General features: G+C 38.0%; 5 protein-coding genes across 7 annotated transcripts; 3 read left to right on the forward strand and 2 right to left on the reverse strand.

The window, feature by feature from the left end:
• Positions 1-7,970: 7,970 nt before the first annotated feature.
• LOC119782650 (programmed cell death 1 ligand 1-like) lies at positions 7,971-44,719 on the reverse strand. Of its 3 annotated transcripts, none has more exons than XM_038283688.1 (10): positions 44,635-44,719; positions 16,025-16,085; positions 15,624-15,877; positions 15,190-15,286; positions 13,827-14,093; positions 12,880-12,990; positions 10,186-10,254; positions 9,966-10,016; positions 9,466-9,583; positions 7,971-8,512 (listed from the first exon to the last, which is right to left on the reverse strand). In XM_038283688.1, exons 1-10 carry the CDS (start codon positions 44,680-44,682, stop codon positions 8,038-8,040), a joined length of 1,551 nt encoding a protein of 516 aa, XP_038139616.1. In that variant the 5' UTR covers positions 44,683-44,719; the 3' UTR covers positions 7,971-8,037. The 3 variants fall into 3 exon arrangements, with proteins under 3 accessions (XP_038139616.1, XP_038139618.1, XP_038139617.1); XM_038283690.1 differs by lacking the exon at positions 44,635-44,719 and adding an exon at positions 17,614-17,798; XM_038283689.1 differs by lacking the exon at positions 44,635-44,719 and adding an exon at positions 17,234-17,285.
• On the forward strand, positions 21,661-48,454 carry plgrkt (plasminogen receptor, C-terminal lysine transmembrane protein). The gene is made up of 5 exons (XM_038283693.1): positions 21,661-21,794; positions 22,201-22,289; positions 46,206-46,336; positions 46,633-46,742; positions 47,791-48,454. Exons 2-5 carry the CDS (start codon positions 22,209-22,211, stop codon positions 47,916-47,918), a joined length of 450 nt encoding a protein of 149 aa, XP_038139621.1. The 5' UTR covers positions 21,661-21,794; positions 22,201-22,208; the 3' UTR covers positions 47,919-48,454.
• A 413-nt stretch (positions 48,455-48,867) lies between these two features.
• On the forward strand, positions 48,868-49,687 carry rln1 (relaxin 1). Its single transcript, XM_038283691.1, has 2 exons — positions 48,868-49,063; positions 49,320-49,687. Exons 1-2 carry the CDS (start codon positions 48,868-48,870, stop codon positions 49,664-49,666), a joined length of 543 nt encoding a protein of 180 aa, XP_038139619.1. The 3' UTR covers positions 49,667-49,687.
• A 4,248-nt stretch (positions 49,688-53,935) lies between these two features.
• On the reverse strand, positions 53,936-103,989 carry jak2a (Janus kinase 2a). Its single transcript, XM_038283673.1, has 24 exons — positions 103,752-103,989; positions 83,528-83,801; positions 68,961-69,084; positions 68,762-68,882; positions 67,853-67,998; positions 67,357-67,651; positions 67,136-67,255; positions 65,630-65,787; positions 65,412-65,523; positions 64,342-64,528; positions 63,745-63,866; positions 61,938-62,072; positions 61,764-61,851; positions 59,848-59,975; positions 59,584-59,722; positions 59,276-59,427; positions 58,949-59,099; positions 58,661-58,794; positions 58,283-58,472; positions 57,989-58,113; positions 57,731-57,903; positions 54,479-54,596; positions 54,245-54,358; positions 53,936-54,166 (listed from the first exon to the last, which is right to left on the reverse strand). Exons 2-24 carry the CDS (start codon positions 83,781-83,783, stop codon positions 54,059-54,061), a joined length of 3,396 nt encoding a protein of 1,131 aa, XP_038139601.1. The 5' UTR covers positions 83,784-83,801; positions 103,752-103,989; the 3' UTR covers positions 53,936-54,058.
• Positions 103,990-110,508: 6,519 nt separating this feature from the next.
• Positions 110,509-112,438, forward strand: LOC119782604 (zinc finger and BTB domain-containing protein 26-like). The gene is made up of 2 exons (XM_038283617.1): positions 110,509-110,829; positions 111,452-112,438. The coding sequence occupies exons 1-2, from the start codon at positions 110,509-110,511 to the stop codon at positions 112,436-112,438; spliced, it is 1,308 nt and encodes a 435-aa protein (XP_038139545.1).
• Positions 112,439-138,145: the final 25,707 nt, after the last annotated feature.

Genomic DNA, 138,145 nt, shown 5'->3' on the forward strand with positions numbered 1-138,145 from the left:
ATGCTTCCAGGTTAGCGCAGGTCCTGGAGAAGGCTAGTCGCCTCGCTTTTGCTGCCACTCATCTGATCCCAATTACCAGACAGATGGGGTCAATGCCAGCTAAGAGTTTGTGGATATAAAATGGAGCTGTTGGACTCCAAAATGAACCCTACCACCAAGGTGTTGCATCTTTAGAGCTTGATAGTCACACTCTAATATACAATTCAATGAAGCCATTATGTTTGGAATGCCTTTCTTTGCTCTTGAGTAAAGTGTCTACTTTAAAGATGTAAAGCTGTAAGGGATCAGACCTGAGACTTTTCATTTTTATTTAACTTTATGTTTTCTTGTGGTTGCTCAGTGACACAGTGGGTAGCACTGCTGCCTTGCAACAAGATGGTTCCAGGTTAAATTCCTGGCCTGGGGTCTTTAAGCATGGAGTTTGCATGTTCTCCCTGAGCATGTGCGGGTTCTCTCTGGGTACTCCGGCTTCCTCCCACAGTCCAAAAACATGAATGTTAGGTTAATTGGCTTCTCTAAATTTTCCTTAGGTGTGTGTGAACGGTTTGTCTCTCTGGCGACCTGTCCAGGGTGTACCCCGCCTCTCACCCATAGTCTTGCAACCCCAGCTGGGATAAAGCGTGACGGGAAAAAAAATGGATGGATTTTTTTTCCACCTTTTTTTTAAAGCAATTTCATAGATAGATAAAAAAGAAATGTATTTATGTATATTTCATATATAATGCTGTTAAGGCACAACTTTGCAAAAGCATTTCATCTTTTTGTCTTATAAAAACGCAAACATCAGTGTCTTTCATTAGGCTTATATGTGAAGAATTAGATATTATCGAGTTAATCAATGGATGGAAAATGAAAAAAAAATACTTCTGAAAGATTTGTGGTGAATAGTTAGTTAAACCCCTATAAAATAAAAAACTTCAAAAATTAAAAGTATGTAGAGTGCACCTGTATGGGTTTTAATCTAAGTGCTTCTGCAAAGCTGTTAGGGGTTTGTTAGAAAACTTGAGTGAACAAATAGCATCATTAGGGCTGTTGATGACATCATCATACGTCAGTGAGAAAGCTGTGAGGTTTAAAGAAGAGTTAAGGTTAAAATAAGATTCAAAGCTTTAAAGATCTCAGAGCTCTTTTCAATCCATCATCTTAAGAAGAAACCAGTATATAAAACCTTCCAAGACATGGTCATTACTGGAACTGACAGGCCAAGGAAGGAGCCAAGGGGGTCACTTTAACCCTGGAGCCACTACTGAGATTTACAACTGTAAGTCTTGCATTGCATTATTTTTGCCTTTCAAAAAGGCAAAAATATAGGTTTAAAGTCTGTAACTTCTGAAAAAAATAAATTATTTCAGGTTATATGTGGCAGGAAACTACTATGCACAGCTGAAAAACATATTAGAACAGTAAAACATGGTAGTGGCAGCATCATGTTGAGGGAGTTTTGTGCTTTAACGAGGACAGGGAGGCCGGATGGAGTTAAATAGAGGAAAATGCTGTAAACAATCTGTTAGAGAACACTAAAGACTTGAACCAGAGGTTCGCCTCCCCGGAGAATTGTAACCCACCGCTAAAAATGGTCCAGGCCAAAATCTGGGACAAGACTTGACGGTTCTTGTTCTCAGACACTTTTAATCCGATTGGACTGGGCTTTAGCTGTTAAGCAATAAGGAATGAATTAACATCCCCTCTCTATTAAATATTAATTTGAACCTATCAGATAACATCACAATAATCTCCGTAGATTATAATGATTTACCTTGTTAATTGTGTAGATTAGGACAGATGTTTTATTGCATATGCATCATATTTCATCAGGTTTTGCAATTCATCTTCTACAAATCTAATCTTTGATTATTAAATTAGGAAACTCTAAGGGTTCTTTAACAAAGGTCAAGTGTAAAGCCTATTTGTATGAGTTTTTTTTTTTTTGCTTTTTCAACAACAATTGAGTTGCGTTGTGTAATCTGTAAACACCAGCTCACAGTTAAAGCGGTCAGATTTTTTAAAAATGAAAAACTATGCAAAAATGTGATCTGTGTAAATAATTCAAACCTAAACCTTTGAGCGTAGTCCAAGACACACTCATTACATCCACTCCAGTTGCATCGAATGCATGAGAGTAACCTGATCTCTTAGGAGAGGAAGAGTCGATCACGGTGATGTATATGTGCTTGTGTACGTGTGTTTGTGTGCACTGAGTGTGCATTTACATCCATACATTATTGAATAATTGCTTCCTGATGCTTCCCTCCTTTCCCTGGAATATTAATTACCGATTGATGAAACTTTGTTGGTCTGAGGGGTTGATGTTGAAGGAGGAAATGGGGGGAAGGTGGGGATCAAGCTGTTGGGGAGTGGGTAACCCTCATTGTGAGTGTGTTTGGGCTGTGCTGGGAGGCAGGACCGGGTGATGGGTAATAAAGTGAGCGGGATCGTCAGGGTTTAGTTTCAGGGGCAGCCATTTTTCTTCGTTTAAAACAATGATAAGAAACGATAATGCATGATAATAAAAAGAGACATTTATCACAATTTGATGGGAAAATATATATATTTTATCAAGACAGCTTGCAGGTTTTGTAATACTTTTCCAGACTTCCTCCTTTTGAGTGGATGTCCTGCTTGTTAAGTCAAGTGATAAATAAAATAAGAATACTGTTTATGTAGCTTGTGCAATGTGGTGATATAGAAAATTTTTATTCTATACATGCTTCATACTAAAACTGACCAAAAATGAAAACTGCAATAGTGAAGATTTACACATTTGTAACGAGGTGACATTAATGTTTCATGTCTTTGTTTAAAAGCATTTTATTTTATTTTTGACTAGTTTATTGCAGGATTAAAATTTACAAAGTTTTATTATAGAAACGCTATAGGCTGGATGAAAAGGGAGACTACCCCATCTAGTGGACATCTGATGTGAGATTTTTTTAAAAAATCATCTTTATGAAAACCTGTCTAGGAAAAGGATAAAAAGAGGGAAATAAACACTAAGATATTATTTAATTGCTATACTTAATGAAGGTATAGCAATAAAAAAAAAAAAAAAATTCTTTTTATAAATTACCTTAACCTCCTGTGACCTTTTTTTATATTTTGCAGCTGATTTTCTACGTATTATCAGCAAAAAAACTCTAACATATTAGAACATTAGCTTTGTTTATTGTCATTCTTTACAATGACTCCACAGCTCAAGAGCATTAAGTGAAAAAAAGAATGCTAGAACTGTAAATATACAGTCTAATGTTTATATTACTATTTTCTTAATGTATTTATTACTGCTTTCAAGGCTGCACTTTAAACAAAGTTTATTTTTATATACACTCATGTACAGTATACAAACTGACAAAATAAATCTGTCTAAGTCTCTCTAAGTCTAACTTTTAAAACAAGTTAGAGGGGACACCTTTTTACCATGGGCCACCTATAATTTATTTTAAATTTTAATTGAAGTATTTTCAAAATATCTTGAATACTGTCTTTTCAAAAAAAAATACACTGACAGCCTTTTATAGGGGTTAAAAGTGGCATAAATAAATGTTTTTGAGGAAAGACAATTATTATATAGATTTATATAAATCAATTCTTCAGTCTCATTTTATAATTAAGGGCAGGGGTGGGTAGATTATCCAATAATCATACTCAAGTAACATGGATTCATCATTTTTAGTAAGAGCAAAAAGTAGGGATCCGATGAAATTACTTAAGTCAGAGTGAAAAAGTATAAGCTAAGAAAGGCTATTCATGTACTGAATAACTGATGCTGGTATTTTAAAGACTATTATATGATAATCAAAACAAATTATGCAATTGAAAAAATAACAAATCTAAAAAAAAAAAAAAACACAGACACATATAAGCAGAAGAAACACTTTACCAAATTAATTTTCTTTTCAATGTAAAAGTTATTGAACCAATTCTCATGGTTGGTCATATTTACATGGTAGAAAGAGTAAAGTAACTCTAGTGGCAATATTTACTCCTCACTATAAACGGGCTTGACCTCCAAATCTTTCCAGTAGGTTCACCAGATATAAAGTTAGCTTGTGTTCAACAAAGAAGCACAAATTTTAACATAAATATTAACTCTGTCCCTTTGTCTCGAACTCTTTTGTTTAAAACAACCTTGTTTGTTATTTTCTGAAGTCACTCATGTGAATAGAGTAGTCAAACATTTTACTAAAGTATCAGTCGTGATATTTCATAAAAATATTAAGTGGCAATAAAATACCGCCAAATGTTTTGTTGTCAAAATGTTAAGTAAATAAGTGAATAGAACTAGTAACTACCCACCTCCAAGCATCTATAGGGGTGATGAAATTACATTTTTTTTTATTGGTTTAGACTTCTTATTTCCCCACACTGAAATATTAAGCAACTCAAACATTTTTCACATTAAAAGGAAACATCTGTTACCACCGAAACTCCCATTCAGTATATCTGAGGTTTTTCTCATGGTGGGAAATGATATCAGCGTGTAGAAGAAGCTGTTCTTGTTTAAAGCAGAACTTTAAAAGATTGCTGCAACACATTATTGCCAATTCTTCAGCAAGTAAAGCCACTTTTTTATACAGATTTATATAGAGATCTTTTTGTTATAAGGCTCTTCTCCTGTGGAACCAATTACCAGTTTTGTTCCATGAGGCAGACACCCCGTCTACTTTTAAGGCTAGGCTTAAAATTCTTCTTTTTAATAAAGCTCATAGTTAGAGCGGCTCAGGTTATCCTGATCTATCCATATAGTTATGCTGCTATAGGCTTAGACTGCTTGAAGACATAGGGACCCCTTTTCATCATTCTGCTCCAGTCTATCTCTATTCTGCATTATTTTTTAATACAACAACTTTATGCCCTCTCTGCTTTTTCTGATCATAATAGCTTCATTTGTTCAAATTCTGTTTGGCTGGGACACCATCCTGGATAGAAATATCAGCTGGGCTGCTTGCATCAACACCTGCAGTAATAGATGATAAAGTTTGGACGGTTTTTTAATGTTTAGTCTTGTGTCTCTACTAGAAATATTATATATACAAAAACTGAGTTGAATTTCAGCAGTATATAAGCAAAAAGGTTTCTGGAAAAGAAGTCTGATTGAAGCTATTTAAAAAAAAAATCAGAGCAACAGCTAGACCATGTTGTTTATTTATTATGCTCTGCAGGCTTCTTTCCAATTTTACTGCTTTGTCTTTGGGGTTCAGCATCATTATAATTAGGGGTGCTAGGGGTTAGCCTGTCTTACTGTTTGATAACTATGAGATGGCTTTGAGTTTTTATGGCGTTAAACAAAATTAAAATGAAACAAAAAGAAAATTGTTATTGCTTTAGTTTAGTTCAATCTTTGTTTTTACAGTGATGCCATAAAATGCATTAGCATTTCCTCAAAGATACCAATATGCTAAATGGTATCATTTACTGGGGGTTTCCAAATGGTTTCCAATCTTTTTCTAAACCCAAATTTCTTTATAGGATGATTCATATAGTAAATCCCAGGTAGATTTATAAATACACAATCATAAGCTTTTGGTATGTTTTTTATTTTTTGGTATGTTTGCTGTATTCTAAAACCTAGCCAAACCTTTATGTTGTTACAAATCAAAACAATCCTCCTACTAGGTTTTATGATCTGACATTTAAATTATAACCTCATGATTATTTTATAACTGTCAGATTGCTTACCGTTTCTGTTTTTAGCTAAGTGATGGAAGTCTACCTAGAAACTAATTTGATTAATAAAGGTAACTAAGCAAGGGACAGATTTTGATGATTTATATTATTATTATTATTATTATTTTAAGTAAAGGCAGTGGCCTAAGGAATAAAAGGCAGTGCCCTAAGAAAACTGCCTAATTATGAACATGTTTGTACTGAAACTGTAATCTCGATTAAAATGCAAATTGTAGTTGACAATAACAATTGATTTAATTTTTTCCATGGTTTTTATACAGTATTCACCTTTTCATCCAGGCAGACAGAATAAAATCATAACAGAGCAAAAGAAGGAAGAATTATAATAATAAAATATTTGTTACCCATTGTTTTTCAAGAAACCAACATGTCTTTTTTGCTTGTTCTTTTATTGTTAGGTTTTGTTTTATCTTAAATATATGAGCTTATCTGTTGAATTTCCCTAAACCCTGACAAAGAAGGGGAAGAACAAACCCTGTCACTTTGGATGAGGAACTATGTCAAACAGACTTCATCTACTTTAAAAAAAAAAAGGCATATATATATATATACCGCTAGTGAATAATGCAAAAGGAAGGACAAACCTGGTACAGCAAACGACAATAACATCCTCAGTTTGGTGACAATTAATCATCTAACACCTATCTTAGTTTGAGCTGTGACCCAGTTTCAGACTAAACTCACAAATAAAAAAGGCTGTTTGACTGAACCGGACTGAACCACATGCAGTGTTTCCAAACATTTAAAAATATGTTGTGATTTTAGGTTGCAGTAATGAATTAAAAAGCAAGAGGCTAGAAATTCATTCTACAGGTTGAATATATGTAGCAATACAGTAACCAGATTATCTTAAATCTGGGTACTGAAGTGGAAGTTTTCCCTATTAAAAATACACTAAGCTTCGACAAACATCACAGCGGTCTAAACTAGAACCAATGGAATATTTTCAATGGATTTCCATTCAAACATTTGACTTTAGAAAATGAATATATAATAGCTTCTGCATTTGGACATTTTATGCTATGAACATGCAACAAAGTTTGTAAACCTTTATTTGGCTGCCATTAATCAGCTTTAGTAACTTCTCGGAGGTCATTGTCTTTGGTTCACATTTCAGTTCTCCTTTTATCTCTCATGAGATAAATAGCATTATTGCCCGCTGGTTACTTTATGGTTTCTGTCTCCTCAAAACACAAAGGTGAGATTGACTCTGAGGTTTTGTGAAAATCCGGTGTTCTTGCAGACGTATTTATACTAAAGCTTTCGTGTTTTTGTTTGCTTTTTTTTTTACTTATTCATTGGGATTTTCTGTGATAGACCAAGACAAAGAGATGCCTTGATTTGAAGGGGAGAGAAGAAAGCAGGTTGCTTTCTAAAGCTTGTATTCATATAAAATGCCTTCATGGAAAAGTGCAAGATGCAAAATAGTACATGTGGTGGAAAAAGGTAATTTTGCACATCTCCCTGAACATTGTGGTAATGGGGAATCAAGTTGTTGGTGTTAAAATGCTGTGTAGATGCTTCTCTTTGACAGAGACAGGAAAGGTTGTCTGAGTTAATGGAAAATATAAGCAGCTAAATACATGTTAGAGACGGTAAAATGGTTAAGAAAGCTGGATAGCTGGATACAATTGCAAAACATTTTTTTAAAACACATGGTCCCAATATATCAATGAAACTTCTGGCTCTTATGTGACTAAATAAGAAAAAGCTGAAAAGGAATTTACACTTTTTTTGCTTTAAAAATATCCCGAATAACTCATCATCTAAGAAAAATGTCTTTTTGCCAGAGAAAGAAGAAGATACCAAAAAAAAAAAAAAGAAATATTCTTTGTGAACTGTGCATTCCTGTAAGCTGTCGTGTCTCCTGCCGAGAATAATGAGGCACTTCCTCATCTGCAGCCGACATTAGAGAAGCTGTTGCTGCTTCGCTTGCAGTCCAGCAACTGCCTTTCATCTAGGTTTCTTTTTCTCCTGCACCAACAAAGAACTGAAACTTGTAGAAAGTCTCAAAAGACCGCTTGGCTTATCAAATTTATTGAAAGCGAAAGAGTTTAAGGCCATTTGCAGGTCTTTTCAGCTATTGCATAAACAAACAGGGTGGAGTTCAAATTTTACTCAGCAGCTTTTCGAAAAATTAAAAGAGACCAAGTGTCTTAGATAAACAGCATTAGGAAATGTAATATCTTTAATAAAGCAGACGACAAAGATAATTTATAAAAAAATACAAAATATATATTTATTGCTTATGCTTATTTTAAATGTAAATGTGCAGCATATGTGGGCTTTAAAAAACTATACAAACCATAAAAACTTTTAAAAATGTTACAATTGTTAAATATGTTTAAGTTCTCAGTACTTTCCAGATTGCATATGAAGCGTCAGCGTCCCTTCTGTTGTCAGAGTCTGTTTGAGCACAGGACAGTCACCTGGACAGGAAGTGACCAATACTCTACAAGATCCTCTATCACTTAGAAACCTCCTTAAAGTCTCATCAGAAAAGTGGTTCCCCTCTTTATAACCATCCAATAGTAGCAGAGTCTTGTCGGACTTGGCCAGAGCAGTCCTCAGCTCCTCTGCTGATACCTTGTTAATGAGAGACAGCTGAGTTCTTGCTTCCTCAAACAAGTCCCCCCTCAAGGCGCTGCAGTTCACATACAGAAGAAGATCCAAAAAACTGCCGTCAAAGAATTTGGGAGCACCATCGGTCCAAGATGAGAGCAGGATATTGGCTACGGTTGTTTTCCCACTGCTTGAGGGCCCTTCGAGTAACAGGACTTTACCAGCTTTCGGGAGTAGATCCTGGAGTCTCACATGTAGGCCCTCACTAAAAAAGGAAACAGCTCTGTAATCCAGTATTTGATAAACAAGTAGAATTATAAAAACTTCGGCTAAAGCTGTCGGTACAAACAGTTAGTCTCATAAGACAACTGTAAATACAGCCAGCAATAACAAAAAAGGTCCTAACATTGATCCATGACGGACACCACACATTGCAAGAATTTCTAAGTGAAGATAGTTTAATTTAACAAATGTATGCAGTTCATTTCATTATTTTGCCGTTTAATACCCTCGTAGTTTTAGTCACTTTGTTTTAAATCTGCTACTAAAAACAAATGACTTTTACGCTTTTTCTTAACGCATTACTGATCTACTGCTGCACAATGTTATCTACCAAAACAGGGTTTGTTTGGATTTAACAAGCTCCTTTATCGGTTTTATTCTGTAAAAGTCAACTGGCATAAAATTGGATCATAAAAATGTAGGATGCAATAATTAAATACTATTGATTTAAATCTTTAGCATAATTTTATTAACTATTTGGGGAGTGGCGGCCTAGTGGTAAGGGCATAGATCTTGGAATCCCGTCGTTCTGAGTTCGAGCCCCACTCCCATAGACTGCCACTCTGGGTCCCTGAGCAAAGACCTTAACCCCACACTGCTCCCCGGGTGCCGCACAATGGCAGCCCACTGCTCCCCAGGGAGATGGGTTAAATGCAGAAATAAATTTCTCCAATGTAAGATCAAAAAAGATCTATTTTTATTATTATTTATCCCTATAATTTCAGTTGAATACTGTTTGGGTTAATCGTTGGTGAATTGGTAAAAAGTTGAACTAAGCAGATTAAATATATGGGTTAAAAATGGCAAAAGTACAATTTGAACTTTGAGCAGTTTTAATTTATTGCTGTAATTGATAGATTTACTGGAAATTAGATCAAAACAAAGGTTAGTTTGAAATGATCTCGCTGGGTTTGGAAATATGTCTTTGTGACTCACTTGTTTTGCAGCCTGTGGGGCAGCTCCTCTGCAGCGAAATTATCACAGTGGCATCTCACCTTTGTAGTGAGGGAGAAATCAGAATAACGAGCTTTCAGATGTGACCTCAGGTTTTCCTCTGTGTGACGTGAAGAGAAAATAAGCTCATTGTTAAAAGAGAATTAGCACAATGCGAAAAGAAGCATCTAAACATTCCTGTTTTACTTCCTTTTTGGGCAGATATATTCATATAAATGTGACTAGGACGATGGGATTTTTCCCTAGACAGAGGGAGCATTGCACTCAGAATCCCTTCATTCAGTTTTGACATTTTCATCTAGATTTAATATTTCTAAGAACATCTACAGTCATTCATATTAAGGAATTAATCTTATTTACTTTTGTTAAAGTTTCTCTTTTAGTCTTTTCAGTAAATCAGTAAGTTAGTAATGAAAACAGAGGCTCAAATAAGCCTGGATAACATGAAAACACATCATTTTTTATAATATACAGACACTTACCTTCAGTAATAACTATTTCCTCAAGCTCTCTTTCTTTATCTCTTTTTAGGCCTGAAAGAAAACAGCATTATCAAAAAAAAGTAGGATACCTATTCTGCTATTTATCCAATCAGTTTCAGAGTCAATGATTAACAAGGAGTTCAATCACAACTAGTGTGAACATTTGTGTGACAAACATCATCAGCAGTTAAACTTCAGTTATGAGGGTGCTCAGACTTACAGGCAGTGGCAGATGTGGAGTTCTCCCCATCATCAACTAGACAGTTCCTGGTGCTGGGACTTCTGGAACCTATAAGGCAAGGGAACCTTTAAGTGAGTGTATTGGTACAGAACTTTAAGTATAGATATTTGTCTAGAAACACGAATGCAGAAAAACAATCGGGGGATGGTATCTTTGCCTCTGAATGCATGTATCATACTGGGACTTTTTATTAGATAAGACATATATTTTTTGTTTGCTTCCCATATATTTCTCCTGGAACGTTGCAATCGAAATTGAAAATTAGTTTAGGGACAAAATGAAGCACTTACTGGAAATAAAATGACTCGCTGTAGTCAGAGTAAAGGCGGAATTTTTCTTAATTTGTGTGTGAGAGCACAAATTTTCTATTTGAACACCAATAAGCATGACAAAGCTCTTCTGAGTAGCGCTAGGGAGGCTGACATTTCCTGAATATGGTCACCCAGAGATTTTGATGCCCGTAACTAAAATATAAATCTCTTATCACAGCTTCCTGGTCATTTATCTGAAAGGTTGTGTAATAATTGTAGAAGCGAAGTGAAGGGGTATGATATATTTGATAAGGCAAACATGTGCTTAACCAAAAAAATCACCCATGCATTCACAAATAACTGTGAATTCCCCTTATATCACCGACCAAACCTAAGCAGGGTGATTCCAAGCATGAAGTTCTTCAACTTCAAAAACAACACAAAAAAAAGCCAAGTCATGCCCACATGACAACAAACATTGCGGATCACATGTCAGCGAAGTCACACAGATTTCATAACAAAACAGGTATGGATCCGAATTCACCGTTAAAACACATTTAATCAGACCTTCCTCTTTCTGGAGGAAATGTCACAGATTGCATGACAACAGCGTGCCTCGCTGAAATTTTGCCGGGTTTTCTTGCCACTCAGCCTTTTCAACTTTGGCATTTTATTTTCTGTGGGAGGGTTGAAATGAAACAGGAATATTTAAAATGCTGAGTAATGAGCTAACAGTGATGGCTGGCCACTTGAAGGCTGAGAATGGAGGCAAACTTTATGTCAAACACTAAAAATGTCAGAGAGAGAGAACGGGATTTTACTGAACAATTCAGCAGGTTATGGAGCTAAATATAGACTCAAACGAGGAATTAAAGGTCAACCAAAGTAAAAAAAAAAAAAAACTCCACTAATACTTTCCTATCCCACCAGTTTGTTGTGGGTATTTTCTTTCAGGTATAGCCTAACTTGCATATCATTTTTTCCTTTTACTTTCTTTCATAAACTGTCTATGTTTTCAAAGTTATATTAAATTTCCCTTTTGTGGAAGAATATTGTGCTTTTCCTTTAGGCCTTGATCATCTCAGATGCTATTATTTTCCAACTATCCCTTTCATTTATCAACTGAATATTTATTCCTTGTTCATGATTAGAGTTATGAGATTTATAATGCAGTATAAGATGATTTTATTTTATTTGCTGACCAACCTAATAGTAGTGAATATGCATCACAATAATCATTTAAAACATTGTTTGCATTGTGTGATTCTTCTCCTCATGATGAATGGGTGAACAATTAATTTGGGCCATCTAAGCATCATTTGAGTCCTGCAGAATGAGGCCTGGCTTCTCCCTTCTGAGCTTCCAGTCCTCTGAGAAATAGATGCATTTCTGATGTTCTTGGACAGGATCACACTGGATGTATCAAATACCACCTCTGCTGTCTTTAACCAAGACCATGGCTTTTTAAATCCATGTTGCTAAACAGAGCTATTGATGGATCTTTGATTGGGTTTGCCAGAGTTTTGAACCATGTGCCGTTGCTGGCTGGAAAACCTAACTCACATACAACCTAATCACAGCGGTTTTTAATTTAGTATCCAAACAGGACTCAGGTTGAGGAAATCCCCTTTCCTGAAGTGCTTAGGTTTGTATCAGGAACAGAAAATGTCGAATGGGACATCATTAAATGTATCTTTCTTCAAGAGATACTTTTTTTTTTTTTTATTGGGTTACTGGAATTAATTTCAGATTTTTACAGTGAATACATTATTAACCCTTTACATGGCACTCAGCGAAATAATTTGAAAATCAAAATTTCAAGTCAAGAGTGTTATTGGAGCACAGAACATGGACTTATAACCAATGTAACATTTCATATATACATATATATTTTCATGGGGAAAATCAAGGTCAAAAACAGTCAATTGCCTTAATAGGTTAAAAACAAAACAAAAGCAAAGGTTCTTCAATAAGTTTATTCATGGGAAACACTAACAAAGTGAAAGGAAGGCATTCTTTACTTTTCTAATTGGCTTATTACCTTTTTTATTTAGAATGTTTAACATTTTTACTTTTTAACTTAACTTACAGTATTAGTTTTTTGTATCTTAATCTATAGTAGTTAAAATATCATTCAAGGTTTCATCTAACTGGTCAAATGCCAAAATCATATGTACAGCCATGTAGCAGTATCTTTGCTGAATGGCTGGAAATAATTCTTGTACTTTCAGACCTCACTGAGGGACATAGGGGAGTCCATTTGTAAAGGATGTGCAAGTGAGCAAAAATGGTAACTTGCACTACTAAGGGTTAAGCCACTTGTGACTTACTGAAGAAAATACAAACTACTTAGGAAATAAAACGATTCGGTTTTGATTCTGTTTAGTGAGTACAAAAACGATTAGAAGAAACAAGCAGTTACCTTTTTTATGTTTGTAAGTCACCATTCCAACACCGAGGGCAGCTAACAGAAATCCAATACACAACACAGGAATAAGGACATCGTTTTTTCCATGAGGGGAGAGTATCTCATCTGTAGAAAGAAAATATAGGGGGAGTGCTTTTAACATCATAGCTGAAGTTTAGCTAATACATGTTGCAAAATTTTTGTTTATGTCCAAACATGTTTTCAACCACTTTGGAAAGAACCAAATTTTACAAAGACGAAGTGCAGCAGACTTCCCTAAAGTGGTCAAGAACAAAACTAATTGTGGCTATAAAGCAGAGGTAGTTGAGACCGACCTAACTGTATTTTTTGCTGAGCATAAAAACATCTTTTTCAGATTACTTTTACTGTTGTTGATACTTTTATAGTTTCCCCAAGCATTTATTAGATCCTCTGTACTTTAATCTCACCAAGTTCCTCCCCATTATAGACTAAATTTAATATTTAATCTTTAAAAATAATCCTTCCAGTAAAACTAAACCAAATCAAACACTACAGAGGAAGAAAAAGAAAATCAGAAGGTATCTTCAAATTGTAGGCGTTTCATAAACGCCTACAATTTCTTTGAAAACGGGGGAACGTCTCGGATCTCTGGAAAAACTGTAGGCAGGTTGCAAAGATCACTTTGCTTTGACTTGCTTTGGAGGAGCTTAGAAAATTAACTGAAGATATAGATACAGGAAAATAAATGAACACAACAGGAAGCTGCAATACATAGCAAACCACAGAGGTGGTGGCATCACATTTCCACCTGTTATGCTAGCTAGTAAATATTCTATAAAAAGATTTTTTTTCACTTGAAATTGATTCTGTTTCCATTTAGTTATTTTACAGAGACGGTTTATGAGTTCGTGTGAATGCCTCTTATTATATACTCTGAGCATCATCTTCAAAGAAAACCATGACAGATGTTAGAAATGTACCTGGAATGTGAAATGTAGCAGAGTAGCCATCTTTGGTAAAGTTACATGTGTAATTGTTTTTCTCTGTGGAGCTGACTTCAATGTGACTGGTGACTTTGAATAGATTGTCTGGCGCTGGTTTAGTTGTGGTGTTTGGATGGTGTTCCTGCAAATGTCCATTCTGCCACACAACAACAGACTCCGGGTAACCCTCAGACTGGCAGGTCAACACCACCTTATCCCCCTCCGCTGTCGTCTCAATCCGCTTTGTGATCGATTTATATGGAGCTGAGAAGGAACACGAAGATTAGCAACATTTTATTACAATAAAAATCTATTCTTTAATTTCTGAATGCAGAATTCTTACAATATTTGATGCTTTTACATACATTTTTTAAATGATGTTATAGATTGATAAGGGCTAAAAGATATATGTTTAAATTTTTTATTTTCTTGAGTTCCTTAAAAAGCCGAATGTTAGAAGTCGCTTCTAATTAAATAGCAGTGTTTGTTGAGGGACAAAACTTACTTTAGTTAATATTCACAATACTTAGAAGAATACCAGAATAAATTATTTTGGATTAAATATACATTCTTGAAATCCCATCTTGTAATCAATAACATATGAATTTCCCAAAACCCCAGAGCATATTCCAATGCTGTGTTTGAGTTCAACACTAAACCTAGTTTAGGACTCTTGGGTCTTGTTTTATAACGCAAAGGTAACATGATGTTACCTTTTTTTTTTTTTAAGTAGTGGAAAGGCCTTTTTTTTAATGGTACATTATTCATTAGTAACTCTAAAATCTAAAATTATAATTTGGGATTGGATTATGTGGTAAACGAAAACTATCTTTTTCAAATGCCATTTAGTTTCTAGGAATGCATCAATTCTAGAAACTCCAACTTTTTTTTTTACTTTTGAAGGCAGCACAGGAAGTATATGCAGAAACATTAAGTATTAAAGAACAATAATATTTCAAAGAATTATAAATTCCACTTAAAACATCCCAAGAGGTAACTTTGGCAATGTTACAAACACAAACTTTAAGTCTTTAATCAGTCTTTACATGTACTGTACTTGTAGATAGATACCTCTGAAGATCTGCAGCAGTAATTGCAGAGAGAAAAAAACATTCAAGGGGTGTACAGTAAAAGTGTTTCTGCAAGGGACTGCATCTAAATAAGTCTGAGGCTTTTTTCTTTACCAAACTGACTAATGTGTTTAGTTTCATTTTCAATCTGAGTTTACTTTAACTGCCCAGAAATGACCATGTGCAGCAATGGTTGAGCAAGACCATTCCCAGAACAAAAAGCCCTGAAGTATTTAATGAAAAAAAACAAAAAGAATGCAAACTGTTATGGATTCAAAGAATGATCTTACCTCCAACTGACAAACCTATAGTTTTATAATCGTTTCCTTCTGTTGTTTGAATTAAACACTGATAGGTCCCCGAGTCAGTGATCCTGAGATCTGATATCTGTGAAGAGAGAGGGAGAGAAACCATTATATACACTTGAGATAAGCTATTTTAAATAACAATAATAACTGGAAAGCTTTTTCACTCTTCAAGAGTTTACTGCAGCACAAGAAAACAGATTTGTTGAATGTGTGGCTCTGTTTAAAGAGAAATTTAAACAACAAACTGCACCTTCTGGTGGGAAAATTTGACTCCTGTAGCAGTTATTTCTAGCAGCATACAAAGTTGATGACAGGTTATATCAGAGAGCCCCAGTTAAAGAAATAACATTTGGTCATCTGACTGTTTTAATGTAACTCCATTAGAATGAACTGATTCACTTCCAGCGAGCAAATACCTGTAACTTTGCCCAGCCGTTTTTCAGCTCATCAGAGAGAAGCTTCACTCGACCACGGTACTTCGGAGATGCAAAGGACTCCACGCTGTCTTCCAGTCGCATCACTTCCTGCGGGTTGCTGGTCATCCAGTGCCAGATAACCTTCAGGCCATTCTGAGGATTTTCTGGTTGGGAGGAAAACTTGCAGCCCAGCACAACATTTCCTCCATACTCCGACATGTATGAGGTCTGCTCTGCCTCCACTGTAAACAACGCTGTAGGAAAGTGACGTAGTAGAAGTTGAATAAAGTTGCACAAAAAAACAGCAAAGGCCACTAAACCTCAGGCTTCATTCATGTGATGAATTTGCTTTGCAGATTTAAGTTAGCCTTCATCCCAAGCTGACTTTTTTTACTACCCACCTGCTAGAGATGGCTGCAGGAAAACATGCAGAAGTGCAATAATGGTCCAGTCCATTGGAATCTAAAGGAAAGTGGGTATAAGTGCAAACAAGATGAAGTATTTTGGCCACAGAAGATCACAAGTCACTGTGCAGATGGTCAGCTGAAAATAATGATGACCTGCATGACACTTAGATCATCAATAACACATGATGCTGAGTTAGCCATTTTTATCTTTGATCAAAACATGACTAAGCTCTTTCTGTTACAAAGCAAACTCATATTCTATATGTTTGTGTAACAAAACATTAGGAGACGAGAACCAAACCAAAAACTACTTTTGTGTTTAACTCTGAAACATAATCAGTTTCCAATCTTTCCCTTATTGAGTGATTCATAACCAGAAACATATTTTTTCACCTTTTAACAGGATCTTATTAGGAGCACAATGACAATGAGAAATATGTTTTCTATGGCAATATCAAAAGTTTTCTGAGCAATGAGCTTTTTGGCATAAATAACTTTTAGAAAATGTTCTTTCTTGTATAAAATGTTGACAGGAAAACTGTTTTAGTAGCCTTTTTTTTTTACACATGGTTCTACAATAATAAAAAACAAACCACACAAGTAAAAACTGGATTTTAGTGGGTTTAGTGGTTTGGTACATGGGGCATTTTAGAGTATCAGACACTAAAGAAAGATAATTTGAAGTAAAATATGAAATTTTGGTACTACCACAATCATTAAAATTTATTTTTCTTTTATATTTTTGAAACTACAATGACTGTCTTATATTGATAATTGATATAGCAAATTACACCCAATACTACATGATCAGATTTTAATTTTCTACTCTTCTAAAACCTCAAAAATGATTAATGTGAATACTATACCTTTCCTACCCACACCTGGCATAATCCCATAGTTTAATTAAAAATACTTTTCTTTTTATTTGTTTATGGAACAAATTTTAATCAGCTTACAAAGTTTTATAAAAATATCTTAGTTTTTAAACATGTAAGGCAAAACATATGAATTTCATGATTTATTTTTACGTTTTGAAATGGATCAAACCCATAATTGAAATATTACTTGAAAGCCACACTTTATATTATATGGCTTTCTTATTAGGAGAGCTTATCAAAATAAAAGCATAATATTCGTCAAAGCTAAGCAGAGAAATGATCAAGCTTAATACAGATAATGATGATTGATAAGCTGCTGTCCTACCTGCAGATAATAGTACAAGCCTGTAGTTTTCATGTGCTCTCTCCTTATTCCTTTTCGCATTAATGTGAATTTTTTTTTATCAAACTAATTTTGATAAGGAGGAGGAGCTTCCTCAACATAACCGAGCCCTTAGTAAACTCAACCCATGTGGCTTCGTCTGACTCAACTAATAATTTAAACAGTTAAACAGAAACAAAAACCGATTGATTCTTGTTCTTCTACCATAATGTCTCACACAGGCTACACATTTTTTACTCTCTCTCTGATTTAAACGGCATAACTTTAAGTAGAATCTGTCAACAAATATTTAAATTCCTTTGTTACATTTAAAGTTAATAAAGAGATGTATGTTTGACAAAAACAGCTTTTTTGCGACATACCGAAAACGAAGAGAGGAGGGTGCGCAGTCTCCACGGTAACTGGCGGTACCCCAAAATCAAAACCGGTTTAAATCCGATTACGTACGAATTCCGCAGTTTAAGTCCGTGACAGTAAAAAAACCAACAAACAAAAACGGCTAAAACAAATAAATACAGATGTCTGATGAAGTTACAGGAGTAAAGAAATGAAACCCAGCTGTTTTATCACACACTTTTATATAGAGGTCTGTGTTTTCCAGCGCTCAGCTGAGTGGCCGATTTAATCGGTGACGTCACGCCGAGAGTATTTATAAAAGCTTATTACCGTAAAGATGACAAAACGTTTTTTTTTTTTTTTTTTTTAATGAAACCTCATTATAAACTGTCATTTTCGGCTGCTCATCAAAAGGAGCAGCCATAAGTTACAATGTTATGTTATAAACCGTGAAGAATACTATCTCACGTTAAAATATAACAAAATCATTACATTACATTTTTATTTTTTTTACCTGTAGCACTTTGAGATGTTTTGATGAAAAGCGCAGCATAAATTAAATGTATTCTGATTATTCTGATTATTATTATTATTATTATTATTATTATTATAAACAGTGCACAGCTTTCAAGAATAAAGAAACTTGAGCAGAAATAGCCACAAGCATTTAGTTCTGTGATAAAGTTCTGTGATAAAATATAGACAAAGGCAAAAAACTAAACTTAATATCTGAGACATTGGTTTTCATAAAAGTAAATGCGACAGCTTGCAACACATACCCTCTCTGCAGCCCCCCTACACCATGAAAGAAGCTAAATAAACTATAAACCAGAATAAAGTTCCAATCAGTTCTATAATAAAAGTTTTTTTTGTCCAGTATGGATTTATAGATTACAGTTGTTTTATACAATTATTTTTAGTTATATAGAAACTTTTTTTTTAAAAAGCAGTCTAGATCCCTATCAGTCAAAAATCCAATTAGTTTCAATCCGAAGCTGCTGATTTTATACCAGCTTCAGCAAATAGAGCCATGTTTATATTAACCTTGATCCAGTGAAACTTAAAACAAAAAATTAACTAATCTAATTAGAGATATGAAAATATGTAGACAAAATTACCTTATTGTGATGATTTTGCTACACACAGTCAAGATCTAAATTAAAACCAGTTGACTTTACAAATAATTTTTCCATGCCTTACTTTTTGAATTAAGTGCATGAACCAAAAAATAATTTTATTGATTAATATTGTGTTGGAGTGTAACAAGCTGACTTTGACTGTCCTATTAGTGGAGCTATCTACTCTGTAATCCAGCTATCAGTAGATTAAGAGACATGCTCTCTGGCATATCTAATAAAGTCTTAGTCTTACCTGAATAATAGTAATGGTGCATGGTGCTATTTTCCTTTTCACATCATATTGCTCTGTGTTTGCTACCCTTTAAAATAGATATGAATAGCTGACATTGTCTTTCTTGTAAGTGAGGGTCAGTCAGATGAGCAGCAGTGAGCAACAACATTTGAGAAGGCATTGCTCTGCTCCCATTCTGGCATCTGTCTATAAAAGAACTTTGTAAGCCATTATACTTGTAACCGGCCAAAAAATGTTGTTTTAAAAGCAGAAATAGGATGTATCAATGCATATGATCGGTCACCTTAAACAGATACGATTACCCATTTAAATATTTTAAAACTATATAATTAAGGTCTCTGGTTTAGACTAATATTCAATAAAAAAAAAAAAAAACATGTTCATTTATCCTTTTGTGTAATATCATTAAAAGTATAGTTTTTCAAGTTTGCATTTCTGAAAGTACAGTCCAAAACAACAGCAATATCCCTGGCACGAGACACGGATAAATTCACAATAAAAACTAACGTAAATTTAAAGAAATCTGGGTTCTCCATCTTGGTACCAGTCGAGAGGAATTTCCATCAGTACCATCACAAAAACATGAAGTTATTAAACTGTTATCAGCACATATAACCATAATATTTTTGACAATGGGCCTGGGGAAGATTTTGTGGGTTTAACCAGTGATTTATTTATTTTCCTGTAAATGCCTGGACACAACAATTAGAATGCCTCTTGTCACTACTGTTGGTATCTGCATGCTGTGCTCGATTTCCGAGGCATCCCTGGGAAAGCCCTCGTTTGAAACTCTACTTCCTATGTGACTCAAAGCAGCACCAGGAAAGATTTCATAGATGGGTCGTATGTATAAAAGCTCTCCTCCAAAATTCAGATGTTAGTGTTTCTTTTGATTTTTTATCTTGGCAACGCAGTGTGTGCATCTATGTATCATGAGTTCTAATCACATGAATTATTTCTTATGTAGTTTATTTATGTCAAGCCTGTATTCATGAAAAGCAAGAAAAAAGGGAAGTTGTGCAATTTTCTTTTTTTTTTTTTCCAGTGAATGAGGGAGAGAGATATGTCAGTACAACTGCAAGAATTGCAGTGACTAACTTGGTGACTAATCCAGTCAGTTAAGTCAAAGTGAGTTCTCTTGTTATCTATTTTACAGTCACATTGAAAAGTAAGCTGATATTTAAATGTATGGGTTACCCCTCTCAAAATATTAAAATAATATATTTGAACAGTATCAAACTCTGCATCACACTGATAACACCAAACAAAAAATACTGCATATTTACACCATATATATAAATGCTTTGAACTTCCATATCAATGCACTTTCTGCGCCATGTTTTTCTCCTACACTGTTTACATTTGATCACTGCTGCACTTTATGGAATGGAAATGTTCATTTACTGTCTGAAAAGCTGTACTACACCAACTTTTGTTTTGTATACGCTCTTTATATACAAAATGACAATAAAAGTTGTCTAGGCCTAAGCCTAGGTCTAAGTGATCTGCATTAAGTTCTAAATGAGAAAAATAAATTTATTTTAACTTTTAAGCTCTGGGGAAAAATCCCAGAACCTATTCCCCCTACCCCGTATATATAAAGCAAACATGAAAACAGTATTGAGAATATTTGTAGGAAACAATATAGAGAATATTTTTAGAAAAAAGAAGTCCATCCTGGCCACTCCTACAGGGTGCAAGAGAGAAGGTTACAATTCTGTGCTGAACAATTAAGTGCACTTCATTGACTGATCATTGATATTATCCTTGTTTGTAACATAGAGGGATGTGTTGACACAATGCCAAGATGGAAAGACCTTAGTAATGACTAGAAGCATCTTTTCCCACAGTCTGAGAAGGGTTAGAATGGAATTTCCAAACAATCTAGATACAATCTAGATACAACTTTTCTAAATAGAGAAGGATTATTCAAAAATGAAAAACACATAAAGGGACATTTACAAAACTTCCTAGGGGTGGATGTGTCATCAAATTTACCTGAAGAGCATAATGTGCTGCACTGAGAGATAAAGGGAGAAAAAAAAAATGTCAATCTCATCAGTATATCACTTTATAACATGGTGATTGCTCAAGGTAATAAAAAGACACACTTTATTTTTTTTAATGGTTTTTGTTACGCCATTTATACATATTGATTTTATGCCAACTTTTTCAATTCCTGCTTAATAAATGCTGACAGCGTGGAAGCAGTTATGTGTTTGTGTACCCTTGATGTTGGTGGAGAACAATTCGTTTTATGTCCTAATACAAAAATTCCCACAACTGAAAGGCTTCTTTTAGAAGCTGTTGTCTTTGTTTTCTAACTCCACTACATGTACATAATGTGAAAACTGTTTTTTCTTTATTTTCAAACCTTTCCAGAATAAAATCACATTTTTTCCAGTTTATTAATTTATCTCTTCCCATCATTTCTTCGGTTACCTTTAAGACGTGCAGATTTTCAAACTTTTCAAATTTTAGTTCATCACTAGGGGGAGCTATTTCTCTTCCAGCTCACTGCAGCGCTGCAGTCTACATGAAACTATAAACATTAACACTGGCCGGTAAACCATCCGGTGTGTACAGCTTATAACTTTTGCTGTGATCAAGCATAAGTTGTTGCTTGTAACTGAACCCCAAAACAACAAATTAATTGGTTAATAAATGGAAATTGTTACAAGCAACTTATTTTGAAGGCCTGCTCCGGAAGTAACACAATATGGACTTCCGTTACCAGCACTGCAGCTTACCTAGCTTTTATTTTGATAAACAACCTCAAATCTCTTTCTGCTTGTTATCTATTTCCTCTTAAGCCCGACACCTGAAAGTATTTTAGGTATGTAACTTCTTTAAGTATACACTTGGCCATAAATGATAAGGAACGGATTCAAACAAATTTTTTGGAGAAGGAGCAGGGGAAGCTGTTTAATTAGGTTAGCCATATTAGCCCTCTCAATAGCCAGTTTAACAAAAATAAAAAAGGAAACAAAATAAAGAGGCTACTTCAAAGTCTTTCACGTTACACATTGCCAAACAGGCTTGTTATCGAAATAATTAGCGAATTAATCTATTTGCCGAGGCTAATGTCAACGAAAATTAGACTTATTTACTATGTTGTAGGGACAAGGTCACTATAACGTCAACAAATACAGCCGTTAGTCACGTGAGTAAGGTGTCATATCCGTTACTTGTGTTTTACTTGCTAAATACCTTTCTTACTTTATGTTTTGCTTCTTTGTCAGTTTCCAACATGGGCTTTCTAATGTCTAAATCCATGGATGCAAACTTACAGAAGCAGCAGGAGTTCATGCTTCACAATTCACGGCTGCAGGTAAGAACAGGTGACAGCAGGCCTTCTAAAACTGGCAGTCATTGCTACCCTTTTTCACCTGATGCATCCGTTCATTTATAAAGAAATAAATGAAAAATAGGGCAGGTTGGTGGTGATAGGTTAACATACTATGGCTGTAACTAACGATTATTCTGCAAATTAATAATTGGAAAGCAAAAGATTCCTTAAAGAAGATTTTTTACAAAATTAAACCAGGTGAAATTCAAATTATTCCCCTTGAGGTGTTCTGGATAGAGCATGTTGACAGAATAATTACTATATATATATATATTTTTTATCTTAAAGTCGTAGGGAAGTCTTAATTAAATGTCAAATCGTCCTTGCTTAAACATGTATATAAAATGTACTCTTTATCAGAAAATATTGTCCCAAAAGTTAAAAAATTTCTATAAAAAAAAAAAAATCCTGCCTTAAAATCTGTGGGGGTTTTTTTCATTATTTTATGTAGGCCAGTTAGTTATACATCAGCTTATGCACCTAAATTCGGCCTATCATATGTCAACGGTCCTCTGTCAATCAACTTTTTTGGCCTTAGCATCTTGATTCATATGTCGCAGCTAATATACGCAACGATTGAAATAAGAAATAAGAATAATTTACCTTACCATTGAGTTCTGTCCCAGTGTTCACGGGGATGGACGTCTGTTTCTTCGGCAGGCGTAGAGCTAACAGAACTGGCAACGATGCGAGGAAAGGGCTCAAACATGTAGGGCTGTAAGCCTTCTACACCAAACCAAGCTTTTGCCACCTTGGTGTCCTCTTCCACAACATCATCGTCCCCACTTTTCTCCTTTAAATAAAAACTGTATGACAGAGGAGACTCGTCCACGACCTCCAACACAGATTTCTCCTCCTCTTGCATGTTTCTGCTGTCCACAATGTTCCTTCACAGTGTCGTTTCTAAGTGCTACTTGGTCCCAATTAGGGATGGGAATCGAAAACCGGTTCCTGTTAAGAACCGGTTCCGTATTTTCCGATTCCATGGCATCGTTTGGCAGCTCACTGAACGATTCTTTTTTCGATTCCCGCAGCACCAGAGCACCAGAGCCTTACGACTTACGTCACGTTTTTTACGTAAGTTACGTAAGTTACGCAAGGTACGCAAGTTACGCAAGTTGGAAGAACTATTCGAGGAGGAAGACAACGAGCTGCGGTCACTTTGTGAATCAAAGCCCCGTCTTTCCTTAGCCCAGAGGGTAGATCAGGAAATCCAGCTCTATAAAAGCTTGCCCTCCATCCCCTGCAGGGATAGCGCCACACTGTGGTGGTGGAACAAGCAAGATACGCTGCCCTTGCTATCTGACTGGCTGAAAACTACCTCTGTGTGCAGGCTTCCTCCACCCCATCTGAGAGGGTGTTCTCCACGGCTGGAGACACCATAAGCCCTGAAAGATCCTGTATCCTTCCAGAAAAAGCAGATATGCTCATCTTTCTGCAAAAGAACTGTTAATTTTTCCTACTACTGTTTTATAATTAGTATTTTTTGTTATTTAAAATAGGTTATTATCCCATCATTTGTTATTAGACATTGTTGGTTATTAAGTTTGTTCTTGTATATTTATTTTTCATTTAAACACAGATGTTACTCCAGTTTCACATTTCCTGTGGACATCTTGATCTTGTTGAGTTTGTAAGATTGTGCAATAGTTAAGTAAACAAAGTTGATTCTGATAATCAAACTGTTTGTTCTCCTTTTTCCCCCAAATTGGAATCGAAAAAAGAATCGATAAAGAATCGAATCATTTCATAGAATCGAAAAGGGAATCGGAATCGTGAAAATCTTTTCAATTCCCAACCCTAGTCCCAATGTAATTTCCCATTGGGAACCTGCTAGCACTAAGTTGCTAACTGGTTAGCAAGATGCTTCCGACAAACCGGCCACAACCAAACATGCTGGCGAGCCTTCTGCCACAACAATCGTGCCCTTTCGATAATCAACCAATCACATTCAATTTGTTCACTCATGTAATGTCGGCACCACTCGGGAGAATTCAGAAATGTTTGAACGGCCGTTTTCCTACAACTTTAGATGAATAATGTTTACTTGTTTACAATCTTGGTATAATTAATACTCTAAGGAGGTCGCTCTGTCAGCTATAGGCATGTTTTAGAGTCTATACTCCAGTTAATGATTAATCTATAACTAAATTAGTTGACAATTATTTAAATAAGGGATTAATCATGATTAAATGTTTCAGCCCTATAACTGATTATGTTTTATATTTTCACATTCTTTCTGCATGGAGTTTGCATGTTCTCCCTGAGCATGCGTGGGTTCTCTCTGGGTACTCCGGCTTCCTCCCACAGTCCCAAAACATGACTCTTAGGTTAATTAGCTTCTCTAAATTCTCCTTAGGTATGAGTTTGTGCATCAATGGTTGTTTGTCCTGTTTGTCTCTGTGTTGCCCTGCGATGGACTGGCAACCTGTCCAGGGTGTACCCCGCCTCTCGCCCATTGACAGCTGTAGATAGATACCAGTGCCTCTTGCGCAACTCCAAGAGGCACTGGTATCTATCTTAATTTTTTATTTAAAAAGTCAATGTATAACATGGATGCATAAAAAACTCATTTTATTTCAGTGTTCAATTCTGTTTAAAGTAACCGATTGTAATTAAAATTGTCTCCGGACCTTTACTGGTTTTGATTTTCTTTATGTGGACCCCGCTGATTTTTAGTTGGTTACCCCTGTTTTAGAGTAAAGTATTCTATTTGATTTTATTTCTAAATTAGCTGATGATTGTTTCAAAAACCAATTAACTGTTTCAATCCTAGTCTTAATGATGTTTTATGTAAAATCTTTCAAACCTCTGCAGCCTTAACAGAAAAGCTGCATTTATACCAAGATTAAACTGTGCATATATAGCCAGAATTTAATAATTAGGCAGCTTCAGTAGGTTATTAGTTGGACCCATAGATTTTATTTAGGAATTGGATCTTAAAGACGGACGGAAGAAAAAAAAGAATCGATGAAGACTCTTAAGGTCTCATAAGTGTATTCAGAATACTACAGCATGGGTATCATAATATTTAAGGATACTTTCGTACATCAGAGTTCAGCTTATGATGAAACACTGATCTGACCTATCCATTGGGTATTTACTTATGAGTCACAAACTCATGCTGTCAGTTTCCCTCGTGTCTCTGCATTTCTGTCTGCATAAAATAAGCTTGCACTGATTATTATTTTTCTGTTTTTTTCCATGTTTTTTTTTTTTATTCAAACAAAAACTAGTTTTTTTTATTTTATTGTATTTAACACCCTCCGTTCTCCACTAAACAATTTCCTATGATTTATTCAACCCTGTAAGCTGCCGAGAGCAGCAGGTGGGATTTGAGAGTGTCATAATGTCAATGAAATTATCACATTTAGATCCCAAAAGGGTTGCTCTGTTTTCTGCACCTGAAGTCTTCTCAGCCTTCCCAGCTTTAAACCAGGAGGATGATGACTAATACAACACAATGCAATGTTGGAGAAGGTTTGTAAATTGGATTTCACGGCACCCTCATATGGGTCCTGGAGATGACTCATTGAAGGATATTGGATGCATTTTTTCTTTTGTATAACTGAAGCTGATCTGCATTGTTTCATCGGCTCAACTCTCTTTAGTTACTTTTAATTTTTATAGTTCACACAGAACCGCCTTGTGTACTGTTGGAAAATTAAACGACTAATAAAATAAATTAAATATCAAAAGTCAAATGTCCAGGGTTATTGAGGGTGAGAGCTCTTAATTTTTCAATCATCTAAAATAATTGATCTACTTTCAATTTTTCCATTAAAAATTCCATTTGACATCACTTAATTGAAGGAGTCAGAGTGACCTTATATGCTTTAAGATGTTACCTCCCCCCCTGCATTAAGATGTCAAGAATGTCCTCCTGTCTGTCTTTTTAAGTCCCATCAGTCATTGCTAATTGATCCTTGTCATGCTTTTGCCTAAAGTCAAAGCCACTCGGTCATTGTGTTTGGATAATGGCTCCCAGCCAGAGATCCATCATAACATGTACCGGGTATGGGTCTGATTTTTTTATGACGCATGCCTTTAAAACTAATGCAAGCCATCAAATGACGTAAGCATGCTCTTTTATTTAGCCTTTTTTTAAAACACATTTTGACTGCTAAATGTAGAGCTGTGGGCTTTTCATATACAATTGTTTTTCTTAATCTGAGCAGGCAGTTCATCTAAAGTTTTGGGTTTCATTCAACACATTGGGCTGATTTGGAAAAATGAAGCCTTGAAGCAGTGTTTAATATCCCCATCGAAGCTCGATTCCTTCCGAAGAGCTCATCTTTCCCTTTATAGCTGATCAGACAGTGAGAAATTGAACACTTTTCAATTTAAAGAGCTGCAGAGTCTTAAAATAGGGACAGAAAATCAGATGAGGAACATTCTTTAGACATGTTGATTTGTAGATGATACGACTCTCAATTGGATTTCAGCACAGCCGTTTTCTATAACTGCTTAGGATCGTTTCTATCTAAGAGGAAAAGCGCTTCTGCATTTTCTGTTGTGACATGTAAAAGTCAACGTTCGGCCAATTCGGGAAGTTACAGTTACACAAGTATTATGGAAACAGAGTTTCACAACTTTTAAGAGAAAACCAAAAGAGTAAATTGTAGTCCCAGGAATTTCACTCAGTTACTTCTGTAGCCTTTGTTTATATAATGCATTTTAACAGGGGGGAGCTTGACGAGATGTTTAGAGCATCAGGATTGTTGATTGGAATCTCCTTGCGGGTCAAACCTCTGTGAAGTTGACATGATCTCCCTGTGGTACTGTGGGGTTTTCTCCTGTTCTCCATCCAGAACCCAAAACATTTGCGAGTTTGATTCTGATTTTAGGGCAGTTTATGGTTACAGACACCAACGATGAACACTTTTACCTTTTACAGTGCCTGTATTGTTACCTTACAGTTGAAAGGTATCCTTTTAGATACTGGCACAGTTGCTCGATTAGATATGTTTTCTGATAAAGATTAAATTGAAGCAGACTGAAAATGTTTTGTCATTGTCTCCTTCCTATCTCCTCTTTCTTTCATCTTTTGTCCTGTTTTTTTCTTTTTCTTTTTCCTTCTTCTTCTTCTGTTTTTCTGCTCTACTTACATTGCAGTGTCCATATGAACTGTAAAACTCCCTGCATAATTATAATAAAGCAATTTATATACCTGAAACAAGTGGAGCGGTATGGCAATTGCGATACCGCTACACTTGTGAAAGTAAAATCTGTTGGGCTCCTTTTGGCATCAAGACAATTATTCTTATTGCCACCTTGCCAGACAGGACACTGTTAAAAAAAAAAAAAAAAAAAAAAAAAAAAAGATTAAATTCCCTAATATTTATCTTAATTTCCTCGAAGCAGGTAATCTGGTTCGCTTTTTACAAAAACCTACAACAATCGGTGGTGTGTTATAAGGTAGCATTGTTATATTATAGGACTTAATAAACCAAAAGCTCACTACAGTTCAATACAAAGTTTTTATACATATTGAATATTCTCTATCTATCTCAAGTTTTCCCACGCACTATAGTTAAAATGACTCTATCGCAACCATCCAGTGAAAATTTGCATGACGAAATTAAGCCGTCTGCATCTATTTCACTGGGAGCTTTATTTTTCCCACACAATTTAAATGAATCATTGACCCCTGTTCTAAACAGGATTATTTTCTGCGCGGCACCAATGCACACTATTGCTTAGCAGGTGTTTCAGCTAAGCAATATATGGCAGCGGTTTATATTGCACCTTTTGTTTGCCGAGGATGTCAAACAAAAGGTGCTAATTTGTAAGACATGCCACAAAAGCCATTGCTGCAAAAGGTAACAGTACAAATTTATTCCACCATCTAAAAAGTAATTCGCTGCAAAACGAAGAATGTTGTAGACGCATGTTAGCGTCAGCACACCAATTAAAACATTAAATAAATCAGCTGTGAACCTGATGACGTTTGCCTCATCGATTGAAAAAGTGATCCTATAAGAGAGGAAAAGGAAAAGATGGAGGGAAATAAAAGAAATTATTTATTACAGTATTAAAATTTCTTTTTAGATACTCTAATACCTGTGATGTGATCTTGTTCAGAGGTTTTGCAGATGTTCTCTAAACTTTGCAATATTATCAATTTTACAACTTTTTGTGCTTTTTTAAAAATTCTAAGCACGTAAAGGTCAATGCAAATAGTTTTTAAATGGTCTAATAATCCTCTAATTTTGGACAGTATTTGTCAGTTTCTTTTTTCATTCTTCATTTTTTTTTATTACCGTATTTTCACGACTATAAGGCGCATATAAACGTCTTTTTTTCCCTCAAAATGTGCGGCGCGCCCTATAGTGCGGTGCGCCCTATGTGTTTTGTTACTGCGGACGTTGTTGAGACCACCATGAGAACGTTAAAGGGGGAAGTGTGGGCGTGGATTGTGTATAAAAGAACAGGTGTGTGCTTTATGCAGAACTCCTCATCTCCACATTGAGGAGATGATGAAAGAGTGGCTGAGGGAGGCATATGTAAGGAGACCAGGTGGTTTTTTCCACGCATCACCATCGCTGTTAATCTGTGACTCCATGCGTTCCCATCTCACAGCCGATGTGAAAAAACATGGTGAAACAAATGAACGCTGTGCTTGCTGTTATTCCGGGAGGTCTGACAAAGGACCTTCAACCGCTCGACATCGGTGTGAACCGGCCGTTCAAAGTAATGATATGTTCACGCGTCTGCTGCTTCCTTTTTGCTGCTTGTACCAGTTAGTTCTGACGCGCGGCTGAAGCAGCTTTGCTGCTCTGGCTGCACGGTGCAAAAGTGTGTCTGATGCGCGTTGGGCGGAGCTACTCTATCCTTTCTCTGCCTTGCAGCTATATTTGCTGTGATCAGTGGGAATAAAGTAGTTTTAATATGTTTTTAAGTGAGAAAATACACCTGAAACTTAATCACTGCAGTCAGTTCATCCAGATTACAATCCCACCTTCCAATATTATTTCTGTCTGAGCCGCTCAGACCCCCACATACAGCGATGCGCTGTCAGTTGGAATCCCATTCAACAGCAGTCTCTGGCCGGGTCGGCTCCTCGCGGTTCACCGCGGCAGCTGGTAGGTGTTTTTCATTTAAATAATCTAAACTTCAGGCACCAGGATAATAAAAGCGAACATATTCTGCCAGCAGATTTCTGCATTTTAAGTTAATTTATGCGTCAATAAACTGTTTCAGAGGAGTGATCACAGCGCTCTGTGTCATCAGCGATGTGTCTGTCTCATGGCCAGCTCCCAGGTTTGATTAATACTTTTTAATAAATACATGAATAAAGAACAGTCATACTCAGTTTTGCTCCCGCTCTATTTTTAAATACGCAGTAGAGGTATTTAAACGTAGTAGAGGACATGTACCTGTATATAAAACCCGCGCCCTATAATCCAGTGCGCCTTATGCGTGTGTTAAATACAGAAATGGCACACATAACTGAGACTGCGCCTTTTAGTACGGTGTGCCTTATGGTCGTGAAAATACGGTATGCACAAAAGTTATTTTACATTTTATTTACTGTGTGTTTTTTGCTTTGTACCCTGTTTGGTTGCTGGGATGTTAAAGGTCTAATACTGGCACTGAAAGACATAAGGTGACAGTCTTATTTGTAAAAAGCTTTGAAGTAATTTAAATAGAATGTTTTATATTTGAAACCAAAAGTTTGAATGAGTATATCAGTGCAATTTTATGCACCCTGTTGTTTTTGAAGGTACTATAAACGTCATTATATATATCAGGTATCGTGATATATATCGTGTATCGCATTATAGTCCAAATATATCTAGATATTAGATTTCCTTCACATTGCCCAACCCTACTGCTGATGTAATATATGTTATTTTTGCATTTTGATTTTTTTTAATCAGTAATTAAATAAATCCCTGATGTAGATATTTACGATTAAAAACATTGCCTAACCGAAGCTACGATCCTGCTCGTATGTAATGGGTAAACCAGGAAGAAAAGGGCTTAGCAAGTTGGCACCCCCCAACTAAGTTTTAAAAATAATGAAGATAAGTCAGAAATCCAGTCTAAAAAAGTGCAAAAATATTAAATTCCAAGTGGACTAAGACTTGAATAACGCTCGAAATACAATAAGTGTTGGTGTTCACTGAGGCGGGAGCTAAAGCTGTGGAGGCATTCAGATGTACCTGTTGAGTTTATTGAAACCCAGAACAAATGTCCTTATAGATACTGATACGAGCATTAGCAATGCTAGAATTCTTCAAGTCTACAGAGGAAATCTAATAAGGTTCATCTTTAATCTACTTAGCGGGCAAATAGCATTTTGCTTGTTTTATCCCATGACTTTGTTTAAAAATGTGATTAACTGAAATATACCTTACCCTGATGTTGTTTTGCATTTGATCAGAGCAGAAATTTTCTTTTTCCATGATAATTTAATAGGAGCCTCCGCAAAGGCTTTACTGTTACTTAGAGTTGCTCGGTTACTGTAGTTCCGGTTTGCCATGTGGCATTGCAGGACAGTCAGTTTCTATTGAGTAGCTGCCTCATTTTTCACCGTCTATCTTTGTGATAGTTCTACGGTTGTCAGCACAAGGCTGTTTCTATCTGCGTATTGCTTGTTAATGGAATAGTGAAACAGCATCAGGACAGATACTTGCTGTATATAACCTTATTTTATCACGAAGATGAATTTATTACATGCATACTTATACATGTAATATGATATATAAAGAGTTTTGTCTTAATTATGACTAAGTTATTTTTCACTCAATTGAAACGTTTATAGTCCACCATTACTATTTCTTTAGTTCACCTTTCAATTAAATGTAACTATTTGTGGATAATTTACACTGCTCAAAAAATAAACGGAACACGTAAACTGTGTCTGTCAGTGTGTGCTGGAAGTGCAACCAGGAGACAGGTCAGTACACCAAGAGATGTGGTGGAGGCTGTAAGAAGGACTTCTACCTCTGTCTTTGTGCAAGGAGGAACAGGAGGAGCACTAGAGTCCTGAAAAATGACCTGCAGCAGACCACTAATGTGCATATGTCTCACAAACGGTTAGAAACCAACTCCATGAGGATGGTATGAGGGCCAGACATCCACAGATGGGGGTTGGACTATTAGAGCAACACCATACAGGATGCTTGGTATTTGCAAGAGAACACACCGGGACTGGCAAATTCACCACTGGTGTCCTATGCTCTTCACAGCATAGGCACATAGGCTTTCATGTACTTGCCAGAGGTAGTACGACTGCCATTAGGTACCGAGATGAGATGAGATATGCTGGTGCAGTTGACCTTTGGTTCCTCCTAATGCAGGACAATGCTAGACCTCATTTGGCAGGAGTTCAAGCAGTTCCTGCACGATGAAGCCATCGGAGCTATTGATTTGTTTAAGGACATTTCATCAACACTGGATCAGCCTGTAGTGTGTTTTTCCACTTTCATTTTGTGTGTGACTCCAAATCCAGGCTTTCATTGGTTAATAAATTTGATTTCCATTGATGATTTTTGTGTGATTTGTTGTCAGCACATTCAACTTTGTACAGAACAAAGTATTTCATGATTATTCAGATGTAGGATGTGCTTTTTAGAGTGTGAAAAATGTGCATGTGATTCCATTTTTTGCCTGAATTAATTGGCTGCAGAAAGGATAAAACCTAACATAGTATGAAAAGGATATAATTGTAGGAACTACCCAACTTCTCTAGCTTATGTTTTTCTGAGTATTATGGGTGTTATATTTAGCATTTTGTATATTTACAAATGTATAAAAGCCCATACGATAAAACAGACGTATTTTTCCTCAAAGTGTTTGCTGTAAGGGGATTTGACTTCAGGACAATGTTTATGCATCTCTGAGGGGTTTTTAGATTACACTTTAAAAATGGAAAGTACGGATTTAGTTTCTGTTTGTTTTATGAAATGTTAGATTACTTTTAGGACCAATTCTTACATCCAGTACTTTGATGTTACCCAGAACAACTTGCCTTGTTTCAGTTTAGCTTTGATTGGAGGGGATTTTTATAGTTGGGTAGATTATTTGTCTTATTGGACTTTTTAAGATGATTGGTATACCTTAATACACAACCTCATTTTTACAAGCTGGATATCTTTAGACAGAAATAATTTGGTTTTAGATAAGAAATTTTTATTGTTTAAAAAATGTGGTAGAAAATGTGATTATATGTTAAGTAGGTACTCCTCTCCGATGTTCTGCTTCCCCTCCCAGCAGCTTGTACTGGCCAGCGTAAATATCCAGGATAGTTTGTGATGATTTTTGCACATTTCTTTGTGGATCATTTGCCCAAATTTGATTAAGCTTGAAACCTTTATAAAGGTCAAGGATTTTTCCGCTTGGATGTGGCTATTTTTTTCTTCTCAAGGTCTCACCTTCAGGTTGGTTCACGTCTCATTTCTTCTTTTCACTTTTTCTTTACTGCTGTTTCCAGTTACTGTCTCAGCTTGTCCGGCCCTTCCTAGAAACCTCGTCACTCTGTGATGGCGCCAGCATGCAGAATGGCCATGCTGTTTCCAAGTAAAGATATTGATCAACTGAACAGTTCTGTTCTCAAAATAAGTCAGCTGTCCTCAAGCTCTGTCATTTCAGTAACAGTTCCTGTGCTGGCCACGTTTATTTTTATGGAGGTTTTTTTTACTTTAAACAATGTATTTATTTAGATAAAATTCATCTGGTGTCATTAAGGATGACACCAATTAGCAGTGATACCCAGGCTTTTGGAGCTGCTTTTCATGAGGGCAATGTAAAAGCAGAGGCTACAGCTATGTCCAGGAGAGAAACGGGACTAAACACTGAAAGACAGGTCCAGATTTATCATCTATAATGGTTTTTGACAGCAGCAGCAGCTCAGATAATGGTGTTACAGCTTAACAGAGAACCAGGCTGGATGTGGCTACTACAACACAAAAAAATATTTGTTTCATTTTTTGGATTATTTATTACTATTTGGTTATAGTGTTTAGTTTGAGTGTGGAGGCAGATCTTGCGACCCCATACTTACTGGTTTGCTGTCCTAATGCTGCCCAATTTTAACTTTATTACAGTAAAATGCTGTTCTTGGTCACCTTTCTTGATCCCCAGTCTGCAGCAGCTTATTCCACAGCTTTGTTGTGGGAAATAGCCTAGCTGGTAAGAGGCTTGTTAGGTTTAAACACCAAACACCTTATTCAACCTGCACAAAAGAAAGACACAGAGAATTTAGTATAATTTACTTGCAAGGAAAGGGGGTCAGAAACTGCATTCAGTTACAACCTCCAACCCACTCTGAAACAGTTTCCGCTTTCTCCAAACTTTTATTAAGGAACTCCCTGGCTACAATGTTGGTTCCGACTGCTAAAAGGGAGGAGGGGGTGAAAACCAGTCGGAACCAGAAGTTCTGCATCACATCATACAATATCATAAGATAAGGAGAGCTTTCACTCCTCATCCGGTGCCAGTACGTGCAATTCTCCATTCTCCTTGACCTTGCTTCCTGCACACACTAATAACAAGCATTAGAAAGACAGCAAGTGAAACATTTCAACACTTTGTGTAATACAAGTATACAGGAATATGCAAATGTGTAAATATGAATGTATAAGTATAATATGATTAAAGTAGAATAACTTGTACAATTAATCCAACAGGCTTTTCAGTTTAACATATCCCCTTGGTTTGGTTTGGAATCTAATCCAATTTAAAACAGTTCTTTCAGTTTTGGTTTATTTTGGCTTCCCCAAGTGGACAAAAGCTGTAGTCTTAAGGAAGACCACATTTCCCATGTGTACCAGGGTACAGCGTGGTAAAATCCTGATGTCCCCGTCACCTGCAGGTGGATTGAACTACATTTCTGTTTCTAGTGGCTGAGAATAACAGTGAAGTAATAAATCCAACTGTGGTAAAACAATGTCATGTAAAGATAATAACAGACGTTTGGTTTGGTTTCGTACTGTATTCCTGCACTGATTCCTCCCAACTCCCCGCCATTTCACCGGACTCATCAGCAACTGATGTGCTGACTGCATTAGAGCCTTGAAACTGATAAATATAAAGTTAAGTTTTACCATCTCAGAGTAAACACATGTATAGATCCCAGCAGGAAGGTGCCGCTTTGCCTGAGTGTCAATCCTGCACAAATTCCTCCACTATACAGCCTCTCAGGGAAATGTAGCCGCATCGACTTCCGTCTTTATAATGACTGGAGAAGTGACGGATACCATAAAGCAGCACCACCTTAGTGTCAGTGAAAGCGATACAGACCTCCTTGGGCCATGATAAAGTTGTCATTCATTTAATTGTGAGTCAACACATAATTACAAAAGTTATTAAAATATTTTATGAAGGTTGAAAAGTTACTTGGTTTTGGTTTAACAACAGGTGACGACCCATTACAGGTTGTTTTTTAAAGGCAATCAGATATTTATTTCCAATACTCTAGAACTTGAAAGCATTCAGGAAGCTATGAACTCTAACGAGGTTCTCAGTCACTTTGGATGGGAAGCTTTCCCATAGCGTTACAGTTCCTCCTCCGTACTTAACAGAAGGCTTGAGTTGCCTATGTTAAGCAAAACTTATATGTGGCCTGCAGATAACACCTACTGTCTGTGTTAAAACCCTGAAGATACCACTCTTTTTATTCACTATATAGTGTCCTTGTTCACCTTTGTGGAGCACAACCTAAATAGAAATCAACTCTATGCTCTAGAGAAACTGAACCTTATTGATTACCAATTAAATGTTCTATAATATCTGATAAGCTTAATTAAAGTCTAAATAAAAATGCCCCTTTGAATTTATTTTAATAGGATCATTAATGTTGAAAATTATTTTGCCATTTATTCTCATTTTGATATTTAACCTCAAGTGAATAACAGTATTTATATCAAGGATTAGATGTTTGCAAGTTTTTCAGTGCTAGATTTAGATGCTTTTGCAAAAACAGATCCGTTTTTATTTTGAGGTGTTTAAACAGGGGTAGTAACAGCTAATGTTTCCATGACTGCTGTCTGTGGAAAAAAAATTGCTTTTAGATTTGCAGTATAATCACAATCTAACAAAATGCCTTTTTGTTTAACTGCAGAGGCTCTCAATTTTGGTCACATTTCATTTAATAAGAGTAAGAAATTGAGTTTCCCATTCAAGTCCTTTAGGTGGGGGCAGTACACTTATGGGTGGGTTTGCCTCCACTCATAAAGGGAGAAAGAGTTGAAGCGAGCGCCTAGACAGATCCATGCATGTGAGAAGGAGTTTGAGAAACTACAGTAAGATCCTGCGACAGTTGCAGGGTTTAATGGTCATAAACACAATTAAACCCTGTAGTGAAGCATCTGTCTGCTTGTGGTTAGTATAATGAAAAATAAAAATCTAATTGCAATACTGGTTAGCAAATAGTCACAAATTTAAATTTGGAGTAAAATCTTTCAGCCCTACTTAGTCAGTTATATTTCACTGCTGCAATAATGAACAGCAATACAATATGTTAAAGATCAGGGGTATGAAACAATGATAATATGCATGTGTGTAAATATCTCAAGATATTATGATACTTGCCATTACAAAAGTATAATAAAATTAAAGTTAAGTCATAACTGGGTATTTTATTTATATGAAAAATTTACTAAATTTTATTTAAATTCATGTTTAATTAATTTTAGGAGAAACATAAATGAATACAGCTCCTCTGGACCCCTCTTCATAACTTCTTCTTTTTTTCATGCCAAAGTATAAGGAATTTGACTTGTGTGTTTGTGCATTCATGTAGATGTAGCATTAGTGACTTTAGCAGTTTGCCATATTTAGATGTAATCATTTCACCATCACAATAGGTAGAAAGTTACCCAACTGACTGCGTACAGGTGAGACCCTGATTGTTGGAATCGCTCCTTTTGGGGGAATAGAGAAGATGAGTGGAGATAGCAAGGCGGATTAATGTTAGCATCCTTCCAGTATTGACATCAATACAGGAGAAAGACTAAAATCACACTTTGTAGAGAGAGCTCTCTCATGTGGGTGTTTCTGGTTTGCACAATGAGTCCACATGGAAAAAAAACCCGATGTTGCTTATTTAAAGAAATCCAGTCACATACAAAGCCTATAAAGAAACACCAAAACCAGTGTTTACATGAAAATAAAGCAGTATATGCTAAGTGTTTAACCTCTGAAAACCCACCCGTTTTAAAGCGTTTACAAATAACTCAGAATGCATGAAAATTACACTTTTAAAATGTTTACTATTATAGACATGTTAGCCATTGTTGGAAAGCTTAGATTCTCCACTATTCAACCACCTAGTTCATTTTATGGACATAGCGAGCACCAAATCACAATTAACACAGACATGGCAGCATGTCAAAATGTACCAGATATGGCAAAAGTACTCACTTTCCGTACTTGAGTAAAAGTACAGATACTTGTGTTAAAAAATACTCTGGTAAAAGTGGAAGTACTGATTAAACTTCTTTACTCAAGTAAAAGTAACAAAGTACAGGCTTGTAAATTTACTTAAAGTATAAAAGTAAAAGTAGAAACCACTTTTTTCATGCCGTTGCCTACATTCTGCCAATAGGACTAGATCTCCGTTGTGTTCATTTTCAATCATCTCGTCGTCCATACTACTATGCTAACGCCACCACCACCAAGCTGCAATGATTTGCCACGAATGAATACCGCCGAATCTGTCGATTCATCTTGTAGTGGTGCTTCAGATGCAATGTAGATTCCCATCCAATTAGATTGAATTTGGTATTGATGACGTGAAAAATAATAACGGTAAATCCATTGAAATGATTCAAAACTAAAGTAACGAGCCAATTTTTTAAAATGTAAGGAGTAGAAAGTACAGATATTTGTGTAAAAATGTAAGGAGTAGAAGTAAAAAGTCGCCATAAAAATAAGTAGTAAAGTAAAGTAAAAATTTCAAAAAAATCTACTTGAGTACAGTAACGAAGTATTTGTACTTCGTTACTTCCCATCTCTGAAATGTACCATGACAAAGCAGCTACAACAAGCAAGCATGTCTTTATAACTGCTGTTTAAAAAAGAACTATTATTTTTGAGAAAAAAACAAAACAACTTTAAATCTTGTTTGATGCAGCTTGGGTGTTTTACTCACCCATTGTCTATCTATATATTCAGAAACTAGAAGGTGTTGCCTTTAAATAGTGTATCACAGATGTAATTTGGGCTTACAGTTCCTAAGTTATTTGCTTTTCCATTTTGGGTATTCAAAATAGGCGAGAATTCCCCAAAATGAGGTGAATATTAAGAGGTTATCCTGATAGTGTTTACTTTGTCTTTTTTTAGCCTTTTCCTACAGGTGCAAGCAGCAGTCATTGTTGTACACTGTCGCCATCTGCTGGCAGAACTTACTTACACATACATTAACTGATTTAATGAACTCCACCATAATCCCATTTGGCAGACAAATTATTTTTGCTATTTTCCATCTGATTTTCGACTTTCTTTTCACTCCTCTAAGAAAATGCTGACTTGTAAGAACAGTAATGTACCTAAGGTCAGAGGATCTTGTAAATGGAGAAACGGATTATAAACAAATAGTGTTAAACAGAAATGCATGCAATAGAATTTTGTAGAGTCATAAAAGGACCCTTTCAATTATAATGTTGTATTGGCTCTAATGTTGTAACATATTTGTGAAGATACAAGAACTCCTAGCAGGCTGTTCATTGAGTTTTTTTTCTACATAGTAATTTGTTTCAACGGGAGTTAGAGACAAATCTTGACAAAGTAAGAAAATCTTTATGGATGTTGGTGCTTCCATTGATCAATGTTCAGGTGTTTTTAACCGTTAAGTATGTGTCTTTATAGTTTGTGTGATGTAAAAGTGCTGCTTCTTCTGTTTTCAGTCTTGTTTCTGATTCATTGCATTGATTAGTCAGTATTTGTTTCACTCAGCATTTCTCGCTACAGCGTAATGTGTATGCGTGGGTCTTTTTCCTGCTTTCTGTTCTTATTAATGATCCAATTGAACCATCATTACTTTCTAGAATCATCCGCGTTATTTAGTTTCATCTGCTCTGCCAGTAGCTTCTCTCAGTACCTTTTGGCTCTCAGTTTTGGCTGTAAGTTCCCACTTCCTGAAACATGTCATCAGTACAGTCAGCACGTGCCACTGATGGTGTCAGTGAATTCCAGTGGTTAGTTTCATATAAAGTACAGGTAAAAGTTCCCACAGAAACCCCAAAAAACATCCACAGTTAAAACCAACAGCAGTTCCCAGGTTACAGCCATGTTAATCAGGCTTACCGTACTAATGGCTGAGTCACCATAGGGATCTTTTGATTGGCAATGACTAATGCTTGTTTTTATTCTAAGAAATTTTAGTTTATTTATTGTTTGAATATGAGTATGTTTAATTATCCAGACTGTTTCCCATCCCGCAGAGTTAATGCTGTAATTTCTTTCAACCTTGTTTATTTTCTTTTTGTCCTTCCTTTCTTCCTTCCTCATTTCCTCTTTTTTTGTTTTTCTTTCTTCACCTTCTTCTTTTTGTCCTCTTTGTGTTTTGTCCTTCCTTCTTCTTTCATACTTTTGGCCCTACTTCTCATTCCCTCTCAGATCATATTTCCATCTTTCATCATGTCCTATTTATTTGTTTTAATGTCCTTTCCTCATTTCCTTCACTGTTTCCTCGTGTCCCTCCATCTCTCCTTCCTCATTTACTTACTACGTTCCTACCTTTCTGTCTTGGCTGCACTTGTAGCATAACCTTACCTGCAGTGTTCTTTAGTTTTTGCTTCTTTTTGTTCTTCCACCTCATGTTTTGCATTATTCCTTGTTCTTCTTTCATCCTTTCCTTTCTTAACCTTTTTCCTACTTTTTCCCTTTCATTCTTCCCTTGACTTCTTCCTTCTTTTTGTTAATTTCCTCCCATCCACTTTCTGTTTATTCCAGGCTCTATTTTTATTATTTGCCCACTCTAGAAATTTCTGCCATAAAGTCTGTAGAGTCTTTAAATTTGTACAAAGGTAATGTCTTCATCGTATTATCTTTTGATTTGAGAAAAAAACAGCTTGTAAACTAGTCAGACTGGTGCAAGTCTAAAATCGTAACTGAAACTGACCGTTACGTTCAGATGTTTTGAGTCACTTACTGTGTGTATTGTTGCCAAAAAGGGAGATGGACTGATTAAAGTTTTTATTGCTTTAAAACAAAGTTCACCAGTTCATCACAGGGAAACAAAGATCACTCTGCTGAGGAAAATATTTGGAAGTGAGGCAAAGGGATTTAAGAAGATTAAGCAAACTCCTCATGTTTTATTTTTTACAGACACAAATCAGGAAGTATCAAGCATCTAAATTGATCATGGCGGCCCTCCATGACCACTTACTAACTGTGGGGGACTTTGATTGTTCTGGGGTTCCACGCCTCTTAGTTGATTTGCTCATAGTAAAGCAGTACTAGAAAGAAAAATGCTGTTAACCAATTTTTAAAGCCTTCTTGGTGTGCATTGTTTTATCATTCTATGTGTTCATTAAGTTTGAAAACTGCCAAGACTTTCTCAAACTTCAGCATGGCAATTGTCTTGTTTAAGCATTGTTGGCTGAAGCTGTTTAAAACTCCTTGCTATTGATCATACCCTTAAAGTTCTGTCCAACTGTGGATATTTGAGAAAAATACAATTAAATTCCATTTAAGGGTTGATTGCGCTTTGTTACTCCAAGTGGCTTAGACTGTAATTTTCCTCCCAGTGACGCTTAGGCTTGCTTTTCTTTCCGTCAATGCTATAACTAGCATTAGTTGAAAAGTACTTCCCACCTGGTCTGCTTTAGATATTCACAACAAGATGCACATCAAGTTTTTACCAACAGGGATACTTGATCCATGTCAGATAGTCAAGTGTTTGCATATTAGAGCAGAAAAAACAACACAAAACAACACAAGTGGACATTATTGTTAAGGGGTTAAAAAAAAAAGGCATGATTTCCAAAGTCTTAACAAATAAATAATATGAACAGTGTGGTGTGCATTCATATTCAAGCCCCTTGAATCAGTATTTTCATGAGTTCTTCAGCTGCAGTTACAACTGCAAGTCTTTAGAATGTGTTTCTACTAGAGATCGACCGATACAGGTTTCTTTAGCCAAAGTTGACACCCATTATTTTGACATCAGCCTTGCCAATCCCTGAAATGATTCAAATGTTTCATCGACAGGTATGTTTAGCTCATGGCACCAGGCACCACCTGTCAGTGGATCAATAGCCTCCTCACTGAAAGGTAGCAAAGAGTAGAGCTAGGAAGCATCCTCTCCCACTCTTGATCGTTTGACACAGGAGTCCCTCAGGGATGTGTTCTCTCTCCACTTCTCTTTTCTTTGAACACAAATGACTGCATCTCAGCAGAGCTCCTACTATAGTACAAAACTCCTAACCCTTATGCTACGTTCAGACCGCACGTGCTAGAGGCAGCAGAAGCAGCTAATTTACATGCAAAGTCATGCATCGAAGCGCAGCAAAAGGTCCTGCAGCATGTTTTGAGCAGCTGAAGCAGCACCTTATGAATTTCTGAGCATCTGATATGGGGGATATGCTGCGAAAGAAACAGCTGCTGGAGTTGGAAAAATTTAACTTTTGCTGCCCAATAAGCCACATCAACAAATCAGAAAAGCAATTTGGGAGCTCGCAGGGAGACAGAAACAGCACTGCTGATTAGGGGTGTACAAAATAATCATCATGACGATGCATCGCGATTCTAATTTTTGTGATCTACTGTATCGATTCTTGAAGGCAAAAATTGATTAGTAAAAAAAAAAAAAAAAAAGAACAAACAAAATACATTAATGGTGGGCGCACATCTGGTGGGCACACATCAGCTATTGCTGATGTGCGTCCACCATTAAAGCTGAAGTCTGTAAGTTTGTAAAAATCACTTTTTTGTCATATTGGCTAAAACTGTCCCTATGTCCAGACAGCAGTACATGTGATATGTAACCTGTGAAAAAAAACTGCTTCAATTGGTCCCGCCTACTGCCTGTATTTCAATCTGGAAAGAATAATTCGGGACGAGTCAAAACAACCAATCACAGCCAGAGGAGCGTCTGATGGAGTGTCAATCACAGCCCCCCCCCCCCCCCCCCCCCCCCCCCCCCCACCGCTTAACCTGCCGCAGCACCCGGCTGCCGCAGTCAGGAGGACGCGCGTGGAAGTCATGGCTGAGCGACAGCCACCAGCGAAAGAGAAACTGCCCTTACTGCCCCTGCCGACAACTGCTTACACGGCAAACTTCGGTATAACCATCATCTTATATCTAGCTGCTTGGAGGTGAGTGTTATTGCTCTTACCGGTTCACACTCCATGCCGCGTACGCTGCTTGGACGCTTCTGGTCGCATGCGGTAGCCGCGCAGATGCTGTGAGAGCGGTGGAGCTTGGAGGTGGGGCATGAGTGAAGCAGAGAGGGTGGGGGAGTGGCGTGAAACCTGTTTTTCTTCAAATTTTCAGTCGAAGTCTGCTCTCTTCTCAATGTTACAGACTGCAGCTTTAATGTACACAACTTCCAGTCCAGCAGATGTCGCTGCGCATGTGTTGACGCTCGCTGCGTTGTGTCACAAGCATGTCTGGCCGTGGGATACTGCGACGAGTCATATGAAATGAAACATGGAGGACACTATGAAATTTTGCCCCGCGGTTCCATCACATTTTAAGTCAGATGCTTGGATGCATTTAGGCTTTAAAAACAAAGAAGGTAAAAATGAAATTGATATGGTGCACGTCATTTGCAAAAGGGGAAATATACATTTGAATGTTTTCGTTTCATTGGTTTAAAGGACCACTGAGGCCATGTAAACGGCTCTGATTATCCTTATTTTGTTATTTTAAGTTTGATGAATCCTAAGATCTTTTTGTCAGTGTGTTCACGCCAGTAATAGTAATATTTCTGTCCAGTATTTGTCTTCATAGCAACACCTCCAAAAGTCATTTCAATAAATACAGCTATGTATGAATTCAGTTGCTTTCAGTTAGGTATCAATTGAAGACCCTATTCAGATCATACCCAGCCAGTCAGCCACTGGTAAGGGCTGTATCTTTTCTTACAGTGTTCAGTGAAAATATCGCAATGCATCGCAATATTTCAAGTATCATGATGCATCGTGATAGAATCGCATCGTGTCATGTGAATCGTGATTCGAATCGAATCATGACTTCTTTGCCAATACCCACCCCTACTGCTGATGTAGATCGCTATGATCACTCCTCTGAAACACTTTATCAACTTAGATTAACTTAAAATGTGAAAACCTGCCAGCAAAATATGTTTGATTTTATTATTCTGGTCCCTGCAGTTTAAATTACACATAAAAAATCCCCTTCCAGCCGCCGTTGAACAGTAGCAGAAAACCTCAAAGAGGTGACGCGCCAGAGGCTGCCCTTGAAGGGGAATTCCAGGGACAGAGCACCACTGGTGTACGGGGTTCTGAGCAGCTTAGACAGCAACATTATATTTGAAGGCAGGATCGTAATCTCAATGAACTGACCGCACAAATGAAGTTATCTCTTAAAAACATATTAAAACTACTTTTTACCTGCATCGGTACACACCTTACTGGACACGCTTCAGGAGCGTCAAAGCTGCACTTCACACTCATCGGACCTTAATGTTTAAAAGCATCAAAAATGAAGCAGCAGAAGTTTTTTAGCTGCTTCCTGCACTTGCGGTCTGATCGTAGCATCAGTACAAACTAAGCATAATGTCAATGCCGTAGCCTACCTTAGTATTGTTGCGGACCTTATCCATCCCTTTATGACCCAGCCGGATATCGCACTAGTCATTAAGCGGTTTCTTGAACATGGCCATGAGTTCACTGCTAATATTGTCCAAACTCTCCAAGGAAGGTTTCCAGAGCCTTCTTTAACCTATGGCAGGAAGGATTAAGGCAGTTCTAAAGGAAAAAAGTACTAGCAAGGTGTGACTTAAGGTCAATTTATACTTCTGATGCATAGCCTCTGCAACCGTCAAATCTGTCTCTGTGCCACGCCCCCCCATGCAGAGGCTCTGCAGCTGTCGTAACGCACCTCAAAGAAATCCTGACTACACGTCGGACGGTCTCAAATCGGCACAGACAAGCGGAAGTGCGCAGACAAAAAGCAACTGTGATTGGTCCTTGGTATGCCTTATGACTGTCTCTGTGGTCCTTCTTCATTCGGTGCCGGGACACGCCATTTTTAAAAACCGAGCAGTAATAACAACAATTGATAACCACGACGAAAGGTTGATCGAGGAGTTTCGGAAGTACACCGCTTGTATGATGCCTCAGACATGTTGTTTTGGAAAATAAACATTCTCACCGGCACCGCCAAAGAAGTTCTCGTGACCATCCGCCGAAGTTCTCACGAGTTCTCAAATAGGTTCCCTCTAGCTCTTTGGCGGGAAACTGCTGTCCGTCCCTAGAAATTCCAGACCGAAGTTGCAGAAGCATACCAGCAAAACTGGTTTGCGACCAGACGCAAGGGACATTTGATGTGTGCGGTTGCAGAAGTATAATCCGCCCTTAATGTGGCTGGTGAGTGTGAAATGTAGGCTTACTGGTTTAGCAAAAAACACTTAAAAATTGATGCCTTCTAGTCAACATCCCCTCACAATGCCTCAACAACGTTGTGAAGCTTGACTGTGGTTAATTTCAACCATCTTCTCTAGTAACCTGGGGTGGTCTTCACATAAATTCAGTTTGGAAGAAGGTCCAACAGAGACTGTTGCATCTGATGATGTACAGTTCTCCACAGCAGCTGCTGAACATTTTCTACTCTGCCACCAAGTTCACTGTTTTTACTACTGCTAAAGACATTTGCTTGTTATTGATTGTAATTCAAAGGTAATAGGGTATACTATTATGAGGCACGCCAGATACGAAGTTGTTCAAAGAATAAGAGGTGCAGCAACAAGCTGAGTATGTTGTCTGACTTGCTTAAAAAGATTTTTCCAGCGAAACCACATATGGAGCTGATGACCATTTTCCAGCCTATCTGTCATGCCTACTGTCATCCCGAAGAAGGCATTGGGTGGTCATGCTCGTGTTTAATAGTTAAAGACATTGCATGCTGGGTCAGTATGTAGCCAACTCCCTTATAAAACCTTATTAAATTGTCTCCGAGTCATTCAGGCAGACATTTCTGTTTTGTTCACTTTTCCTTAGAATGCCATTTATTTCATCTGTCACCAAAAATTAGATGTTATTTCTTTGGTCTTGAGGATGTTTTTGTGCAAAGTGTACAATTTTATTTCTAACGCAGTTAAACAGATCAGCCGGCCACACAGGGACACAAAAGGACCTGTCAGCGTAAATTTGTCAAATGAACGCAGTTCAAAGAAAATGGTATAATTTACCTCTTTGACTCGTGTCGTCAGCTCAGCTGAATGGTGGCTTTGTATCATCACCAGGTCAGAGTCTATTCCTCGTTGGGGGAGACGAACAAAACCTCATCTCTGACTCTTTCACTTTTGGCAAATAAAAGGCTTTTTAACGGAGAATGTCAGTCAATCAGGCAGGATGCATGTATTTGTCTAAATGGGCGTAGGCTGGAGTGTGCGTGTCAGACAGGAAACGGGAGACAAAACATTGACCTTACTGAGGTTAATCAGCATGGCTGCAGCAGTCTGACCCACGCTTTGTGTGAGAAGCGCTCCATCACAGCTTTGCTGCTTGCTGTAACTTTAAGTTTTCAAAGTCGGAGAATATGCAAAATAACAGAAAGTAATACATTCAACATGATGCTTCTTTTCTTCAAAAGATAAGGCAGACTTTTCACCTGCCATCGGAATTTGCAGCAGCTGTTCAAACCTTTTCAACTTGCAGTGATAAGCTATATCGATCTCAAGCTTACCCCATAAACTGACATATGATTTTATTTAGTTAATTTAATATAAAGGAGCATCAAACCACATGTTTTTTTTTTGTATGAGTTTGAGCTTTTATGATTTAAACCTGAGTAATGAATCTTTTAGCCTCATACAACCTGCTTCAAAATGATGGAAACTATAAACACTCTTCTGTTGCATGATAACAATGTATATCCTTAAAGAGGCGCTTTCATTTGAGCTACAACAAAAGTGTTAAATCAGAACCTCAGCTCCAAACAAGTCAGGTGTGATGATTCATCAGGCCGGAAGACATCAACACTACAGAAAAGAGAGCATGTGTTTAGAGATCTTAATGACCTGCTGTTGCCTTTTCAATTTCTGATTGGTGCAGACATTGTTTTTTAGAAAAAGAAATAAAGAAGAATGTTTGTTACAGTCACCCTGAGCCATTCAATTATATGTAAAAAAAAAAAAGCATTTTTTTTTTATTGTTCCTTTAATAGATGATTCCTATTCATTACATGATCCCATCAAAATAAATTCTGACAATTTATTTTTTATTTCATTTTATTGGTGCTGCAACGATTAGTTTGCAAATCGATTAATCTGTGGATTGTTTTTTCGATTAATCCATTAATAATCAGATACTGTAGCTAAAGGTTCCTTAAAGAAGAGTTTTGACCAAATTAAACAAGGTGAAGTGGAAAAATTCTGAATAAAGCACTGACAGACTAAAATGTTTTTTTCATCTTAAATGCATGATTTTTATGTATTTCTTTTACAAAGTTGATATAAGTACTGCTCTAATTTGGTCCCTCTGTCACCTAAAGACATGTTTTACAGTCTTTATGCTCCAGTTAACGATTAATCGATTTCTAAATTAGTTCACGATTATTAATCGATTAATCATAATGAATCTGATTGTTTCAGCCCTAAATTTAATACAGATACCTATATTTTCATTAGCTTATTTTAGAAAATGTATTAGATGAGCATGAATTATTTTAAATTCAGATAGAGCTCTGTTGGTTTTTATTTTAACCAAGCAGTTAATAAAAACCCATTTTCTTCTTCCTTTTTTGCGTATTTCCACACAGATGGAACGTCAGATCCTGATGCAGAACCAGATGAGAGAGCGACAGATGGCCATGCAGATGGCCTGGTCCAGAGAGTTTCTCAAATACTTTGGCTCCTTCTTCGCTGTAGCCACAGTGGGACTGACAGCAGGGTAAGAGGTGGAACAAACATCTGTTTTTAAATGCACACACTCCTCCTTTAATAGTAAATCTCTCAGGAAACAGCTTCGACCTGTGTGACTGATGTGAAGTGCGAGTCTTCACAGGTTAGGTGATCATCCACTGGTATTTACAGATGCCGCGAGCGGAAATGTTACACAAAATAACACGTCTACTTGTAACAGACAAGAAACTCAACTTGTTTCTTTTTTTTTCTATTTGAATAAGGTCTTGTGAAATTCTTTCTATGTTGATGAAGAATGTATACATTTTTTTTTTTGTCCCTCAGAGCCATTAAAAGAAAAAGGCCTGCCATGTTGGCTCCGATTGTCCCTCTGGGCTTCATATTTGCCTATCAGATGGACAGCGCCTATGGGACGCTCATTTACCGGATGAGAGGTGAGGCTATCATGATTGGTGGGTCTCCTTAAAAATTGGGTTCTTCCTTTTTTCAGGGTGAAGTAATTTAATAATTACCTTAAATATTTGTAAAAAAAAAAAAAAAAAAAAACTTGATAACTTACTTAATACATTGTGGATCTAGTTGACAAAATTCTACATACAAGCTTAATGTATTTGATCACCACGTTTAGCTTTTGACATGTTTCTATATAAATAACCAATTGGTTTGGTTTATTTGGTATAGTTGATTTGGATTGGTAACTTTTAAAGATCCTTTTCTGTTAATCCGAAAACTAGTTCTGATGTGGGTTTGGGATCATTTCCTTGTTGGAAGGCCACGTTGAGTCCTTATTTAACATTCAGACCCAGACTGCTACCATAAAAAATTTCAATATTTTCAGAATTTTCCAGATATGAAAACATAAAATGAGAATCGAGATAAATGCACACACTCCTCCTTTAATCTGAGACATTAACCCCGACCCTAGTGTCTAAAGGTTTGTCCTTCTTTCCATGTGGTTCTCTTTCCTTTTGACCTCTTTTTCCCCTCTGAACATCCTTCAGTCCTTATGTCATACTGCCGTTCTTTCTGTTCTTACATATTTTTTCACATTTTCTTAACTGTTTAGTGTTAATCCTTCCTTCATTATCCAGTATCTCCCTTATCCATCCATCCATCCATCCATCCATCCATCCATCCATCCATCCATCCATCCATCCATCCATCCATCCATCCATCCATCCATCCATCCATCCATCCATCCATCGACAATCTAGAAACTGTCATTTCATCCTGAAAGAAAAAGAATTATTAGAAGAGTCGTTAAGAGGTGCTAATTCATTGAGTGTTTGTATACGATTATAAATGCTTATTAATGGTACTACAAATCAGAAATGCTGACTTTCAGCGGCTGGATTATGGGTTTACAAAAAGTTACTGCCTTACAGGGGAAAACAGACAGCTGTATTTGTGCGAGTACGATGACAGCGGCCATGACATTGATATGCTGCAAAACATTTACGTTTGGTTCCTTTGCATCTTCAGGCGAAGCTGAGAATATCATAGCCTCTGAGCATGACCGTTTGGACCTGCCTCTGGGGACGCCGACCTTTGAGAGCATAGAGAAGGCCCGGCGGGCCAAAAGCGGCCTCATCTCCCTTTTGGAAAAGTGATGCATCAGTTGTGACACGAGTCAAGATCCGAACCGTCCGAGCGGTGCGTTCACCTGTGCTATTTTAGTTTCATCATAGAGAACAGCTGTCAGGTCCGATCTGACTTCTGTAAACGTGTTGGAGTCAGAGCTTTGCACCAACTCCACATCACGGACCTTTGAATAAATCTCTAGCTGTTTTGGTTTGTACAGTTGTCTCATGTTAAAAGCTGATTTGCTGATGCAGAAAACTGATTCAGATCCATTGAATTATGATGTGTACATTTACTGCACTGTAGAGGGATATTATAATTATAGTAGACACTATCCTTAGTGGATAAGATGTGCGATAAACTTCTGTTGTTTGATTTTTGACCACCAGAGGGAAGAAAGACTGAAACATATAGTCCAAAAATAATTTTCATTTTAGTCAATGAAATAAAGAGGATCATCTTACCAAAGCCTTTTTCTACATTTTTATTTCCTATTTAAATCCTTTGCATCTGACATATTGAACGTATTTGTAAAGCCAATAAAATTAAATCTTGCTGCATCGTTTCCGATTTTATTTTGTAATATATTTAAACATCTTTGTTTCATTATCCACATTTTTTAATCTTCCTGCATAGACTGTGTGTGCAATAAGTGGCAACAAGAAAGAAATAACTCCAAGTACGTCAGTGCCATCAATCTAAGTGACGTGCTTGTATGTTGGATGCAGGGAGGGAGGAAGGGAGGGCAGCAGAAACGCACAAGTTCAGAGTGAACTACTGACTACAGTATAAAAGGTTGGTCTCACTGGCACAGAGGGAACCAGAGGGGCGCGAAGCAGGCAAACCCAAGCATTTGTCTTTGCTTAAGTGGGCTTTAATTGAGCACAGCAGGTTAAAAAAATATACAAAAATCAGCTAAGGGTCTAAGAAAAACTCCTCAGCTCCCTGATTAGGTTATAGTTTCAGCCTTTAGAGAAGATGCTGTGGAGAGTGACCGTTGCCTTAGCCGTGATGTGTGTCGGAGGGGCGTGCGACAGCGTGGGAACCAACGTAATGAGCAGACTGATCATGCCCAGGGACTATGGGGTGAAACTGTGCGGGAGAGAGTTCATCAGAGCCGTCATTTTCACCTGCGGCGGCTCCCGGTGGAAACGATCCACAGAAGAGGGAGCAGGTGAGTCAAACCTCCTACTTATTCATTGAGGCTTTAGAGTCAGAGGTCAGATTTAATTAATGTGTTTGCAGAAAAATATGATCTGTGTTTTTCAGTGCAGTTATTTAAGACTGAAATAAATTAAAAAAAATGCTGAATTTTGAAGGAAAGGGGATAATAAAGTGGCTTCTTTTTAAAAACCCATCATTTACTGTTTTTTTTTTCTTGGAAAAACACATTTAACAACTTTTGTGACGTTTTTTTCTTCTTCCTTAAGACCCGTCCCACTGGACCGCATTCGGCGATGTTGCAGCTGAAGACGAACAGAAGACCTGGCACCCCGGTACAGACCTCAGGGACGAGAACTCTCCTCTCCCCTTTGCCACCTCTTTCTCCAACTCCCTAGCAGACCTTCTTACCCTCTACAGAGCCACGAATGAAAGACCTCCGTCATCTTTAAGCTTCCCAAGCCAGCTGAGCTCATCCAGGGCTTCTGCTGAGCAGAACAAAGACGCTGCTGACTTGCTCGTAACGAGCAAGAAGAAGAGGAACTTTTCTCTGGGCGTGGCAGGGATGTGCTGTAGCCAAGGCTGCACCAAGAACGATATCGGACGGTTGTGCTGAGGAAGGAAGGGACAGAAAGCTGAAACTTGGTTGTATGAGGCTTGGTTGAAACTTTGGTTTATACTTGTGTGATAGCAGTCATTAGCCTCTTACATATTTGAACCAAAACATGCTCTGTATGTCGATTCACCTTCCCTTAAACATGGAATAAATTTTAATAACTGTTAAAATGATTGTCTTGCAGTGTCAATGTGTTCAAATGATGGTGACCTTTATTTTTGCCAGATTAAAGTAAAGCAAGACGACAACAAAAAAAAAGGCTTTTTCTCGGGGTTTTCATCTGCCTGATTATTTAATCACCCTGAGGAACAAAGTGGCAAATATCTGAACTTAAGTTGCCAACAAAAACAAGAATCTGACTTTTAGAATATCAAAAAAAAAAAAAAGTAACTTCTAGACTTTATGACCAAAATGTAATAAATCTTTACTGGCTTAAATGGAAAAACAGAATATCTTTACATCACACATTTACAGCGATTTACATTCATCAGTCAAAAGTTCAGTCCACTTACTGGAAACAAACGTGGGGAAAGAAAATACCAGTAGGCAGAATATAAAAAAAATCTTTGGTAGAAATAAACACTTTACAAATGAACACACTGGAGCACAAACAATATAATTCATTATTAGTCATAGCTATACAAGTCCAACAAAGATGCCCTGTTTTGCAGCATTGAATAACGGAGTCATACTCTGAACCTAAGTCCTATATTTTTGTTTTTGAAGTTCCACTTTTTCCCCATCTTTTTTCCAATAATGTTTCAACAAATAAAAGGCACTGAATGCAAAATAAAAAAATGGAGGGTTGTTATTTAAGGCTAAAAAACATCACACCTAAAGCCTTCAGTCATTAACATCTAGCACATATAAATATTAACAAAATAGTCACATGAAATAAAATAGAAACAAACAACCCATATCTCATTTATGGTTGGTAATGTAATGCAAACATACATATTGAAGGTCTCTAAATGACCTAGAGTCCCTTTTATTTTAAAATAAACATCTTGAAATGAGCTACAGAACATCAGCGCATCTCCTTTTATAAAATCATAAGCAAATACTCTAGCCTTGTAACATTCAGAATACATGATGCATTAAGAAAATACATAAAAATGTAATAAAAAAAAACAACCCAAAGATGTTACAGTGTAACTTGATTATAGCACAGACCATGCAGGCTACAGAAAGCACCAATGGCATCCATGTTTGTGAGAATAAATTCTGCATAAAAAGATGTAAACATTTCAAAGAAAAATTGTTTAAAATCCCAAAAATGTAACTTAAAGACACTGTAGTAAAAAAAAGTGTGAAGTATAGAATCCTCGAAGTCTGATTTATGCTGCCTTTTCAAGTTATTTCTGCCCTTCAGATCTTTTCTGTATGTTACTTTGAAACAGCTTCCATGTATTGCAATGGAAGGATGAAGTTACTGGATTTTAATTTTTTATTTAAAAAAAAAAAACTGGAAAGTGTGGCGTGCATTTACAAATGTACAGTTAAACCTCTTATTCATTTTTCTGGAAGATTTAAATGTGAAACTATTTATTTTAAGTTTGCTAGTTCTTATTATTACAAGTTAAGTTTGTTTCTGTTTGGAAATGAAACGTAAGATTATAGAATGATGTAGAAAATCTATTTAGAATCTATTTATTCTGTTTTCCCAATCAATTGAAAAGTGAATATTGGTCTCAGACACTTCCAGCCCTTTTTATGTTTTAATCAGTATTTGATCTGAAGGTTGGAGGGCTTCTGCGCTATCACCCTAATCATTAGCTTTTTCCACAGATTCCACTCTAACATGTTTACTTTTAAGGTTACTTTAAATCTTCCAGTGTTTTGAATGATTTGGGTTTAACTTTAGCTGTGTTTACTTGCAAGAAAATACCTTCAGAACTCCCTTTCTTAGTAAGCCAGCCTACCCATGTGCAGCTCTGTATGACTGCAGCTTGCAGTAAACCTTAAGGGGTGTGAATACTTTTGCGCTGGAGTTAGGAGCAGCCAAACTCCACTTTAACAGAAAAAGAACAATACTGTGGGTCTCCTTGGGGTTCAATCAAACAGGTTCCAACTTTTCAGTTCTTCCTGCTTCCAAAGAGAAAAAAAGCATTAATCCAGCACCCGTCACCGTTGTTACAGAGAAAGAACCTTTTTAATTTTTGAGCTAGAGGCGGGCTCTTGGGGTACAGCGGCCTATCAAAATGTTAATGGCGTGTTTAAAACTCTGCTCTTTGGTTTATTTTTTATTGAACTGTGCTTTAGCATCATAAAATGTCAACGTAGCACAAGAATAACAGATCAGCTGATTGAGTGTGTGGCAGACATGTTCACAAGTCATTTTTTGCAAGTCCAAGTCAAGTCTCAAGTCTTGAGAAGGCCTGTCGCAATAATCAATTAATCGCACAAAAATTCTAATCACTTGATTAATTTAAAAAAGTGCTATAATTTTTGTGCTTGCTTGTTTCTCCTTGTGTTTTCATCTACGTCACTGCGACGGTATAGCTTAAAGGCCGCTATTATATCTATGGAATTATCATTATCTTGAACTGCTAAATGAAAAATGCAATTAAAGAAAGCACACACGCAAAAAATTTTTCCAGTTAAATTTTGCATTTTTATTTTTTTTTCTTTAAAAAAAAACTATTTTCTTACAGTATTTACCTGACGTTTATGGTTACAAATTTTTCTAGTTTTAGCGAGTATTTTCAATTCAATTCAGTTTATTTATTTAGCGCCAATTTACAACATTATTCACAACATATTTCTCCTCTACCACTGCCATGAAGCTTTTAAAGCTGGCCTTGTCGATCAAAGACAAGGGGAGGTTGCATGAAATAATAAGGTCCTGAATTATTGCCTTATGTCTGTGATGTCCCTGGCTGTACACCTGCACTAGATGTGGTGGACCAAGCATCGTGTATTTTTTTCTAAAGAAGCTGCAGTTTGCTGCTCTTTTATTCCCGCCTTATGTAAAGTTTTTGTAGCCAAAGGTTATTATGAACGGTGGCACCGAAACAGGGGGGGTAATCATCGCTTCCATACCTGTATGGGTTGCATGCATGCATGTGCACTGGCATATATGTCACGTACTGTTGCGTCAGTGTGTTGCACAGGGAAAAATATGATTTATGGTTTTCTTTCATTTAAATGTTAGTTTTATGCTTTACATGTTTGGAGAGGAAGATATGATTTGTTTTTCTTTGTATTTTCTTCTTGAGCTTTGCATGTTTTGATGTTTCTTTTTTATGATTGTTTTCCTTTATTTTAGACTTTTGAATTTTTCCTGCATGTTGGGTTGTTTTGGTTTGTTTTTCCCTTGTGACAATCCATGCGCACTGGACTGAAGTAGTTGTCTGAGGAGGCGGAGTGCATTAATTGCGCTGCGTAATTGCTGCGCTCAGGTGTGAGCAAGGGCTGATTAAAGCCGACATAAAAGGAGTCTGAAGGAAAGGAGAACGCACCAGAAGCAGCAGAACAAGCGGAGCCCAACTTCCAGCCTGTGATTTTTAAGGAAAACTCTTGAATTTTAGGTTTTATAAGGAGAAGAAAAGGACTGTTTTATTATGCCACTTTTGCGGTGGCTTTTTGTATAAATAAAACACTTGAACTTGAGCGCTTCACGGTTTGGGTCTTTGAGTTGTTTGCTCCCCCTTGTGTCAAAGATTGAGTGTGGGGCCATACTGGCCAGAATTGCTACTTTTTTTTTTAACTCTTCTGTGTGCGGGTAAGGCGAGCGGCGATTAGTCAAGTTAGTAAAACAAAAAAACACTTGAATAAGTGTTTTTACACTGGAATAAAATATTGTTCACAAGTCGGAAATCACGAGTCTCAGTCGAGTCTGAAGTCCTTCAAACGCAAGTCTAAGTCGAGTCTGAAGTCATTAAATATGCGACTTAAGTGCGACTCGAGTACGAGTCACAAACTCGAGTCCCCATCTCTGGTGTGTGGTTAATTAGAGCAATATTCAGAAATTGGTGACATTAGGGTATCTGTTCACAGGATTACTGGGATAAATCACACTACCTCTTTGGTTGCTTTATCACTAACTAACATTAAAGAGATTTTAAGTGATAAAGATGTGATGATGGTGGAAAAACCGACCCTGGTTAAGAACTGGAGCCTATTTGTTGGCAAAGGTGGACTTCAGGCTCATGGCTCTAATGTTTCTGCACCATTTGGAAAAAGCAAAAAAAAAAAAAAAAAAGTTGGATTGTTTTCCAAAATATTGAGTTGGCTGTAGTGTAGTCGTTACTTCTGTCTTTTTTTTCCCCTTTTCTTTTGTTTGCTTATAAAGCGGTTGAACTGCTACGGGTATTAATGACCACTGCCTAAACTTTACCGGAAATCCTTATTGTGTAACGACTGACCGGCAGGTCAAAAGTTCACTGTGTCTTATCCATCCATGCAGTTTTGCACCGTCTCCACCTGCTCGATTAATGCCTTGAATGTAGGCCGCAGTTTGGGGTCACTGCTCCAGCACTCCATCATGATCTTGTGCATCTGAAAAAGCAAAAAGAGGTAAACAACCACACAGACTCATAGGCCAAACTAAAAACCAGCTGCTGCTGTGCTGCAGACCTCCTTTGGGCAGTTTTCAGGAGCAGGCAGTCTGTATCCTTGTTTCAGCAGGTCGATCAAATGGTAGACGATCATCTGGCCTTGCTTTTCATTCCCCATCTTCTCCATGAAAACCTGCAACAGAGGAAGGTAGCTAACCGTCAAAAACACTGATGGGGCTCTATAAACTCAACTTCTAATCTAAACTAAGTTCCAGACTGAAACGGTTCCACAAAGAACAGAGAGGCTCAGTACCGCTGGAGGGCTGCAGTTCTTGTCACTGTAGGTAAAAAGCTCATACAGGACGACACCGAAGCTCCAAACATCTGATGCTACAGAGAACTTGCTCTCTGTCAGCGACTCAGGAGCATACCTGGAAGACATGAGAAGGACGACATAAATATGAGAGCCAAACATGAAGAGCCTTCTAGTTTTCTTTCATAAGTGGCGGTTCTTCTTGGTCCTCCTCCTTTAAAGGTAAGATCTGTGCTGTGATCTTTGCTGCTGAATATTTTTCATCTGATCATCAACGATATTAGTCCATTATTGATTGTTGAAAAAGCTTAAGAGATATCGACACTTTTGTAAATCAATGTAAAATCTGGTAAAAAAATAAATAAAGAAAGAAAGGAGATGTGAAATAAGTCTTTAATGTTTAAAGGCAAACAGATTTTATTATTCTCAGCTATAAAACCCCTTGAGCTGTTAGAAACCATGTGGTGTATCTTTTTTACTGACAGACTGGTAGGAACCTTTATGTCCCTGGGTGTTGCTGGGGGGAATTGGTAAATGAATGTTCCATCATAACCTTAACATGTCTGCACTCTGTCTCTGTTTTAGAGGTTAATTGTGCATATCAAACATTAGAACATGGTGTCATTGCTTCACCATCTTTTCTTTAGCTTTGGCACTAATTTAGCATATTGTATATTTATCCCTTTACATTATGAACATATCTTGAAACAAGTAAAAAACGTTTTTAAAGATGGCTGCTTATCAATCATTAGTCTATTAATAAGATCAGTCAACTTTAAATCGTGTTTATTATTCAATAATTTGCATCCCTGGACTCTATAAATCTAAATGCGCAGTAAAGTCTAACTTTTTTCCCCCTGGGGAAATGTAAAATTTGAAAGATTATAGTTTAATCAGCAACAGTAAGAGACGTGAATCGGCTTTCTGTTTCATCACCGCTTTGTGTTGTTCAGCTGAACGCTGGATAAAGCACGCTACACGATGAGACGGACTGAGAGCTTGTAAATGGACTTTAGACTTACACGTTTATCAAACTGTTAGTAGAGCAAAGCAGTGAGCTTTTTTTCAAGAGACAAGAAAAGCTAAAAACCAACTTCAAGACAGGACTTCCGCTCAACTTGACAGTGTGCAGGTAAAACCACAAGGGGGCAGCAGAACCAAACTACACACCAGACAAGGACTATAAAGCCAAGCCTTGTTCAACATTAATATTTGTTTCAGCAACTTACTGCCAAAGTACTAACCTGCAATAACTGCAGGTAAAAAGGACATTTATTTATCAAGGACAGTGCAGGTCTCGGGAAATTCATGAATAATAATGTGGAAATAACTTTCTAGTTAACCCTTTATAGGGCACTCAGTGAAATACTTTAAATATCTAAATTAAGTAATTTTCTCTTAAAATAAGTGCATTTTTTCTTGAATTGAGCAGGTAAATGAGACACTTTGCAAATGGAATAAGAAAATTAACATTTAAAATAAGGAAGAAAAAAAGTGCAGTCTCCAAATTAAAGTGCATAATATCAAATCATCTGATTTTAATGATAAAAATGCTTCTTCCACTGGGAGATTTACTTATTTACCTACTCAAATTATGGGTAAATACACTTATTTTAAGACATTTTCACTAATTTTTAGATCATTTTTGTAGTGTGTAATTGGAATCCAGGACGAGACCTTATTATCTTTGTAACATTAAAATAAAATGGATATTTTGATGGCAAAAATGAAACGCCAATTTACCCGAATACATTAAGAAAAATAACAAAAGTGCTTCTAAAAGAAAATCATGAAAAACACTCTGAGAGTGAAAGAAACCCTTTTTTTTATAGGTACAACATAACCGTAGAGGCTTAGTAACCCTTTAGCTTTACTTTCTAACTTTTCAATTAGCTTTTTACCTTTTTTTTCTTGACTTGTTACTCTTTTTTCCAACTTAATTTACAGTGGGTAATATATCATTCAAGGGCTCATCTAATTGGTGAAATGCCAAAATATGATGTACAGCCATGTAGCATGATCTTTGCTGAATGGCTAGATATAGATCTTGTGCTTCTAGACCTCACTGAGGGACGGGGGGGACTCCATTTCTAAGGGGTTAATCTTCAAATCAGCGGATGACAGAAATAAATTGGACGACTCTTGTGTCAAATGACAGGAATGACACAGGTGCTGAAACAATAGCTTTCCCAACAAACATGTATGGAAGCCACTACAATACAGCGGGTATCCAGGCTGGATACAGCTACTCCAGATTCTAAGGAGAAACAAACAGGATTTTCTGGAATTCTTCAAAGGACTTTGGGAAATCTTAAGTAGAATATTTAAATACACTGAAGCAAAGGGAGGAACCATTCTCTGTCTCAAAGTTTTGTTCATCTCTCTCCTTCCACTGCCCAAAGTTAACGAGGAACTGAACTTGTTGCACCATATTTATTTTTGCACTGCACTAAAACTTTCCAAATTATTTGCACTATTATTTTTTTTAAACTGGTTCCATTTTCTCCTACTCTCTTTACATGCTGATCACTGCTGCACACTCTGTGTTCACAAAATGACAATAAAGTTTGTCTAAGTTGAGGGGTCATCTCCAAACCCCACAGGAGAACATGCTCTGACCTGAGTCAGCTCCACTAATATGCTTTAAGAGAGACGCCGGCTACCAAGGCGGGTTTCTGGCAGATTCCTCTTTCCAAAAAATCCCCTTTGTTCTCAGCCTTTATCACTCCCCAGACATTATTGCTACAATCCACTGTACTTTGAACTCTCTTCAGCACCAGAACAGCTTCCAGAAACAAATGCAGAACATTTGTTCTCCTCTGGAGGCAGATCAAACAGAGTGCTATGAAAGACGCTCTCTGAAGGCAGGCGTGATGCTGAGAAACACTGTGGATTTTCAAAAGGTTCTTAAAGTTCCTGGGTCCCATTGTTCAAGTGTCTGGCACCAGTCCAGACTTAAGAGCACTAAGCTGCACAACGCATATTTTAATGAAGATGCCCTAGTCATAACATGGACTTGTAAAAGATTATCAGAGTTTCTGATTAAAAATAGGCTTTCATTTTGAAACCGACCACAAACCTTTATTGCCACAGCTACATTCCAGAAACCCGCCTCAACATATCCGTCTGAAAATGCATCTCATACATTTTCATTCACCATACCACACCAGACTCGTAAACAGACCCCAGCTGGCTATGTTAACGTGATTATAGTTGCGCTCTACAGCTATCCAACATCAAAACAGTCCTCACCAGAAGATGGGGCTCTCCCCAGGCTCCCTCACGGTGTAGTATTCTTTGTCCTGGGGCAGGACCTTGGTAAGGCCAAAATCCCCGATCTTCACCCTCATCTCGCTCTCCACCAGAATATTCCTGGTGGCCAGGTCTCTGTGTATGTAACGCTTACTGCCAAGGTAGTCCATGCCCTGGAAGAAGTTGATGTTGAGGTGATATACTCAGCACCAGGGTTCCATAGTATGCTTTACAGCGCGTCTGTAAACCTATTGTTACCTTGCATATCTGTGATGCGTAGTGCAGCAGTTTCTTGGAATCAATGTGATCCTTGTGTTTCATGAGATAGTCTCTCAAGCTGCCAAAGGGGAGATACTCCATGATGAGACGGAGGTTTCTTCTGCCTACAGGAAGAGGAGGGTTAAATAATGATGGTGGAGGCATTGCCTGTTTAAGGGGCAAAATGTTTCTAAAACACAATGGCTTGAAAATAAAATGGCTACAGCAAAGAAACAGTAAAAGGAAAAGATTATAAATTTTGAAAGCGTTCTGAAGCCAGTAATCTGTTCATACCTGCGCTGTAGCACACTCCTTTATATTTAACGATGTTTTCATGGTGAAGCGATTTAAGAATTTCAATTTCCCGCTCAAAGTCCCGAAGATGCTCCGCTGTGCTGTGCTGCAGTTTCTTCACAGCCACCACATCCCCTGTGTTGTCCTGCAGGGGGTCATACCTGCACATCTCTACGCTGCCAAAGTTGCCCTGCAGAGTGCGGCCAGAGGGAGAGCAGATTCAAATACAGCCAAGTTAACGTGAAAGGCTTCTAAACAGTCTGGATTCTGACTAATTTCTCTAAAATGTTCTCCAAAGGAATTCAAATCTTTTGATTCACAGATCTGTTAGAGACAGAAAATAAAAACTAAACTATCTTTACAAAGAGTGTGGCTTACTTTTCCCAGCTGCTTGAGAAAGATCAAGTGTCTCTCCTCAAACTGGGCCGGCTCCTGGCTCACTGAGGCCCAAGGGAAGCCAAAGCCTCGGGTCCTGTTGGGTACCATGTCGCTCTCCACCAGCAGCTCATAATCTGCAAAACCATGTTACACAATTAAAATATGCATCTTTAATCTACAGATAAACATGTTGGATAAATGAGTTCGCTTTGCTGTAGTTTAACACATACTGCTTTAATCTGATTTTGTTTCCTTATAGATTAATTTGTCTGCTGCTTGTTTTCCTACCTGGAGTGAAAAGACTGTTGAGGTCTCTGATGATCGCTCTGAAGGAGGGTCTGTGTAAAGGCTCGTAGTCCATGCAGCTGTTTATCAGGTTGGCCAATTCCGTCCACTTTGGAGCCGGCAGCTGGTGTCTGTCCTCATAGAACAGGTTCTTCTGCAGAAGCAGATCGCAAAGGTGCACATAGAAAATAATGAGGAAAAATAATTTCTAACACTTAATGTAACATTTACAGAGTTAATAGACATATGATATATATATATATATATATATATATATATATATATATATATATATATATATATATATATATATCTTTGCAGTTTTCAGACCTTTGAGGAGTCCAGCGTGCAGAGGGGTTTTTCTCCCCCGCTGCAAATCTCCCAAATTGTGGTCCCGAAGCCCCACTTGTCTGCTGCTAAACTCAGATTCTGTGGGCTTTCAATGCACTCAGGGGGCACCCATGGGATACGCTCCACCAAAACTAAAAAGCAGATGTGACCAAAAAAAAACACAGTAGTTAGCTGCTCAGCATCTGCACAGGTAACAGGCAATCACACCAACAATGAGAAGGCTTGGTGTTTGTCATTCTCACATGTCCCCACACAGCATCTCTAAGGACGCTGGCTGAGTCTCTCACCTTCTTTGGGCAGCACAGTGATGCTGATACCGGGGTCACTGAGCTTGATGAAAGGCAGGCTGCCTGTCTTCCGGTCCTCCTCTCTGATCAAGAGAATATTTTTGGCACAAACATTCCCGTGCACAACGTTTTTATCCTCCTGTAAGAAAATGTAAAAAAGATACTAGTAATATCTGAATATGTCAAAAATTTAATCTGCAGAAACCAGTACCAAACAAAAAAATAAAAAATAAAAAATCAAGTGGATTTTCTGCAAAGTCTTACCAGATAGTGCATGGCCCAGGCTAACTGTTTAGCCACTTCTAGCTTCCAGGTGATGTTAACACAGTTCTTCTTCTTTTTCAGATAAGTATCCAGGGAGCCAAATTTCCCATATTCCTGCACCATCATGTCTAAAATAACAAAGAGTGAGATAATATATTCATCTTCTTACTGTAATGGAAACTAGATCTTCTTAATAACAATAAATACATGAGTTTAAACATATCGGGTTAGCTGTCACTCAGAGGGACTCATCTCTGCAAAAATACATCCATATTTCTTAATTTTATGATCAATAATTCCACAAACATTCAATAGATAATAACATCTTTTCTAAGTGGACCAGATGGTGTGTTTCAACTACAGAGAAATCACAATCTTGAGCCTCAATGGTAACGTCTATTCCGGGGTTCTGGAAAGGAGAGTCCATCGGATAGTCGAATCTCGGATTCAGGAGGAACAGTGTGGTTTTCGCCCTGGCCATGGAACACTGGATCAGCTTTACACCCTCAGCAGGATCCTGGAGGGTGCATGGGAGTTCGCCCAACCAGTCTACATGTGTTTTGTGGATCTGGAGAAGGCGTTCAACCGTGTCACTCTGGGGGTCCTGTGGGGGGTACTCCGGGAGTATGGAGTACCGGGCTCTTTAATGAGGGCTGTTAGGTCTCTGTATGACCGGTGTCAGAGCCTTGGCCGGCAGTAATTTCTCATATTCAAGTCGGACTCGTTTCTGGTGAGGGTTGGACTCCGTAAGGTTGCCCTTTGTCACCGATTCTGTTCATAACTTTTATGGACAGAATTTCTAGGCGCAGCCAAGGAGGAGATCTGTTTTGGTGGTCTTAGGATTGCATCTGTTATTCGCAGATGATGTGGTTCTATTGGCTTCATCAGGGCGTGATCTACAGCTCTCACTGAAGCAGTCCGCAGCAGAGTGTGAAGCGGCCTGGATGAGGATCAGTGCCTCCAAATCCAAGACCATCGTCTTGAGCCGGAAAAGGGTTGAGTACCTTCTCCGGGTTTGGGAGGATGTACTGCCCCTAGAGGAGGAGTTTAAGTTTCACAAATGAGGGGAAGATGGAGTGGGAGACCGATAGGCGGATTGGTGCGGCATCTGCTGTGAAGCGTGCGCTGTACCGGTCTGTTGTGATAAAGAGAGCTGAGCCAAAAGGCAAAGCTCTCGATTTACCGATCGATCTATGTTCCTACCCTCATCCATGGTCATGAGCTTTGGGTCATGATCAAAAGGACGAGAAACCGGATACAAGCGGCTGAAATGAGTTTTCTCCGTAGTGTGTCTGCGCTCTCCCTTAGAGATGGGGTGAGGAGCTCCACCATCTGGGGAGGACTCAGAGTAGAACCGCTGCTCCTCCACATCGAGAGGAGCCAGTTGAGGTGGCTCAGGCATCTGGTTAGGATTCCTCCTGGACGTCTCTCTGGTGGGATATTCCAGGCACGACCCACCGGGAGGAAGTCCAGGGGGAGACCTGGGACATGCTGGAGGGACTAGGTTTCTCGGCTGGCCTGGGAGCGCCTTGGGAACCGGAGGAGCTGGCTCAAGTGGCTAGGGAGAGGGACGTCTGGGCCTCCCAACAGAAGCTGCTACCCCCGCGACTCGACCCCGGATAAGCGGAAGAAGATGGATGGATCTTTTCTAAGCACGTTGAGTCTAGAGAACAGAGAGGCTGCGGTTGGGCCTTAAAAATTCAGCGTATAAAACATTAATAATTCAAAAGTCGTCTACAATTAAGTTTTTAAAAAAATGACCACAGTCACAGAACAGAAATCAGACTCACTCATTGAGATTATTAAAGCAACAGATTTCTGCTAAACTGCTTTTCAATCTGGCATCATTACATTAAAGTTTTCTTTTTATTTAACTTTTTTTGCTTCCCACTGCAGTTTTTATGTAGTTTACTTACTTTCATCACCACAAACACACACACCACAAATGAGGAGTAAGTGTTTGTGGGAGAGCTGGCTCATCATGCTGGCTGCCTCAAAGAACGACTGAGAAAGAACAGAAGAACATTTTCATTTGAATCTATAAATCTTTGAAACCCCAATTATCCAGGCAGACATTTAATATGACCAACCTCTGAAAAAATGCGATGGCCTTTGTCAAGAACCTTGACTGCAACCTCCATCTGGTGAACCTCCCCGTAGTTCCCCACCTCCTTTCTCACTCCGCGGAACAGCTTTGTGAACGTTCCTTGGCCCAGGCTTTCATTCTGAAATGGTTATATTCCAAATAACATAAATAAAGCTGGAGGAATGGATTCTTAATGTTAGATACAATATTGGTTCAGACAGTTTTTGTATTTTATTTCCAAATCTTATTAGTAAATAGAAACTTTGTGGATTTTGGAGGTTTTAGTTAATAAAATTTCATTAAGCTTAATCCACAAAATCCACTGAAAACAAGCTCCAAACTAGTATTTAGCACAGGCCGAAAATTACCAAAGTCTACTAAATTATGAGATTATATTTTACCTGTTTAAAAATTCACCTACATTAGTAAAATATCCACGTTACAGTATATCCTGCAGGACAGATCTTTTTTTTTTTTTACTTTTCGATTAAAGTAAGAGCACTTTCATAGCAGAGAGCTCAAAATGTAAACATTGTTTTAAAAGCTCTGCAGTCTTTCCATTATTCCTCATGTCTCTTTGTTCAGGTTTACACTGCTGAGAAATCATAGATGAACATCCAAATAACAAATAGACACCCTAAGAAAAAAAAGGTAAACCAAGAATGTAGAGCGCCTTTTCTAATGAGTTACTCTCCTGCTTTTGTGAGCCAATGATCTTTCTCCTTACTGCTGTCCTTAGAGTTTGCTATCCTGATCATTGTGTTTGGGGACTAGACAAACTTTTATTTTTTTTTTTCCAGCTTTTTAATTAATGGATACTCTATCTGTACATGTAGGAAGCTATGGGAGAATAAACATTGTCTGTTGGTTTTAAGAGAAATGTCTCATTTTTCCAGGGAAATTTAACAGAACATATACACAGTGGGGGTTTATTATCCTTTTCTCTTTTTTTTATAACAGTGCTGGAGTTACTCAGGGATATTTCTCTACTTTATAACCTAAAACATCTGGACTGCACATATATCCAGATCCTTTGAATCCCAGTTTCTGACCAGTAGTGCGTTCATTTTACAGAAACTGAACCTGGATCAAGAAGCTTAGGTTTTAAACAAAGAAGTAAAATGACTTTGAGTTTCTGACTGATTAAAAAAAACTCTCATTTATTCAGAAAAGACAATTTTACCATAATAAGTTATATTATTGATCAACAAACACTTTTCATTTTTTTCTTCAGACCAAAAAAAGGCAGAAAATCCAATTCCAGACATTTGGAGCTCTAATCTAACTCATCTGAATCAACTTTCTACAAACAAGGAGTTCCACAACTCACAATGTGACCAACCATCCATTAAAAGCCTTTTAAGGATAAAATGAGGACATGGAGCAGCATGTGCAAGAATGACTGTTTAGGTTGTTTGTTTCTTCTTATTTCTGCCAAAGCTGCATTTATTTCCATTCAGCTAGCATTTTCACTTGTCTTTGTAATTTGAAACATAAGTTTAAAGAGATTGACCTCAGGAAATCCTGGATTTTTAATCAATCAATTCAGGCAGACAAGTTTGTGCAAATAATGTCTTTCTTTTCTAGGAACTGTTAAGGCTGTCAGGCACTTTGGCAGCAGGGATATTGCTAAAAACATTTACTTCTGAACATTGTGTTCAAATTTAAAGGTGTGGTTTTATAAAAGATTATGCTGCGTCTAATAAAATTTATCGAGGCCTTACGAGGGGCACTTATAAATAAAGAGACATCTAACAATGTTTTCCCATTAGAATAGGTTGAAGATATAACCGGATTATTAAACTTCTTACAAAAATAAGGTCCTCTTTGCGGATTTTGTGGAAAACCATCTGACTGATGTGTTTGTGGAGCGATGGTGACAGAGCGACTTCTGTGCCCTGGTTGTTTCTGCACACCAGCAGGTTGGATTTATCTGAGAAGATATAAAGATGGACATGTGACAGCAGTATGACTACAACCCCTAGAGGCAAATTATTTTACACAGAAACATGTTTTTTTACAAAAAAAGGTCTGACAGATGAAAATCATATGAAGAAATGATTGATCCAATATTAAAAAAAGGTGAAAAGATGTGCAATATTTTGCTGAACATCTAAAAGAAAAGATCTCACTGAAATAGGTGAACTTAAAACTATGGTTATGTAAAGGTGGGCTGCCAATCTGGTCCCAAATAGGAATACAAAAAGTATCATTGAAAATACTGTCAAATACCAAAGACGTTGAATTAACCTCCAACTTACGGTAACTTTGGCGGCTTACAAAAAAACCAGAATAGGAAATGTTAACTCTCGAAGAAATAACTAATTTCTTTAATAATAGCAATATCTATGTCTAATGTTTCCATATTAAGGACAATATAATAATAATGTTGAGAATAGAAGGCTGACCTCTCTGGCTGGGTGGACAGCACCTAATTAGCTGGAACGTGTACCCATCGGTGCGTAGCGCCTCCTTTTGGTAGCAATGCATGAGTTCTTTAAGGGAACCAAAGCTTTTTTTGGCACCGCTCAGGATAAACTCTCCTGACTCCGTCTTCACGATCTGACAGTGCTTATAGTCCACCATGGTTTCATACTGGAAATACAAAATACACATGTAATGAATACTTTGATTAAAATTGAAAATAATGTACAATTACTAAAAGTATTCTAAAGGGTAAAAGTCATGAAGCGTCAAAAATCTGGCCCTATTGCTCCCTCTAGTGGTTGATTATTTACAAAATCCTTCATTTTGCACAATCCATGAATAAAAACAGATCACTCCCTGATGCAATTTCACATTTATCGTTTAAAACAATCCAGTAATCAATTTTTTACTATTTACTTGGTTTAAATATACATTTAAAATCCCACATGAAAACCAGAAAATGAATGACGGAAAGGAAACAAAGAAAAAAACTAAACAATACGGTAAGGAAGAAAGAAGGAAACAAGGATGAAAGGATACCAAGAGAAAGAAGGAAGAACAAGCAATAGAAAAAAGGAAGGAAAGAAAGATAAGGAATAAAAGAAATAAGACAGAACGGCAGGAATCTAGGACTAAAGGAAGGTGGAAAGGAGGCACAATGCAGGACAGAAGAAAAAAAAAGAATATTTCTATAGCAGCTTTTTCAGACATTGGCATCACAAAATGCTTCACAGTAACAAAATCTATTTAAAACAGAAACAACAACACATGCTTAAACAAATGCCTTTCTAAATATAAATGTCCTTAGATGTTCAATAAAAGAAACTGTGGATTCTGTCCAGCATCACGTTAGAAAGGACTCTAGGGATGAACAAGGACATCTGACACAACAATAAAAGTGAGGGACACTTGGAATAAATGCATCAAGTGCAACTGTAAACGCATTCATCCCTCTTTGAACAAAACACTTAATAAGCAGACAGTGAGGAATTATATTCAGCGATAAAACCTGCATTTAATGCAAATTGATAAACATTAAGCTAACACTTACCCCAACAACAAAGGACATGAAGAACTTGTCATAGTCTCTGGGGCTGCAGCGAAGGATGTAGAGGCCTTGGTAGTTGCCTGAACGACGCAGCTTACTAATTGTAAACTCCATCCTGTGATCAAAGGGCAAAATGTGCCTTTGTGTAAAAATAGCATGTGGCTGTGAGTGCATTATGACACACGTGATGTGCTAGTTTAGTGAACAACAATGAAACTCACGATACAGGGCCGTGGCAGAAACTCTGAATGCACTCCAGAAGTCTTGGCGGAGCTACTTCTTTACACAGGTAATGATGCGCATCGGCAACCAGACGGTAATATCCATCCACCAACGACACGAAGGACAGGGCCTCAGAGAGGGAATGGAACTCCAGCTCCTTAATGATGCCGAACATATCAATGAATTATTTGTTTTGAAATACATGGACAAAATGTTTACACTTGATTTAAAAGCAGTGAAAAAAATCTATATTTCATTTATATTCCAGTGATGTAAATAAATACTAATAGGGCTGCTCAGTGTCGCAGTGGGTAGCACTGCTGCCTTGCAGTAAGAAGGTTCTGGGTTTGATTCTGTATGGAGTTTGCATGTTCTCCCTGTGCATGCGTGGGTTCTCTCTGGGTATTCTGACCTTCTCCCACAGTACAAAAACATGACTGTTAGGTTAATTGGCTTCTCCATACTGTCCTTAGGTGTGAGTCTGTGTGTGAATGGTTGTTTGTCTTGTTTGTCTCTGCATTTCCCTGCAATAGACTGGCGATCTGTCCAGGGTGCACCCCGCCTCTCTCCCATTGACAACCGGAGATAGGCACCAGCGACCCCAGCGGGGAAAAGCGCAGGTTTAAAAGGCTAACATGCTTTTAAACCTGTTTATTCGAATTGGACACATTAACTGTCATTATCAGGTAGTTAAGCATTTAACTTTTCAGGGCTTTTAAACAGCTTCTGCTTTGTAATTCAGCTTCTGGATCTTGTTAGTAGATTTCTCTCAAGGTTGGGTGGCTCAACAGCCCTATTTAGTTGCTAAATTAAGCTTTTTGCAAAATAAAACAAACAAAAAGTGGAGCTTTAATGTGGAGGAAGATGATATATGATTTTTTTTTTTTAGATAGAAACCTTAAGTTGGGGCATTATTCTTACCAGTTTTGACTGCATGTATAATTCCCCCACCCTGACATTGCACAGAAAAACAATCTTAAAATGAGTCAAAAAGTCTCAAATTAAGTGTATTTACCCTTAATTCAAGTAGGTAAATAAGATGATCTACTAATGGAATGAGTATGTTTAGGCTTAAAATGAGATAATCAGATAATATGCACTTAAAATAAGAGACTGCAGTTAATTTTTCTTATTTTAAATGTAATTTCTCTCGTTCCGTTGGCAAAGTGTTTAACTTACCTGCTTAATTCAAGGAAAATGTACTTATTTAGATTACATTTTTTTGCCGTTTGTTTCATGGTGGAGGTGGTGTGATTCGTAATGTTTTCTTTCTGTTTTCTTTTTTGTATTTAGAAGAACATTTTCTAATACTGGTCTCCAGCTTGTGCTAAACTGTGAGCCAAAGATCTTGTGGCTTTTTCCTGCTTCCATAAATGGTCAGATTTGTGGAGTACATGACTAAAAGTTGAAGGGACAGTGTTGACCGTCTCCTATCTGATCTGATAAAAGACGAACCTCTGCAGCTCCAGTTATTGGTAATAGTTGAATAGTGAAAATCACTATACCAGGATCTGATTGTCCTGTCTGGTGAGGGAAACAATGCGACTTTCTGCAGAGCCTTCCTTGTTGCCCTGTTTGATGCTGATGTCGATCATCTCTGGGAAATCACAGTATGTCTCCAGCTCCTAGTGACATAAAAGGCAAACAGAAATTTTTATTAAAGTTTTATTCATATTTTTTCCCTACTAACTCAATGAAATGTTTGTCGTTAACTCGCAGAAATTACCTCCTCTGCCCCCCCCTCACCACTTTCTTTAGACCAAAGTATGCCCTCGTTGCCCTTCACCACGATGGTAATCTCTCGTGAGGAGAGGTCGGTCACTCTGAAGCGCTCACAGTACAGAGAGGGCAGCAGCATCTCCAGGCTCATCAGATATTTGAGCTTCAGGTTGCAAACAGTGGCCTTGCACTCACTGAACTGCTGGATGAACCGTCGGAAGCGGTAACGGATTCTCTTCCGGGTCAGCAGGTTGTACTCTTGGATGCGGTTCCGCATGCATTTGGGCAGGAAGGACTTGTAGCTAAAAGCAGGGAGGAAGATTTGATGGAAAGGGAGAAAAAAAATGTAAGTTACTGAAATTAATTTTTAAAAATACATTTTTTAAAAACTCATTGTTGGTTACATGAATCAATTTTAATATTTAACATGAGAATAATTTTTTGTAATCTAAGGCTTTAACACAGCTCTAATTTCTGCTATGAAAATCAGCAGTGTATGATACCTGTTATCATGGTAGATGTCCACTGGTGACTGGCCGCTCTCTTTAGCGAGCCTCATCATGTCGAGGACGGCCAAACCCAGACACTCCTCCTGAGCTTCATGGTTGACTGGAATATGAACCCAGCCGTTTAAAAAGTCACTGCGCCACTGCAACAGGTGAAACATTTCAAAAATGAACATCGAGATAAGAGCAGGAAGAACATGTTTTAGTAGACAATGCAACCAACGAGGAGCATGCATGGCAAATAACAAAAAAAAAAAAAAAAAAGGGTCTCCTGTTCTAAAATCTGATGAAATCTTCCAAATCTATGCAGGGTAATATAAGGAAACATCAGACGGTTCTCAAACTCTTAGCCTAATGGACGTGAAAACTTTGTGGTTCAATATTCACACATGGTGTCAAAGTGCGCAGAGATAAAACAAAGTCTGATGTTGATGTGCATGGGTGTGAGGTTTGCACAAATGTGGGGACAAAAAAAAAGAAAAAAAATTAAAACTCCAGCATACCCCCACCCCCCGACAGGCATTTCTGCAGAGGCCCATGAAAACAAAACAAGTCTTGTTCCTCTTTTGCGCTTCTTCAAAACTCTTACTACTCCACTTCCTGTTTTCTCAGCTCAACAAAACAAAGAGCTGACAAAGACCCCACACAGGCTGGCAGTCCATCACAGACAAGGAAAGGGAGACATTATCTCCACCCAGCAGCTCTTCTTATCATTTTTTAAATGTAAATGGGGACAATGAGAGAACTGTTGGTTACATTCTTAACCCCGCTTCTCTGAGCAGCATGAGGGCCCGATGAGAGCGTTCCTAACGCTGGACTATAGAACTGCTGGTGTTTTTAGAGAAACTGTTAGCATCCAAAGTGAAGTTTCTTTAGTTGTAATGATGTATAAGAACTGAGACTAACCTGAGCAAACAGGTAGGTCATGACACAATCATCCATTACTGGGCTTTCCATATCTTTGGACAAACCGTAACGATGGGCGTAGAATGAGCTGCCGCTGTTATACCAGCCTGGGAAATAGTATCTGGACAAAAAAACATAAAAAAAAGAACATCAGAAACAATAAAATAAATATTTAACAATTAAATGAACATGTTTCTACCTGATTCTGAAGTGCAGGCGTTCAGTGGCCGAGTTATGTAGCTTAAAGATGTGATTAGGAGGAAAACAGATTCGGTCACTTTCCCTCATCAGGCAAAACAAGCTGCAGTAAACTGGACTGATCCCTAAAAAACAAAGAATCACAGCAAATTTATTTAGATCATGTAAATCTTTTAATTATAACAACCTATTATAGTTTTATAGAAAGTCTTAAAAATGTTGAGTTAGTAAACATAAATCCACCTTTTTGAAACTTTGATGGCAGACATTACTACAAATTAACCAAAATATGAGAAAATATAGCACCATTCTGCAGCTCTCAATTCACCCCAAAGATTTGAAAATCCTCATAAATGTAAAATTCAAATACAATAATTTTGTTGCTGAACTAAGGAAAAATTGTCAACAATCTTCAATTTTTTTTTTTTTACGTATCACGTTTTTGGTTTGCTGCAATCAGACCTTTTTATCTTTGATCTACAGAAAAACCTGTGAAATCTGTAACATCCCCAAGGAAGCACCCAACCCCTTGCAGCTGTAACCTCAGCATCCCTTCCCCTTAAAAATAGAATAAACTAACGCGCAGGAAGAGTTTCAATTTGCACCCAAAGATTTTCTGTGTGTATAGATTAGGGCTGCAACTACCGATTATGTTGCAAATCGATTAACCCATCGATTATTTTTTCAAAAAATCGGATAGACAAAGGTTCCCTAAAGAAGATATTTTACTAAATTAAACAGGTGAAACTCAAACTTTTCCGCTTGAGGAGTTTTAGATAGAGCATATTGACAGAAATTTCTTTTTATCTTAACTGCAAAATGTTTACATATTTTTTACAATCTTGATATAATTACTGCTCTAACTGGGCTTCTCTGTTAGTTAAAGGCATGTTTTACAGTCTCTATGCTCCATTTAACGATTAATCATAGGCGTAACTTCCTTAAGGACTGGTGTGGACATGTCCCCACCAATCTTGACCGGTAGGGGGACAGTCCCCACCAATATTTTGTACACATAGTTTGCTTTCGGTGCTGTGTATATCTGATTAAAACCCCATTCATGCCGCTCCTCAGAAAGAAAATAAAAAAAGTTCTCCCCGCTGCTCACCGTCCACAAACCCCAACAAAAAAACTCAGAAAAAATAATCTGTTGCCTCTCGCTTTCTCCCCACCACCGCCCTCTCCCCATAACACCTGTCGCTTCCCTCCAAAAATGCTAACCCATTAAGGGACAGCAGTGGACTCAGACTTGCAGGTGAGAGGGACTTGTGGAAATATTAAGACCTAATTTTAGTCAGGAGAGACTTAAATTAGTAAAAGAATAAAGAATAGTGTAAAAATAAGTTAATACCGTATTTAAAATATAACTGAACCGTTGGAAAAAAAACTCAAACCACTTTTTTCCGGCCCTGTTATGTCAGCTACACTAGAATCCTGCAACGGGTCGGGTACCCGTGAAAAATACATAAATAAAAATAAACGGGTCGGGCGGATATTTTTTTAGTGCGGGCGGGTAGTTGGTGATTTTTTTTTATGCGTGTGTGTTGTTATGGACATCAGAAATGTAATATTAATCAGGCACTGGGTGCAGCGCAGCGTACAATAGCGTATGATGTGTTAACGGGTCGGGTTGCGGGTTAAATATCAACGGGTCGGCTCGGGTTCGAATTTGAATTGAAGATATCCGCGGGTAACGGGTCGGGTTCGGTAGTCATCCTAACGGGTTCGGGCGGGTGCTGGTCTCTAAGCTACACTACATTCAGTATCGTTGCCATAGAAACAGACAACAGCGCCAATATATCAGAATTATACTAAAACACACACAAATAATTTCCCACATAAAAAACAGGACTTTCAGTTCATTACAGTTTTCCGTTTTTAGAGAGTTGTTTATTTTGCGTTTATTAAGTGATGGCTGTGGTATATTAGCTTTCACTGCTATAAGCTTTCGCAGCAGTGATTGATTAATTTAAACACCTGCTCTACTGATGGTCTATCGGAGTTGGTGTTTAGGTTGAACATAAAGAACACCTTTTATTTGAAGCTTCTTGTAGCTACTGTTTTAATCCCGGCTTCACTTAAAACTTTTTCCTGACCTTGTTATATAGTTCTCATAGTGTTGCCATTCAGTAGCAAGCACTGCGCCCCTTTTTCTTTTATATGTACACGTACATTTAAGATTTAGCGTGTTATGTTGACAACTCATAAGCAAGCTGCTTTTTGCAATCTAGCAGGAAGGTAAGGATAGGATCTTGCAGGTGTGACGTCACTCTGCAGGGGGTCCAAAGATAAAATATTTAAACAATTTTGGCATTGGAATTTCAGATTTAAGGGAGTTAGAAAGTTCACTTAGTAAAAGTGCAAATAATAAATCTGATTACCGATTACTTTTAAGCTGGTTGAACATACTGCGACAGACTGGTGACCTGTCCAGGGTGATCCCACCTCTCACCCAGAACGTGGCTAGAGATATGCACCAGCACCTCCTGATCCCACTGAGGGATAAGGTTAAAGAAAATGGATGGTTGAACATAGTCCGCTCTCCCAGATTCTATCAAATCAGTATTGATACCCTCAGGGGCGGATTTAGGAAATTTGGGGCCCTAGGCAAAGACAGGCAGGGGGCCCCCTGAGAAGCAAACCCATAAAACAGACCCATTCTACAGATAGAGAAATGTTAATAGAATAGACATCCATTATTTGTTCTAGGTTTTGTCCCTCTCTTCTTGTCCCTTTTTCCTCTCTATTTATCAGCGTTCTGATGGCATTTTAGCCAAAGGATTTTTATCAAAAACATAATTAATGTGCACAAATAAGGATTAGTTGTATTAACTATACATGTAAACAGAGTTTTATGGGGCCCCCAGAACTTGGGGCCCTGGGCAACTGCCTAGTATTGCCTAATGGTAAATCCCCCCCTGGATACCCTGCTGGTGGATGTTCTTGACAGAAAGACGGAATTGCTTAATCATATTCTGCTTAAGGCCCCATAAGATCTTGTCCGAGTCCTGTTTTAAAAGTAAATTCAATTTAAAAAGTGACCTAAAATTGACCGTCAATAAATGTTCTACAAAATTGATATATTTATTTGATTTCTTTGATTTGTACTGCCTGTTTAGATTTATGTGATATTTTTTGCACAAAATATATAAGTGAATATTGTAACAGTTATGTTTTCAACTGTAAGCATTAAATTGATAAATGTTATTCACATTTTTTTGGCTTTATCCTTTCCAACAAAAAAAAAAGGCGTCGCGCAGGTAGCTCCCTTTCCTTATGAGCCGTCCCCACCAACTTTCAACACAAAGTTACACCCTTGCGATTAATCAATTACCAAATTAGTTAATAATCAATTAATCATGATTAATCTGATTAATCGTTTCAGCCTTAGTATAGATTATTATAATAATAAGCTTTGGTTGATGAGTTTTCCATTTAAAAAGAAAATCCTCAGTGTTCCGTCAGTTGCAAATATTATGTTTGGCATAAAAGATGGCAGCTACAATAATTTGTCTCACAATGAGCCCCTATGTCTTTGCATTATTGCTTTTTACGCTTTCGTTGTTTTTCAATGTGAACCCAGACTAAGAAAGCGTGTTTACCAATCATACCAACTAGAACTTGCACACAGAAAACGTCATGGTACAACAGGAAGCTCTCATGTATGAGGCAAGTGCAAGAGAAGATGAGTCCTGTGGAAGAGGAAGCCTGCCTAACCGCAACAGAGGAAGTAAAGTCAAAGTTTGAACAAGCCAAGTTTTTATAGACTTTTGATATCAAAATATCAAATGTCTATAAAAACTGTTTGTTTACCATAAAGGAAGGAAATAAACATTCTAAAGAATCAGTTTATAGTTACTTTAAAGATCTGATGTAAATTTCACATTTATCTCCCTTCACTTTTACACCCCTAAACTAAAACCAGAGCTATCACTTTGCTTCAGATGTTCCAGAAACACACGTAGAGGTTTATAACATTAAAAATTCAAAGAACACTGTCAATATGTCGTTAAAGTGTAGCAAAACTGCAGAATGACAAGAGCAAGGAGAGATTAGTCAGCAGCCAAGCAGCTCCTGTTAACTTTGGATGAAGTGCAGGGGTCCACAGCTCAGGTGGAGGTACTGGTCACACACTCTGCTACTCTGGAACTTATGGAGACAAAAGCCTTCATTGACAGAATGTCAGAGGAAGTTTAGCTTGCAGTTTGCTAAAAGCAATGTGGGGGTCAAAGCAAATGTGAGAGAGAAGGTGCAGCATGGGAGATCTACACACTGTACCTCACCCTTAACACACGGCAGAGACGGTGTCATGCTGTGAAGGGGCTTTTTTCAGCAATAAAGAAAACCTTTATTAGGCTGCAACAAACTTAAACTGGGGAGGGGGCTTCCCTTCTTTCAAGACCATGACTGTAAAAATAAACCCAGAATGGTTTATTTCAGACACACCTGAAAGAATAAAATGACTAAATCGCCCCCTTATCATGTTCACCATACTAACTTTATTCAATAGCATTTTGAACAGGGCCACAGAATGTCTTGAGAGGAGGTTTTTAATATAACATCCAGCTGAAAGTGCAGTTTTGCAAAGCAACTTTAAACAATACCACACATGACACATGGTTCGATCATGAAAGAGCTCAAAAGAAGTGAGATAGAAGAAAAAGGACAGATGAAGAGATAAAAAACAGATGGACCAACGGAAAAGCAAATTTCACCAAAGGATAATCAGGATGAAGAGCACGAGAAATTATTTATGTTAATCACTTCAAAGGAAATGGCACAACAGACTGTGGCAGAGAGCACTAAGGACAAGGAGGAGTCAGGAAAAACAAACAAAAAAACTTCCCTATGTTAGTACCTTGCAAAAAACAAAACAAGGTCATAAAGCAAAAACTATTTCATTTAGTTTAATTCATATTTCACTTTGGTCCTGTAGCTTTTGAAATTGCTTTATAATAATCTTATTATGATATGGTATGGTATGGTATGGTATGGTATGGTATGGTATGGTATGGTATGGTATGGTATGGTATGGTATGGTATGGTATGGTATGGTATGGTATGGTATGGTATGGTATGGTATGGTATGGTATATTTCTGGGGGGAAAAATCTAAGTGCGTTTTTATTTGTGAATGATAAACGCATCTTGAAAAAAATTGCAGCCAAGACTGAATAAACACTTAACAGATTTCCTGGATGTAAAACAGAGGACACAAAGGAAAAAGAAAAGAGAAGGAGGAGACGGAAAGAGGAAATGGTTCGGTTTTCAAAAGTTCAAAAGGTTTAAAAAGGGATGGAAAAGTATTGCGTCCAGATGTCCTGTTGTAGAAAATGTTGAAGTTGTAACTGTTACAATGAAAATAACGAATATTTTCCCTCCTTGTTGCCAGAAAGTTACTTTTAGTGTCTTTTCAATCCTAAAACAGAAAGTACTGAACAGAAATATTATAAAACACAAACAAGAAAAAAAAAAACGCTTATTTAGAGAAACTGTAAACACTGCTTCTGCATTCTCAGCACACAAAAAAGTCTATGTAGCACATACAAATAAAATCCAACTCAAATTGTTATTCATATTCACCAATAAATGTTTTTACGCTATAAATTTGAATCTGCACATCATTCGTTTTTTAACTTCGGCGCAAAATACAACAAACAATTTTTTTTTTTCCAACAAATTTTGTTACATAATGTAGAGAAATGGAGAACAGCTATTTTTGCTTGCCATATAAAATTAAATATAAATAAAAACAAAGAAATAGGGAATATGTTAATCTTATCTTTATTTTGTTTTGGGCTCTTATTGCATCTCATCATGTGCAAATCAACTTTATTGAATAAATCAGCAGTTCAAAATAAATTTCTGAGCCACTACTTATGCACTTTAAATGGCTACTAGTGCCTGACAGTTAAACTAACTAAACTAGATGCAATTGATTAATAATTATTGCAAAGACCATTCACAACCAAGAAAACATTAGAATCAAACATGTCAGCAGTTAGTGCAGGAAAAATTCCAATCAAATTGTCAATGCCATTTTGCGACCCCATCACCACCTAGTCATGATCTGATGATCTAGGTATTTGGTTCTGTTCAAGTTTCCAGTGACATTTAGATTTATGTCATTTTGTTTTCCAAGTCATTAGTCTCATTTCCATTTAAAATCATTTAAGTTCTTTTCTAGTTAGAATAAAGCCCTGTTGCATTTCTTGGTTACTCTATGGCTACGTTCACTCTGCAGCCTGAAGTGACCCCAATCATATTTTTTGGCCCATATGCAACCTGGATCTGATCTTTTCATAGCTGTCTTAACAACACAGATCCGATTTTTTCCAATGCGACACAGGCCACTTTGCTATGTGGTCCTGAATCCGATACGAATCTGATCTTTTCAAATGCGACCCGTGTATGTGAACGGCCAGGTCGGATTCATCCTACCTGAATGTCATTAATACCCGACAAATGTCACTATTCTGCGTCTTGCTACGCAGAAGCGACAAGAAAAACAACAACCATGGCAGATGATGATGCGGAGAGCAGTATTTATGTTTAACCATATTGAAAAGATAGAGTTTTTATGGTTGGAAAAACCGCTAGATGCGCGCTGGCACTACCACCCATGTTTACTTCCGTAAACACAGAGCATGCTGGCCTGTGACATCATCTAGTCCTCTATTGCGTATGCGGGAAACTTGCGGTGTATGACTGCAGTTCACAGAGGAGATCACATACAAGTCGCATATATTTAGAAATATAAATGGCAAGACAAAAAAATAATCGGATTTCACACAAAAAAATCGTAATTGAGCATCAAGGCCTGCAGTGTGAACGTAGCCTATGTTGTGCCACTTTCCCTTAGCTCGCTTCTAGATCCTTCTGTCCATACCTGCTCCCAATCAGTTGATTACTGCATTTTTTGTTCTGTTTGCCATATATACTCCTCCTCTGCAGTTAGTATTGGCTGCATTCTTTTCATTCCCTCCTTAAGCTCTGTGATCCTCTTTTTTAGGGTTCCTGTGTTTCTTGATTTGTTGTTTCTGTTTGTCATGCTTCTGTTCCCACCGCTCTTTATTAAAACACCAAGAGACCCCCTCAGCGTCCATCTCTGTAATTGGGTCCACCACAAAACTCCATGTAACTTGACATTTCCAACTTTCATCCTTGGCTATCCAATTACATAAAGAAAATGTATTTTTTTTTAAAAACTTAAAAAAAAAAAAACTAAATTTTTTACAGACAGATTTGGGCCTTCAGAGGTCTATTTAATTGGTCTTGCTTTCCTCGATTAGCAGACATGTTACCAAGGCCTTCTATTATCTATTAAAATCCAACCCTACTGCTGAGAAGCTTAAAAGGCTATCACATTTCAAATGAAAAAGTCTTCATTTACAAAATTTTAGTGCAATTTCTTGTGAAAAACAAATTTCATCACATCTCTGAATTGCATAGATACATAGATAAGACATCACAGCTACATTGAGTCATTTTTCTAAATAGGTCGGCTGGTGTTGTGGTAAAAATCCCCTTGCCTATTACAGAACACCAGAGTACCAAAAAGCGGCACGCTTGTTATTGCCTTGTTAAATTACACAGCGTTGCATAGATAATAAAGGATGGTGCAGCAGCTGTGAGCCATCAGGTGTTTTTAAGGTGGGGGAGTTTTTACAATTTCCCTTCAATATCTGTATACTGATGGTCTTTGTAAAGATACATATTACGTATTTTTTTTCCCTCAATATTCTGTAGATATGCACTATTAAGCTGCAGGAAAGTATTTTGTAGCCATAATAGAGCCCCACAGAAATGGGACTGTTGGACCGCCTCTGGGATGTGGCTTTGTGTTTGTTTTTTATTTTATTCTAATTCCATTAAAGTTAATTCAAAAATAATCTATTGATCACAAAGGGATTTATTAAAGAAGAAATCTGATCAATGTAAAATGTAACCCGGGTGTAAATCTCAGTGATTTCCTGTTACATGAATAGATAATAGAGAAAGATCCCAGTGATCAAATCTGTGTAATTTTTAACTTCCATCCCCTCATTACTCCACAGCCAATTGCTGTTAACTATCAGGGTCACATGTACCACAGCCTATCAGCTAGGTCTATTAGTTGGAGTGGGGAAGTATGAATGATTAGGGCATGTTGGGAGAAGCAGAGCTGCAGGATAACTACTTAGCCAAGATAAGATGGGAAAAACTTTTTGTGTGAGATACAAACTACAGAATTGGTGAGAGTTTCTTCTGTGTGGCTTAACGTTAGCTCATTGATGTCTTTGTTTGTTGTCTACCTGCTGAATTACTGACTATACAAACAGATGCCCGTACTAGCTTTGAACAACCCATATGTGAACAATGAGGTTCCATAAATATTTGAGCACTTGTTTATATTAGGTTTTCTTTACATTTCATGCATATTTATTGGATTTTTCATGGAAGTAATTTATTTGAACCTTTATATTTACTGAATATGCATATTGACTGGATGTTATTGTTGGAATTATCTGTAGTGCAACGAGTGCCACTTAACTGAATTTTTGTGCAAACTAGAATGTTTTGATTATTTAATATATATATATATATATTGAGAAAATGGTCCTGTTTTATTATTCAGGCCAGGTGTTGATGGTGATCTAGGTCCAGGCCTAGAGCCCAAGAAAGATTGCACTTTTGGGTGCGTGAAATCTCCTGCCAGGCTGGTGGGAGGCTCCTTGCAACCAACAAACAATTCTTTTTCCACTCTGCTCTGACTTCTATCAAACCATGACCTGCACTGCACCAAGCACTTTAAAATGAACTTGCTTGGGACCTTTAATCAACTCCAGCTTGGGGTGAATGAACTAAAGGGATGTGGGTTTATTAATTGTGGAATTGATTAATTTTGTTCTTTTTTTTTTCTCTTTTGCACATTTTATATGGCCGTTTGGATGTTTTACTGATGTTGTAAATGTGTATAAATTTTCCTCACTATAGATACAAGGCACTCGCAACTGCAAACTTCTAGTCTATGTCTGCTGATTTATGAGTCGTATCTATCCTTTGAGAACTAGCCTGTTGAGCTTATTAGTTACGATCCATTTGCATTGATTTAAAATATAGTATACTGTTATTTTTACAGATATGCTACAAAAAGGTTGTGCTTATTCAAATTTAAATACCAGGTTTAAGCATGGTGGAAGAGTCGCAGTTTACTTTTCACTGATTTGTCTGTTAAATATTCTGAAATTACAGCAGCAAGACACCTTCAGTGATGTTTATGGTGATGATAACCCTAAGGTGAAGTCAACCGACGCTCCATTACAGAACAAAGTAACTGATGTCCCGCCGGGTGTCCAGGTGGTCAGTCTTGTTAGCTTCTTAAGGCATCTTTCTCTTTGGCAGCCGGCCCCTGCTCCGCAGATGAAGCTGAGTGTTCTCAACACATGTCACTTTGTGGTGCCGAACATCTCTGGTTGAAGCCTATAGACCAACCCTTGTTTTATCCTCCCTTCAAAGAAGCTTGTGAGCTTAGAGCCTGCAGCATAGATCATCTGTCGAGCTCCTGATCTACTATATCAGGGGTAGCTAATTAAAAATCAGCTGGGTCCGAATAAAGAAATTTATCAACCAGTAAAGGTCCGGAGACATTTTTAATTATAATCCGTTACTTTAAACAGAATTTTGTTGAGTTTTTACGGCACTAGTGGCCTGTTTTATGGACAGTAGGCTGACAGGAAAGGGGGGGTATGAGAGAGGGAGGGAGACATGCGGGAAAGGACCACAGGCTGGATTCTAACCCAGGTCACCCGCGTTGAGGACTAACCCGAAATCCCACATCCTGTGTCTCCGCCCTGCAGCGCTCCAGACCGCCTGCGCAAAGCAAGGCCTATAGCCTCCACTGTTCCTCCCGTCTTGCTCCTCTCCGACTTCCTCAGTATGAGGAGCGTATGCGTGATATTGTTACATTCAAAGCAGCAAAACATGCGGAAATGAACCAGGGTTTCGGCGGATCATTACAAATCATTAAACTATTATTTTTTAAATTAAGGCCTTAATTGGCACTAATTAAATGTGATTATCGTGGCATTTGAAATGCTTTATTTAAAAAAAAATAAAAATAAAAAGTTTATGAAAATATTTTTGTCAGATACACTATATTGCCAAAAGTATTTGCTCACCCATCCAAATTATTGGAATCAGGTGTTCCAATCACTTCCATGGCCACAGGTGTATAAATTCAAGCACCTAGGCATGCAGACTGTTTTTACAAACATTTGTGAAAGAATGGGTCGCTCTCAGGAGCTCAGTGAATTCCAGCGTGGAACTGTGATAGGATGCCACCTGTGCAACAAATCCAGTCGTGAAATTTCCTCGCTCCTAAATATTCCACAGTCAACTGTCAGCTGTATTATAAGAAAATGGAAGTGTTTGGGAACGACAGCAACTCAGCCACGAAGTGGTAGGCCACGTAAACTGACGGAGCGGGGTCAGCGGATGCTGACGCGCATAGTGCGAAGAGGTCGCCAACTTTCTGCAGAGTCAATCACTACAGACCTCCAAACTTCATGTGGCCTTCAGATTAGCTCAAGAACAGTGCGCAGAGAGCTTCATGGAATGGGTTTCCATGGTCGAGCAGCTGCATCCAAGCCATACATCACCAAGTGCAATGCAAAGCGTCGGATGCGGTGGTGTAAAGCACGCCGCCACTGGACTCTAGAGCAGTGGAGACGCGTTCTCTGGAGTGACGAATCGCGCTTCTCCATCTGGCAATCTGATGGACGGGTCTGGGTTTGGCGGTTGCCAGGAGAACGGTACTTGTCTGACTGCATTGTGCCAAGTGTAAAGTTTGTTGGAGGGGGGATTATGGTGTGGGGTTGTTTTTCAGGAGCTGGGCTTGGCCCCTTAGTTCCAGTGAAAGGAACTCTGAATGCTTCAGCATACCAAGACATTTTGGACAATTCCATGCTCCCAACTTTGTGGGAACAGTTTGGAGCTGGCCCCTTCCTCTTCCAACATGACTGTGCACCAGTGCACAAAGCAAGGTCCATAAAGACATGGATGACAGAGTCTGGTGTGGATGAACTTGACTGGCCTGCACAGAGTCCTGACCTCAACCCGATAGAACACCTTTGGGATGAATTAGAGCGGAGACTGAGAGCCAGGCCTTCTCGTCCAACATCAGTGTGCGACCTCACAAATGCGCTTCTGGAAGAATGGTCAAAAATTCCCATAAACACACTCCTAAACCTTGTGGACAGCCTTCCCAGAAGAGTTGAAGCTGTTCTAGCTGCAAAGGGTGGACCGACGTCATATTGAACCCTATGGATTAGGAACGGGATGTCACTTAAGCTCATATGTGAGTCAAGGCAGGTGAGCAAATACTTTTGGCAATATAGTGTATATCGCAATTAATTTGGGTGGAACTGCTTGCAGTTGATCGTAAAGCAGTTGTTTGGAAAAGAAGCTTGAGGCGGAGAAAAAACAAGAGAATGGGGAAAATGCAAATCTCAACAAAAGTGACTGGAAAACGAGGAATTTGGGACATGGCTGCAGCCGGTCAATGGTAAAGATGATGGATTTTGTCGTGTTATTTTTATGTGTATATATATATATATATATATATATATATATATATATATATATATATATATATATATATATACACAAACAAGAGTCATGAAACTGTGCGTACAGCTCCTTCATATTTCATGTACACTGATAACTGGGGATATCTAGGATCCTCCATGGTTTGTATGAACTATGTTTGTTCTCTACTTCCAACTCAGCATCTCTTCATCCAGGTCTGAAATAAGAAGTTTCTTTTGAAATTGTGAGAGGCACAAGTTTTGAATGGATTTGATAAAACTTTTAACCCTCTCGGTATAAAATAAATAATTTGAGGGAGATGAGAAATCTGCTTCCTGGTCTGTTGAAGTACCAATAGTTTGCATCCAATCATTTAATTAAACGCTTTTTGGGAATGTATAAGAATCTTTCTCTAATTTGTAGTTACCAATCCGTCGTTAATATATTTTAATTTGACAAACCAGATGTTCTCGTCGTTGTTTTTCCTGTTAGGTGCGATTGCAATTGCGGATCTTGACCTAACCAGAGCGGAGCAAAAAATAGCTCTGCTCCTTATTGTGAGGGACCGAGAAGACGCATGTGGACGGTGACGTGCAAAGGATTAGCGGTGGATGCTCTCATTGATTTACATGAAAGACAAGTACTCCGCACGATGTAAATGGCATATGGCATGTACTTATATAGCGCCTTTATTCAAGTTAGGAGACTTGACCAAGGCGCTTTACACTACATTCATTCACCCATTCACGCACACTGATAGTGGCAAGCTACATTGTAGCCACAGCTGCCCTGGGGCTCACTGACAGAAGCGGGGCTGCCGTACACTGGCGCCACCGGGCCCTCTGACCACCATCAGTAGACAATGCAGGTGAATTGTCTTGCCCAAGGAAACAACGACACTGATAGTCAGAGTCGGGGCTTGAACCGGCAGAGCGCTGACGGAGTATGTGGAATCTGGGGGTAAGGCCTCCCTAGGTCGTGTGTGCTAACCACTGCGCCAAAGCAAGCCTCACTTTAAACAGAATTTAACACTGTATTAAATTTTATTTATCCATGTTATACGTTAAATAAAAAGAAATAAAAAAAATTCTATTTTAAAATCTAAAGTGTTTTTTGAAGTAGAGAACAATGGTTCAGTTTGGTATATAGACAATTTTACTTAATCACAAATTTTATAAAACACCTGAACTCTTTTTTGGCTTAATGAGAGCAGTGGACTTAAGTCTGCCATGCAAGGCTTTTAAAACTGGGTTCGATTGGCAACAAAGCCATTCTAAAGCACATCTCAAGGTACTCATTCGTGAGCCTGGATTGATATTTATTTTTGAATAAGGTCATGGTGGAAAACCTGCTTCACAGCAGCACTTTAAAGTAGGGCTGGGCAATAATTCAATAACTATATGTATCGATCGATAGACGTGTGGCGCAATAGAAAAAAGGGGGTTGATAAAAGTTCGATAAAGAAACACAGTTTTCCTTCATTCTCATTGTAGCCTATCATGTAGGTTGATGCTAGTCACTACTTTCTTCTAACCAATCACAATCGCGGACCCAGGCACGCCATCACAAAGCGCCGCCCTCGCAAATCACAACACGTACAGAGCAGATGAAGATGTCGCAGCAAGGAGAGGCGGATGAAATTGTTCCAAAGAAGGGTTTTTGTTGTTCGCCAGTCTGGCAGTATTTCGGTTATGGCAAGTCGGACAAAAAACAAACCACAGTCATCTGTAAAATGTGTAGGGAACCAGTGAAAACCAAGTCTGATAACACAACTAACTTTTTTTTTAATCATATCAGCCGCTCACACCCGCAGGAGTACGAGCTATGTAGGTCTGCATCGTTCTCCGAGGAATCTTCGGGAATTTCGGGAAAATATATATATATTTTCAATTCTGGGCAGTTTCCCATGTAGTTCTAACAATTGAGAGAAAAATGCTGAGGGGCCAGCAAATTCAAAGTAATAACTCAGGTTAAAGCAGGAAACTAAGCTCTAGAAGAATGAGGGTGAGAAAAAATACCCCATAGAAATGTTAGGCTAGAGGGTGAGTTGATTTTTGTTTGGGTTTTTGTTCTTGTTGAGTGGAGTTTGTTTACATGGTAGCCTAGTCCTACAATCTTTTAATTACCACAAGCTGGTGGTGTACTATTCCCACCCAAATAGGGTATTCTATTTATTTATTTGTTATATTTATTTTGGTCACTTTTCTGGTCATTTTAGTTTATTCTTTGTCAGCATTTAATAACATAACTCAGGTCTCTTAAGTTATTTTTCTTTAAAACAATTCTGTTATGGTTAAAGTTGGTTAAATAAAGATTTAATTGGAAGTCTGTTTTTGTGTTCTTTGTTAAAATTAAATCATTTAGCAATATTATAAAAAGTCCAGGCGGAGCTGCACATAAAATATGGTTTCAAATCTTTTCAATAATTATCGATATTGATCAATATGCATTTTTTTTTATCTATAAGCTTTTTTTCTATATCGTCCAGCCCTACTTTAAAGGATCTTCCAAAAGTCCAAATGATTTATCTTTAAAAACCATTGGGAAAAAGGATTACAAATGCTCCAACTCGTTAAAGAAATCTCTAATCAGCGTACCAAACAGTATAATAATCGTTTCCTGAATAACAATTAAAAGCATCTGCTTGATAATGATAAAATAATTAAAACAGCTTTTTCTCTTGTGCCACATTTAGAAAGGGTGTTTTTGTTTTGGCACACAGCTCTATCAAAAGCAGAACCAAACACTGTTACAGGAACAATTAGAAATGAGAACATGATGTTAACACTACCAAATGTTAAAATGAAACATGTAAACACATTACAGCAAATAGTTGCCTAGAAACCCCAGATGCACTCTGTTCTAGGGTTAAATGTATATTTTAATTAAAATGTTTCAATATTTACCTAAGTGAATAGTAAATCAGCAAAAGAGAAAATGCGAAACCAAACAAACAGCTGGATTGGTCAATTCTGGGAACTGAAATCCTATTAGGACTCACCACAAGCTTTGGCAGCAGCAATGCACAGTTCCTCTGCTACATAATCTCCAGGTGGAAATGTGAGGGTGTCTTCTGAACAGCTATGCCCTCCTTGAATCTTCCCCAGGTGGTAAAGGTGGACGGTTAAAGTCACGGCCTTTGTTTCCTGCTTGGCGTCGTGTTCAGTTGGTAAGTCTGGTTCTGAGAGGGGGCCACCATCAAGTGTTGTTGGACTGGAAGAGAGGGGGTCCATGTCTGTCAGCAGGATGAGGGCCATGTGCTCTTTACAGAAATTCTGTAACAAAGATAAAAAAGACAGAAATAAGCATTAGTGAACACACCTGTTTGAAAAGATGTATCTTTTAATTCAGTCATCAGCTTTTGGATCAGTCCATCACAACTCTGTTTATATACCTACTTTGAAGCAAAGATTAACGGGCAGCTTTGTGCAATCTATGCTGTTTATAATATAACAATCAGACATTCTGGTGCAATTGGAGAGCTGTTACTAAAGCTAGTTCTTAAGTATTCTGTAAAAACGATAAATATAAGCTTTGGTTTTAGCCTAATATTGACTGCTTGGTACATTTACAGTGGGGCAAAAAAGTATTTAGTCAGCCACCAATAGTGCAAGTTCTCCCACTTAAAAAGATGAGAGAGGCCGGTAATTATCATCATAGATATACCTCAACTATGAGAGACAAAATGAGAAAAAAAAATCCAGAAAATCACATTGTCTGATTTTTAAAGAATTTATTTGCAAAATATGGTGGAAAATAAGTATTTGGTCAATGACAAAAGTTAATCTCAATACTTTGTTATATACCCTTTGTTGGCAATGACAGAGATCAAACGTTTTCTGTAAGTCTTCACAAGGTTTTCACACACTGTTGCTGGTATTTTGGCCCATTCCTCCATGCAGATCTCCTCTAGAGCAGTGATGTTCTGGGGCTGTCGCTGGGCAACACGGACTTTCAACTCCCTCCAAAGATTTTCTATGGGGTTGAGATCTGGAGACTGGCTAGGCCACTCCAGGACCTTGAAATGCTTCTTACGAAGCCACTCCTTCGTTACCCGGGCGGTTTGTTTGGGATCACTGTCATGCTGAAAGACCCAGCCACGTTTCATCTTCAATGCCCTTGCTGATGGAAGGAGGTTTTCACTCAAAATTTGACGATACATGGCCCCATTCATTCTTTCCTTCACACGGATCAGTCGTCCTGGTCCCTTAGCAGAAAAAAAGCCCCAAAGCATGATGTTTCCACCCCCATGCTTCACTGTAGGTATGGTGTTCTTTGGATGCAACTCAGCATTCTCTCTCCTCCAAACACGACGAGTAGAGTTTTTACCAAAAAGTTCTATTTTGGTTTCATCTGACCATATGATATTCTCCAAGTCATCGTCTGGATCATCCAAATGCTCTCTAGCAAACTTGAGACGGGCCTTGACATGTACTGGGTTAAGCAGGGGGACACGTTGCTAGTTGCTGTGCATTTCATTTACATTTGAATGTAAGATTGATTCGCTATGCAATAGTTGCAATTTGTCACCTAGTCCTGCCCCCTAAGGGTCTCTAGCTTATGCTTTTACATGGGGGTGACTTACACTTAAAAATGTGTTAAATATTACATCCATCTGCAGAATAACTAAAAAATTTGAAACGCCTATTTTCAAGAACTTTTAAATCATGACAAGCAGAATATACATTTGCTAAGCTTGGTTTTAAGATCAGGAACAGCTAAACACCTACCATTTAGGATATTATGGTTTTATAGGTGTGAAAGATGCCACAGGATGTTTTAATTTTTTTTGGGAAATATGCTATTTGAAGTTCAAGGAAAAGGGCATCGTATATACACAAGGCTCCTACTGGGAATGTCTGAAGGAGGTTGGCTCGCTTCTTTGACTTTGAATATGGTGTAATCGAATAGACAGCCATCAAACTGCATCAGCCATATAGTTACATTTTTGGCTTTCTTGGTGAGTGCAAGCGGTATTCTTCAACAAGTAGCTCATGCTAAGTTAGCTGACTAATATTTAGGCCACCAGTAGTTTCCAAAGGCTGCAGGTTCACCAAGGACACATCTTTAAAAATCTTATGTCTACATAAAGCCATCCATCTGCTTTTACTATATTTGGTGCTATTTGGTCATTGAAATGTTCCGACTTTACTTTCAATGTGTTAAGAGGCAGATAAAAGACATTAAATTCCTGATAGTAGAATAGAAGAAGAATAGAAGGCGAACACTGCTTTGGAAGCTTGAGAGTAGAAAATAATTAGCTCTTCTAAGGCTTTGCTATTAAAACTATTTTGAGTTATTTGGTTTAAACAAAGCAGGTCAAAATGAAACCAACTCTGCACTAATAAAGCACATCAGTAGTCTCTATGAGCCATCCTTAAAAGAATTAGGCTATTTGTCCAAGCCCACCCAAGATAAGATGCCAAGATACACAATTAGTGGTGATATAAAAAGCAGTCCAACTTACATCAACATTTAAAACAAAATTAAATCAGTCAAAGAAGATAGTGAGTAGCAAAACCGAACATGTTTATGTTAAGATTAAATCTACATAAAAGGTAGAATACAAAAGCAAATGTTGTAAACCTTCAAAAGCACCGCAACAGGGAAGAGGAAAGGGATGTTGCTCAAGTGTCTGTGGTGGGATGGAATGAGCTGCCCAGAATTCAGACCGCCTCATGAAAGATGCTTTGAACAATATTAGAAACAAAACTTCAGGGATGCTTCAGATCTAGTAATCCAAAAATACAAAACAGATGTTTCTATGCACAGTTTCAAACTTCAATGAGCAATGCATTGTTTCAAAGCCAGCTTTGGTCTGCAGCTACCACCACATATAAATTTGATATCACAAGCTCTATGTGGTCTATGGTAAGTTTATTGTACTTTTCCAGATGGCAAATTTTCATCTACTGGATTTATTTTTTTCCAAATATACATCTTTACACATGCTTTTGATATTGAAGTTGTCACCTCTATTTTCAATTGTCATGTTTAGGTTTAGGACAGTTGTCGAAACCCAAGGTCCTGCAACTTTGAGAAGGGTCTCTGCTTTCCCGCTTCTGACTCATTTTAAACATTTTAACAAACACATCACATTCAATCATCATTCTGCAACCCTTTGCAAATCTTTTAACACACACACCTTACCTCTAAACTCAAACAAATGTTTATACAAATTACAAATAGCCTATTATTAGAGGTATTCTGATTCAAATTTGTTTTGTGTGTTATTTCTTCCTTAATTAAAGAACAATAAGAGAAGAGTGATCTTTCAAAGAGAAAAAAAAAGTTTACATTTTGGGAAAATAGAAAACAAGAAAGAATGCCGTCTGATCAAATGAGATTAAAATGTAACATTCAGACCAACACCTAATTTACTGTGCGGGAATAAACCATCACTGCTCATCACCCACATGGGAATTATGGGTATAATTAGCATAATGCTGTGGAAATGCTTTCCTTTAGCAGGGTCAGGAGTGATGAAAAGACGGATGTAGATGAACACAGGACTTTTGGAGAAGAAAAGCTTTTAAGACTGAGATGTAAATCATACAAATTATGCTTTTCTGTGGTGTAGCTAATATATTTTTATGAAACCATGCAAGCTGATTTATCGCATCAAATCCTTGAAAAACAAGTTAAGGTTTATGGCTTTAACATGACAAAATGTTGAAAATACTCTCTACAATGGACCAGCAATGAATAGTTTTCACTTCCTCTGTTTTTGGGTTAAAGAAAAGCTGCAGAGCTTCACAGTTAGATGCCTGATCGAAATGCATGGTTTATAATAAAGGAATATACAGTTCTCTTACTTTATTTTTTCTGTTTACACACCCAAAAAGGTTTATCAGGGAGCCAACATGCAGGGAGACAGATGCGTGTTATCGGCCACCCTCTTCTTGTTTGGGTTAAGGCTATCAGTTCAGGCACATTTTGCTGCTTATCACCGCCCGGTTCCACTGCTTGCTACAAGTGACTCCTGTTCAACTGACATGCACTGGACTTTTACAATCCCAAAGACGTTGCAATTCCTTTAAGGTTACAATAAAGCATCTTTGGAGAACCTAGTTGATATTGACACGTCGTAAGACTGTATCCCTTAATATTGATGCTGCACTTCTGGCTTAAGTAAATTTCTAATAATACGAAAACTGAACAGACCTTACGCCCAAACATGATCGATTGACCACCAAGTTTCTATGCAAAATGTCCCTGTTTCATGTACAGATAAAAAAGATGTTACTGAATGGAAAATAAAAGCCCAATAGAAGAAATTAACCTTAAACAAATGAGTCTATAGTGGCTTCAAAATAGGTCAGGTTAAAGCAAAGATGAAAACAGCACTGCTCCGCTTTAGCAGCTCTGGGTAAATGCACTGTCCCTAAAATGGGTCATGCAAGCAAACAGTGAGATGATTGTTCATTTCAGAGGGAACATGCATGCTAGTTTTTTAAAGAAAAAAAAAACAGGTTGTGAAATTGAAAACCTGGTAGATATAACCACCATATCAGGAAGACAAGCAGATACTTTTCAAACTGCCTGTACTCTGCCTAAAGTTTTGTCAAGAAATGGCAGCAACAAATGCTTTAAAACCTACTGCATGTCTGTTCATATGGTATAAGCCCGGGACGTAAAAGAAACTGAATTATAATGATTCGATATACATTAAAATAATTGGGATCAATGTGGCAGACAGACCGAACTGTGTGGTCCTTATACATAGTATGTCAAACAGAAAATGCCGACAGACTTTTTCCTTCTTAAAACTTTATTATTACAAACTCTGGACTTTATTGATTCAACTTTATTCAGTAGGTTGCTGATGATATTAAATAAGCTGTAAGCTGTCTCTCATGACAGCATGGCACTATTTTCATAATAATTTGGCTGCTTTCAGGGTAATTATACTGATTTATAATGTATTTAGGCCCAAGGATGGAGCGAGCGATAAAGTGTGTGATGACACATGTATGCACTTTCATACATTGGCCATTTTATGCATTTCTCCCAAATGCAAACTTTCAGTATCAAGGCTGAGTAGTCTTTAGTAAATGAGGCCTCTGATGCTAAAATAATTACTTTAAAACCTGTAAACCTCTCTGAAAATAAATCAAATGAAAACTGGTTCTGGTGTCCATTGTGAAAAGCTGCTGACAGTGCACACCTACTCAGTCCAGAATGCCAAGATTTCTCAAGAGACTTAGTAAAGACAAAACATATTGCAAACAAAAATGGAATAATGGTAAATATTTAAATAACGCGTAAGCCTAGCCAGGCATTTTTCCCCCATTAAACCTCCAAAAGGGAGAACCCCCTTTAAGGATTGATGTAAAAAAAAAAAAAAAAAAGTTAGTGGAGGAATCAGCAGGAGGGGAGAGTAAAAGAGCTTTTGCCCCGTACGCTACAGAGAAGGTCATGGTGTTTAGTTGGTCTCCATCTAGAAAAAGCTGTGCTAGTCCAACTTACAAAGCAAGATGGGCTGTTTGTCAAGGATTTAAAAAGTAGAAAACTGCAAAGGCCAGATGTGAAATTCTAGTACACACAGCTTCAAGTTCCTTAAAAACAAATAAACAAATAATTTGTAACACAAAGCTGCTGGCCCACACAGACAAACATTCATATTGTGAAGGTAAACAGTGTGTAGCTTTAAACTGTGGTATCCATGTGACCGAGTTTAATTTCTTAGCCTGAGAATTCTAAATAAAAACTCCTGTTTACCAAGTCATGTTACCGTCTAGTCATACCAAGTCATTTTCTGATAAGCAACCACACACATTAGATAAACACATGGTTCAGAAAAGTGCTATCTGCTGAATCTGAAATACTATTTTTTTTGCCATCAAACAAGATGGAAACTCAAACCTGAACAGAAGAAAAACTTGATGCCTTTAAGGATGCTGTTCATAATGTGCTTAATTATACAGCTAACTTTCTTTGCTTACACAAAAGGTTTTGTGTAAGCAAGAAGAAAATAACTTTTAACATTATATGATGAGTCCCATCAAGCTTTTGTGGTGAATCCTGTCAACAGTTTACATTAGATAAGTTGACAGAGTTGCGTAAAAAAGCAAAAAAATCAAAAGTTCATCATTAAATCTACATAAATATATAATTGCACATAGTTTGAGCAGTTTGGTTATAATTGAGGCTGTGGCAGGACACGGACGAGACTTTCTGTGACCAAACATCATTAAGCAGACAGCTATTGATGATATATTTTATATGCAACCAAAATTGGAATAGAGTGAAATGTTTTCTAAGTTTAGAGCCAAGTCAGTGTTATCTCTTAATAGAGTGTGAAGTGACAGACATCCAAAAAGACCAACAACAAAGAAATTCCCCCATTAAACTCTGCTCCTAACATAAAACAACTATATAGAAGAAAGGAGTATTTCAGACACTATCGGAGTGCTGCAGCTTTTCATTTGCAAACCATTTCCAGTTCCGTGTATACAAGCCAGCCCTTTATACTGGAAAATAAACCTACATGAGATGTGAAGGTATCCATATTTCACAAAAGATAATCATTATCAGCCTTCATGACACTGACATTAAATTTGACCTGCTTACACAAGCCTGGATTGTAGCTATGCCAAAACCTAGGCCTTCAATAGATTATTGGTACAGACATGTGTCATGAAAACTCCAAAATATTTCTTATCAAAAACATCTGTAAGGTACTTTTACTGCATAGTGTTATGGAGGTCTAAAACATTGCTGTTAGGTGAATTGGCTTCTCCTTAGGAGTGAGCACATGCATGAATGGTTGTTTTGGCCTGTTTTTGTCCGTGTTGCCCTGCGATGGACTGGCGACCTGCCCAGGGTGGACAGCCTCTCGGGTTAGGCACGAGCACCTCTCACAACCCCGCTTGTGATAAGCGTGACAGAAAATTGAAATGATGGATGTTGCGGATTTCTCGTTTATCACATAGTGAATAAAAATGTTAGGCTGGGATTATTCTGAAATTCTAATAAAACTTGCCTTAGCTAATTCTTGACCTCATAGCACACCTCAATCTGAGGCAACCAGACTGCTCAGTTGTTCCAACACCATCCAGGAGTGTTGGTCAATTCTGGCAGCTCGCAATGAAGCATCCAGTAGTTGGAGTGCTATTGCTTTTAAGCCCACCGAGACCCATTCTCCAAGGCACGTTCCAAGCCAGATTCAAATCAGTTGGACTGTTTTGTTTGGCCTGGGTGCTCTACTTGGATCTGAATCTTTGTGAAAAGGTTTAATTCTTAGAAATTGTTTTCAAGACAGGGTTACATATGCCTTGGAAGCTGAGACCGCAGCCCTACCCCTCTGTTAAGTGTTTTTAGACTAACTCATACATATTGTAAAAAAAACTATACCAATTTAAATTAATCCAGGCATTAAAAGCTATTACTAAAATGAACATTCTTTAACTCAATGACAATGTTCCACCTTTCATTTTAGTTACTTACAGACTTTTAGGTAGCGTTGCCTACGGGCGACCATTGTAAGCTTTTTATTAAAAATATTAAAAATTGTACGGCATCTTTTTAGAATGTACAGCTTTGGTACATTTCCCCAGGATACTTAACTCAAATGTTCAAAATCTTACAAGCAGCAGATGCTGGAGTTGGGAAAATTTAAATATTGCTGCTCGATGCACCACATCAACCAATCAGAGAAGCTGATCTAGGAGCTGGCAGGGAGACGAACAGCACTGCAGAGCACCATGATAACTCCACTGAAACTGTTTCTTAAAGCCTAAATTAACTTAAAATGTTGAAACCATACAGCAAAAATATGTTTGCTTTTATTATTCTGATGCCTGCAGTTTGTACTACACAGCTGAAAAACACTAACATTTACTTCCAGCCGCAACGAGCAGTAGCTGAAAAACCCCGAGAGGCAACTGGGCCTGAGGCAGCTGCTGCTGGATTCCCAGTGACAGCGCACCGCCGGTATGAGGAGGTCTGCGTGCATCTGACCGTGAAATAACATTTTAAGACAGGATCATAGTCTTGATCAACTGACTGCGCTGACGATATTTTGAGGTGAACTTTCGCACTTAAAAACATATTAAAACTACTTTTTTACCCCCTGTTCACAGCAAGTATAGCAAATCTGCTCTCTGCCATTAAACAAAGGAGCAGCAAATGCATTAGAAGCATCTGGACACACTTTACTTGAGATGATCTTACCGTGTCTGACCTTAATATGTACAAGCGTCAAAAATAAAGCAGCAAACAGCTTTTTTGATGCTCAAAGCCTGTGCGTTGTGAACGTAGCATTACACTTTCTGATTGTTTGAATTAACCTATGTAACATGATATTGTACCTTAAAATAATCTCATGTCTTCCTTAGGGCTGGGTAGCGAACTTCGGTTCTTTTATGGTACCGACCGAAATGCTTCGGTTCTACCGAGTATCGAAACATGCCTCGTCTTTCGGTACCAAGTTTCGGTGATTGGCTGTAACACTTAACGTGATTGCGTCATCCAGGAAAAATACACAGGTGGTCTCGCCTACAGCCAGGGTTCATGTGTATCTGTTGTGAACTGATTGCAGCGTCATGGAACCCCTTTAAAATGCCCCCCAGGTCAAAAGTGCGGCTTCACTTCATTAAGACTGATGCTAATAGTGCGCAATGCAATACATCGTGCACGGAAACGATTTAAGAGCAGAAAGTTGCTCGGTGTTTGACTGCAAGAAGAGCGGACCGCAACCAGCGCGACCATCCTCCTCTCAGCAGCCCGTGGGCAGAGCAAAGCCAGAGTGGAGTAATGCTGTAATAATGTAATAATGCTGCAATTTCAAACTGGACGCAGCAGGAGAAGCAAAATCACGTCTGCTGCTTCCTTTTTTTGCTGCTTGTACCAGCTTCTGACGCGTGGCTGAAGAAGCTTTGCTGCTCTGGCTGCGCGGTGCAAAAGTGGCTCTGATGGGCGTTGGGCGGAGCTACTCTATCCTTTATTTGCCTTGCAGCTATATTTGCTGTGATCAGTGGGAATAAAGTAGTTTTATTATGTTTTTAAGTGGGAAAATCCACCTGAAAACTTAATCAGTGCAGTCAGTTCATCCTGCCTTCCAATATTCTTTCTGTCGGAGCTGCTCAGACCCCCACATACCAGCGGTGCGCTGTCAGTAGGATCCTATTCAATGGGCTTGTTTGTCAGACATGGTAATTTTTCTAAAGGAAAACTGCTAAGTAAAAAGGTCCTCACAATGTTACAGTGAATATTAGACACTGATTATTTTATGTAAGAGGAAAAATGTAAATGGAAAAATCAGAGCTTAAAATAAAACTCAAGATTTGTACTTTTTTATGTTGAGTAATTTTCTTTTTCTTCGAATTGATATTATAAAACTGGTATCGAAAAAAGCATCGTTCAGGAACCGGTATCAAAGTGAAGGTATCGGTATTGGTACCGGTACCGAAAATTTTTGAACAATACCCAGCCCTAGTCTTCCTTATGAAATTTCCACCTCTAGTCAAGCACACATACTTCCCATAATCAGAACAAAACTAGTGTTGTAATAAGGAGAAAAAGTAAGCTGCATTCCACCTCAAAATGCAGGAAATAATATATATTTAAAAATTATCAACCCCCCAATGTCGCAAAGCTTAAAGATGTGATACACCAAGGTGTACTGCTTTTTTTCAAACCCACCAGCGCCCTAATAATTTACACCTCTGCTATTAAAGGAAAAGTCTGGTCAGTAAGGAATAATCAATGGATAATTATTTATACTTTAAACTAATACATTTGTGGTGATTTAATGAATTTAGCGTTAATCAATGAAAAACTAAAAAAGTTTGAGCCGGCCATTTTTGCTCAAATATAGTAACACCTCACTTCTGACATCTACCGACAGTGACATCACGGTGCGGTAGGCCTAGGACAACAACAATTATTCAAGACTTTGAGAGGACTTCACCATTGAAATTCACAAGCGCTATAGTTAAACTGACAATGCCCACATGCATGGCATTTGGATGTTGTAATACATCGGGTAAAAGTGAAAAAAATTAGTTATTTCACCTTTCCGATTCATGATCCACCACGGAGGGGTTCGTCGTTGGATTGCCAACTTGAAGAGGGAGTATTTTGCCATCAAACGTCTGGGCAGATAAAAAACTTGCCATATGTACCCAACATTTCGAAGACTAATGTTTTAAAGATGACTTGGATAATAGCGCGTTGTGACAAACACCAGATAAAGCACTAGGACTTGATGAACAGCCGATACCGCACCGTGACGTCACAAACCGGTAGGTGGCAGTAGTGTTCTTTGACAAACATGTAAACAGTAATGCATATTCAAATTAAATTACTTTTAATTAAAAACAGTTATCATTTACTGAACAGTATGTCATAATTTCATATTTTAAGTACTTTCAGAAGTTTGAATTCTGAATATGACCGGACTTCTCTTTTATTAATGCGCACAGCTCTCTTTTGCTAACAGAAGAGTAGAGGGTCTTCCTCAGATATGTTGCAAATGTTTGGAGCATACAGAAGCATACTATTCCTCTTTGCATGGTCACTTTGTAAATTTTATCTCTCTAAATAATGTCTCCTGAGTCTCGTGCTTTCTTTAGCGTTTGAGTTTAAAACTGTCATCTGATGAACAATTTCTTTGACTTTACATTTCAGATCATTATCCTGCTTAATGAACCAATGATAATTGTTTCTCATTTTCCTGAGAAGAGCAATTGGATTTCTCTTTGAAGAGTTCATTTAGTGATTAAATTTATGATGGCAAATACTCCAAGGTTCCAATAGGCCAATAAAAAAGGAAACAGGCCCCCAGTGTTTAAAAATTACTTCTATAATCATTGGGAATGAAGAGCGTTTCTGCACATTAATCTCTTGTTTTAAAACAATGGCAGAGATTGTTGTTGCCTATAAGAACAGTCTCATCAAACCAAACCTCAAAATTCTTGTTCGGGTCATGGTAAAAAATCTCCTGGCACAAATGAAATAAACTGGCTCACAGGTAGAGGACACACAAGATGCCATTTTAGCTCAAAATCTAAGCCATGTTCAGATAGTTTTTCTCTTGATCATGCATTGTCTCAAGATATACTGGGTTTCTCTTGCAGCTTGCTGTCACAATTTGAAGCGTTCTAAACCCATACTCGCCTCATACTCGTCGTCTTCCACTACATCCAGGTCCAGCAGCAATCTCATCAGAGAATATCAGACTTCCTTCTACTCAGGAACCTCCTCCAGGTTTTCTGGGGGACGCCTGAGGCGCTCCCAGGCCAACCGAGAGACATAGGCTCTGTTCGAATTTATGGGCTACGAACCTCCGAAGGCCAGATTCAAAGGACAAGGACATAGCGCAGCACCAAGGTCTGGTCGGATTCCAAGACCCTTCGTTATGTGGCCTACAAATGCGTCCTTCTTTTTGCCCGATTTGACGTATGGGTCCGAAGTATCTTCGCTATCCTTGGATATCCCAGGATTCATTGCAAGACCAAGCAAGCCGGCTGCTTCCTGATCAGAGGAAATGGTACTTGGTGCCGAACAGAAGTGAATATTGGATGTTCAGTTTAATATAATACATGTATGTGAATAGTTCCATCTGAAATGAATGAAAATATTTTTTTTAATGGTTATCGAGTCAGATATGTGGCGGTAATGCTTGGTTTATTTAAAGGTTTTTATCTGTTACTGTGTAAATTGGTTTGGCTGTAATTTTAAGGACAGATTCTAATATATCTGCAGAGTGGGGACTATAAATCTGATAGGATTTTTATTTTTTAATGCTATTTTGCACAATTTGCTTAACTAAGTATTTTTTGTTGTTGAATATAAGAGATTTTGCACATAGATTTTTTATAGATACACTGTTTAGATTTACTTATATCTTTCTACCCCTTTAATAGAATAGAATAGAAAATCTCCTTATTGTCCCACAATGGGGAAATTTACAGCAGCAGAAAGTCTATTAAAAATGATAAAAAAAATGTGGACCTTAAAAAATTTTTATAAGAATAACATAACAGGGAAGAGTTAAAATATAAACAATAAAATACTGTACTGTAAAGTGTTTAACAATATAAAACTGTGCACCTGGAGAATAAATAACCAATATTCAGCTACGGACATTTTTACAGTAATGGATATTTGAAAATAGCAGCAACATCAGAGATGTGCAAAATGACAGCAGCATGTTACTTTACTGACTAAGGTTTATATCCTTACACTGGATTTTATTTGTTTATCCTCCTGGTGGTTGTCACCTAATTCAACTCTGAATTCACACGAGTGAAGTCTCTGTTCACTTTACAATAACAAAAATAAAAATCTTTTCCTGCTTTGTGTGTCAACTGTCACGGTTGCTAGGCGACAGGGCGTACGCCGTTAAAAACCACCTAAGGATAATCCTTTTTGAATTCACAGATAAAACTCTTCCAGTCTCATTATTTTTTAAGGACTTCAAAGGATCCAGTCCAGGTAGAGCGGGTCTTTGAAAGACCCAGCCAATGAATTCGAGCAGAGGCATAGTCCCTCCATGGCGTCCTGGGTCCTCCCTGGGAGACGTCCAGGGGACATCTGAAAGCCAACTCCTTTCGATGTGGAGAACTACTCCGAGCCGCTCCCGAATGACTGAGCTCATCACCTTATTCCAGCAACCCTGGGGAGAAAGCTCATTTCGGCCGCTTGTATTCATCATCTTGTTGTTTCGACCATGGTCCAGATTTCATGACCATAGGAGAGGGTAGGGACATAGAGTGACCGGTAAATCAAAAGCTTTGCCTTTTCACTCATCTCTCTCTCTTCACCACGACAGACCAGTGCAGCATTGGCGTTATAGCAGCAGCGCACCGACCCGCCTATCAATCTCCCGCTCCATTCTCCCATCACTCATGAACAGATCATCACGCAAAAAAAAGATAACTAAGAAGATGAAACAAAGCAACAACCCATATTTTTGTTCCTTTGAATAAAGTAGTCCTGCTTTTATTTTCCAGGAAATTATGTCACTTTAAGTGTATATTTTTGCAATTAGTAAACAGCTTGTAAAATGACGGATGAGTCACTCTGTCAAGAGTGAAAAGTTTGTTTGTTTGTTGTGCAACAAAGAGTTATAGAGACAACACCCTTTGAAGTGTCAGTAAGTCTGCCTCTGTGTCCAAAATGTTGTTGGTTTAATAGATTCTTAACTTCCCCTACTTTATAAATAAAAATTATCAGGCATTAATGAAAGAAAAAAATAACATGGTGTGCCTAGGTCTGCTTTTGTGGAAAATAATGTGTGCGGTCCTTTTTACTACTAAATTAAAATGGAAGACAAAACATGGGGTTAATAAAAGCCAGGCACTTTGCGAGGAAACAGACATTTTACTTTTAAGACTGTTTAGTGTGAAACTCTTTCTGAGACTCTTAATTTAAAACATTCAAAAAGTATTTATCTGAATCAAGTGTTACCATCTGCTGGTACGCAACATTTGTGCCAGTTTTATAATGGATTCAAGAGCCAAACAGAACCCACTGTTCCCATTTTTCCCATTGTGGCCCCAGAACAACTCCTGTCCTAAACGTTTTAAACGTTTGCCTTTTGCTGACATATGTAAGCATGAAAATTGTACATAATTTAAGAGTATTCTCTACTCTCTAAATGGGTAAAAAGCTTTAGTTAAAATGCTGATTCCGTTAAATAACCTATTCAAATAATTGTTTCATAAGATTATAAATAAGAATAATAATTTTTTTATTATTATTTCTTGAGTTTTATCTTGAATTAATTTGTTTTGTTTATAATGTCAAAATGGCACTACATTTTAAAAAATGTGTATGAGAGAAGTGCTGATCAGAATGGGGAGCTTTGTATCGCTATAGCTTCAACTTGGCATTTAGTGAAATAAACACCCTAAAAGTCATCCTCTAAAAACTTCCGCTTACATCATGCAAAGATGAACTAACCACAGATTGTCATGAAGGTAGAATGGGTCTGCAGGAGTTTCCTTTCTCTGCACGTGTCATGACTTGTTTTCACATAATACTGCCTATAGTTTTATTTCACAGCATTCAGAAAACCCTAATGGAAAAGCAGCTTTTGTTAAAATCCATTACTGACCTTTAAAAAAAAGGAATATTGTAAGCTTTAGTGAATTGCCTGTCAAATAATTTAGTATGAACTTTTCATTCACTTTTGGAAGGATAAGCTGCTTAACCTGAACGAATAAGGCTTTAAAAAGTCCAGACCTATCTGTCGATAACTGTACATCATTCAAGTGAAACAGTGGCATAAAAAAAAAAGAAATTCTCGCTTTGTCGTTTCTTTTTGTTCTATTTCAAACCAGCCAGCTCCTTTTTCTGTAATTATGTTGGCTGACAGAGCACTTTGCTCTTCTGACCTGAATAAAACTGATACACATGACTTGAGATGCTCTAACAATGTACTTTCCCCTAAAACATGTCTGTGTCACTGCTTACTTTCTTCCAGTAAAACCCTAAATAAAATCTGAAGACGCTCCAGCAGATGAATCAACCCTGCCTACGTACAAGTTAGACATTACATCAGAGAGAAAAAAACAATATGAAGTTATGTTTTTTAACAATAACTAACTTTCTTGATGTGACAAATGTAAACTTACTATGCATATCCTTCCAGAAGCTCCTCTAACCAGATATACAGTCAAAATAGGAGACCATATTACTGTTATTTGTCAAGAGAAATTCAAACAGTGCAAACTTCAAAAGCTTCAACACTCAAAGCCAGAATAAAGAGAAATCCTTGGTACATCTGAACTGGAAACGGCTTGTTCTGAAGAGAAATAAGTACACTGACTTCTAAAATTAATCATCTATAGAAAAAGACATAATTCCAATAAAATAAGATCATTGTTCAGCAATGTGACTCAGTTTGTTTCAATGGTTTAGAACTGTCTGGTATTTTATTAGAAAACCAGAGTTGTTATTGAAAGCTGTTTCAGATTTCTCATCTCTTTCATATAAAATACAAAGGGGATATGGGGCTTTTGCAGAATTAACTTCAAGTATGACAAAAAAGTTTATTGCTATGAAGTCTTTATCTGCAAATAGCTCCTATGCAAATAAAAACTGACACAAAGAAATATGCTAAAAATATTTTAATTCAAAAACACATGCTGGATTGTGTTCTGCAATCAACAATAATAAAACAGCAGAGATGATTTCCTTCCTAATGCACAGCCTGAAACTCCTCATGTTCAACACATTTCAGTGTTCACTTTAAAAGCTACTGTAGGGGAAACCTACCTTTTTCCTCACTCTAATGCTTTTTCCTACAACTCTCTAGTTATGGAGAATTGCTGTTGTTGCTGACCAAAGCTATATGTCCAAACTCTGCTTCACCTCTCTATAAAACAGCTTCAGGTTCCTCCCTGTTCAAAGTACATTTTCCTTTCCATGGTCACCCCATGCATACTCGGTATGAAGGATTGTAGCAGACCCTAACTAACCCTAACTACCCCATTTACCCTACCCTTGAAAAACCGATCCATGCCGAGACCGGTCCGAGCTCGGATCAGTTAACCAGGCCGAGCTTGGTTTTGACGACCGTTTACACATCACGCTATCTCAGTTCCTCGACTCCTCGCCTCCTATCGATGATCTGCGGTATTACTGCCAGTATTGAAGGAGGAAATCAAGCAGTTCGTGGCAGTAATGCACCAAAAGTTGTTTGCCAACCGCCATAAAACACAAGAAGAAGAAGACGAAGAAGAAGAAGGGAATCAAGCAAATTAAAATGGCGGCGCCCGTCACATTTAGAAAGTTATGCTTGATTATTATTGCTGTACTTCTGTGTTTGCGGAGGGTCAGGCGAAGACGGCAAACTTTCGTGGATGTTTATAGTTGTTCTTCTTCTTCTGTTTTGTGTTGGTTGGCAAGCAACTTCCGGAGGGGCATTACCGCCAACTACTGAATTGGAGTGTGAATCGTGATGTGCAGCCAGACGGAGATGATGCGTTCTGCTCATGCGCTCTTGGTATCAGAGAACCGAGCCAGGGAAAAACCGAGCCGAGCCCACCTCTGGAACTGGTCTACAGTTAGCACGGTCCGGTTGTGTCTAGCTCGGTTCAGTTCAGTTTGCTTTCCATTTACACAAAATAAGTTATCTCAGTTACTGAGCTCGGACCGGTCTCTGCACGGTTTTTCAAGGGTAGTGTAAATGGGGTAAACAGCACAGCGGAGCAAACTTTCTCTACATGCTAGTCAGTGATTTCATGCTGTCGGTTTGTTTTTTAACCAGCTCACATGGTTAACTAAATGAACTGTTCTGTTTTATGACTAGGACCCAATTAAAATGCAACAAACTCTAAATCTCTCTCTGTATAAAGTGATGAATTTGCTATAAATATAAACTATTTTTCTTACTTTGACACCTTATATACATGAATAGTTGACATTAACTAAACATGCTTCTTGCACAAAATCCAGTCCCCTTTCCCACTTCTTCTCTTCAAAAACAATTATCCAAGTTTTTATTTTATCTAATATTAAAATATCTTTAAACCAACACTAAGTAACTTTTCAACCTTCTTTAACTTTTTTCTAGAACAATCACACTGCTGTCATGTCCCAAGGGCATCTGTACCGCTTTCACCAGCACTAAGCAACTTTGAGAAGGGGGGCAGTAACTCTGCAATGCAAAACATCTACAAATGTGCAGACTGCTTTATGAAATATTTAACTTTCATAAGAAAGTAAGAAAGTATATTTGTGCAGAGTTGATATTCAGGAAATAAGGCACCTTCATGCTGAGATCTATACGTGAGTTTACTGTCAAATGATCAAACATATTATTATGTTTATCTGGTTCAGGCTTGTCAGCATATCAGTTGCTGACAAGTCAGGTGGGGATCGATGCAGGAATATGGTACAAAACCAAAGTTAAACATCTGTTATTTTCAACATCTCTGTATTAAATTGTTTCTCCACAATTAAATTCATTGCCAACATTACTCATCTTCCACAAAGCCACTGGAAACAGAAATGTAGTTCAATGCAACCGCAGGCGACCGGGACATCAGGAGTTTGACACGCTACGCACTGGTACACATGGGAAATGTGGTCTTCCTTCAGACAAACACTACAGCTTTTGTCCAATGGGAGGAGCCAAATGAACCCAAAACTGAAAGTTTTTAGAACTGCTTTAAAACAGCCATTTTATTTTTCCCTTCACGACTAAAACATTGCTTGATGAGCAAACTGACACCTCAATAGTTCATCGCCAATGTATCTATAAGCCTATGCCCTATTTTCCTAAATTTACTCCAGGTATAAACTTCCTGCGCTCTTTTGGAGTGCCCATGTTGAACAGGTCTGACCTAGCAAACAATCAAAGTGTTATATTCAAGATGGATTTAGTGGATACTCAGGAGTAACCAGTATCCAGCTCAACTCAAGTCACCAGTGGGAGCTCCACATAAGGGGAAAAAAGTTTTTTTAAAAACCTTGTCTAGGACCAGCACAAGAATGAGTAGAGGTGTGCTGCAGTTCTCTGTTTTGAAGCTATACTTAAAGCTACAGTGTGTAATTTTCAGCGACATCTAACGTCCAGACTGCAGACCGCAGAGACATGAACATCTCCCCCCCACCGTCTCTCCCCCCCAACAGTACGGCGAGCGTTATGGGACAAAATGTCTTCCACGACGTCCGCATCACCTACCTTCTCAAGTGATGAGGTTTGTTTACATAGATAATTTTACAGATAGTATATACTGCCATCTATTGTTCAGTACCGTCTCAGTTCATCTCTCTCAACTTGCCGTAGTTACTTTCGAGCGTAATGGGCGATCTCGCAATCGCTAGTTTGTTGGCTCTGCACTGCCGTAGCGCAAAGATGTCTGCCTCCATGGCTGCGAGACCCGCTCCTATGTAATTATAAAAAACAAATTCTAAGGCAACGCAAATATTAAGGTTAAGAGGCTAAGCTCGTAGATGATGATAAATAACATAGTTATGTATAATATATTACATTTCTGACTATATATCCCTGTAATTATTACACACTGTAGCTTTAAAACAGACTAATGCTAAGTCATTCCAACTTCCATGCTTAGCATTCTAGGGTATTAGAATTATCAAAACAACAAACTGGGATCCAGCTTCCATTCTAACTTCTAGATGTAACACTTCTAGCTGGACAATTCTAGAGGTGAAGAACCAACAATTGAGTCGTTTCAATGTCTAAACAGCAACATTCTGACATGCAATTTTTTTTTTTTTTTTTTTTTTTTACCAGTAGCTGAACTACATTTTGGGGACTCTGTTTGCCTAAATGCAAATCCAAAAGACATGAACATGGTTTACTTATCGCAAGATAGGTATGTATCAACATTTTCTTTAATCACATATTAAAACATTAGAATATTGTGCAGCCATAATACATATATACGTTAATCTTACAGGCAGGTAAATAAATATTATGATGGAAGAAACTCCTTTTAATCTTGGTTTAATATCTCTGCATATTTACATAATGAATTGTGAAGGAAATTACTTAAATTTAGTTGAAGTGCTGACTTTAAGCTTAAATTCAATAGGATGAATAAAGGATGAAATAAAAATGTGAGAAAAATATTTTAACACAATCACTTCATTTTAGAACTTATATTATACTTAAAATAATAATAATAATAAATCTTTTGCTGGCAGAGAAAGCCTAAATTCCTCTTTTTGATTGCTTTGCAGGGTCTTTACTGCGGCGGGTTTCAGTTGCTGTTTGTCTGAGGGGCTTTCTGCCGAAGTTTGGTTCTTAAACAAGTGAACTTCATGCTTCACTTGTTAAGATCAAGTGTCTGACTTTGCAGTTCAATAATTTTTTACTCCTTCGCTAAACAAAAAATAATCCCATCATACTTTGGTTATATATAATCAATTATTGTTCATCTGTATCATGGAATACTGCCCAATTCAATGTGACTTCATTTAACTGGATTCTGGCAGCAAAGCACAGCCAAGCATCACAGTGCCTCCTCCGTGTTTTACAGATAATCTAGTACGCTTAGGTTGGTGAGTTGTTCCACGCCTCCTTAATAGCTTGCCATTATTCTTACCTTGGTTAATCTGGAATGTATCTATCCAAAGAACTCTATTGGTCCTTTTCAAATGCTTTGAAGCAAAGTCTAACTTAACCTTTCAACATGTGAGGGTTAAGAGCAGCTTGTTCATTGCAGTGAACATTAATCTCTAGCAAAAAGTCAAATGACGTGTGCTTAAGTTGATTTTAAAAGGTTAAACAATGAATATGTGTAATGCACTGAGTATACATTTTTACTACAATATGTATTCAATAATAATAAATCGTATATTAAAAAGAGTAGCTTTCCTGCTTTCCTTCTGCCACATTATTACGAATCATTTGGGAATTTCAAACAGCATTAAAAGGGCACAAAAGAAGATGCAGTCAGTGATGCATGCAAATTAGGCTTTAAATTTGGAAACTAACAAATAAGGAAATTTAAAAAATGTGTCTCCTGCAGGATAGCAGACTGATTTCCTCATGATCAGATCATGTCGCCAAAACAGTTATTGGCAGTGCAGTTATGCATGCATGTGTCATACAAGTAAAGCTGTCTAGCAATGTGGCAAAAATGTTATCATGCATGGGCATGTTGCTTTTTCACAGAAAAATAACCAAACCTCATGCAAATATTTAAAACTAAATGAAAATGTTACCGTTACATTTAAGAAAACTTACAATTTACTGCAGCATTTTAGCTTTAAAAGTTCCTCAGCTGCTTAACATGAATATGTGCATGTATGTATCCTTTATTCAACAAAAGATCTAAAGATTAAAAACAGTTTTTTAAGAGTGAACTGGCCAAGCAAGCAGCATTAAACAAACGGTAAATCAAAAAACACAAAAACAGAAACTTAAATTCATAACCAGGAAGCATCATTTGATTTGTTTTGACAGGCTCATATATCAAAAATACTATATTAAACACATATTATCACAGAAATTCAACTATAAGCAAACATTGACTCATATGGATCAGTTTGTACCCTGAAAATGGGCTTATCATCTTAAACAACTCAAATAGAAACTTAAATCTCATTTTGAACCTTATAGGGTTGTTTTTTTAATCCCCCATCTCTCTGAAAGCATATCTAGTTTATTAGCTTGCATTTTAACTCACCAAAGGACATAGAGATAAATCAGCAACGGCCAGACTGCATCTTTAAACCTAACCCGAGAGGCTAGTTAGTTGTCGTTAGCAGATAGATGGTAATAAGCAGACTCTTACCGGGTTATTTGCCGCTGTGAGTTTCCAGAAGTGAACTCGGTTCAGCTTGAAGTCCAGCAGTCAGCTCCGGATTAGCTAGCAAAGCTACAAACCTTCAACCGTCGACAGCTCCTTCAATAAGCTGCTTTTCCGACGTTTTCCGCATCTTCTTCATTTACTCTGCTCGGTGGAAGGTTGTTTTCGCTTCGACCCGACAGACCTTTTTGAATTAAAATATGTTTCTTTGTGTGTGTGTGTGTGTGTGTGTGTGTGTTAATAAAGAGCGTACGTTCAGCCCACAGGCGGTACTGAGCTCTGAGTCCGTCTGTCAGAGGGAAGCAGTCAGTGTGACGAAGATGGCTAACAGGGAGGAGATGTTTTCATCCTGTCCCCTCCTCTCATCTAAAGCCCTCAATTTAGGGCTAACACCAATTATTATCAAAAGGGAACTATTTTCTCCTCAGAGCTGCGGATGGTTACCAGAAACTGTAATCAAAAGTAAAAGAAGCAATACCATGATCATATCATTAAAAAAAACTCAGTCAAGGTAAAGCATTTACTTAAAAATCCTCTACTGCTGAGTGGACGTTACTGTATGTACCGAAGAGGATTAGGGCCACTGAAAAAATAAAAAAAAGTTAACTGATTTTTTTAATTTTATTTCAGTATAATATAAGAAAAAGGCAGACTTCTGACTTTAATCTCAGAATTCAGATTTTTTTTAATCATAATTCTGAATTTAATCTCAGAATTCTGACTTTAACCTCAGAATTCTGACATTTTTCTCATAATTCTGAATTTAATCTCAGAATTCTGACTTTAATCTAACTAATGTGTAACTACAACCGCCAAAGTTATACATCTTTCTAGTGTCTCTCTCATAACCCTGGAAGAGGATTAGAGCCATTAAAAAAAAAAATAAAAAAAAGTTAACTGATTTTTAAATTTTATTTCTGTATAATATGAGAAAAAAGTCAAAATTCGGACTTTAATCTCAGAATTCTAACTTTAATCTCATAATTCTGACATTTTTCTCATAATTCTGAATTTAATCTCAGAATTCTGACTTTAATCTAACTAATGTGTAACTACAAACGCCCAAGTTAGACATCATTCTAGTGTCTCATAACTATGGAAGACAATTAGGGCCACTGAAAAAATAAAAATAAAGTTAACTGATTTTTACATTTCATTTCAGTGTAATATGAGAAAAAAATCAGAATCGTGACTTTAATCTCAGAATTCTGACATTTTTCTCAGAATTCTTACTTTTTTTCCTCATAATTCTGAACTTAATCTCCGAATTCTGACTTTGATCTCAACAAACATGTTAGCATCAAGCATGTCTGTTGTTGAGGCTAGCTCTCTTGTTTTAATGACCTTCTGCTCTTCCATTAATGAAATAGCATCACCAGGGACCCTCCGAGCACGTGAAAAGTTGCCTAATTGCGCGATTTTCTGCCAATGTGTCACTGGCCCTCCCAAAAAACTCACATCTTTGTCAGTGAATCTGAGTGCTTCCACATCTCTTCCTTCATGGCTCCCATCTACATTAAGATCCACAATTCTGAGATTAAAGTCAGAATTCTGAGATTAAATTCAGAATTATGAGTAAAAAAGTCAGAATTCTGAGAAAAAATTCAGAATTCTGACTTTTTTCTCATATACTGAAATAAAATTCAAAAATCTGTTGTTTTTTTTCCAGTGGCCCTAATCCTCTTCCATAGTTATGTATGATGTCTAACTCTGGCGGTAGTGAGACAGTAGTGGCCACCCCTGCCCCCTGATGTAGCTCCGCCCCTGTCTAGAGTTTGAGGGCGAATATGGTTATTTTCAGACATATTCAGGTTGTTACATCAGTTTTTACAGTGCTATACTAAAATATATATATATACGGGCTCCTCCCACAATCCAAAAACATGACTGTTAGGTTAATGGGCTTCTCTAAATTCTCCTTAGGTGTGGGTGTGTGCGTGAATGGTTGTTTGTCTGTGTGTTGCCATGGACTGGCAACCTGTCCAGATTGTACCCCGCCTCTCGCCTGTAGACAGCTGGAGATAGGAACCTGCACCCCTCGCAATGGAAGGAAAATGGATACTAGAATATGTTTTTGTGATGATATGCACTAACAGCAGGGGCTGCAGTGCAAAAGTGTACAACGTCTCACAATCTAGCCAAATAGTCTTTTCGATCTTGATTTGAGATTGAGAATTGTTTCACTGAATTGCATTAGTTTTTAATAAGAAACTTTTAAAAAGAAGATTAGTATTAATAAGTATTAGTATTAATAATTTAACTTGATCTGCTTTTGCTTAGTGTATCGATCTCAAAACAGTATCAAACCCATTTTTTGGCTAGTGCCTGGCTAGATGGAGAATTTTTGCAATGTGATTGATTTGATTATTCACTTTTACAATTTACTTTAGCAGTTATTTGAAAAAAAAACCATCACCATTAAACTTCAGCCATATTAGAGGCATAGTGGAGGATTTTCTTCTACTGTATTTTCTTCTTCTGCTGCTGTATGAGCGATGCAAACAGCAACTTTTAAACAGAGCATGCACGAGGAGAAATGGGCTGGTGCATGCTCTCGCATGCGTTTAATAGGCGTTCCCTCTCGGGAGCGGGTACAGGGTTGTGCATGGGCATTTTTTTTTAAGTGGAGCAAAGTACCAATAGTTTCCAGATATTATCTGTTTTTACCAGTCCTCAAAATGGCGCTCAGGAGATAGAAAGAATTATTAGATCAGGCATGTATATAGAAGAAACTCACTTTACCATGTATGTGTGGTCAATGTTTGGTAATGAAGCTCTTGCTCTTAGGTAACTACATTTTGTAAGAGCTGCTGCTCATAGGCCTTAGTTACAAAATAATATTATTAAAATGTAAGTACCATAAGGTAGGTGCAGGAAGTGAAAAGGAAATTATACGTGGCTTTAATGGTCTGTACCAATAATGAAAAAAAAAAATGTTGCTGTGCTTTCAGGGCCCCATTAACGTAGTTAATAATTCTCAGAATTATGTTTTCTCCCATATCACACAGAAATTTTTTTTTTTTTTTTTTTTTTTTTTATATTTTTATTGATTGCAGAATCACTAAAGCCTAGTTAGATTTAAAATTTTCAAGACTAGTTTTGGCAGCATGTTTCTGTTGGATATGAAGCTAAGCAGAAATTAAATCTAGAAGACTCTTATCAGCTTCACCTGAACCACCTGTGATGTCCGTCATTTAGCTCCGGCCAATCAACTCGGGGGGCCACATCTTCTCTGAAGCCAATCATCTTGCAAGATCCCCTTCATTTAGCTCCTTGTCCAGCTTCTCCTTCCCGCATGCAAGCAAACTTCTGCCCCCTCCCCCACCGACAGTGTCTGGCTCCGAGGGAAGACTACTCTAATCCTTTTCTAGGTTACTCATCCAAGCGAATATTGATGCACAGCATCAAAGTGTTCTGCCAGGGTCCGAGTGCCAAAGAACTTATTTAGTCTATGTCTTCATCTGCTTATATCTCCTTGAACCCCAGTCGGCCTCGACAGAAGGCTGCTCACACTGAGCCTGGTTCTGCTGGAGGTTTCTTCCTGTGAAAAAGGAAGAATACGACTGCGTTGCCTAAATAAATTGAATATTTCCTAATTGCAAATTTTTTCTATGTGCAACTTTTCTCTCAACTTTTCTCCAGGTTGAATTAGGTCCGGATTTCAAAAGTCCATTATCTGAGGCTGCACTAGCAACACATGACATTGCACTTACATTGTTGAATTCTGTGGGTTTCAATTTCATACCGTTCCCCCACTTCTCTCTCCTGTACAATAGTTGTTTTGCCATCCAATGAAAACAAAAAACGTTAGTAGGCCTTCATGTCTGACGCAGGATTAAATGGAATTTAGACAAACTCAAATGGCATGAAATGGTCTCTCTGTTTAGTTCACATGCATCAGAACAGAAAATGTGTTCAAGACCTAACTCACAGATAAAACCCCTACCTCTAAATGGGGCCATGTATACTGTAATGGTATGCAGAGGGGAAATTGTGCAGCTGTTAAAACATAATAAAGCTGCTTTTCATTTCCACTCAACAGCTCTCCACTTGTGATCTTTCCACCTGTAGTATACTGTAGTACATTAGCTTACCTGTTCTCATCATTCACTGCCTCATTCTCCATTATTGACCATCCCAGTTGCTGCTGTGCTGGTATTTTCATATGCAACTCCTCTAACGTGTATTTATTTTCGTTTTTTTAATTAATCAGTTTTTTTTTTCTAACTCAAGCTTGGGTCTAAGTATTATATTGTTCTGTGGTTATTTAGACATAAAAGAGTAACATCTCTAACCTGGCAGTACCCGGATTGATATGTGTACAACTGATTTGAGTTCTAGATTGAAAACTCAGATCTCACGACAATCCAGCTTGCAGCACATCCCTTGCAGATCCAGCAAACATGTCCTGTTTTTACCCAGATTCTGATACAACCTCTGAAATATTATTACCAAAAAAAAATTTATTTTATATATATATATATATATATATATATATATATATATATATATATTTATATGGTGTAATTACTGTATGTTATGTTTTTTATGTTATTTGAAACAAAAGAATAATAGACAACTTATGCTTGAGTAACTTCTTCTTCTTGATCAATTCATGACGTCATTTACTTGTAGTGTGTATCGTTTTGTTTGTTATTAAGATTAATTTACAACAGTTGAACAAGGTTTTTTCATTTTCAAGTGCGAGTTACAGCTTAAATGTAATGTGGAACGTATGTAAACAGATCAACACCACCACCATGTGGTGAATTCTGGGTATTGCACAGTAGGCTTGCCCAAAGCAATGAAACGGTTAAGGAATCCAGATTTGCTCAATATTTCTGCATCAGCCCTACAGAGCAGATGCATCCGAAGGTTAGGGTGCGGATACTAGTTCTCCTTCCTCTGCATTAGCAACTTTTAAAATGCACAAAACCAAATAAATAGGCAGCTGCAAGTCACTGACTTCTTTTTATTTGCATAGTTTTAAAATTGTCATTTTGTGACGTACTGTAGCCTACAGTCTCTGGACCATCCTGCAGATTAAGGTGGGGCTGCTTTTTTATGCATGTGACTGATTATTTTATAATGCATTCCTCCTATATTATGTCAGGTTTAATATTTAACAACTTTCAATTAAGCACTTTAAAATAAAAATGCTTTTTCACATTTTGCCTTGTTATATGGTAACGGGACACAAAGTAGAGCATCATTTTGGTGAGAAAAGAAAATTCAACATGTTTTTCAATATTTTGTATAAATACAATTCTAAAAATGCGCTTGTATTTAGCCCCCCTCAGCAAATAACAGCAATCTGCAAGAAATTACCTCAACTGAAAGGCGTCTTGAGCAGAAAATTAGCCAGAAATGCAGCCAAGAGGCCCTTGGCAACTCTGGAAGAGCTGCACTGATCCACAGTCAGAGAAACATTACTGAAAGAAAATCCTTTTACAAACCTAGCCTTCATTAAAGGGTGGAAAGGGGAAAGCTGTATTCCTGTTTAAAGTGTGACATACTGAGACCAATGCAAACAGGTATAATTTGGCTGAAACCTAAAATACAACATGAGTTTTCAGTATGTAGGTGGCAGCATGAAGATGCAGGGAAGCTTTTTTCTTCAGCAATGAAGCTGGTCAGAGTAGAGTGACAAATATATCAGGAAAACCTGTTATAGCCAACAGAGGTCATAGAAAATCCAAAACAAACACAAATAGAATGTAGAAAAACATACAAAAAGCAAATGGAAGCTAATAGCTTTAAACAAAAAAATAAAAAAGTAAGAATAAAATATATTTATACAAAGTCTGAATTAAAAAAATAGAATACAAAATTAGGATAGAGTCTAAAGTAAGAAAACAAGCAACATTACAGATTAGTGCATAACATAGTCGGATGTCTTAAACCCAAAAGCCATACCCGATAAAAAAAAAAAACAACAACTAGTCATTTGCATAAAAAAATGAAAACAGTGCAAAAATATTAGCATGAATGTAAAAACACTTACTTAGTTTGATCTCTCTACTACAGCAGACAATAACCAACAGGGATATTCTTTGCTACAGCCCTTCTGTCTCTTTCCAAAAGCAAACCATAGGACAGAGCTGGCCCTTCTAAAGAGTACGTTCAGCCTCTGCTGTCGATAAACTGCTGCTTCACCATCTGCACCTGTAAAGCACATCAGTGTTTTCGCTTCAGTCCAATTTACGGTTACCTTTGTCAGCACAGTCGATTGATTTATTGGACTAGTTCAATGTTATTTGTTCAGTATACAGAGGTTTTTGTAGCAATCCATCTAAATGTTAAGAATCTCAATGTTTGGAAATACTTTTGCAATGCTCTGTAAAAAAAATGCACATCCACTACAAAAATGATCTAGAGAAATATTAAATTAATTGTATTTACCCTTAATTTGAGTAGGTGAATAAGATGATTTGCCAATGGAATAAGAATTTTTACTCTTATAATAAGGCAATTAGATAATATGCTGAAATAAGACAAAGTAATTATTTTTTATTGATTTAAATGTAAATTGTCTTGTTCTTCATTGGTAAAGTGTCTCACTTGCTTGCTCCATAAAAAATGCACTTATTTTAATAAAAAAGTACTTATTTAGATTTCCATTTTTTGCAGTGTATGAGCAGTTTAAATGGCACAGAAATACATGTTTGAGTCTCAACAGAGAATCTTTTAACAGTAATAAAGCTGGGATCTAACTGTTATTTCTGCCCAAAGGAAGATCATTATGCCCGACTACTTGGACACTCAGTCTGCCTCCTTGCACTTTACTCTGCCCAGCCATGGGGACTCTGTCCTGAACAAAATGAGAACTCTGAGAGAACAGCATCGCTTCTGTGATATCACACTCGTCCTCAGGAGCCCAGATTCCTCTGCTGGTCTGTCTGTGCACTTCCACGGCCACAGGGTGGTACTTGCAGCATCCTCTGACTTCCTCCGGGATCAGTTCCTACTCCATGAGGACCAGGCAGTGGTGATAGTGGCTGCAGTTCCCAGTGTGCGAGTCGCCAAGAGGCTGCTGCTGTCCTGCTACACTGGACTCCTTGAGGTGATGTAACAAGGAAGCAATATTAGCAGTAATAACCTGAAGAAAGCCTTTTCTGTGTGACTTTAACACTGTCACAGTGATGTAATGGAACGTCCTCACTTCAGATTAGCTCAGTTTCCCGGGGGGGGGGGGGAACTGGTAGAAATTAATATAATAAATGACCCATTTCTAGATGTATTTTTATTTAAAGATGCATTTATTGCAATGTTAAATTTTGTTGGACAGTAAAATAAACAGTTAAATAGAAAATAATATTCTGTATAATTGATAGTTTGCGATTTTATTAGAATTGCAGTTTATTTAATTACAATTTACTGCAGTTGACTTTTGTTTGTTAAAGTTCCTAAGATTGTTGGGGAAATTAATGTGGGTTATGAAAATGTTTTTGTAAATCAAAGGAGGGCCAGCAAAAGAAAATTTGGGAACCACTACGTTAGATTGTCTATTTTTGCTAATTGAGCTCCAAAAATAAAAATCCAATTATGAAGTACGGTGGAGGCAGTGTCATGCTGTTGGAGACTTTACTTCAGCAGGGACAGGCAAGCTTCCCAAAATTTGATCATCCTGTGTTAATGTTTATGGAATGAAATCTGATTTTTTTTTTTTTTTTTTTACTACACAGGTACCTCTGGCAGAGCTGCTCAGCTACCTGACTGCAGCCAGCGTTTTCCAGATGAACGAGGTGATGGATAAATGCACTCAAGCTCTGTCACAGTACCTTAAACCCAACATATTTTTGGATAAACCTACGAGATGCTTCAAGGAAACTGAAAACTATCAGCTTAAAAGAAGCTGGCTATGCTCCACTTTGGAAAACCAGAGGGAAAAGGATGTGGTCCAGCCCTGCACCAGCATCCAGAAAGATAATGGAAAGGAAGAGGGAGCGGTTCTTATTCAGGCAATGCATGGGGTCAGCCAAGAATCTGAGGTGGACAGTAAGAATATTACAGAGACCATTGAGAACAGGAAGTTTGTAAAAGCTACAACGGAGTCCTCAGAGGATCAAAAATTAGATCTTAACACCTTGAAGTCAGAGGAAAGTGTTGGAAACACAATAGCACTCAAGGATGAAGTTTTCCAAGACTTCATTTCCGTCCCAGCTTTTGAGATTAGCGGTACTGTGGATCATACTGTGGGGGATATCTCCCAGATACAGCAGGAGCAGGAGGATAAACAAGATAAAAACAACCATGCACTCAAAACCCAACAGGAACATGGTGGAAATCCGATAGATTTCAAAATATCGTCCCTTTCAGGAGAACGCTCAACAAGGACTGCCGAAGATTTAGTAGAGGCCTCTTCACGCACTGTCCAAGTCCAGACGCCGTACCTCTGCAGGAAGTGTGATAAAATCTTCCAATACCTGGAGAACTACACGGACCACCTGAAGGAACACAGACAGTATTCCTGTTTGGTCTGTGGAGAGGGCTTTTCACAGAGGAGCAAACTAACCCGCCACGTACGCGTTCACCCCGACGTCAAACCCTTCAGGTGCCCGCTGTGCCATGAAACATTCATCCAAAAGGTTTCCCTGCAAGAACACCTCCACCTGCACACAGGATGCAAGTATACTATAAAGGAAAGGAGAAATCAGGTTTCAGAGGCCTAAAGACTGAGAGAAATAATGACCCTGGTCTAATGCATGAGCTGGAAGAACAATTTAGGATTCAAGTGAACTTGTTTATGGCAGCTTTCCTGACTTCTATCTCCATTTCAGAAAACTAAATTGGTTTACAGTAATGATTAAGAACAATAACAATAAAGTGAAGGTAGTAATTAACATGCTTCCAAATATTAAAACTGAAGTGAGAGCCTCATATTGTTTAAGGTTTTATCTATTACTCTGTGTTGTGGGTTAAACTACCATTCATTGTCTCCCTGCTTGATATTTTTGAACATCACACTTATTGAAATGACACATTTTACACTGAAATTCAGAAATTCCATTACGAATTGCACAACATCCATTTATGCATTTCTTGCAGAAGATTACCTCACATTCTAATAAAGCTTAAATCTAAGTACAGGTTAAAATTTTATTTTAGACAACCCAAATGAAAAGACATAGAAAATTGTTGTATTGTGCACCTTTCTTTTAATAGCCCAGTCCTGCAAGAGGAAATCTACATAGATCTTCAGATATAGCTTTCATGTTTAGTTCAGGGAGTAAAAATAATTAATTTGTATTTCCAAAATTTAAATCAAGTTATTGTGAACCAAACAAAAACAAGAACTGGAACATAAATAAGAGAACTAACTAAAGAGTTTTAAATGTCTCTTTAAAAAGTTTCATGGCAGGTTAGCAGGATGTGAAGTATTTTAAATTATTACCATCAGAACTTGATTGCATGGTTAATTTATATGCCATTGCAGGTTCAGAGGAGGCAAAAATTAATTACTACTAATATATGAAAAATTTGTGAGTTTTTGCACAGTGACAATTCATTTTAATTTAGCCTCCAATAGTCTATCCTGGGACGGATAGTCTATCCTGGGTTTTCGTCCTGGTCGTGGAACGCTGGACCAGCTCTACACCCTCAGCAGGGTCCTGGAGGGTGCATGGGAGTTCGCCCAACCAGTCTACATGTGCTTTGTGGACTTGGAGAAGGCGTTCGACCGTGTCCCTCGGGGGCCCTGTGGGGGGTTCTCCGGGAATACGAGGTGCCGGGCCCTTTGATACGGGCTGTCAGGTCCCTGTATGACAGGTGTTAGAGTCTGGTCTGCATTGCCGGCATTAAGTCGGGCTCGTTTCCGGTGAGAGTTGGACTCCGCCAGGGCTGCCCTTTGTCACCGATTCTGTTCATTACCTTCATGGACAGAATTTCTAGGCGCAGCCAAGGTGTTGAGGGGATCCGTTTTGGTGGCCTGAGGATTGCGTCTCTGCTTTTTGCAGATGATGTGGTCCTATTGGCTTCATCAGGTCGTGATCTGCAGCTCTCATTGGATCGGTTCGCAGCCGAGTGTGAGGCGGCCGGGATGGGGATCAGTGCCTCCAAATCCGAGGCCATGGTCTTGAGCCGGAAAAGGGTAGAGTGCCTTCTCCGGGTCAGGGGGGGTGTCCTGCCCCAAGTGGAGGAGTTTAAGTATCTTGGGATCTTGTTCACGAATGAGGGAAGAAGGGAGCGGGAGATCGACAGGCGGATTGGTGCAGCGTCTGCCATGAAGCGGGCGCTGTACCGGTCCGTCGTGGTGAAGAGAGAGCTGAGTCAAAAAGCGAAGCTCTCGATTTACCGGTCGATCTACGTTCCTACCCTCATCTATGGTCATGAACTCTGGGTCATGACCGAAAGAACGAGATCGCGGATACAAGCGGCCGAAATGGGTTTCCTCCGTAGGGTGGCTGGGCTCTCCCTTAGAGATAGGGTGAGAAGCTCGGTCATCCGGGAGGGACTCAGAGTAGAGCCGCTGCTCCTCCACGTCGAGAGGAGCCAGTTAAGGTGGCTTGGGCATCTGTTTAGGATGCCTCCTGGACGCCTCCCTGGTGAGGTGTTCCAGGCACGTCCCACCGGGGGGAGGCCCCGGGGAAGACCCAGGACACGCTGGAGAGACTATGTTTCTCGGCTGGCCTGAGAACGCCTTGGGGTTCCTCCTGAAGAGCTGGAAGAAGTGGCTGGGGAGAGGGAAGTCTGGGCCTCCCTTCTTAAGCTGCTGCCCCCGCGACCCGACCCCGGATAAGCGGAGGAAGATGGATGGATGGATGGATGGATGGATGGATGGATGGATGGATGGATGGATGGATGGATGGATGGATGGATGGATGGATGGATAGATAGATGGATAGATGGATAGATGGATAGATAGATAGATAGATAGATAGATAGATAGATAGATAGATAGATAGATAGATAGATAGATAGATAGATAGATAGATAGATAGATAGATAGATAGATAGATAGATAGATAGTCTATCCTTGAGAAGAGGCAGGTCTGAACTTCCTGGACTGGTTGGACAGGGAAAACACTGGCCAAACAAGCATGAAACTTAACCTTTCCCTGGTCAATAGGCAATAAGTGGGGTTCACTCCAGACAGGGTAGCAGATAAAACCCACAGAAATAAAGGTTAATGAATCAGTTTAAACAAATGACAGATTTGGTTTGTTTGACAATAACTGGGCATTTCTTCCAATAAGCAAGTAACTGAGTCATTATGTAATGCTAAAATGTATTTTGTTAATCATAATTCTTTTAACTTTTCAAGGGAAAATAAATCAATACACGTGTAAAGATCAAAATAACACATGAAAAATAAATTAATAAGATAAGACATGCATGCTCCATTCAGAAAAGTCCACCTCTGCATGAGGGCCTAACTACTGCCCTGGCATACAGCCCCAGGACTAAATGATCACAGAAGGACCAGTTCAAGTAATATCCAGGTTGTTGCACAAGCCAAAGAGTTATTGTATGTTTATAAAATATAACAACACATGTAAAATATTGTGTTTATTGCTTATCTGCAGATTACATTATAGGAACAGAGAGGGGAAGTTGTTTATTTCACCTTGACTGTTTATAAGGGCTTTGAAATTGTCTTCTTTATGCTGGATGTAATTGAACATCTAAGAGGGTTTGCATTATCTCTGACCTTCTGCCTTCCTTTTAATGTCTTTTTTTTAGTTTTGTTATCCTGACCCAGGAACATCCTTGTTTACTTTTTAGTTCTCTTACTTTTACAGGTCTCTGGATTCATGAAGCCAAGTGGCAATGCATTTTATTGTGAGACTGAGACTGTTTCAATTATCTGGTTGTTCCTGTGATTTCAGGTCCTGCAGCCTCCCCCTGGAGTGGGTCAGTTGTTTTCATGCACAACAACAAGAACAGAGCTTAGCAGGTCAAAGCAGCAAATTTATCTATGGGATCAGCCATGTCTATTATGAGCAAATAATGTGATAATGCTGATAGACAGTCTTGCAGAACAGTGAGATGCTAAACACAAACTTAACTGTATTTTATCTTAATTTTATGCGCTAGATCAAGAGGGAAGAATACGTAATTGTAAAAGGGAGAGAAAGGATCCACAATTTTTATTTTTTCTTATGGAAAAAAATGGAAAAATGCGGTATGAATATGTATAATGACTCTCTCTTTGATTATCCTGAATAAAACACAAATTGCTTAATAAAAATATCTCGTTATGGACATGGAGGTAATTTGTAATGGACAAAAATAGGACCTGATTGTAGTGATCTAACAAGATTGCACAGGCAAAACATTAGACATGTTCTAAGCCATAGAGAGGAAGGTAAAAATAATAGTCACAAAAAAGCAGCAGTAAAAATGGTAAATATTATTCGTAATAGTACCCTATATAAGTGCCTGAAAGTGCTACGAACAAAAGCCTAAGATGAAAATAGCAAAAGTTCAAAATAACTGATAAAATATAAAACCTTCAAAAACATGTCTTTGTCTACTCCTTACGCCCCACCAGCAGAGAATGAGACAAAGTTAAATTTACAGCCAGATAACACTTTAAATAGCAGAAGTACCTTCCCCAAATATGCTTGAAAAATCTTGCAAAACAAGATAGAACCATGATAGTATATTAAAACATAACTGTGCCTTATGCAAGGCTTGTAAAACTACACTAAATGAGAGAAAAGGATAAAACCTTATATAATAATAATAATAATAATAATAATAATAATAATAATAATAATAATAATAATAATAATAATAATATGGTAATAATAATAATATGGTAATAATAATAATATGGTAATAATAATAATATGGTAATAATAATAATAATAATAATAATAATAATAATAATAATAATAATAATAATAATAATAATAATAATAATAATAATAATAATAATAATAATAATAATAATAATAATAACAACTGAACTTTATTGATCTCACATTGGAGAAATTTACCTCTGCATTTTACCCATCCTGTTGGGGTGCAGTGGGCTACCATTGTCGGAGCAATCGGGGGTTAAGGGTCCTGCTCAGAGACCCAGAGTGGCAGTTTGTGGGAGTATAGACTCTAATGAATGTTTTCTGGTGGTTATTTATTTATTTTATGTTGTAAAAATGCCACAATACTTAAGTTCAGTCATGATGTATTTCATTTCAGATTAATTGAATGTAGAGTGTTTACACCAGTTTATGCAAACTTCTCTTTTTACCTCTAATATGATTCTACTATTGTTATTTCTTACAATCCAGATTCCACAAAGCATGTTTTCTGAAAACTTAAAAATCTGAAATCAGGGAAACTGATTTTCCATTTTGCAAAGACAGTTTCCTCAACCTCTGTTTCTGTTACCGTGGTAACATTCTCCCCAGAGCTCACCTGGTCAGCAGCAGGTTTTCCTAGATAAACTTAGTGTCCTCTGTCTCCACCCTATTTAGAGTAAATCAAGTTGTTTTATTTCCTTATTTAGTCAGGAAATCTTTCTTGTAGTTTTGTGCAAAAAACCATTCCATTCCATCATCATTCCATTAGATGTTAAAAACATGGCATGTCCTTTTGACAAGGCTCCAATTAAAGTATGAGCAGCATTAATTCACAGAGAATTAGATATTTATAAGGAGATGGTTCTCAGACTGCATTTAGATGTCCTTTCATATTGCTATCTTGATGATCACTACTATTTCACCTCACAATCCATCACATACATACATAACCCAATCCCTCTTCACATTTGCAGCATTACAGATGTTTTTAACAGGTATTTAACAGAACTTGAAATCAGTGAGTGAACACTGATGTGTGAAAACAGCATTAGAGAAAACAACTGCAAAGTCAGAAAGCCACTAAGTATTTACTGTCTAATGGAAGACAGAATAAAATGAGGAGGAACCATATGAGAAGATGCATTATAGATACAAAATAGATACATTGATGCACTACCATTGTACCTGTACTCTACCCCCCGTAATGTTAACATGGTTACAACAGGCTTCATATCTAAAATAAACATTCTAAATGTCCAAAAATGAATTTCAGATTTCCATATTCCTACTGTTACTGGTCATAATTTGTAGTAGTTTGAATGGGAAGCAATGTATTTCAGATATAATAAATGCATATTAAGTCAAGTTGATAAATATCAAAACAGCCATTTGGAATATGTAAAAATTTCTTGCACATTAACTCAAACTGAATCTGTTGCTCCTTCTTTTAAATCCTATCTCCGTTTTTTTTTTTTTTTTTTATTCTGGATTAAAATCTATCTCCAGTGGTGTTAAATTCGTACTTCCTGGTGCCTGTTGTCATGGTGACTCATCAAATCGGTCCTCCAGTGATAAAGACTCCTAGGGAACATACTCAGAGTTGATTAAACTAACTCACAGCGGCCTTTTTGAAACCGAAAACTCAGAGTTTACAACCTTAGGCTAGATCAATTCAGAGTTGAGGATTTGAGTCTGAGTTTGTTAAACCTACTTTGTGAAAATGGCCCCAGGTAGGTTCACATGTGCATGTCTGTTGCTGTTCTGTTAACATACCAACACCCACCTTGTGGCCACAAAAACATTTTATTTTTTTTGTGTGTGTGAGATTGCAACTGACTTTCAGATGTGCAAAAAAAAAAAGACACAAAATTGAGGGCGCATTCATATTCAGGAAAGATAAATGGCTAAGTAAATGTGCATATACTCTGCCTTTAGGCTTTCACAGTTTGGTCATCAGAACATGATCTAAATATTTATTTAAGCACATGTGTAAGAAAAAATCTGCATCTGCTACTCTATTTTGAACATGCAAAGGTCATTATCCTGTTGCAGAGCCCATGACCTGCAACTAAGATCAAGCTTTCAGACACATGGGCAGCACATTTCTCTCTAGAATCCCTTGATAGTCCTTAGATTTCACTGAATAATCTAGAGATTGAAAACACCCTGTGCCAGATGAAGCGCAGACTCATGTGAATGACTGTGATCTTGTGTCTCTGCGATGGTCCTCACAGACACTGACCAAATATAGCTGGCTTCTGAGCTGATAAACAATGGCACATTTTTCTTATGCACCCATAGGAAATCAAAAAAGTTTTGAAAATGAATGGAGATAGAGGAGATTTATAATCTACAAGGTCATTATTAAATTAGCAAATAAATTAAATATGAGAAATCAAATTACAACATATGTCATATCAAAGTCTTTTACAAAATTGATATATCAAAAAATTATTTCCTAAAAATTCAATACAAGCCAATAGTACAGATACATTTCAGAGACAATTAAATAATTTTCTTGAATAATTTTTTTTTTTTCTTTTCTTTGTTTTGGCAAAATTCTGTTTGGGTTTCTAAAGCTCAACAGTTCATATAAAAAAAACAGCATAAAATTAGTCAATTGAAGGCTCCTTTTGTTTCAGTAAAATAGATTTTTTGCTCATAAGTTTGTAAATTTCACGTCTATACTGACTCAAGTGTCCCAAAGGGCCAGAGAACCATTGTAGTTTAGAGGTTTTAGCAAACTAATTGGTTTGCTGATGCCTTGGATACACTCTGGGTCCTTTCAATGTGAGCCTCCATGTTAAGTTGATCACCATGCTTTCCCACAGTTCTTTGCATGATTGTTATGGTTCTCATTTGTTGTGTGTGAGTTTTCAGTTTTCTGTTATCAGTTGTTTTTATTTTCCATGATATTCTAGCATTCTTTGGTTCATCTCTGTTGCCCCCTTGTGATTGTTTTCTTTCCCCTTAGATTCCCTCTTGCCAGTTCCACCCACAACTGCTCCTCATTCAGCTCGTTAGTCCGTCCTTTGTTTGGTTCTCCTTAAATACTCCACCTCTGCAGTCACTCAGTGCTGGTTCCTTCTCGTTGCTGTAATGTCTACTCTGCTCGTCTCTCCCTGGCTCCTCAGACTCGTTTTTCCCCTGATATCTCCATGATCTTGGTTTGTTTAATACTTTAAGTTGGATTTCTGATTTTTGCCTCTAATACCTTTGGTCTACAATTAAACCTCTCAGAACTCATCTCTGCTTCACTCGACTCCGCATCTGGGTCCTCGAGCAACCTCACCACCCATTGTTGACAATGATAAATAGGCACAGCACAGCCTTACAGGTGCTGGTCATAAAATTAGAATATCATGAAAAAGTAGATTGATTTCAGTAATTCCATTTAAAAAGTGAAACTTGTATATTATATTCATACATTACATACAAACTCATATATTTCAGATGTTTATTTTGTTTAATTTTGATGATTACAAATGACAACAAATGAAAATCTCAAATTCATCATATCAGAAAATTAGAATATTACTGAAGACCAATAAAAACAAAGGATTTATAGAAATGTTGGCCAACTGAAAAGTATGAACATGAAAAGTATGAGCATGTACAGCACTCAGTATTTAGTTGGGCCTCCTTTGGCCTGTATTACTGCAGCAATGCGGCGTGGCATGGAGTCGATCAGTCTGTGGCACTGCTCAGGTGTTATGATAGCCCAGGTTGCTCTAATAGTGGCTTTTAGCTCTTCTGAATTGTTGGGTCTGGTGTATTGCATCTTCTTCTTCACAATACCCCATAGATTTTCTATGGGGTTAAGGTCAGGAGAGTTTGCTGGCCAATTAAGAACAGGGATACCATGGTCCTTCAACCAGGTACTGGTAGCTTTGGCACTGTGTGCAGGTGCCAAGTCCTGTTGGAAAATGAAATCCGCATCTCCAAAAAGTTGGTCAGCTGCAGGAAGCATGAAGTGCTCTAAAACTTCCTGGTATGTGGCTACGTTGACCCTGGACCTCAGAAAACACAATGGACCAACACCAGCAGATGACATGGCACCCCAAACCATCACTGACTGTGGAAACTTTACACTGGACTTCAAGCAACGTGGATGAAGTGCCTCTCTTCTTTTCCTCCAGACTCTGGGACCTTGATTTCCAAAGGAAATGCAAAATTTACTTTCATCAGAGAACATGACTTTGGACCACTCACCAGCAGTCCAGTCCTGTTTCTCTTTAGCCCAGGCAAGACGCTTCTGACGCTGTCTGTGGTTCAAGAGTGGCTTGACACAAGGAATGCGACAGCAGAAACCCATGTCTTTCATACGTCTGTGTGTGGTGGTTCTTGAAGCACTCACTCCAGCTGCAGTCCACTCTTTGTGAATCTCCCCCACATTTTTGAATGGGTTTTGTTTCACAATCCTCTCCAGGGTGCGGTTATCTCTCTTGCTTGTACACTTTTTTCGACCACATCTTTTCCTTCCCTTCGCCTCTCTATTAATGTGCTTGGACACTGAGCTCTGTGAACAGCCAGCCTCTTTAGCGATGACCTTTTGTGTCTTGCCCTCCTTGTGCAAGGTGTCGATGGTCGTCTTTTGGACAACTGTCAAGTCAGCAGTCTTCCCCATGATTGTGTAGCCTATAGAACTAGACTGAAAGACCATTTAAAGGCTTTTGCAGGTGGTTTGAGTTAATTAGCTGATTAGAGTGTGGCACCAGGGGCCATCAATTTTGAACCTTTTCACAATATTCTAATTTTCTGATATGATGAATTTGAGATTTTCATTTGTTGTCATTTGTAATCATCAAAATTAAACAAAATAAACATCTGAAATATATGAGTTTGTATGTAATGTATGAATATAATATACAAGTTTCACTTTTTAAATGGAATTACTGAAATCAATCTACTTTTTCATGATATTCTAATTTTATGACCAGCACCTGTAATATGTCCACTGTGTGGCAAATGCACACCTTCATATGTTCTGGGTTTTATAATGGAGAGCTTCAGCTATTTGCCACATTTGAGTACCTTTTGTTTTAGGTTTGTAGTTTTACTTTTTTAAAGGCTGTAGTGCAAATTTGACAAACATCACCCATCTGGAGGGCTGAAGGCTGCCCTGTTCAGCACAGCAGCCTGTAGTTCCTTCCTTACCCTAGATATTTTTTTTTTATGTTTACCCCCCGAAGATGAAGGTATAGGAGCTAGGAACACGGGCTACAATTTAATTAATTCAGATGAAGAATCTGGTTCTGGTTTGGAATGCACATTCATAATGGACATTCTGACAAATATAATGGTATACTGGGACTTTGAGCTGTGATGTCAAATCTAGAGTGTGTTTAAAATAAAAATTTATCATTATCACCATTATAAATAAACCTTATCTTTATATAACACCTTTTAGGGCATATATAACGCGTGGTAAACAAAAGAAAATCAATTAATATGGTTACAGTAAGTAAAAACAATTAAAAAAAAGTTATATGGTCCACATAAAGTCCACAGACCAATGGCGTAAATATGGGTAAGCAGAGACAGCAGTTGCTTACGGGCCCATAGCCTCTTAGGGGCCCCATCACTGACACCTGGGAGGCTCCCTACGCAATCGTAGACTAGGACGTCTCTTAGTAGATGTAATGGTGCAAAAAAAATTATTTTCAACCCACCTGATACTGAAGTGGTTAACCGCACTGGACCGTATTTATACCCCAACACATACCAGATTTCAACATGATGGTGAGCGTTTATAACACGACACCAAGAGCAAAGCAGACAGTGGTACTTTTAATTACTATGTTAAAAACTGTGTATAGTTCATTAGATGGTTGGTAAAAAATACACTCATAAAATATGTTTCAAACCGCAATAAAGATCTTAAAAGCACGATGTATTTGAGTATTTTAGTTTTTACACTACAACTTGGAATTATGGGTAATCCAGAGAGTAGATAAGCTTCTCCGTGAAATGAATAACACCAATGAATTGTGATTTGTGATCTAAATGAACTTGCTTCATCTTTAGTGGCATAACCTCAGCGAGTTGCATTGGATATATTGATTTAAAGGAAAATGCTGTTTTTTTTTTACATCGGCCCCTTGATTTTACGTTATTACATCGTGTTCTACTCACCCATATGAGTTTTTTGTAATTTCGAGCCGTTCTGCAGATATTCCGCTCGGTTATATCCAAGTAGCATCTTTCCTTTTAAAGACAAAGTGGAGTGTTTATGACGTCATCCGAGCGCGCCGGCTACTGTTCATTCTTCCTGTTCGCTGAACTGCTGCTAGTTTTACTCACATGCGTTACTTTGATATAACAAAACGGAATATCTTCAGAACAGCTCCAAATGACACAAAACTTATATAGGTGAGTAGAACATGATGTAATAAAGTAAAATCAAGGGCCAAATAAAAAAAAAAAAACGGCGTTCCAAAGATGTATGCAGCAGCTTTTAATGTTTTTTTAAGATATTTTAGATTTGAATTTATAGTTAACAGTTAATAACAAAGTTAATAAACCCACACCAAAAAGCAAAAGAAAAGAATGAATAAATATGCCTTTTATATAGGAAATGTTCACATTTAGTCCCCATGACTTGTGTCACCCTCCCTGCAGTATGCCGCCCTGGGCAGTGAGCCATAGATCTAAATGAATCATTCATTCTCTTCCGCCTATTTATTTCCCTGAACAGCTTTCTGCACAAAAAGCATGCAGAGTTTAATGGCGTGTTGAACTTCCTCCTCGAGGCACACACACACCCACGCTCACACACACACACACTTGTCAAAGCGCATCCCCTCCACCCCTCCCACTTCTCATGCTGCTGCTGTTCCTGCCTCTCGTCGGCCTGTTCCTTTAAAACCCAGCGAGCCCACGCCTCGAAAAGCGGCTTGTTCCGGCTTTGCCCCTGTGCATCTATTTTATCCTTTCTCATCACATCAAAAATAGTGCCCCTCCGACAGTTACGCACCATCATCTATCAGTATTGGGAGCACAAACAAGCGTCTGTTCCCCGAGGCGCAGGGATGGAATGATGCGTAACGACGCAGCAGCGAACCAGTGCGGCCCGATGCTGCTGCTGGTGAAGCGTCTGAAACGCAGCTCTGGCTCCATCATCACAGGCGGAGCGATACCATCCTCTCCTCTCAGCGTTGGTTTGTGAAGCAGAGTGTGGATCCTAGGACCTGTCACGCACAGAGACAAACACGGAGCAGATTGGACGCCTGCGTGGAGGAGACGCGCTGATATGGTTGCAAAATAAGGAGGCATCCATTTGCTGCAGCTGTTTTTTGTTTGTTTTTTTGCAACTGATGAAGATCTTTGATGTATGTGGTTGTCCAGGAAATGTTTACTCTGATGCATTGGTTTGAGTGAGGTAAGTGACTCGCAAAACTGAGCGCCACTTTCTCTTGTTGATCATGATGGGTGTTTTGAAATTAGGTTTAAGGCAAAACACCTGCAGCACATTTTCTCAACCGGTGCTGGGGGAGTTTCTTCCCCCAATTAATATATATTTAGTGAATGAATTTAAAATGTGAATGCAACATGAAACTATAGAAGAGTTGGGGATGGGGATATATAAACTGCAGCTTCCCAATGCTTAGAACAAACTATAAAATACACCAAACAACAACCCCTTTGCTCCCAGAATGAACAGTTTAATAACAAACAGGAGCGTGAAATTGAGCAACCTCATCATAAAGTTAAATTTTGCTGCAGCCTACCAGGTTACAGGTTACTGAATAACCAGCTGATCCACAGCTGCATAAAAGCAACCTCATATTTTGACACTGTTACACATGATCATCAACATATGCAGACATATGCCCTGCAAAATAGGTTTTAAATCATTAATTTGTGGTTTTTATATGTGCAAAGCAACATTGTTCCACAGTTAAAAACAAGCAAGAAACCATAAAAAGAAAAACAGCAGATAAAATGTAGACTAGTGAATTTGCCATTAGAGTGGTTGATTTTCTGAGTCACATGAGCACCAATTTGTGTTAAACTGTAACTTTTTTACTATTGTTTACTTCCTGTTGCCACCTAAACTGCTCAAACTCTTGATATTTACATCAGGGTAACTCTTTTTTTACCCTCAGCCAATCTGTTTTTTTGTGTGTGTGGTTGTAGATGTGGATAGATGTGAGCTTTCAGTCTTGATGTGCTTTGCTTACTCAGATTAGACGGTAGTTAAAGCCTCACTGTTCCAGTTTTTACTATGATTCTGATTGAAAAAATGCTGTTTACTGTAGGTGGCTGTGTGGGACGATTGAAGAAATTAAAATGCCTTTCCGTGGTACTTATTTCTGAAAGTGGTGAAGGTCTTTACTGATGACAAATATTTTTGACTTTTTAGAAGGATCGGAAGAAGCTCTTACTCACAAACAGTTTCAAAATGAACAAATCTAGAAAGACATTTACATCTGAAAGATAGACAACTGTGGTCATCACAATACTCAGGTCTTCAGGGACTAGTATTCTGCAACTATTAGATGTGTCCCTTACTGAACACACCTGGATGTAGTGGCCAGTTGTCTCCAGCCCTCCTTGTGGTTTGTTGGATTCAGCTAAGTTGAAGCAGCCTGATTTTAAGGTTGATCTAGGATAGCCTTTGAGGACTGGTTGTGTCTTAGATGTTAAAAACAACTGCCAAACCATAAATCCAAGAGAAGCAGTTTGAATTTAATTTTGCTAACTATGGAACAATGGATAAACATTTGATAAGAGTGTTTAGTTTGCCATGATACTTCTATTTTGTGAATCCCAATAAGGGTTCTGATTGATTCCCTCATTGAATTTTTTATGGAGTATTATGAAAGTATGAGATATCTAAGGTTGTTTACAGGGTTATCAAATCTAGTGATTTCCAGTACAAGAACTACACTATATTGCCAAAAGTATTTGCTCACCTGCCTTGACTCACATATGAGCTTAAGTGACATCCCGTTCCTAATCCATAGGGTTCAATATGACGTCGGTCCACCCTTTGCAGCTAGAACAGCTTCAACTCTTCTGGGAAGGCTGTCCACAAGGTTTAGGAGTGTGTTTATGGGAATTTTTGACCATTCTTCCAGAAGCGCATTTGTGAGGTCGCACACTGATGTTGGACGAGAAGGCCTGGCTCTCAGTCTCCGCTCTAATTCATCCCAAAGGTGTTCTATCGGGTTGAGGTCAGGACTCTGTGCAGGCCAGTCAAGTTCATCCACACCAGACTCTGTCATCCATGTCTTTATGGACCTTGCTTTGTGCACTGGTGCACAGTCATGTTGGAAGAGGAAGGGGCCAGCTCCAAACTGTTCCCACAAAGTTGGGAGCATGGAATTGTCCAAAATGTCTTGGTATGCTGAAGCATTCAGAGTTCCTTTCACTGGAACTAAGGGGCCAAGCCCAGCTCCTGAAAAACAACCCCACACCATAATCCCCCCTCCACCAAACTTTACACTTGGCACAATGCAGTCAGACAAGTACCGTTCTCCTGGCAACCGCCAAACCCAGACCCGTCCATCAGATTGCCAGATGGAGAAGCGCGATTCGTCACTCCAGAGAACGCGTCTCCACTGCTCTAGAGTCCAGTGGCGGCGTGCTTTACACCACCGCATCCGACGCTTTGCATTGCACTTGGTGATGTATGGCTTGGATGCAGCTGCTCGACCATGGAAACCCATTCCATGAAGCTCTCTGCGCACTGTTCTTGAGCTAATCTGAAGGCCACATGAAGTTTGGAGGTCTGTAGTGATTGACTCTGCAGAAAGTTGGCGACCTCTTCGCACTATGCGCGTCAGCATCCGCTGACCCCGCTCCGTCAGTTTACGTGGCCTACCACTTCGTGGCTGAGTTGCTGTCGTTCCCAAACACTTCCATTTTCTTATAATACAGCTGACAGTTGACTGTGGAATATTTAGGAGCGAGGAAATTTCACGACTGGATTTGTTGCACAGGTGGCATCCTATCACAGTTCCACGCTGGAATTCACTGAGCTCCTGAGAGCGACCCATTCTTTCACAAATGTTTGTAAAAACAGTCTGCATGCCTAGGTGCTTGAATTTATACACCTGTGGCCATGGAAGTGATTGGAACACCTGATTCCAATAATTTGGATGGGTGAGCAAATACTTTTGGCAATATAGTGTATGTTTGCATCCTTTACACAAAGTCAAGTTTGTTTCCAGAAAGACGGAACTAGGGAAAATGGACACTGCTGGTTGTGATCATAGACAACATATCAAGGCATAGTCGTGGAGAGAGGCGTCTAGTTTTAGGATCTCAGGGTCTCTGTATTGTTTTTGCAGATGATGTAGTTTTGTTGGTTTCTTCAATGTGTGCTCAAGCGATGAAATACCAAGACTGGAATCAACTCTTCAGTCTGGTTCTCGACCCGAAAATAGCTTGGAGTCCTTTCTCTGTGTCAAGTGAAGGTATTTAAGGCTTTTGTTTTGGTCATTTGCTGAAAGGGGTTGTGCAAAGAGCATTGGTAGATGAATACGGGATTAGTTTGCACATTTGTTGGCAATGCTCTGGTCTGTTATGTTGGAAGACAGAGCTGAGCAGAGAACCAGTCCATGGGTAAACAGAGAACAACAGGTGTCTAGAGACAGATACACTGTTGCAGACAGAGCCTGCTCCCATTCTCCCGCCTGGATAAGTTTGGTTACACTTTGATTGGTGGACACCTGAAGATGACACAGAGTGTTAACTTGAGATTTATGGATATAGATGGAGTACCTTAAGATAATGCATGCACAGAAATCATATGAAAACTCCATAAGAGTACAATGCCAAAGTTTTTCACCACCAAACCAGTTGTTCCTGTGACATTTTCAAACCTTGGGGTCCCAGATATTGAAAAGTGAGATATGATGTTTGTCAAATTTGGACCATCTTTTGCCTTCAGAACTGCCTTAATCCTTTGTGGCATAGATTCAACAAGCTACTGTAAACTTTCCTCAAAGATGTCGGTCTATATCGAACTTACAGCATAATGCAGATGCTGCAGATTTGTCAGATTAATCTGTTCCTGTTCCATCACATTCTAAAGATGTTCTATGGATTGAGATCTGGTGACTGTGGAGGACATTTGAGTACAGTGAACTGATTGTCACGTCCAAGAAACTGCTTGATGACATGGTGCATTTTTCAGCTGGGTCATAAAGGAATGGAGATGGTCAGCAACAATAATAAGGTAAGCTGTGGCGTTGACATGATGCTCAATTGGTACTAAGGGCCCAAAGAGAGCTAAGAAAATATCCTCCACACCATTAAACCATCATTCTGAACCATTTATACAAGCCAGGATGAATTCATGTTTTTTTGTTGTTGAAACTAAATTCTGGCCATACCATCCCAAATGTCGCAGCAGAAATCGGGACCCATCAGACCAGGTTTTTTTCATACTGTCCAATTTTGTAGCCCATCCGCCTCAAAGTTTGATGTATTGTTTGTTCAGAGATGCTCTCCTGCGTACCTCAGTTGTAACCAGTGGTCATTTCAGTTACTGCTTCCTTTCTATCAGCTTGAACCAGTCTGGCCATTCTCCCCTAAAATCTGACATCAACAATGCATTTGTGCTGGCAGATATGCTTCTCACTTAATTTTTTCTCATTTTCAGACAAAAAAAAAAAAAAAAAAAAATCAACATAAGTATGTTGCCTGGAAGTTGTTAAGGAATCGGAAGAAAAAAATACAAAATTAAAAACCTATTATAAACCTGTATTTATACAGTAATCACATTTAAACTTGATGAATTGGGAACAAAATACAAAACAAAAGTTATATTCAGACTGACTTAATTAGTTTTGCTTTGTTTCCATCAAGTCACCTGAGCTGCTTTTATGAGCTCCGATAGCTCAGTGTGAGAAACAGCTGATGGCAGGCTGTTCTCTACATCCTCTCTGTTCTTCACAACTCAAAAATATAAGAATAACTTACTTTTTGGTTGATAAAAGCTTGTTTATTTTTCAAATGGGTCCTCACAAAGCAGAACAGACCCCACCCTTTTTTTGTTTTATTACCTAATAGATAAAATATTTTCCTGTACCCATTGCAATGCACTTGCGGACCACTAGGGGTACGCATACCCCCGATTGGGAATCTCTGCATTAGATGCTCGGACAATCACCTGATATTGTGTAACCACTATATAGTGCCCTATAAAGCGATTAGGGCGTGCTTTTGGACACAGCATTGGGTTGCTGCCATGTAAATGGCTGATTAAAGATTTACATTAACAAGCAGTTAATAGAGTGCAGTGATACAGGGGCTCATACCTCTATTTAAGGCTCTTGTTATGATTGGCAGTGCATTATTTGTTTTATAGAAACCCTTTTTAACACTTCTGACAGGTGTTGAAAATGAAATATATTGAGACATTTCCTGCTTGGGTGGGTGGAAACCTTGTTGAAAATAGTGTTTAGCAGTCTTACTGAGTTTGTTTTTATATATAAATTTGAGCCTGTTTTAGGGTGCATAATTAACAGCTTATTAATTTCTTTTAAAATTAATTTATATAAAGAGTATGTTGTGTAATTTAAAACCATTTTTGAACATATAATATCTTATCTTTACAACAATATTGGCAGTATACTTTTCCTGATGCAGGTCTCTGCTGTTGTTACAGGGTTACTCACTGGTAACTGTGTCTTCTCACTTTGCTGTGCTGACTTTACAGAAACGCCAAGATGGAGTCGAGGTTAAAATTTTATGACACACTTTCCATTCCTTGACTACTGGCTGCACATATCCCCGGAGTCATTTCAGTACAATCTTGACAGGTCACCCTTTAGGCAAAAATATAAAAACTTAGTTTCAGTTTCATTTTAAGATGTTTGAGAAATGAAAAATTTGTAGTGTTTTTATTTGGTCCCAAAATGAAATACTACACAACTTCTAATAGGTCAACATTTATTTTACCTTGCTTTAAAAATAATAAAGTCTAATTTAATGTATGATATATATTAGGGCTGAAACTGAGTCAGATTAATCTTGATTCATCAATTATTGAAATAATTGTCAGTAATTATATGAATAAAGAAATATATATATATACAGTGTTGGGCAAGCTACTTGTCCAGTGTAGTGAGCTAAGCTATCAGCTACTCAACAATAAATTAAGCTTCACTACACCAAAGCTACCACCTAAAGAATTATAGCAAGCTAAGTTACACTAATGTGTTAAAAGTAGCTTAACTACATCAGAAGCTACTTAACGTTGTACCAACCTAATATCAATTCAAAATGAGTCTGATACACTGGTTAAAACATTTATTAAAGATTAGCCAATGATATAACAGTGTTAACATTGCTTTATGGTCAGCATAATAAAATGAAAACTGAAATAAATACTAGTGGACAAACTAGTAAACAATCTGTAAACAAGTAAACAACCAAACCCTACAAAAGGCATCTTTAGGGTCTGTCTTTGAGAAAACTTCTTTAGACCTCAAATAAACAAGTGGATTCAAATAACAAATGAAACTGCTTACAAAAAAACATAACTAACCTTACATTTAACACAATGATTAATAAGCATGGCTCAGAGAGTGATCACTGGAACAATAGTAAATGAACTAAACTGAATGACAATCAAATTTCTGTGAAGTCCAATCAAAGTTTTAGTAAATAAGGAATAGAACAGGGTGGGGCTGGGGGGCTAACGGTGTATGCATCAGCCCTTATTGTTCTTACAAGAGGTGTTTGTTCACACGGCAGAAAAGAAGCTTTTCAAAAGTTGCATCAGAAAGGCGGTTCCTCTTTGGTCTGAAAATGTCTTTCCCTACGCTAAAGAGTCTTTCACAGGCTGCACTTGCTGGGACTCCTGTATTGTACTTAAGAAAGAGTTTTTTCATTAGTGGCAGACTTTGGAATGCATTTACAAGTTTAGTTTCAGATGACTGCAAGTACGTGTCTACTTCATTCAGCTCTGTGGCTGATCTCAGTGATGGGAAGTACCCCGTTACCTCATCAACATCATCAGCTAGGTTGTCATCTTCTGTTTGCCTGTGACCTGAAGGCTGGGTTTGAAGCAGGTGTACCTCTACTTTCAGGTCTGACACAACTTGAGCCTTCTTGTCACTCGGGATGTAGGTCAGTCTGAACATCGGATGAGTTGCAGAGGCTCTGAGCAACCTGGTATCTTGAAAAATGTACTCAAATCTTTTCTTAATCCCACTGATGATCGCATCTACCATGGTGTTGCAGTGATGAAGCCGGCACTCCCTCTTCATCTCTTCCATCCTTTCAAGTAGAATTGAGATGGTTGGCACCAACACTCCCGAGAAGCCCATTCGGTCAGACTGTAAGACGTCAAGAGCCTTGGCCAAAGGCGTCATAACCTTGGAAAACAGTCAAAGAAAAATATTAATTCACATAAATCACATAAAGTTAAATTATTTAAGTAAAAAAATTTAGTTGTTTTTATTATGTTATTATTACCTCCGCCAAGGTGGTTATGTTTTTTACTTAAACATGGGTATTGGGACAAAGAACAGCTGATTTTTGGGGGTGATCCATAACACTGTGTGGAATTTGTGGGTCAGTCACCCATTTTACCTTGGCGGAGGTCTGCGCTCTCCAAGTGCCTTCTTAGTTATTTACTTTATCACTACGGCTGGGTAAAAAAATCGATTTAATCAATTTTGAATTGATTCCTTTACATTTTTGCAAAATCGATGTCTAGGAAATGAGATCGATTGGTTTAATAGTGACGCGTGTGACGTGCAAATTCAAATGAGCAGGAAAGAAGCACTCAAGATGACTTCAAGCCAGACAGCTGCAAATATAGCCAATAGGTCGACTGAAGACATTAACAAATGGGGGCTGAGCAGCAAACACCCTGTAGTTGTTACAGACAACACTGCAAATATGGTTTGTGCAGAGAAGATAATGCAGCTCATGAATGTCTGCTGTGTCACGTCTGCTTGCTGGAGTGAGGCTTCACTTTTTCACTTTTCACAAACAAGTTTGCACTTTTGAGACAGTTTTGTTCACATCTCCAGTTTAAACTGTCCAATTTACAAGTTTGCACTTTGTGTTTAATATGACCGGAAAAAATAAAATATATGAGTATTTTGAAACACAGTTGAACCACTTTCATTATTGTAAAAACAGATCGAATCAAAATTAATTGATTTAGAACTGCATGAATCAAAATCGAATTGATTCAGGACTTTGGCAAAATTACCCAGCCCTATTTATCACTTATAAAATTCAGGCTATTGTGATAGCTTGTTGTCATCATATTCACATACTATTTGCACACTAGGCATATTTACCTTCACGTATTCCTGTATGAATGTGAATTCTGTTGACTTGAATCGTGCCACCTGCAGCTTCTCACAGACTTCATAGAATTCTTGTTCTTTTGTGAGGATACAAGTATTCAAGCGCTCCATGGCATGATAAGTGGAGTTCCACCTGGTTAAAATGGGCACTATCAGCTGACATCCTAGCTTCTCTTGAATGGTGCTAGAGGCTTGAGTGCTCCTGTGTTGCTTGTTCCAGAGAGCCTGACATTTGGCAAGCGTTGATCTCGATAATCTCTTGAATGTCTCTGACTGGGTCAATGCGTGTTCAATGTCTCTGGTGGCAACAAGATTTAGAGAGTGGCAGGCACAGCGCTGGTGTGGAGGAAGGCTGTAATCTTCCTGTGTTTCCGCCAGGATCTCTGTGAGATTAATGAAGACAGGTTGATCTTCCTCATCCTCATCGTCTTCCTCCTCCTCTTCCTCAGCTCTGTATTCCTGGATACTTCTCTGAACTTCCGTGAATATACTAAAGGCCTTGATAAAGTTAGAACCGTTATCGGTAGTTGTCAGAGTAAGCTTGTCTTTAATGTTGAATTCTCTGTGAACAGCTTCAAGCATCTCTGCCAAAACATCAAAAGTGTGCCTCCCTACAATTCTACGGCAGGCTAATGCTCCAGAGCGGATGTTCAAGGAGTCCTCATCTATCCAGTGGACACTGACACCGAGGAAGCTCCTATTATTTGATGACCAGGCATCTGTGGTGGTGCACAGGTGACTCTGTTTGGACATTACATCAGCCAAAGCAGTCTTCATGGAAGAGTATTCCTTGTCAAGAAGTCGCCCTAATGTTCGCCTTGAAATCAAATGCCTTGAGGGCAGAATTTCACTAAATAATTGTCTATATTCAGGTCTGTCCACAGTGTGGAGAGGGTGCATTCCTTGAACTATGAAGTTAAGAATCAGCTTATCGAAATGTTCCTGAGATATGATGGGTGTGCCCCCCCTGAAAAAATGTGACACGCTGGGTTGTAAGTCACGGTCTTCATCTTTTCCAGGTGGCGACATCTGGTGACATCTTTTTTTGGCCCGAGCACGCTCCTTGTCCAGCCATTCCATTTTATTTGGATGGACCCTCTAAAGAAGAAATTATTGATTCACAATTATTTTGTGGTCCCAAACCCCCCTCATATGGAGGACCAGTTCTGCCATATTTAAAAATAAATACAGAAATAAATAAATGCTCAATAAATAAATAAGCATGCAATTAATTGCCCCAAAAATACAATAAATAAATGTAGGTAAAAATTAAATTATACAGTGAAACATAAATGTATATATCCTTTTTAATTAGCTTCTTTATTTATTCGCCTTTGTAATAATTACCTTATTTATTTATTGTTGTTATAATCTTTAACTTTATTTATTAAAATTTTCTTAAGTATTTATTTATGTGCATGATATAATATTTTTGTCTGTTTTATTCTGCCTTTGTATTTTTTCACCCTATTTATTTCTTCAACGCTATTTATTTCTGCCTTTGGTTTTTACATTTCTGCTTTATTATGCAAATCAGGAAGGGCTGTGTCTTAGAGGGTCAACTTCTGCTCATTGGTTGGTTAGCATTTACTGCATCGGTCAAATCTACATAGCATTGAAGAAATAAATAGGGTAAAAAATTAAAAGGATTAAAAGAAATTAAACAGATAAAATATTACATAAATAAATAAGAATGATTACAAAGGTGAAAAAATAAAGAAGTTAATTAAGTGATATATATACATTTATGTCTCACTGTATAATTTAATTTCTACCTACATATATTTATTTATTGTATTTTTGGGGGCAATTAATTGAATGCTTATTTGATTATTGAGCATTTATTTATATTTGTATTTATTTTTATATATGGCATAGCTGTTCCTCCATATATAAAAATATCTTATCTGTGCAAATAAGCCTTAAAACAGATTCATATAATCATCCTGTCTGGTAAACTAGGCCATGAAAATACAATATCTAAGTTTCACTACTGCTCTCTATTAAGAATATCTTAGTGGAACTATCTGGAAATTAAAGGCGCTAATAAAGGTAAAGCTGATATATTTTTCTCATTTTTATTTTTTAAAAATTGACTGTAGTTGACCGTTTTAATGAGTGTTAAGCTATGTAAAACAAATGGCTAGTCTTGGTCACATGAGCTCTCTATGGCCAAGAACCTTGAAAATCACTCACGTTTGAATAACTGAACATTATAAAACAACATGCTAATCGAATTTTACAATTCTAAAAACTGCATAAGCTTTTTTTTTAACACTTCTGCTTAGCCACTTGGCTAGTCCTTTCCATCACACACTGCTTGCTGGTTAGCTAGGTAGCTTTCATTTTACTAATTTATATACAGCATTTGGCTAAAGTGAGTTGGGATGTACATTGATGCTAGACATTTTTACTTGCATACTGCAGAAGGGAAATCAGTGATTCACCTGAATGTGGGTTCTCAGGTTGGTGTTCGATGTCCAGGACGTTGACAACAGTTTCGTTTTGGGATTACAAAGCAGACATCTGAACACGTACTTTTTTTCAGAAGTTTCAACAAGTTTCATATATCTGTGAAGGTAAGGCCACGGTGTGGTAGGGACTTTTGGCTGCTCCTCTCGCTCTGCTTCTGTCTCCTCCTCCATCCTGTGTGGGTGTGTGGCTCAGTGTGTTGTTCGGTGAGTTCCACTGCAGTGCGCATGCGCATGTTTCAGTAGATACACACAGAGGAGGCAGAATAGAGGCTCATGTGTGAATGTCCAACGAATAACTCCGATTGTTGTTTCAAAAATAGAAAACCTGGTTTCATTTCTTAGTTATGCCCTGGATTTTGTAGCGTTTGTGGACGCTACGTCGCTACTTGATCAAAAAAATAGCGTCACTACTGGAAAGTTACTTGATAAATAAAGCAGCGACGCTACGGTCAAGCTACTTCAAAATGTAGTTAGCTTCGCTACATGTAGCGGCGCTACTGCCCATCACTGTATATATATATATATATATATATATATATATATATATATATATATATATATATATATATATATATATATATATATATATATATATTTTGCTTTTAACATTAAAAAACATTCTTGTTTGTCAATATGATCTATCCAGAGCTCCACATGTGGAAAAGTTTCTCCTTTAAAGAATCTTTGACTATCCTATGATTGACTGATTATTCAATTATCAAAATAATCGTTAACTGCAGTCCTAATACTTTCACCGTTTTGTATTTTTTGGCTCTGCTTAACATTTCTTTTTGAGTTTTCATATATTTAATTTCCTTTTTGTGGTGTTTTCTGGTTGTATTTGAGTTGTCTACCCTCTGTTGCCCTCTTGTGTCAGTCTTCTTCCCATAGCTCCCTTCTAGGAACAGTTCATTACCCCAGTCTTTGTTCTGTTTGACATATATACTTCTCCTCTTCAGTGACTGTTTGCTGGTTCCTCGTTGTTTCTTCATCCTCATGCATATTTTCCCTGAGTTCAAATTTTTGGTTTTCTGTATTTTGTTATTTTTGTTGCCACCTTTTTAATTATTAAATCTGCAAGAAACCACTTCAGTTTCCGCCTCTGCATTTGGATCCTTTAAACCTCCAACGAATCTGACAAATACAAATAAAACATACATTTCTGGTTATATTTTCTTAAAAAAAATGTCATCAGTCAGGTAAATCCTCCCTAACTATCCTAACTGGCATGATTTGGGGATTTTTTGGGGTTGATGGGAGGAGGATAGAGAGAATCCAAGGACAACATGCAAACTGTATAAGTGGGATGTGAACCTGCTTGAAGCTACTTCTGTTAGAGTGTTAAACACATGTGCCACGGTGCAACCCCCTGTCCAGACCAGTCAACAGAAATCCTTCATTTGATTTGACAGGCTTTTTTAGGACACACAGGGATTAAGTTCTAATTTTAACCTATGTCAATCTATCCATTCATGTTCTATAGCCTGTTAATCTTGTTGATGGTAATATAGGTAGGGTTGGGGCATAACATAGTGGTAAATGGATAACAGGCATGGTGCATCCTTAAAGGGTCTCCTCACATTATGCTCACATTTAATAGCATTGTAGAGTGACTGGTTAACCTAAGTTTCAAGCATTTTGACCACCACAGAAAAGCAGAATACCCGATAAAAATAATGCCTAGAGAATCACCTGCTTGGATTTGAAACCCAAATATTCTGGCTATGGAGGCAGCAGTGCCAGGCACCAATGTACTGTGTGGTATTTATATAAAACGTGTAAAACCATAAGGACCTCCACCTACTCAATTACCATTCTTTCAGTTTCGAAATGCGCAACCTATTTCCTCATTCTAGCACTTGTGTTTCTCAGGTTCCCAGAATATTAACGAATAGCTACAGTTTGACAAAGGTGTTAAAAGAGGCTTTTTGCATCATGCGCAGATATTTACGTGATATCCTCTTATTAGCTTTGGGGTGAATGAAGGACATGTTGACGGTAAATATTTTAAATTAAAGACTTTTAACAACAAACAGGAGATAAAACACTAAATATTTTTGGTAATGCCAGCAAAAAGTGATACCCGGGAACTTGTATAGAGGATACCTCATAATACAAATAAAGCAGAAGGCAGGGTGTAGTGTGGATTAGCATTAGAACATGTGCACTTTATATACAGGATATAGATCTGGAAATGACTTCCGGGTTAAGCTTGCATGTCATCCCCATCTCTCTCTGTGCTCGTCACTGTCAAGCTAGTAATAGATAAGAACCACTAGTGGCATAGTATCATAAAAAGAAGGACAGCTAAGACTTTACCTCTTCCTGTTTATGTGCAAACTCAGGTTTGTTACCCAGACAGCGCATCCAGTGGCTACTGGAAATTGCAAAAGCAAACTCCAGTTTACCATTACTGTATGTAATGTTGCAATCACAATGGCATAATTACTCACGTTAATCTCTTTCACAGTGCTTCATAGCTAATATTGCTTTTCTGTTCGAGATTACAGCCACCATGATATAATCTCTTTAAGCAATGACTCATACACTATATTGCCAAAAGTATTTGCTCACCCATCCAAATTATTGGAATCAGGTGTTCCAATCACTTCCATGGCCACAGGTGTATAAATTCAAGCACCTAGGCATGCAGACTGTTTTTACAAACATTTGTGAAAGAATGGGTCGCTCTCAGGAGCTCAGTGAATTCCAGCGTGGAACTGTGATAGGATGCCACCTGTGCAACAAATCCAGTCGTGAAATTTCCTCGCTCCTAAATATTCCACAGTCAACTGTCAGCTGTATTATAAGAAAATGGAAGTGTTTGGGAACGACAGCAACTCAGCCACGAAGTGGTAGGCCACGTAAACTGACGGAGCGGGGTCAGCGGATGCTGACGCGCATAGTGCGAAGAGGTCGCCAACTTTCTGCAGAGTCAATCACTACAGACCTCCAAACTTCATGTAGCTCAAGAACAGTGCGCAGAGAGCTTCATGGAATGGGTTTCCATGGGCGAGCAGCTGCATCCAAGCCATACATCACCAAGTGCAATGCAAAGCGTCGGATGCGGTGGTGTAAAGCACGCCGCCACTGGACTCTAGAGCAGTGGAGACGCGTTCTCTGGAGTGACGAATCGCGCTTCTCCATCTGGCAATCTGATGGACGGGTCTGGGTTTGGCGGTTGCCAGGAGAACGGTACTTGTCTGACTGCATTGTGCCAAGTGTAAAGTTTGGTGGAGGGGGGATTATGGTGTGGGGTTGTTTTTCAGGAGCTGGGCTTGGCCCCTTAGTTCCAGTGAAAGGAACTCTGAATGCTTCAGCATACCAAGACATTTTGGACAATTCCATGCTCCCAACTTTCTGGGAACAGTTTGGAGCTGGCCCCTTCCTCTTCCAACATGACTGTGCACCAGTGCACAAAGCAAGGTCCATAAAGACATGGATGACAGAGTCTGGTGTGGATGAACTTGACTGGCCTGCACAGAGTCCTGACCTCAACCCGATAGAACACCTTTGGGATGAATTAGAGCGGAGACTGAGAGCCAGGCCTTCTCGTCCAACATCAGTGTGCGACCTCACAAATGCGCTTCTGGAAGAATGGTCAAAAATTCCCATAAACACACTCCTAAACCTTGTGGACAGCCTTCCCAGAAGAGTTGAAGCTGTTCTAGCTGCAAAGGGTGGACCGACGTCATATTGAACCCTATGGATTAGGAACGGGATGTCACTTAAGCTCATATGTGAGTCAAGGCAGGTGAGCAAATACTTTTGGCAATATAGTGTATGTTGCCAAATTTGGTAAAGCAGCGAGCAGCAATAATAACAATGAGAATCTGTTGTTTATTATTGCCAAATAAGTTTCCCTGAGAAAG

Source organism: Cyprinodon tularosa, unplaced genomic scaffold, assembly GCF_016077235.1.
Source record: "Cyprinodon tularosa strain WSP-4 unplaced genomic scaffold, ASM1607723v1 ctg196, whole genome shotgun sequence".
In the NCBI taxonomy this organism is placed as follows: Eukaryota; Metazoa; Chordata; class Actinopteri; order Cyprinodontiformes; family Cyprinodontidae; genus Cyprinodon; species Cyprinodon tularosa.

What these genes read in the sequence shown, in the direction of transcription:
- plgrkt (XM_038283693.1), top strand. Translation starts at nt 22,209, where the DNA reads ATGGGCTTTCTAATGTCTAAATCCATGGATGCAAACTTACAGAAGCAG. An exon ending in TTCACAATTCACGGCTGCAG is followed by an intron (nt 22,290 to 46,205) that starts GTAAGAACAGGT and finishes ATTTCCACACAG; the next exon opens with ATGGAACGTCAGATCCTGAT. An exon ending in GCTCATTTACCGGATGAGAG is followed by an intron (nt 46,743 to 47,790) that starts GTGAGGCTATCA and finishes TTGCATCTTCAG; the next exon opens with GCGAAGCTGAGAATATCATA.
- rln1 (XM_038283691.1), top strand. Translation starts at nt 48,868, where the DNA reads ATGCTGTGGAGAGTGACCGTTGCCTTAGCCGTGATGTGTGTCGGAGGG. An exon ending in ATCCACAGAAGAGGGAGCAG is followed by an intron (nt 49,064 to 49,319) that starts GTGAGTCAAACC and finishes TTCTTCCTTAAG; the next exon opens with ACCCGTCCCACTGGACCGCA.
- LOC119782650 (XM_038283688.1), bottom strand. Translation starts at nt 44,682, where the DNA reads ATGATACAAAGCCACCATTCAGCTGAGCTGACGACACGAGTCAAAGAG. An exon ending in TGACGACACGAGTCAAAGAG is followed by an intron (nt 16,086 to 44,634) that starts GTAAATTATACC and finishes ACTTTCCTTTAG; the next exon opens with ATTCCAATGGACTGGACCAT. An exon ending in CCTGCAGCCATCTCTAGCAG is followed by an intron (nt 15,878 to 16,024) that starts GTGGGTAGTAAA and finishes ACTTTCCTACAG; the next exon opens with CGTTGTTTACAGTGGAGGCA.
- LOC119782604 (XM_038283617.1), top strand. Translation starts at nt 110,509, where the DNA reads ATGCCCGACTACTTGGACACTCAGTCTGCCTCCTTGCACTTTACTCTG. An exon ending in GCTACACTGGACTCCTTGAG is followed by an intron (nt 110,830 to 111,451) that starts GTGATGTAACAA and finishes TTTACTACACAG; the next exon opens with GTACCTCTGGCAGAGCTGCT.
- jak2a (XM_038283673.1), bottom strand. Translation starts at nt 83,783, where the DNA reads ATGGCCCTCATCCTGCTGACAGACATGGACCCCCTCTCTTCCAGTCCA. An exon ending in TGACCTACCTGTTTGCTCAG is followed by an intron (nt 67,999 to 68,761) that starts GTTAGTCTCAGT and finishes CACCTGTTGCAG; the next exon opens with TGGCGCAGTGACTTTTTAAA. An exon ending in CAACAGTCTTTTCACTCCAG is followed by an intron (nt 58,795 to 58,948) that starts GTAGGAAAACAA and finishes ATGGTTTTGCAG; the next exon opens with ATTATGAGCTGCTGGTGGAG.